The sequence below is a fragment of the Oncorhynchus mykiss genome, chromosome 4, assembly GCF_013265735.2.
Source record: "Oncorhynchus mykiss isolate Arlee chromosome 4, USDA_OmykA_1.1, whole genome shotgun sequence".
Lineage (NCBI taxonomy): Eukaryota > Metazoa > Chordata > Actinopteri > Salmoniformes > Salmonidae > Oncorhynchus > Oncorhynchus mykiss.
In genome coordinates, this window is record NC_048568.1 from 24,511,024 (window position 1) to 24,655,202 (window position 144,179).

Sequence of the window (144,179 nt, forward strand, 5' to 3'; positions counted from 1 at the left end):
GGAGACCACAGACTGACAGGAAAGCCTTTAAGAGCATGAATTAAGCTGTTTGAGAAGGCTTGAATACTAAGCAACCTGCCTACGTATAGTTTGAAGTACAATAGCAACATAGCTCCTGTAGTAGGTCAAAGCTGTGTGCTGGAAAACCTTGGTAGAGCATGGGTGGATTTGACATCATGGTGCTCATGTGAGTTTCTTTTCATTTTTGGCTTCAGACCAATGCCTACTTCTCACTTAAAACTGAGTTTTTTATTTTTATAATGTATGAGATGAAATAATATGCTCTGTACAGTTTTCATGACCTACTGTAACCCCTTAAAGTCTCGCTCCCCTGCCTTCCAGCCTCTGTCTCTGTCTCATGCCTCTCTCTCACCCTATGCATCTTTCTCTCCTTTTCTCACCTGTCTCTCTCTCCCCCTCTTTTTTTATCTTTCTCCTCTGTCTATCTCTCTTCCCGTCTCTCTCCATCTCTCCACTTCCGCTTTCTCTGTCTACCTGCCTCTCCTCAGCCTCTTTTAGTCTGCCTCTCCTAGCCTCTCTCTTCACTGTCTGTCTTCCTTAAACTCTTTGTCTGCCTCTCCCCTGCATCAGCCTCTCTTCCCTGCCTCTCTCTACTGTGCCTCTCTCTTCCCTGCCTTTCTCCCTCTCTTCTAGCTCACGAGGTCACCTACCAGCTGCTTTGCTTTGCAAAGTTGCATGTGGCAGCCTCCCCTGAGAATGCAAACACAAAAACAAAACCCAAGCCTTGTACAGTACAGTTGGTTCAGGTCAGTGAGGACAGTTGTGCTGAAATGTACTGGGTGTTTGATAAACAGGAACTCCTCAGTGGAAGGAGTAGTAGCAGTTGCATTACACCAGGCTGTGTTGTACTGAATGTAGACTGTCTGCTGGACCTGGAGGTACTGTGTATCGAAGGCATCCTGGTGATAGGGGGTATAGGAACTGAGCTGGCTAGAGGATGATGTAGTGGAGGCAGCCAAGATAATGTGAAAAAAATTAAGCTACATATGTAGAAACACATTTAAAAGCATGCATACACACTTAGTCATGTACAACAAATAATACATATTGCTGTACTTTTCCTACTTTGAGAAACGTCCGTGATCTTAGTAAGTTTGAAACATTTTGTTTTTGGATGTGAGCTTTACTATACAGCAAAACAGTGAGATCTGGTACCATCTGTTTTAATACTCCCAAGACTGTAGTCAGTCCTATTCTATTCTGCCAGTTGGGCCTTGGTAAAAGCATGGGGTCTGTCTATTAGACACACGGAGCACAGTCAGAGAAGAAAACAAACTCCAACAATCAAACAGGCATGAACTCATAGTTGAAAACCAAAATTCCCCACTCACCCACCTCCTCTTATCAGTTTAGTTGTCCTTTCATCTAACTCAACTTGTACTGTATTTGTGGAACAATCTGAAAAACTCTTAAATTGGATGTTTTGGTGCCTAGGACAATTCAGACTCCTGATTGAGGACCTTATTGATGATGCATGTGTTTGTTATTTATGAACTTGCTCAGTTTCTGTTTGCATTTCGTGTTTTGTATTTTATGTGTATAGTTTTGTTATTTTCTGTAGTTCAAGGCTCTTCAGTAAAAGAGACCTTGGTCTCAGAATGACTCTCTGGTAAAAAATAAAAATAATACATTCACATATCCCAAAAACCCAAATACCCTCACATAATCTCAAATACATGTATCATCATCATCATCATCCTCAGTCATACAGTGAGCTCCAAAGTATTGGTTTTGTCTCTGTACTCCAGTACTTTAGATTTGAAATGATACAATGACTGAGGTTAAAGTGCAGACTGTCAGTTTTAATTTGAGGGTATTTTCATCCATATCGGATGAACCGTATAGAAAGTACTGCCCTTTTTGTTCATAGTCCCTCCCATTTTAGGGGACCAAAAGTAAGTGTATGAAAGTGACAGAAGGTGAAGTATTTGGTCCCATATTCATAGCAAGCAATGACAACATCAAGTTTGTGACTACAAATTTGTTGGATCCATTTGCTTTTTGTTTTGGTTGTGTTTCAGATTATTTTGTGCCCAATTGAAATGAAATGTATATAATGTATGGTGTCATTTTGGAGTCACTTTTATTGTAAATAATAATATAGTAGGTTTCTGAACACTTCTACATTAACGTGGATGTTAACATGATTACAGATAATCATGAATGAATCGTGAATAATGATGAGTGAGAAAGTTACAAATATCATAATCCCCCCCCAAAATACTTACCTCTCACCATTACAATAACAGGGGAGGTTAGTATTTTTGGGGGGGGTATGATATTTGCGGGATAGGGATGAAAACACCCTCAAATTAAAGCTGTCAGTCTGCACTTTAACCTCATAGTCATTGTATCATTTCAAATCCAAGGTGTTGGAGTACATACCCAAACAACAACAAATGTGTCACTGTCCCAATACTTTTGGAGCTCACTCTCTGTATTTCAACTCTTCCGTCTCCCCTGCTGCACACTCTTTCAGAGGGGTTGGGTTAAAAGCCGAGATCAAATTTCAGTTGGAACTTGTAATTGACCAATAAAGTAATCTTAATGATCTTCTCTTAGGGGTTTTGAGAAATGGCTGTGTTCTGTGGTAACGCTGTGAAGCAGTAAAACACAGGGCTTGCGTTTCTCTCGATGAACAGCCGTGTGTGTGTGTGCGTGTGTTAGCTAACCGCTAACAGCCATGGATAGACAGTCTACAGGTTCTCCTGACGTTATCCCAGCCCATGCAAGATATCATTATGTTATTACAGGGGGAACAGAGGAGACGGAAAGACAGATGGACTGAGAGTGAGAGATATTGAAACTGATAGTACTCTGAGCATTACATTTCTGAATGATAGTTTATTTTACATCTTTAACTGTGGATTTTCTTCTTTGGGAAGAGAATAAGGGAATCGTTGAGGAAGGGAGGCTAGACAGAGAGGGAAATATGAGAGATACAGAGGAAAGTACAGTCGTGGGTCTTTATGCTTAAAGTCTACCAGAAAAGGAGTTATGATCTAGGATCTGTTTAGCCTTTTTGATCCTAATGAATACGATTATATGAAGAGGGGCAGTTCAACTCTGAGACACTATGAATACAGGCCCTGATGTGCCATGTTGGTGTGTACTCCTGTAGATGGTGTGTAACCGGCAGTGTTGATTGTGTGAGAAGTGAAGGCTGGCTGTAGAGGATGACAAACCTGTCCTATACTTTAGCCCCAAAATGAGAGGGCACTAACCTCGACCTTGGGATTACACAACACTTTGTAAGATGATTTCTCTCCCTCTCTAGACTCTGTCCAATGTATGTGACTGAACAGAGATAAGTACGCTATATACACAAGAGTGAGTGGATTTGGCTATTTCAGCCACACCCGTTGCTGACAGGTGTACAAAATTGAGCACACCGCCATGCAATCTCCATAGACAAACTTTGGCAGTAGAATGGCCTTACTGAAGAGCTCAGTGACTTTCAACATGGCACTTTCATTGGTTGCAACACACTACCGAGTTCCAAACTGCTTCTGGAAACAGCGTCAAGAACTGTTCATCGGGAGCTTCATGAAGTGGGTTTCAATGGCTGAGGAGCCGAACACAAACCTAAGATCACCTTGCGCAATTCCAAGCTTTGGCTGGAGTGATGTAAAGCTTGCCACCATTGGACTCTGGAGCAGTGGAAACGTGATCTCTGGAGTGATGAATTCACCATTTTCCAGTTCGACGGACGAATCTGGATTTGGCAGATGCCAGGAGAACACTACCTGCCCCAATGCATAGTGCCAACTGTAAAGTTTGGTGGAGGAGGAATAATGGTCTGGAGCTGTTTTCATGGTTAAGGCCCCTTAGTTCCAGTAAAAATACATTTTAACACTTAGGCATACAATGACATTCTAGACGATTCTGTGCTTCCAACTTTGTGGTAAGTTTGGGGAAGGCACTTTCCTGTTTCAGCATGATAATGCCTCCGTGTACAAAATGAGGTCCATACAGAAATAGATTGTCGAGATCAGTGTGAACTTGAATGGCCTGCACAGAGCCCTGACCTCAACCCTATCAAAAACCTTTGGGATGAATTGGAATGCGAGCCAGATCGAATCGCCCAACATCAGTGCCCCGACTTTAATGTTTTTGTGGCTGAATGGAATCAAGTCCCCGCAGCAATGTTCCAACATCTAGTGGAAAGCCTTACCAGAAGAGTGGAGACTTTTATAACAGCAAAGGGGGGGACCAACTCCATATTAATGCCCATGACTTTGGAATCAAATCAAATTTATTTATATAGCCCTTCGTACATCAGCTGATATCTCAAAGTGCTGTACAGAAACACAGCCTAAAACCCCAAACAATACAGGTGTAGAACCACGGTGGCTAGGAAAAACTCCCTAGAAAGGCCAAAACCTAGGAAGAAACCTAGAGAGGAACCAGGCTATGAGGGGTGGCCAGTTCAAATGTTCATAAATGACGAGCATGGTCAAATAATAATAATCACAGGCAGAACAGTTGAAACTGGAGCAGCAGCACGGCCAGGTGGACTGGGGACAGCAAGGAGTGATCATGCCAGGTAGTCCTGAGGCATGGTCCTAGGGCTCAGGTCCTCCGAGAGAGAGAAAGAGAGAATTAGAAAGAGCATACTTAAATTCACACAGGACACCGGATAGGACAGGAGAAGTACTCCAGATATAACAAACTGACCCTAGCCCCCCGACACAAACTACTGCAGCATAAATACTGGAGGCTGAGACAGGAGGGGTCAGGAGACACTGTGGCCCCGTCCGACGATACCCCCGGACAGGGCCAAACAGGAAGGATATAACCCCACCCACTTTGCCAAAGCACAGCCCCCACACCACTAGAGGGATATCTTCAACCACCAACTTACCATCCTGAGACAAGGCCGAGTATAGCCCACAAAGATCTCCAACAACCCAAGGGGGGCGGTGCCTTGTTCGATGAGCCGATGTCCACATACTTTTGGTCATGTAGTGTATGTCAATTTTCTGACCTGATGCTTTTCTTATTAACCATACATGAGCTGATCTTCACACACACACACACACACACACACACACACACACACACAGACACACACAGACACACACACACACACACGTACCACACAGAGATGAGCCAAAACTGACTGTCGAAGAAAGAAAGAAAGAAAATACATAAATTCAACAAGACAACATTCAGAATCATTTCAGTGAGAAAATAAGTCCACATCTGGCTAGCAGAAACTGTGTGGTTGCTCTCCAGAGAACACATCCTTGGAGAGAATACAGTATTTACACTGGACTGATGGTGAGGGTCTTGGTCCTGGGCCACAGGGTGGCTGTGTTGTTAAAGGACTGTCATTGGACGACCTTCACCATGCCCACAGGAGGAACTTCTGATGTCATCGAAAATATGGGGTAGGCTTGAGGGTGGGGCGAGGGTTGAGGAGGATGGGTGATGGTGGGGGAGGAGGGGGAATGTCATTCAAGTGTAAGTCTTTACCGAAGATGTCGAGGTCAAGGCTAATGAGACACCAACCAACCAACTGCTGGCTGTTGCTCTAAGAAGGGCATCTCACACAAGCGCACACACACAAACATGTACGCACACACTTACGTGCATACAGCCAAGACAACAGGCATCAATACCGGGCTCCTCTCCAAAGACATCTTGTCTATCGTAATACAAAATAACTTACTTGGCAATGAACAATAGGCATGTGTGTTCAGCCTCACCCTGCTGACTAGCACTCAGCACCCTGCTACCCTGTCACAGGAGGGGGGTGAAGGGGCCAGGACAGGGGAAGGTAGAGAGGGTGAGTGGGCATCAACAGGGGATGATAGAGGTGAATGGGATTGGACAGGGGGGAGAAAGGGGTGATATGGTTAGGACAAGGGAGAGCGAGGCACTGAGTGGACAGAAGCATGGGAGGAAAGAGGGGGTCAGTGAACTAAGACAGGGGGACGAGAGGTTGAAAGTGGTCTGGGAGAACAGTATGTTGGTAGACAGGGAAGATGGGGGTGAGTGTGTTTGGCCAGGGTAGGTGAAGGGGGTAGCTAGAATGTGTTGTGGGGAAGAATGTAGTGAGCTTCTAATGACAATTTAAAGTGAACTTTTTTTACACTGGTGGGTGTGAGAGTGGTGGTGACTCTAGCCTGTTTCTGACTGAGCCAGTTAGAGCTAGCTAAGGAACGTAGCCTGCCGTATGGGATGGGTACAGCAGGGATGCCACGTACACAACTTCATGGGGCAAACACACCCTAATTGGCCCAGGTGACCCTGTCATTAGGCTGTAAGGGCAGTGGAAAACCAGGACAAACCTATGTAAAGCAAACATGGGTCAAATAGGCTACATACAGTTTGTCAGATAGTTAAGCTTCTTGATCCACACACACCTGTAAGTAGTACTGATCCTTAAGGATACATTACAAAATATGTAGGACCTGTCCTTGGTACTAAAATTAAACTGAAACTAAACACGGAATACTCAGTCATAGCGCAGTATCTACCTGTATGTAACTCGGGAGAAGTTGTTTTGTTTGATCACATAAATGACAAGTTATCGCAATCAAAATTGGACTGACTCAGGATTAACACTATGCATAAACAAACCCAATTTGACAAGACTCAGACTAATCAGTGCAATTTAATCCTATGACAGAGATGGATTATGATTTAAAGCTCTTGAATTTGTCATCACCCCAAAACAAAGAGGTTAAGTCCAGCAGTACATGTACTTATACACACACACACACACACAATTACAGCCCCCTCGGTATGAATGAGTGCATTCTTTTCCCTCTGACAGTGGAACACACACACACTGTACTTAGAGAAACCCCAGAGAACAGAGGCAATAACAGACCTAGCAGGTGTGGAATGCCAGCTACGATAAAAGCACACATGTACACAGGAACCACGTAGCAACACAAACATCAGATCCTGACAGGCGGAGCTGACATTCTCGGGACCTGTGAGGGGGCCGGCTCTGAGGCCTGGATTTCAGGACCATCGAGGGCTAAACTCTAAATATGTGTGAGTAAATTTGTTGTTACGCATTCTGGTATTGTTGTGCTTGATTGTTTGCACATGTCTAGGTTCATGTGCATGTATTAGTGAGTATACTTGACTGTGCAAGTGATTGAGTGAGTGTATTCAGCTGTTCTGCATATGTACATTTTTAACCCAGAACCAAAAATAGCCATTGTGCTTGCTTTGGAGGCTCTCCTGACAGAGCCCTGCGGTAACAGGAAGAGGTCTGTGTCCAAACAGCAGATGGAATGGTCTCTGCTCATCTGATGGGTGTGAACAAGACAAAAAATAAAATAAGACAACAGAACTGTAGAGTAAATAAAATCGTTTATTTTAAAAAGGCACAGTTGTTATATGGTAGAAAACCATGGTTTTCCACAATCCATCTAATTAAACAGCATTAAGTAGAAGTAGAGCGTCAGCTAGTAACCAAACTGTGTAACAGCCATCCTGTGACATTTAGCAGGATGTAGTGGATTAAGAAATGTTAGACGAGGTTAGATAACCACATTTAAAACAACTTGTGCGTACAACATGAATTTAGTGCATAAATACACAAGCACTTGTACTGCATTACACTAAATAAAAGCCACATTAAGAAAAATGAAAACAATAAAACCAGCACCATGACATGAGATATTATAGTAGTTCATCTCAGTAAACAAATTTAAAAAGTAACAAAATCTTTTCCCTCATTTTTAAGGGGTTACAGTTAACAGAAATACAGCATGGTTAGGCCTTATTTGGTTTAATATCGTTGATGTGCAAAAGAGTGACCCCAGCCTTTGCAGTGGCGTTGTGGAACCCTGTAGGTAGGAAGTGCCATTAGAAGGGTTAAGCATCTTCCATGGAAGGTGTAGGGCTCTTCCTCCTCGCCATGCTCCCCACAGGGCAGGAGGGTCTTTCACAGAGCCTGAGGTGAGAAAATCAGAACGTTGGAGAAGAGAGTGACTGAGTGACTGACTGAGTGCATCTCTAAATCTAGGGCCATAGCCTTGGTGCTGAGTGAATAGGGAATAACACTGAGTGAAAATATCCAGAGGAGTACTGTGTATTGACGCTGAGGCAATATTTAACACACACACACACACACACACACACACACACACACACCGTCTAGACCAAGTGAGCCACTCAGAGGAAGGACAATGAGTTTATGAGTGCTACACATTAATTCCGTTAAATAAACATCAGGTTCCTACCCTACACGGCACCTTTCTTGTATGAGCCCTTTACAACAACACATTCATTCAGTTTCATAGACATCATCAGGTTCCTACCCTACACGGCAACTTTCTTGTATGAGCGCTCTACAACAACACATTCATTCAGTTTCATAGACATCATCAGGTTCCTACCCTACATGGTATGTGGCAGATAGACTACATAAGCATTTACAAACTGGTTCACTACTGACTGAATTTACAGGGAAAATGTAGCAGTGTTGTCTGACGGGATATAACGAGACTGCTGCTTACTGTGGCAGTGCAAACAACACAGATACACAGACTGATTCATATGTAGCTAAGAAAATCATTTCTCCATCTGGCTTACTAGAACTGTAAAGACATTGTTTGTGACAGCCACAGCCCTTAACCTTGGCAACAGCTACACCTCTGAGCCTCTCATTTCAGTAAAAGTGTTTTAGGCACCATTGGGTAAAATCTAAATGCCAACAATAACGTTACTTAAATTCATCAGAATAAGATGAATGGTGTGCTATACAGAAACATCTATATCTGGGACTTGTCCAAAACGTGTGATCGATTCAAAAATGAATATGACCAGCATTTTCAGCTACATATAATATGGAAATAAAAACGGGGTCATAATGGTTTGAATGGAATACTATTTTACCTGGGTGATTGTTCTGAAGCATGCTCAGAAGAGCCCAGTGATCTCCTCTGTAACTGGGTCGAGGTCGATGTCATAGAAACAGGGTCGCGTGGGCAGGCCTGGCATAGTACTCATCTGAGGGGGAGAGGGAGGGGGAGAGTGAGGAGGAAGAGAAAGAGCAAGTTAGTCATCTGTGCATTGCATTGAGCAATCACTTGTGAAAGCAGGTACAATCACTTGTGAAAGCAGGTACAATCACTTGTGAAAGCAGGTACAATTACTTGTGAAAGCAGGTACAATCACTTGTGAAAGCAGGTACAATCACTTGTGAAAGCAGGTACAATCACTTGTGAAAGCAGGTACAATCACTTGTGAAAGCAGGTACAATCACTTGCTTTCCTTTTGAGGTGATTCAATTTGAATTCAGTTCCCAATTGAGTCTTCGATTCATGAGTTTACATACATTTTATACATTAAATTATTGAAAATAACAGGAAATATTCAAAAGTTTAACAGCGATTTACAAGCACTAAAAGGAGTCTATAAGACAGCCCTGAGTAGAGCAGCCTCTGGTCTTTACTGTAGTGTATTCTTCTAGCTCAGAGAGCTGCATTTCTAATACCTTAACCAGCAGTGACGCATGAGAGCCAATAACATTTTAATGTCATTTTGACAGGAGATTAAGAAAAATAACTAAACTAAATCAAATTTAATGGGAGACTAAGGTCAGACGGGGCGGGGCTCAGTGAGAGAAAAAAGGAGTTGATTGGACAACGACCATAGCCGATTTGCAAAGTGGCCAACGGGGACAGCCAGCTGACTTGACCAATTCAAGCGACCAAAGCACTATTGATTGGGAGTAGGCTTGCAAAATTCTGGGAACATTCAATACATTCCCCAATATTCCCGAAATCCCAGTTGGATGATTCCCGTAATCAGGAGGGAAACAGTAGGAAATCCGGAATCCACCAACCAGGATTTCTGGAAAACCAGGGAATTTATTGAAAGTTCCCAGGAATTTTGCAACCCTATTTGGAAGTCATGCATGTGTCATTAGAACTCTGTTGAGATGCTATGGATCAGGTCATGTGTGTTGGGATGACAGTTATTGATGAGCAGAATGGAGAGGAAGACAAGGGAGAGGTTGTTGGAAAAGAGGAAAAACTAGAATGATTAGTCCAGACTTGATCTTTACAGTCCAGATGAACTATGTGAACAGCCATTTTCCCGGAATAGAGATGTCTCTTGTAGATTCTCTAACAAATAACAGGACTACTGTTTTACTGCCTGTGATCCACTACAGTCAAAGTACAGATAGTCCTATCTCAGGACGATCTGATTAACCTATTCCAGTAGCTATCGCAGCTCTCTCTTCATAGAAGACTCATAAATTCATCTGTAGCGATGGACAAAACTCAGAAAATCTTTCATCTGCAGTTTCACACTGAAGTTACGTGGTGAAACAAACTAGACTTCTGAGCCATTAAACAAATTCACTTAAACAGGTCAAATCAAATTAACAAGAGCCTTAAACTACACTAAATATACAACTTAGCCCCAAATTACATTCCTACGTAACTATTACTGACTATCTAAGTTGGCCCTACAGTTGAGCCTAGAGTTAGGCTAGAACGTGACAACACCGGAAGTATTTTTCATTCAGCCAATCATCTTTCAGCTCCAAGAGCTGACCCCAGTAAGACTAGCTGTCACCATTGGCGTCGGTTAACGAAGACATGGATGTTGATTAAGGCAGCCCTCCGCACCTCTCTGATTCAGAGGGGTTGGGTTAAATGCGGAAGACACATTTCAGCTAAATGCATTCAGTTGTACAACTGACTAGGTATCCCCCTTTCCCTAATGAGATCCTAATAAATCCAATCAAGAGGAAAAGTTACAGGCCAATATGGTCATTGGTATTTAGCACACATAGAATTTTAAATAAAACCTCTCCCAGACCAACCATAAAAACTCTAGCTGCTGTAAATGACAAGATTGTGTGTTAACTGCATAATGCTTCTGCATATTCATAACATCACAACACAGTTTCTCAATGGTAACTCATGAAGAGTGGGATATAAGGTTTGGAAAATATTTTCTATAATGAAATAACTGATCTGATGTTGAATTACTATAATCCAAACTCATTTAATTCAGTCTGCTGGAGATCATATCACGATGAAGGTAGGGGCTTCCCTATTACTTCTACACTCCCATCTATGTGACTCAGAGAGTGATTGCCAAATGGGTTGACCACCCATAATAAGGACTGTGGTGTCTTTCCAGCGGTCAATGGTTCTGTTCTTTGTCCCGATGTGAGCATCGAAAAAAATCACATTATTTAAATTCCAAGTAAACCAACCAAACTAGACCAGCCTGAAAAATAGAGGGTAGGAGATCATGGTCCCGGCACAAAACGTCTACAGTTACAAAGCTGACAAGGTGCTATGCATTTCCACCAAATCTGGTCAAAATCCTCTGGCAGCGAAACACCCTTTCCCTAGGAAACTGTAGAACTGCACTGCAAAAAGTTAATTCTAAGCAAGCCTAAATATCTTAAATTGAGTGATAATTCCTAGTTTTTTTCCGTACCCCTTCTTATTTTTAACCTAAAAAAGGCTTAATACAAGTAATTTAATCGTCGTAATAAGGTAAATTATCTTGAAAGAATGTCTTGAAATAAGATAAATTACTTGTACTAAGGCTTTTTTAGGTAAAAAATAAGAAAAATATCTGCCAATGACGTTAGATAATTCAGCTTGCTACAAAATATAATTCATTATCAACTGGGTGGTTCAAGCCCTGAATGCTGACTGGCTGACAGCCGTGGTATATCAGACCATATACCAAAAATATATTTTTACTGCTCTAATTACATTGGTAACCAGTTTATAATAGCAAATGAGGCACCTCAGGTGTTTGTGGTATATGGCCAATATACTAAGGCTAAGGGCTGTATCCAGGCACTCCACGTTGCATCATGCATAAGAATATCCCTTAGCCGTGGTATATTGGCCATATACCACACCCCCTCGTGCCTTTTGCTTAAATAATGCACGGTATAATTCAACGGCAATGAAGTACGTTTTTACATTTTCTATATCTGAGCTGCTTTTTAAAGCAAAAGTCGAATTGAAAACATTATTGGCATAGTTGAATTCGATTTTCATAATAGCAAGCTACTGTAGGACTGATGGTTTGGTTAGCTAAGCTAGCAAGTCTGTTTGGTTACCAAGGCAACTATTGTAGCTACCTAGTAAACTTGCTAGCTACCTTCAGTGGATGTTGAACACATTTCTGACGTCAAATGAACACATTTCTTAGCCACAAATATAGCATTGGTATAAGCGGGATAATCAACTCTGGAACTTTATGCCGTGGAAGGTTAATGCCACACCTTCCACATTGTACATTATTTTCCATAGGACGCATTGCCCCTTGATTATTCCTTAACATTACAGTATCTAGGTTGTTGTCTACATAGTGGAAGGATACACAATCAGACACCTACCCTGGCCCTCAAGGAAAGAGTCAAAATGAGGGTATGACTGGGAGTATGGGGCAGGCGAGGAGAAGACAACTAACTGCCCAGTAGAACAGAGCGTTCCTCTCACTAACGGAAGAGAATAAACTCCTTCTGCAATAACATTCCAAACAAAAACCTGTCTTCTCTCTACACTTTTTGACACGGAATTACAGAAACAAAGGGACTGAGCATCTAGTTCAATCAGACCTCAGAAGGTGAGTCATTAGGGCAAACGGGCACTGCAGCAGTTTTGGATTGGAGCAGCTACAGTGTCACAGAGGACTAAGAACTTTAAACAGCTCAATTTGACTGGGGGTGGGGCATAACAGAGAGAAGATTGAGAGCCGAGGAGGATATCCTGAGGTAGAGTAAATTAAAATCAACTGACTGCTTAAATGTTATTCTGGCGTGAGGCAGGGGAATTACGCATAATGAAATCATGGACATGAAGAGGAGGACATGTGAAAAGACAGTCACGAGTATGCCTATGGTCAATAGGACTTGCTCTGAAAACACCCTGGAAAGAATGATCACCTCTCCAATATGGAGAATGGTTTATTTATCCAAAACAACCAATTTGTTACAATTTTGGACTTGGGAGACACTTGTCCTCTTTTATTTTGCATCTACATGTGTAATGCACCTGTGACTACCACTGTAATTTAGTAGTCCCTAGTGACTACTCTGTATTATAAACCTCTTAAGGATCCGTAGGATCGGTGTCCCTATACCGGGATGGTTGTTGCTAACATACGCTAATGTGACTAGAATGACATTGTAAGTAACAGCACACTTTCTAAGACATAGACATGTCTTATATAATTAGAAAGCTTAAATTATTGTTAATCTAACTGCACTCCCCAATTTACTGTAGCGGTTACAGTGAAGAAATACCATGCTATTGTTAGAGGAGAGTGCACAACAACAAACATTTTTTATCACAGAAACTGGTTTGATACATTCATCTCTGAAGGTAAATAATGTACTTACATTCAGTAATCTTGCCTTGATTTGTCTCTGGGTCCCAGAGATAAAATGTAGCATAGTTTTGTTTGATAAAATCCATTTTTATATTCAAATGTAGGAACTGGGTTCTACAGTTTGAACCTCTGTTTGTATTATATTTTATCAGATTTAATGTGTTATATCATCCCCAATTAACAATTGGTTCCTTCTTCCCCCCTCCTCTCCCCTGTAACTATTTCCCAGGTTGTTGCTGTAAATGAGAATGTGTTCAGTCAACTTACCTGGTAAAATAAGGGTAAAATAAAAATTAATTATCCTACATTAATTTCACATTTCCACAAACTTCAAAGTGTTTGCTTTCAAATGGTATCAAGAATATTCATATCCTTGCTTCAGGGACTAAGCTACAGGCAGTTAGATTTGGGAATGTCATTTTAGGAGAAAATTGAAAAGGATCAGATCCTTAATTAACACTTCATAGTAAAAAAAAAACTATGGTAACACTTACAGCAACAACCTGGGAAATAGTTGCATCATAGTGGCTACATAACACTGCCACTACAAATGACAGGTCATAAACAGTCCTGTCAGCAGAGTTAAAGCAGGACTAAAATAATGAACCGTCAGAGAGGAGGGAAGGTAGAAGAGGTTGATGGAGAAGATACGGTTCAGGTAGTGACAATAGGTGTGCTGTTCTCCTTTGGTCCCATACTCCTGAGGCAGCCGGGGAACTTGTCGGAACACGCAAAACACGGACGCTCTGTGGCTAAAGATGGAATCCTGGCTCTGCCAAGAAATTCTCTCCATTATTCCCAAACAATGCGCCATTGTCCGGGAAAACCCTGGGGCCGACAATGTAGCACTTATTCTATCACTGCGTAACACCCCTCCACTGCACTGGAGAGGAGTTGGGGGCTCTTAACTCGGAATACTACGAAATACCACAAAAACACACAATTCATTTTACTCTTCCTACCACAGTGACTAATCTTGACGCGGCTTCTCTCTCATCTCTAAATGAACCAAGTCCATGACTCTGGCTGGCCTCAGCCAGTCATATCTACTTTTCCTCACAGAGACTGGTGATAATTCATCATGGTGGAGACAGTGCTCACCCATAATGGCTAATGTGATTTGGAGGTGAAACAAATGGTACTCTGTGTGAGTGTGGATCGACATCTGAATGACTCAGAGATGCTTTCTAAACAGATAGGCCAGCGTGTGTTAATGCTCTTCTGACTGACGGGCCTAACTTCAAGTGAAGAATGGGAGTCCGCCTGATGAACCAAACTACTCAGTAATCTCCTCCACATTGCCTAACTCTCACACACTCACATCAAATTATTTATAATTAGCAGGTTTTTGTTATTTTTTTATTTTTGTACTTATGTATTGTATATAGTTATTTTGTGGTGTGGTTCTCATATCAGCCATTGAGCTTCCAACCTGCAACACTGTTATTTTGTGGTGTGGTTTTCATATCAGCCCTTGAGCTTCCAACCTGCAACACTGTTATTTTGTGGTGTGGTTCTCATATCAGCCATTGAGCTTCCAACCTGCAACACTGTTATTCCTTAAGTGAGAAGTTCACAGTGGTAAATATGACCCGTCGCACCACATCCTGCTGCAAGTAGGGGTCTCTTTAAGGAGCTACGGGGCGAATAGCACAACTTAACTGCAACATTTATTTAACTAGGCAAGTTAGTTAAGAACACATTTTATTTACAATGACGGCCTTCACTGGCCAAACCCGGACGACACTGGGCCAATTGCGCGCCGCCCTATGGGACTCCCAATCACGGCTGGGTTGTGGTACAGCCTGAAATCGAACCAGGGTGTCTGTAGTGACGCCTCAAGCACTGAGATGCAGTGCCTTAGACCGCAGCGCCACTCGGGAGACCAAAAAAGTCCATTCTATCCTATTCTGACCTCAGCCAGGGAAGTGCTACAGGAGTTTTGACAACCCACAGACGCACTGCCTTTCTCATGGGGGGAATTGAAACAAGAAGCTTAAATTATAAGATTTTAGGCTGGTGTGCGTATTAGTTTATGGTGTACTTAAAATTTTCAACAGTTTCACATTTGATTGGGACGTCATAGCGAGTGCATTGGGAGGTCACAGACAGAACCTGTAGATTAAAAACCTATATATTTCATGGATTACACTCCTTTGACATCTCTACAATATTGGAATTGTCAGGACTACACAAATCAAAACAGAGCTTGGAATTCCTGGTCAAAAGTTGTGTGTTGCGTATAGCTACTTTCAACTCTCTCTAAATATAACCTCTAGGTGACAGAGGCACAGCTGGACAAGTGAACAGGATCTATAAACTCCAGCTATTTTGTGCTCGATAAAGAGGAGACCTTCATGTCTTAAAGTAATGATGGACTGTAATTTATCTTTGCTTATTTGAGCTGTTTTTGCCATACATAACATGGAAGTGGTCTTTCACCAAATAGGGCTATCATCTGTATACCACCCCTACCTTGTCATAACACAACTGATTGGCTCAAACGCATTAAGGAAAGGCATTCCACAAATGTACTTTTAACAAGGCACACCTGTTAATTGAAATGCATTCCAGGTGACTACCTCATGAAGCTGGTTGAGAGAATGCCAAGAGTGTGCAAAGCTGTCATCAAGGCAAAGGGGGGCTACTTTGAAGAATCAAATAGATTTTGATTTGTTTAACACTTTTTTTGCTTATTTCATAGTTTTGATGTCTTCACTATTATTCCACACTGTAGAAAACAGTAAGAAATTAAGAAAAACCTTTGAATTCGTAGGTGTGTCCAAACTTTTGACTGGTACTGTATGTATTAAAAATCCCTGGTTGGACACCTCTGCTCTAATGGGATATGGATTCCACAGAGACCTATTGTTTTCCCTGTGACCCCTCCCTCACATATCTGGGAAATGACATCAGCCCCTTCCTGGTTCCTCACCCAACTAAGGCCTTCACCTGCCCCTCCCCTGCTTCCCCTCCCCCTCTTAACTCCCGCGGGGCCTTCAGTTGGTCAAATCTCTCCACCTGCGAGAGAGAGCGAGATGACCCTGAGGTCAGGGTGACACAAAACTGACATGACAACCACAACAGTGCTAATTAAACTGTGTGCCATCCCTGCTTCACTCCTCACATTGGGTCTCGTGCTCACAAAGGCAGGTGCAGCGAAAGCAACCCGTCTCCCAGACAAAACATTCTCTCAAGTAACTAGCTAATACACAAGCATATTGTACAAACAAACATCAAAAACACTCACGTGTCAGATCAACACTCTGGCACGTGTTAAGAAAACCTACAGGATACACACCCAAATGTATAGATAGATGGCTGCCGTAACACTCACTTGCCTTACACAGTAGTCTAAAGCTACTTATTGGGATCAAAGCACTTCAATGAATTCAGACATCAATTTAATAAAATGAATAAAAGGTCAAGTTCACCAAACTAAAAGACAGTACATTACAGGAACTAATCTGCTAGCCCTTTAGACATGGATCTAATCAGACGCCAGGAGGAGACTATGGGCCAGACGAAAAAGTTCAAGGAGCTGCTAGTAAATTCCCTCCGAGGTCAGGAGTCAAGGTTCAAGGGTCGTGATGGCTACACAGGCCCTAGCAGATCAAAGCGGTGGAGGCGGGTGGCTGGGTAGACGTCCTACCGACCGGCGGCCGCCCCTACCCAGCATGCCGGGGAAACAGTGGGGGACCAACTTCCTGTACGACCAACTGCCAACATCCAGCCAAGCCCAACCCAGCACTGGGGTTATCTGTAAGGTCTGGGGTTAAGTCCAGTTCAGAAGAGGAACATCCAAAGGAGAGTAGAGGATAATAGATCGACACACACGGAAACCCAGTGTGTCTGCGTATGTGGGCAGCTAAGGAAGTCTAGCAACTTCCTTAATGACAGAGAGTGTTCAGGGTCGAAAGGAATTAGGTTTAAAGCAGAGCTTCAGACGAAAGATTTAACTGACTAATGTATATTTTTTTCTTTTGACCCCTTTTTCGTGATATCCAATTGGTAGTTACATCGCTGAAACTCCCGTACAGACAGGGAGGTGTGAAGGTCGAGAGCCATTCGTCCTCTAAAAAAAAGACCCTGCCAAGTCACACTGCTTCTCGACACATTGCTCGCTTGACACACTGCTCGCTTAACCCGGAAGCCAGCCGCACCAATGTGTCGGAGGAAACACCGTACAACTGAAGACCGAAGTCAGTGTGCATGCGACCGGCCCGCCACAAGGAGTCGCTAGAGCGCGATGGGACAAGGACATCCCGGCCAGCCAAACCCTCCCCTAAATCGGATGTCGCTGGGCTAATTGTGCGCTGCCCCATTAGTTTCCTGGTTGCGACACAGCCTGGGATCGAACCCAGGTCTGTAGTGACGCCGCATCGCAGTGCTTTAGACTGCTGCGCCACTCGGGGGGCTCCTAACTGACCAATGTTTGAACTGAGAACCGTACGAGAGGGAATTACATATTTATTTATTTTTACGCGTATGTTCTTGAATTCCTCAGAGCAGCAACGTAAGAGTAAGTCACACACGCATTGTTAAGAGAAATTCCTGGCATTTCTGGCGCCAGAACTCTGGTTAGAGGGACTACACCTCTGGAGGCACACCTGGGCAGGGTCAAAAACACACAAGGGACACTAAAGAAAACCACACACACACACACAAAAGAATAGTCACAGACATATTCACTTCATACACACTGCGACTCTCTCCCGTCTCTACCACATGAGACACATTGAGAACCAAAAGTGGGTCACTGAGACCGTGTTCATGTAAAAATGGCTTAACCCGGCCTTAAATCCCTATGGAGACTAAGTCTCTGTGCTTCCAGAATCCAGACCACTCACCGTTCCCACCAATGGGTAGATGAATCCTGCCCCGATGCTGGCGCGGATGTCTCTGATTGGCAGGGTGAAGCCAGTGGGTGTGCCCTTCTTCTCAGGCAAGTGTGACAGGGACAGGTGGGTCTTGGCCATGCAGATTGGAAGCTTCCCGTAACCCTGCGGGCAGGAGCACATGAACATAATTAGACAACTGAATTAATTCAGTGTGTGTACGTGTGCGTGTTGGTGCATGAGAAAGTGACTATGTAAAAGCTTCAATAGATCATGTGTAGTATGATATGGTGACCTCACCTGCTGGTTGTAATAGTCTATCTTGGCCTGGGCCTCTGGAGACAGCTCAATGTCATCAGCCCCATACACCTTCTGGGCTATCATCCTAATCTTCTCCACTATGGGGGTCTGGGAGGACAGAAGACATAGGACAGTATTCAGCCGGGACCTATGGGAAACAGACGTTTAGTCTCAAAAGGAACTAAAACCTTAAGGACTTTGCTCTCACACAGTGTCTACGCATGTGCACAGGTTCGCTTAACGCTGTTACAGCGTGGTAGCCAGGGCACCAAACCAGCAGAGAAGATGTTGAGCCTCACTCTTCAAAGCTCTTAGTTGTTGCGGAAATTGACCCACTATGCTGTTTACTTTCTGCATATACGTCATATCGCTGAATCAAACTTTAAAAAGGTCTTTCTCTGTCACATTTAAAATCAGTAGATAAATGCTAGGAGAGTAACATCTAAAAACAACCTAGGGAATACAGTATGTATTGTTCTTCCTGAGAAGGCCTTAGCTAGCCTAGGGTCGTAAACCCTTCTACTGGCCAGTCATCTAAGGAAACAGAACTCCACTACATGATGCTAGCGCTAATCAGAGAGACGAGAAATGGCTCCATGGACCTACACACACACACCCGCAAATGCACGTGAGCCCACAAACACAGGCACAAAGACACACGCGCAAACACAGGCACACACAACCCTGCATGGTCTCTATAACAGGATCAGTTAAACAAAGTCACATTCCAAACTCACTAACTCAAACCAGCTGATGTTTTTTCCTCCGATTTTGGATGGGCTCCCAAAGACAGGAACTCAAACATGGGACATTTAGGCATGGGGGAGTTTCACGCACGTAGCACAGATACACATACAGTGGGGCAAAAAAGTATTTGGTCAGACACCAATTGTGCAAGTTCTCCCACTTAAAAAGATGAAGAGGCCTGTAATTTTCATCATAGGTACACCTCAACTATGACAGACAAAATGAGAAAACAAAATCCAGAAAATCACATTGTAGGATTTTTTATGAATTTATTTGCAAATTATGGTGGGAAAAAAGTATTTTGTCACCTACAAACAAGCAAGATTTCTGGCTCTCACAGACCTGTAACTTCTTCTTTAAGAGGCTCCTCTGTCCTGTACTCGTTACCTGTATTAATGGCACCTGTTTGAACTTGTTATCAGTATAAAAGACACCTGTCCACAACCTCAAACAGTCACACTCCAGACTCCACTATGGCCAAGACCAAAGAGCTGTCAAAGGACACCAGAAACAAAATTGTAGACCTGCTGGGAAGACTGAATCTGCAATAGGTAAGCAGCTTGGTTTGAAGAAATCAACGGTGGGAGCAATTATTAGGAAATGGAAGACATACAAGACCACTGATAATCTCCCTCGATCTGGGGCAAGATCTCACCCCGAGGGGTCAAAATGATCACAAGAACGGTGAGCAAAAATCCCAGAACCACACGGGGGGACCTAGTGAATGACCTGCAGAGAGCTGGGACCAAAGTAACAAAGCCTACCATCAGTAACACACTACGCCGCCAGGGACTCAAATCCTGCAGTGCCAGACGTGTCCCCCTGCTTAAGCCAATACATGTCCAGGCCCGTCTGAAGTTTGCTAGAGAGCATTTGGATGATCCAGAAGAAGATTGGGAGAATGTCATATGGTCAGATGAAACCAAAATATAACTTTTTGGTAAAAACTCAACTCGTCGTGTTTGGAGGACAAAGAATGTTGAGTTGCATCCAAAGAACACCATACCTACTGTGAAGCATGGGGGTGGAAACATCATGCTTTGGTGCTGTTTTTCTGCAAAGGGACCAGGACGACTGATCCGTGTAAAGGAAAGAATGAATGGGGTCATGTATCGTGAGATTTTGAGTGAAAACCTCCTTCCATCAGCAAGGGCATTGAAGTTGAAACGTGGCTGGGTCTTTCAGCATGACAATGATCCCAAACACACCGCCCTGGCAACGAAGGAGTGGCTTCGTAAGAATAATTTCAATGTCCTGGAGTGGCCTAGCCAGTCTCCAGATCTCAACCCCATAGAAAATCTTTGGAGGGAGTTGAAAGTCCATGTTGCCCAGCAACAGCCCCAAAACATCACTGCTCTAGAGGAGATCTGCATGGAGGAATGGGCCAAAATACCAGCAACAGTGTGTGAAAACCTTGTGAAGTCTTACAGAAAACGTTTGCCCGCTGTCATTGCCAACAAAGGGTTTATAACAAAGTATTGAGATAAACTTTTGTTATTGACCAAATACTTATTTTCCACCATAATTTGCAAATAAATTAATTTAAAATCCTACAATGTGATTTTCTGGATTTTTTCCCTCATTTTGTCTGTCATAGTTGAAGTGTACCTATGATGAAAATTACAGGCCTCTCATCTTTTTAAGTGGGAGAACTTGCACAATTGGTGGCTGACTAAATACTTTTTTGCCCCACTGTATGAAGCATACATACACATTGATCTTGCTCACTCCTACACATCCCTTCTTGAGGGTTATTTTGGAATTGTGAGACATTTTGGGCATTACAGTCTAACATAAGGAGTGAGAACATCTAGATATACACACACTACTGTTCAAAAGTTTGGGGTCACTTAGAAATGTCCTTGTTTTTTAAAGAAAAGCACATTTTTAGTCCATTAAAATAACATCAAATTGATCAGAAATACAGTGTAGACATTGTTAATGTTGTAAATGCCTATTGTAGCTGGAAACCATTTTTAAATATGGAATATCTACATAGGCCCATTATCAGCAACCATCACTCCTGTGTTCCAATGGTACGTTGTGTTAGCTAATCCAAGTTTATTATTTTAAAAAGGTTAATTGATCATTAGAAAACCCTTTTGCAATTATGTTAGCAGAGCTGAAAACTGTTGACCTGATTAAAGAAGCAATAAAACTGGCCTTTAGACTAGTTGAGTATCTGGAGCATTAGGATTTGTGGGTTCGATTACAGTGTCACGCCCTGGTCTTAGTATTTTGCGTTTTCTTTATTATTTTGGTCAGGCCAGGGTGTGACATGGGTTATTTATGTGGTGTGTTTTGTCTAGGGTTTTTTTGTAGGTTATGGGATTGTGGTGTAGTATAGTTGTCTAGAAAAGTCTATGGTTGCCTGGAGTGGTTCTCAATCAGAGGCAGGTGTTTATCGTTGTCTCTGATTGGGAACCATATTTAGGCAGCCATATTCTGAGTGTTTTGTGGGTGATTGTTCCTGTCTCTGTGTTTGTTTGCACCAGATAGGGCTGTTTTGGTTTTTTGACGTTACGTTTATTGTTTTTGTATTGTTCGTCATTATCTTTATTAAAGATGTATGAAGATAACCACGCTGCATTTCTTCGTGGTTCAGACTAGGCCCCTTAGTTCCAGTTAAGGGAAATCTGAACGCTACAGCCGACAATGAAATTCTAGACGATTCTGTGCTTCCAACTTTGTGGCAACAGTTTGGGGAAGGCCCTTTCCTGTTTCAGCATGATAATGCCTCTTTGCACAAATCAAGGTCCATACAGAAATGGTTTGTTGAAATCGATGTGAAAGAACTTGACTGGCCTACACAGAGCTCTGATCGCAACCCCAGCGAACACCTTTGGGAAGAATTGGAATGCAGACTGCAAGCCAGACCTAACCGCCCAACATCAGTGCCCTACCTGACTAATGCTTTTATGGCTGAATGGAAGCAAGTCCCAGCAGCAATGTTCCAACATCTAGTGGAAAGTCTTCCCAGAAGGGTGGAGGCTGTTATAGCAACAAAAGGGGGGACCAACTCCATATTAGTGCCCAAGATTTTGGAATGAGATGTTTGACGAGCAAGTGTCCACATACTTTTGGTCATGCTGTGTACAAAATAGGGGGGGGTGGTCGACTGTACGCACCACATATCTGCTGTCAGATCCAACCCTGATCTATATTTAGTTTTAATGCAGACAAGCACTGGATCCAGCTTCACACAGATATGAGCTGGCGAAGGGTAGTCTACCATGACCTTTATGGTGCTTTCAAGACAACTGGGAACTTTGAAAAATAGGTGGTCAAGTTATGACGTCAGTGGTCAAGTTATGACGTCAGTGATCTTTAAATTGGAAAGTCGGAAAGAGGCCAGAGTTCCCGATTTGGAATTCGGAGTTGGATAACAGTTCAACATTTATTTCAGAGTTCCCAGTTGTCTTGAACGCACTGCAGTCGGAAGTCAGAGATTTCCAAGTTCCCAGTTGTTTTGAAAGCGGCATTAATGCTCAGAGGGAGACAGCAGAGTATTCCCTTCGAGTCAGGAACCAAAACTCCTCAGTGACCCGTGAATACGTTGCCCGCAGCATTCGGGCACATGACAGCTCGATCAGCTGTTCGATTTCCCTTACCAGCATGTCAACTGAGCCGGGACCACAGTCCAACGGATTGGGAAGTAAGTCCCAAAGTGCCCTTCCAAGCATTGGAGGTGAGCGGTCATCACTCATGTGGGACACTTACTGATGCTGTTTTCTGTTATTTTCCTGACACAGAAAGTCAACCAAGTCAGTTGTTTTTTTTAACCCATTGTGAATGACACAGCTCCGCTCTTAATGTGAAAAATCTTTCCAACACTCCCCCTCGATAACCACCAAGCCTGTGTGAAATAGAACATTTTCATGCTCTGATCCCATATCTCCACATAGTTTTGTGAACAGGCGTGGTGCAGTGGTTTGATGTAGTTATCTGCTGGGGTATATCTCAGTTCTGTGCTCAGCTCTTTTGCCTCCAGTTGCTCTCAGTGTATCATTTAAATGTGTCCATATGGCAGAGGGAGACATTCATAACTAGAGTCCCGCCATAGATGGAGTCCCATCTGGTCAAAAGCATCTCGACCCTCACAGCTAACAGCCATTTGGAGAGCATAAGCTGGGGAGTTTGAGTCGTTCAGTCAAGAGTTACTTTCCTCTTGATTGCTAGCAATAGCATAAATTCTTCGTTTAACAGTGTTATCCGACAACTGTATTAATGTGAGTTTCTGTGCCTCGGCCTCCCCACACATTGTTTTCACCATATCAGTTGGGGTCGGCAATTTCAAAGTCTCTGCAATAGTGTGTGGTTTCATAGCGTAGCAGGCCTTGCCATTAACTGTGGGAATGATTCAACTGTATACCTTTGCATGATCTAAGGGTGCTCCCTGGTTGAATTCTATCTTTTAGATTTGAATCGTTTTGATTTAGATTTTTAAGGTTAACCACATTACAATGATTTTGAGAAACAAAGACGATATTATAATATACACTGAGTGTACAAAACATTAGGAACACCTGCTCTTTCCATGACAAAACTGACTAGGTGAATCCAGGTGAAAGCTATGATCCCTTATTGATATCCCCTGTTAAATCCACTTCAATCAGTGTAGATGAAGGGGAGGAGACAGGTTAAAGAAGGATTTCTAAGCCTGGAGACAATTGAGACATGGATTGTGTATCTGTGCCATTCAGAGGGTGAATGGGCAAGAAAAAATATTAAAGTGCTTTTGAATGGGGTATGGTAATAGGTGACAGGCGCACTGGTTTTAGTGTGTCAAGAACTGACAGTCCAATACAACACTGGTGCCCAAAGACCCATAAAAGAACGCACAACTTGTCGTACCTTAGCACGAATGGGGTATGGCAGCCGAAAACCTTACAGAATTCCACTTCTTTCAGCAAAAAACTGTGGTTGCAGTGGGCTAAGGAAGAAAAACACTGGGAAATTGGAAAAACATTGCCTGGTCTGATGAATCCCGGTTCCGTTTGTTTTACACTGATGGGAGTACTAGGGTATGGAGAAAACCACGAGTACATGCATCCATCATGCCGTGCGTCAACATTGCAGTCTGGAGGTGGTGTGATGGTGTGGGGTGTGTTTTCATGGCACACATTGGGCCCCTTGATAAAAGTGGAGCAACATTTGAATGCCACAGGATATCTGAATATCACTGCCAATCAGGTGCATCCCTTCATGGCAGCAGTATATCCATATGCAAATTTATTTTTCCAGCAGGATAATGCCCCATGCACAAAGCTAGGATTGTCCAGGAATGATTCTGCGAACATGACCGTGAATTCAGCTGACTGCAGTGGTCTGTCCAGTCACCAGATCTCAATCCAATTGAGCATCTATGGGAAGAGATTCCTCACAATCAAACTTTATTTGACTCTATGTAAACTGGAAACCACATATCCTGAGGCTGCATTCATTGTAGCTGGGGATTTTAACAAGGCTAATCTGAAAACAAGACTCCCTAAATTCTATCAGCATATCTATTGTGCTACCAGGGCTGGTAAACCCTGGATCATTGTTATTCTAACTTCCGCGACGCATATAAGGCCCTCCCCCGTCCTCCTTCGGAAAAGCTGACCATGACTCCATTTTGTTGCTTCCAGCCTACAGACAGAAACTAAAACAAGAAGCTCCCGCGCTCAGGTCTGTTCAACACTGGTCCGACCAATCTGATTCCACGCTTCAAGACTGCTTCGATCACGAGGATTGGGATATGTTCCGCATTGCGTCCAACAACAACATTGACGAATACGCTGATTCGGTGAGCGAGTTCATTAGAAAGTGCATCGGCGATGTTATACCCACAGCAACGATTAAAACATTCCCAACCCAGAAACCGTGGATTGATGGCAGCATTCGTGCGAAACTGAAAGCGTGAACCAATGCTTTTAACCAGGGCAAGGTGACCGGAAACATGACCGAATACAAACAGTGTAGCTATTCCCTGCGCAAGGCAATCAAACAAGCTAAGTGTCAGTATAGAGACAAAGTAGAGTCGCAATTCAACAGCTCAGACACAAGAGGTATGTGGCAGGGTCTACAGTCAATCACAGATTACAAAAAGAAAACCAGCCCCGTCTCGGACCAGGAAGTCTTGCTCCCAGTCAGACTAAATCACTTTTTTGCTCGCTTTGAGGACAATACAGTGCCACTGACACGGCCCGCTACCAAAACCTGCGGGCTCTCCTTCACTGCAGCCGACATGAGTAAAACATTTAAACGTGTTAACCCTCGCAAGGATGCAGGCCCAGACGGCATCCCCAGCAGCGTTCTCAGAGCATGCGCAGACCAGCTGGCTGGTGTGTTTACGGACATATCTGCTATCTGAGCAGCTAACCGATCGCTGCAGCTGTACATAGTCTATCGGTAAATAGCCCACCCAATTTACCTAACTCATCCCCATACTGTTTATATTTATTTACTTTTCTGCTCTTTTGCACACCAGTATCTCTTCCTGTACATGACCATCTGATCATTTATCACTCCAGTGTTAATCTGCTAAATTGTAATTATTCGTCTACCTCCTCATGCCTTTTGCACACAATGTATATAGACTCTCTTTTTCTTTTTTTTCCCTACTGTGTTATTGACTTGTTAATTGTTTACTCCATGTGTAACTCTGTGTTGTCTGTTCACACTGCTTTGCTTTATCTTGGCCAGGTCGCAGTTGTAAAGGAGAACTTGTTCTCAACTAGCCTACCTGCTTAAATAAAGGTGAAAAAAAATAAATAAAAAAATAATATTCAATCAACCCTTATCCCAGTCTGCTGTTCCCACATGCTTTAAGAGGGCCACCATTGTTCCTGTTCCCAAGAAAGCCAAGGTAACTGAGCTAAACGGCTACCGCCCCATAGCACTCACTTCTGTCATTATGAAGTGCTTTGAGAGACTAGTCAAGGACCATATCACCTCCACCCTACCTGACACCCTAGACCCACTCCAATTTGCTTACCGCCCCAATAGGTCCACAGGCGACGCAACCGCAACCACACTGCACACTGCCCTAACCCATCTGGACAAGAGGAATACCTATGTGAGAATGCTGTTCATCGACAACAGCTCAGCATTTAACACCATAGTACCCTCCAAACTCGTCATCAAGCTTGAGGCCCTGTGTCTCGACCCCACCCTGTGCAACTGGGTACTGGACTTTCTGACGTGCCGCCACGCCAGAAAGTCCAGTACCCAGTTGGTTGAGGGTAGGTAACAATATCTCCACCCCGCTAATCCTCAACACTGGGGCGCCACAAGGGTGCGTTCTGAGCCCTCTCCTGTACTCCCTGTTCACCCACGACTGCGTGGCCATGCACGCCTCCAACTCAATCATCAAGTTTGCGGACGACACTACAGTGGTAGGCTTGATTACCAACAACGACGAGACGGCCTACAGGGAGAAGGTGAGGGCCCTCAGAGTGTGGTGTCAGGAAAATAACCTCACACTTAACGTCAACAAAACAAAGGAGATGATTGTGGACTTCAGGAAACAGCAGAGGGAACACCCCTCTATCCACATCGACGGGATAGCAGTGGAGAGGGTAGTAAGTTTTAAGTTCCTCGGCGTACACATCACAGACAAACTGAGTCATGATTAGGTGACTGACTAGGGGAGCTCAAGTCTTCAGGTCTCAAGCAAGGTTACTCATCACGCAGGGGCACACTGGGACCAGAAGCCAGCCCTGGTATTTCTAAAACACCGGCCAATTTTTTCCCCTTGAGGCCCCCATTAGCAGCCAGAATGATAATTTTGCGCATAAAACCCAAGTCAGACAGGCCCACTGGGCTATAAATGGACCAGCCCATCTGGCATTAGCCTGAAATGGCAGATGGCCAGTCCGCCTCTTTCATCATGTGAGTAACCACCTGGTATGGTTTGGCCAAAGCAGACCCGTTCTTGGCAAGTCTTGTCTTCACACCTCCTCTGTGAGGCATAGCAGGGATATTGCCCTGGGTCGGAGGAAAGGCCACTTGGACCTACTTCGCCACATGCAACAGGCTTTATGTATAGGGGTTGTTCATAGGGTCACAGGGAGGAACTGGATGGGATACAGTAGCACAGTACAGTAACACACACCCCTATGCCCCTGGCCCTGACCACAGCATTCTCACAGGGCTCAGAGGAATGACAGTGTGTCAGGACCCTTTAACAAGCCCCAAACAATTAATATCACAGGTCAGTGCTACACCACGCTAATACTAACCACCACCCAGTGCTTACACATATACAAGCTAGCAGTGTGTCTCATTGCCATAGCTTCACAGTGAACTAGAGATGGGGTTTATTCCACTAATTCAATTCCAACTCTGTAAATTCCATTTAGTTCAATTCAAATTCCAGGTCAGTCCATCTCTGAATTCTGAGATAATTAAATTCCTCTCAAGTCCAATGTTCCAATAATTCCATTCCCAATTCAATATTATGCCCAACAATTCCACAAATTCTAAATCCTCAGGGGGCCAGGCTGATCATGTCACTCAGTTCAGACAGCATAGCTATACTGGAAATATACAAATACATTTTTGTGCTGCATGATTTGAACTCCATGTGCATGAATTGCAATCCAAACAGTCTAATTCCATATCTTGAAGATTGTTGAAATTAGAATTGAATTCAACGTAAATTCTTCACTTCATGAGTTAATTCAAGATTGAATTGGAATTTCAATCTAAATCGAGCCCAACCCTGCATAGCTCCCCATGTACTGTAAAGCTAACATTACTGGTGAAATAAATGTGACCCGACCTTGCAGGCTCAACAAAAGCACAGTGTCAGTTAAGTGTTGTAGATCAATAAATTATGTCGGGACATTTTAGAATGATTGGACATGGCAACCAAATTCCTGCACCCATTTATATCACAAGCCAGAAGGGTCTGCAGAAACATGACACGTTTGTCTATTTAGCTTACTTACTTTCCAGTACTTCCAGATTAGCGTTTAGAAGTGTAAACTAGAGGCTAGATGTCGTAGTGCAATGGGGCGTCTGTCTCTCACCTCTTGGCTGTAGAGGAACTGGAAGTGGCTGGGCTGACTGCCGGCCTGCTTCACTGCCTGGGCCAGCTCCACCGAGCCACGGCCACCCCGCGCCCAGTGATGACACGGCACGGCATCTGACGCCCCAGACTCCTTGGCCATCTGGCACACCAGGTCGATCTCAGCCTGGGTGTCAGTCCTGTGGAGTAGCCAAGGAGACGGTAACCATAGAGGAAACCAGGGAAACAACTGTAGGGATTGGAGCAATGAATGGTGTGACTGGGACACATAACAAGGTGTTGAAATGAGATGGCAACTTCGAAGTGTTTAAGTTTGGCTTAACAAGACCTTTGTCCTTATATTTTTGCAGTGTGTGTGGTGTGGCCATGTGACAGCCCATTTAGTCTAAATGAGGCCTGAAGGCTAAAGCCACATTCTAATAGCTTCCGACACGCCACAGTTGCTGTGTAAACACCTCAGTCACACTGACAGACTAACACTATGTAAAACACACCAAGTCATCTAACCACAGACCTCAACAACACCAGTCATGACATGGGCCACTTTCTGTGTCTTCACAGTCCTCACAAGGATAGTCCTCACAAGGATAGTAAAACAAGGAACATTCACATTTCCCCACAAATAAATACATATATTTTAGGTTTAGGGGTTAGGGTTAGAATTAGGGGTTAAAGGGATAGCATGCTAGCAGATACCCGAGCTAATGCTAGTTAGCATTAGCTCGCAAAACTACTTTCCTTCATACTGGACACATAGACATAATCCCTAAGCATCTCTTTAATGCTACGGTTAGGGACAATAGGATTTAGAATGGGAAGCAATTGTTTTGTCCCCATAAAGATGGTAAAACAAACGTGTGTGTCACTGGCAGGTTGACATTTATTGTCATGAGTCTTGTCCTGGAAGCAGAACGGAGGGATTTCCCCTAAGATGGGCCAGCTGCAAAATCTAAATAGTTTATATTTTAAAAAATGCATAAAAAAAGTGTGGTTAAGGTTTAAAATCAGACGTTATGACTTTATGGCCGTGCCAGCTAGTGACCACTCTGCAGAGCTGAGTGTCACTGACCCTCATATGTGTTTGCATATTTTTTGTAACAAACTGATAAGGATTCTAAAGCTAAACATGTTTTGTCTGCATACATCTGTGCATGTGTTAATATCTGCATTCACATGCCTGTCCACGATATGGGGTCTGACAGAGAGAGAAGAGAGGCCCAGGCCAGCTAAGGACACAGCTGATCAGCTGCTCAGACTGTTACAGACTGGAAGTCTTACTTGAAGACATTGAGAGCCACGACCACGGGGACTCCAAACAGGTGGGCTATCTGGATCTGTTTCCTCAGGTTACTGCTGCAGCCCTTCACCACCAGACTCAGGTTCTAGAATACAGAGGGACAGAGAGAGTGAGATGGGAGGGAGAGATTAATTCCAATCTAATGGAAACATAGTCAAAACTCATCCAGGTCAGAAGTGCAGTGGCATTAGATGTGAGGCAGAGAGAGTGGCAGGCATTCATCTCTTTCATTTCCACAAGTGTGAATATTAAATGCTAACTACCGAAACAGGATATCACCGTTTACGAGAAGCTTGGTCAATGACTCAGGAGTTCTCGCTCATATGACACAGTCTGTGTGTGTGTGTATGTGAGAAAGACAGAATGCACGAAAGAGCGAAAGAGCAAGAGAGAGCGAGAGAAGAGATAAGAGAGTGGGAGTAAAAGCAAGAGTGGGCGTAAATAGAGGATGTTATAATTGCATTGTAAGAGCCAGGAGAATTGGAAGGTTGAACCTATTGGCATCCCTCTACCCCACTCTGCTACAGTCCCCTCTGGTAGTTCAGTCACCTAGAGCAACACTGGCTCGCCTTCAACAGTTTAAACTTTGGGGGGGGAGATGAGGCAATACTCACTAAGGAGCTCAAATCCTGTTTTACAGCAACATTGATACTCTCTGGGGAAGGAACAATCCCAACTATATGACATCCCATATGAAGAACACAGGTTGATTTGTCAGAGTGGGTGTGCGTGCACGTGCGTGACAGGCAATACTCCCAGAGATAATTAAACCCTGTCTGTTTAGCACCAAAGTTGTCATATTCCAGGATCCACCGACTGGCCTATCCAGAACCCAGTCCTTAGTCGTCTCCAGGCCCTAAAGTTACTCTGCTGTGCCTGGCTCTTCTCTCTCAAGCCCTTCTGCTTCTCGTTACAGCCCTCACAATTAACTTAGCTAACACCCCTTCATTATTTGCTCAGCTGAGGAGCCTTTGAGAGAGGAGTGATTTAAACCAGGCATGGGGTTTGAACATACAGACCCCCCACCTCCATCTCTATTAAGACCCCTCCCTGACCGGAGACCCAAGCCAAGGGTCTATTTGCCCTGCTAATCAAATAATTACCTCAAATCATGTTCAAGAGAGAGAGCGATGCATGTCTGTATGTGAGGAATAGAACAAGGAATGAGGACCAAAGGGGATGGCTGGAGGCTAGGGCAGAACTTGGAAATGTCAGATACTCTTTTTAGTCCTTCCTTCGTTCTCCTCTTCCCTCCTACCCATGTGTATAGTGTGACATTGCATCATCCCCTAAAACCATAAACCTCATCTGACCTTATGAAATCTGCCTGGTTATAGGTGTGTTCCGTATTACCAGAGACATTCATATCCAGGTGCTAAGTCCCACTGTTCTGCTGGCTGATTGATTGATTAAATGATTTTCCACTTGTCACTTGCATCCCAGATCTAAATCAGTCCCTTATTAGAGGGGAAGTACTGTATGCGAACTGGCAGTTAGAGTGTTGGACTTGTAACCGAAAGGTTGCAAGATCAAATCCTCGAGCTGACAAGGTAAAAATTTGTCGTTCTGCCCCTAAACAAGGCAGTTAATCCACTGTTCCTAGACAGTCATTGAAAATAAGAATTTGTTCTTAACTGACCTGCTTAGTTATAAAAAAATAAAAAAATAAAAAAAAGAAGTATGCAGAACATCAAGGCCTGGATTTAAAAAACCCTTGTACACGCCCTTCCTCAAGTCCACGCCTGTAATGTTAACAGGGCGCAACGTTGCCACCTATGGACAGGGATATGTATGGCCTTCCATTTTATCAAGCCCACAAACAAACAAAGGCTTGATTTGTTGAATGTGGTGGCAAATGTGAAAGGAAATGTTGTGTTGCACAACATGGTAATAGGTCTTACATGAGCAAATTACTTCCTAACTGTATCTAATAGTACCAAGGCTATCCTGACCTTAGACAAAATCAGGTTATGTTAATGATCATAACCCAGTGATTAGATCGAACCACAACCCCCTTACCCCTCCACCTCTCAATAAAGCCACTGACATGTTTATTTCATTTCCCTAATCAATTTCTATCCCTGCATCATCATCAAGTCAGGGAACCAATGGGAGACATGCAAATCAAATGTTGGTCAGGAGGACATCATGTTCATGTCAGGTACAGTAGCCTACGGTACAGTAGCCTACGGTACAGTAGCCTATGGTACAGTAGCCTATGGTACAGTAGCCTATGCTCAACTCCCAGCTCTTTCATGCCACAAAGTGTCTGTCTGCTGACTTTGGTTAATACTTTTTCACTGGTATTTTTTAAACTTGGGGAACAAGGGAGTCAACTCTTAATAAGCTCACATTGCCACGGACAACAAAAATAGTTGTACTACCCTGTTTCAAACCATGTAAAGTGCGCTCTCTCCAATATCTTACCTCATCTATGTACTCTCTTGGTAGAGGTGAGCCAGCTGAGACCTGCAGGAACAGTCATTTTAGCACATATTCAAACAAAAAATATATCACCATCAAATACTGTATTTCACAGTTAGTTTTGTGTATTATGGTCAACTCGGGTACAGTAAATTCCAGGAAACTGAAATGAACGGTCCAGGTGCTAGTGCAGATAAGCAACTCTCGGACTCGGGTTATCTAATACAGGCTAGAAACAAGCATTTATTCCAGGGAGGTATGCAGCACACAAATCACTGAGTTTATGGATATGGCATGAACACATAGGCCAGAGCACTATAATCACAGAATGTCTCGTCCTTAGACATGTACAACAGTGGGCCATTTACTGATGTACATGGTAACCGCTCTATCCTAGAATTGCAGAGATCTTATAACGTTAGCCCTATACAGTAGAGAACAATAAAGTTCTCTTGCTATATTAGTATTATAGAATGCAGTGGTGGAAAAAGTACTCAATTGTCATACTTGAGTAAAAGTCACCATAATAGAAAATGACTCAAGTAAAACTCACCTAGTAAAATACTGTATAAATCATTTCAAATTCCTTATATATTTAGCAAACCAGACAGCAACTCTGAAGTGTTAGTGTTTAGTGAGCCCACCGGATCAGTCTGTAGGGATGTACTCTTAAGAAAAAAAGACGCACAATTGACGCTAGGCCAATTGTGCGTCGCCCCACAGACCTCCCGGTCACGGCCGGTTACGACAGAGCCTGGGCGCGAACCCAGAGTCTCTGGTGGCGTAGCTGGCGCTGCAGTACAGCGCCCTTAGACACTGCGCCACCCAGGAGGCCACCAGGGATGTACTCTGAGAGGGGATGTGAATTGGACAATTTTCCTGCCCTGCTAAGCATTAAAATGTAACGAGTACTTTTGGGTGTCAGGGAGAATGTATGCAGTAAAAAACTACATTATTTTCTTTAGGAATGTAAAATATATATGGTGAAGTACTGACACCACAAAAAACTACTTAAGTAGTACTTTAAAGTATTTTTACTTAAGTACTTTACACCACTGATAGAATGGATGGACGACTCACATTGGGACCGCCTCCATGCATTTTCAATGCTCTGACCGTGGCGACCAGGACGACAACGTTGGGCCTCAGCCCCGAGGCCCTGCACTTGATGTTGAAGAACTTCTCCATCCCGATGTCTGCCCCAAAACCAGCCTCAGTCACTGTAGAGAGGAGAGAAGGGGGTAGGAGTCAACACCAGAGTTAGACAGAAAGTGAGATAAGTCCAAAGCATAGGCAGATCAGCCCTGTGTTTGTTTTCACCTGTAACTTAGTTCTACAGTACATGGACATTACACGTGACCAAGTCCTCAGTTTAGTCGGACACATCTTCAAAGAGCACTGCAGCGAAGACAAGCCATGATCACTTTCTACCTCCCCCTCTACCCATCCCTCTATCCCTCCCATCTCTGTGGGAGTAAATCTGGAGTGAATGGCTGGTTCAGTTGGAGGTCTGTAAAGGGTCCAGGGCCTCTGATACTACAGCCCTGGGCCTCTTGAACACACTCCAACACAAGCAAATAGTCTACCTGCAATGACAGCTCTGTTAAGATACAGCTTCCTGGAGGGCCACCATTGTATGAGTCACAAGGAGAAAGCGGCAACCACAGATATTCATCACCAGATAGCACAGCTATGCTGAAGGTGGCTCAAGATGGTGTCGACAGAAATGGCAGCTCTGCTTCAAGCTCCTAAGCAACATTTCAGTATTTTGTTTTGTGTGCTATTTCTTACATTATTAGCCCAGAACGATTTTTGTATTACTACATACTCCTGGAAATAACTTTCGGATATCAGAGCAGCGGTAACTCAGCAGCATTACGACTTGAATTGGATCCTTGTTCGTACCCCCCAGGGCAATGAAATGGATCCTTTGTTTGTACCCCCCAGGGCAATGAAATGGATCCTTTGTTTGTACCCCCCAGGGCAAAGAAATGGATCCTTTGTTTGTACCCCCCAGGGCAATGAAATGGATCCTTTGTTTGTACCCCCCAGGGCAATGAAATGGATCCTTTGTTTGTACCCCCCAGGGCAATGGAATGGATCCTTTGTTTGTACACCCCAGGGCAATGGAATGGATCCTTTGTTTGTACCCCCCAGGGCAATGAAATGGATCCTTTGTTGTACCCCCCAGGGCAATGAAATGGATCCTTTGTTTGTACCCCCCAGGGCAATGAAATAGATCCTTTGTTTGTACCCCCCAGGGCAAAGAAATGGATCCTTTGTTTGTACCCCCCAGGGCAATGAAATGGATCCTTTGTTTGTACCCCCAGGGCAATTGAACTTATCCCAGAGGCTGCTCTAAGATTCGGAGTGGATTTCTACTCTGACTCAGGAGACGTGCACTCCATCCACCGCTTCCGAGTATATAACTCGCTACTGTTCAGTCTCTGGACAATAAAGTAGACGAACTCAGGGCAAGGATCTCCTTCCAGAGAGACATCAGGGACTGTAACATACTCTGCTTCACAAAATCATGGCTCTCTCCGGATATACTGTCCCCGTCCATACAGCCAGCTGGGTTCTCAGGACATTGTGCAGACAGGAATGAAGTACTCTCAGGAAGAAGAAAGGTGGTGGTGTATGTGTGATGCTTAACTACTCATGGTGTGATTGTGATAACGTACAGAAACTCAAGTCCTTCTGCTCACTAGACCTAAAATACCTCAATCAAGAGCTGACCGTTTTACCTCCCAAGAGAATTCTCTTCGGTTATAGTCACAGCCGTGTATATTCCCCCTCAAGCCGATACTATGACGGCCCTCAAAGAACTACACTGGACTTTATGCAAGCTGGAAACCACACATCCTGAGGCCGCATTTATTGTAGCTGGGGATTTTAACAAAGCAAATTTAAGGAAAATGCTACCGAAGTTCTATCAACACATTGACTGTAGTACCTTCGCTGGAAAAACACTCGACCACTGCTATTCCCTCTTCCGGGATGTCTACAAGGCCTATTCAACGCTGGTCTGACCAATCGGAATCCATGCTTCAAGATTGTTTTGATCATGTGGACTGAGATATGTTATGGGTAGCCACTAAGAAAAACATATACAGACACGGTGACTGAGTTCATCAAGAAGTGTATAGGGGATGTTGTTCCCATGGTGACTATTAAAACCTACCCAAACCAGAAACCGTGGATAGATGGCAGCATTTGCACAAAACTGAAAGCGCAAACCACCGTATTTAACCATGGCAAGGTGACTGGGAATATGGTAGAATACAAACATTGTAGTTATTCCCTCTAAGGCAATAACACAGGCAAAATGTCAGCACAGAGACAAAGTGGAGTCGCAATTCAACAGCTCAGACACTAGACGTATGTGTCAGGGTCTACAGACAATCACAGATTACAATGGGAAAACCAGCCACATCGCGGACACCGAAGTCTTGCTCCCAGACAAGCTAAACACCTTCTTCGCCCGCTTTGACAACAATAAAGTGCATGGCTCGCTCCCAAGAACTGTGGGCTCTTGTTCTCCGTGGCCGATGTGAGTAAGACATTTTAGTGTGTTAACCCTCGCAAGGCTGCCGGCCCAGGCTGCATCCCTAGCCGCATCCTCAGAGCATGTGCAGACCAGTTGGCTGGAGTGTTTATGAACATATTCAAGCTCTTCCTATCCCAGTCTGCTGGCCCCATTTGTCCACCATTGTTCCTGTACCCATGAAAGCAAAGATTACTGAACTAAATGACTATCCGTAGCACTCACTGCTGTCATCATGAAGTGCTTTGAGAGGCTAGTTAAGGATCATCACTACCTTAACGGATACCCTAGACCCATTTAAATTTGCTTACCGCCCCAATAGATCCACAGACGATGCAATTGCCATCGCACTGCACACTGTCCTATCCCATCTGGACAAGTGCCTGTCTGTGTAAGAATGCTGTTCATTGACCATAGCTCAGCCTACAACACCATAGGAAACGCCACCTCCACTTCCCTGATCCTCAACATAGGGGCCCCACAAGGGTGCGTGCTCAGCCCCCTTCTGTACTCCCTGCTCACCCATGACTGCGTGGCCACGCACCCCTCCAAATCAAGCAGATGTCACAACAGTAGGCCTGATTACCAACAATGACGAGACAGCCTACAGGGAGAAGGTGAGGGTCCTGATGGAGTGGTGCCATGAAAATAACCTCTCCCTTAACGTCAACAAAGCTGATCGTGGACTTCAGGAAACAGCAGAGGGAGCACACCCTTATCCACATCGACGGGACCGCAGTGGAGAAGCTGAAAAGCTTGAAGTTTCTCAGCGTACACATCACTGACGATCTGAAATGGTCCACCCACATAGACAGTGTGGTGAGGAAGGTGCAACAGCACCTCTTCAACCTCAGGAGGCTGAAGAAATTCAGCTTGGCCCCTAAGACCCTCACAAACTTTAACAGATGCACAATTGAGAGCATCCTGTCGGGCTGAATCACCGCCTGGTACGGCAACTGCAACACCTGCAATCACAGGGCTCTCTAGAGGGTGATGCGGTCTGCCCAACGCGTCACCGGGGGCACACTGTCTGCCCTCCAGGACACCTACAGCACCCAATGTCACAGGAAGGCCAAAAAATATAATCAAGGACATCAACCACCCGAGCCACAGCCTGTTCACCCCCTATCATCCAGAAGGCGAGGGCAATACAGGTGCATCAAAGCTGGGACCGAGAGACTGAAAAACAGCTTCCATCTCAAGGCCATCAGACTGTTAAATAGCCATCACTAGCCGGCCTCCACCCATTACCCTGCCCTGAACGTAGTCACTGTTAGTAGCCAGTTACCACACGGTTACTCAACCCTGTACCTTAGAGGCTGCTGCCCTGTGTACATAGACATGGAACACTGGTCCCTTTAATAATGTTTACATACTGCTTTACTCATTTCATATGTATATACTGTACTTGATTTTAGTCAATGCGACTCCGAGATTGCTCGTCCTAAAATGTATATATTTCTTAATTCAATTATTTTACTTTTAGATTTGTGTGTATTGTTTTGAATTGTTAGATATTACTGCACTGTTGGAGCTAGGAACACAAGCATTTTGCTACATCCACAATAACATCTGTAAATATGTGTATGTGACCAATAACATTTGATTTGATGACAGCTAACACCACTAACACTGTTAGGGCTACAGGTTTACATTTCATCACATTGAAACTGTCAGCAAAGAGCTAGCACAGGGCTAATGACAACATAGACAACCAGCCTTGTGACCGCTTCCTGTTGTTTACACAGGAATCTCAGTCCTGGATGTTTCCAGTAGGGACCCCTGGTCCACTGGCCCTGCCCCAGTAGGCTGTGCCCCCCCACCAGGGCTCCCTCAGGCTCCAGGCCATGACAGCCAGCTCCTCCCAGACTACACCCCCTCTCAGTGGGCTTCCTGTGCCACTTCCCTGGGAGGTCGGGGGAAGTTACTGTTTCCACTGGTGAAAGGTGGCATTCCTAACAGAGGTGTATGTGTGTGTGTGTGTGTGTGTGTGTGTGTGTGTGTGTTGAACTCTAGAAAACCCTAGGCCAGTTAAATCCTGGATTATCCCAAATAAAAGGATGTCGATTAAAAGGATTTAATAAATATTTGGACCTACAGTAATTAAGGGAATCACCTGCAATTGTGTGTGTTTTAGAAGTCAAGCGTGTAGATTCTCCATTTAACATCTGACATGATGTCTAACTGACCACGGACACACGCCACCATACTGTTCCTTCTAGCTATTCAGAGCACTCCAAAAAGTCAGGCCCAGAATTTCACAGTCCACAATATAAACGGAGTTTAACAAGTGATGAAAATGTGTTTATCCATAAAACTCTACTCATCTGGAAATGCATATGGGAAAATGAACAGAAACAGAGATTGAAACAGTGTATTTAAGCTATTTGACCACAGAGGAGATTAGTGTATTGAGAGTGTGGTTAGGAAGAGACGTCCTCGGACCCAAAATGTTACAGACTGACAAACGATAAAATACAATCCCTCGGTTGTGGTGACTATTTTCTGGAAAGGGGGTGAGTTTCCATGAGAAAATGAAAGGTGTGTATTATATCATGGCTAAACTGTTATACGGGCTAATCAACAGAGAGAGACAGAGAGAGGGATAGAGAGAAGGGGGGGGGGAGAGTCTGCTCTGCTTAACCTCAATGTCATTAAGCCATCTGTCAGAGATGCGGTAGTTTTTGGGGCCTAAAAAACACATTCTGCATTTCAACTGGTGGCCTTTCCATTTGTTAAAATCAACAACGCATGTCCAAATCTTAACCAAAGGATTTAGCAAGATGTTTGGTGAACTACGGAGAGCAGACTGTTTTCTTGCATTTCTACAGGGGTAGGAATTTGTTTTTGTGTTTATCCTGGCTGTGACAACATGGTATTACTGTCAAGTCCTGGCAATGAATTGATCACCAGAGAAAAAGCTTATTTTGGTCTCATTTTGAAACCTGGGTAGTGGATTAATGATGATCCTTTCACAAATTTTGATTGTCCAATGACACAACCACACACACAGTCGCCGCCGCGTACGAGAGAGAGAAAGACAGAAACAACAACACGGTAACCCAGAGGATGTCTAAAGGAAGTCCCTGTGAGTTTCCTGGTCTGTGTGGTGACCTCAAACTAGTGAGGATTGTTGTGAAAAGCTGTGGGGCTACAGAGGACAGAGCAGGGGAGTAGTGAGGCTTGTTCAGGGTTACTACCAGTCACAGATCTGGAGCAGCAGCAGCCCAGCCTCAGCGCGCGCACACACACACACACGCACACACACACACACACACACACACACACACACACACAGGCCTGAAAAGTAAGCCAGGTCGGCGCTAGGTTCTCCAAACCCCCCCCCCCCCCCAAAAAAAAACTCACATTTTTCCCCCAATATGAATATAAATGCAGATTTGAGATATAGTTTTATTCCATTCTTTACATTATTCTCTCAGGTTCCAATCCTGACTTTAGAAACTAAATGTGTGTTATTCATCTGAATTAGCCTATGCATTAATGTCATTGGGAGGCCTGCACAAAAGTTGTCAAATTTGTGTTCAGTTCAACATTTCAACAAGTTTGGATGTGTCTAGTTATTCAAATGGATCCACATTCCTTCATCTGTGTGTTTTGTACAAAGGGGAAAACCCAGTGTCCCTGTTGTTAGAGGTTATTTGAGTGCCCTCTCCTCCACACCAGACCAGACCACTAAGGATGCAGGAATAGCAGGAATCTGACATGTGGAATGCATTTCAAAATGGGAGTCTGTCTGGGACTAGCCTCCACCCAGGGTGCATTCGATCTCTCTCTTATCTAAACTACAGTCAGTGCTAGACTGAAGGCTGAAACTGACTTGAAAACTACCACAACTAAAACATGTGAGAAGGATAGCATTACATTGTCACCTTCAACTTACTGTAATAAGTAATAACCACACATTCTGGTGTTTTGTTCTTGGCAGGGGGGGGGGGGGGGGGAAGCAGAGTAGAGGAAGAGGGGAGGAAAGGGGGAGAGGGCATCACAGCTGTCTGAGGAGCCTCAGAGGGGAGGGTAAGTTCCTAACATACCTGAGAGTCTGGTAACAAACAGAGACAGCAGAGAGGGAGAGTGAAGGGAGCAGGAGAGGGACTACGAACACAGGGAGCAGGAGTGGGACTACGAACACAGGGAGCAGGAGAGGGACTACGAACACAGGGAGCAGGAGAGGGACTACGGACACAGGGAGCAAGAGAGGGACTACGGACACAGGGAGCAAGAGAGGGACTACGAACACAGGGAGCAGGAGAGGGACTACAAACACAGGGAGCAAGAGAGGGACTACGAACACAGGGAGCAGGAGAGGGACTACGGACACAGGGAGCAGGAGAGGGACTACGAACACAGGGAGCAGGAGAGGGACTACGAACACAGGAGAGATAGAGGTAAAGAGAGAGCGAGGAAGGAAAAAGAGGAAGGGATAAGATGGCCCCTTCCACACTTCTCTCCTCCTGACTGTGTTGTGAAACTCTACACTGGGAGCGTATTGCCTACGCATTCCTTCAGGTCAGTAGCGTGACAGTAACTACCTGGGCATGAAGGTGGCCACACACAAACACTGTAACTAGGTGGTAAGTAGTAGTACTGTGGGTTTAGCTATGACTAAACACACCGGGCATGCCCTTAAAGACAGTTCACTACCACTCTGTGTCCACAGGCAAAAACACACACATTCCCATTATTCTTTCACAGAGAGACTGAGAATGGAGATTTAAAAAAGAGTGAGAGGAGATGAGAGGAGAGTAAAACAGGGAGGGGAGGATGGATAGAGAAATATGGAAAGAGTCAGGTATGCTTTGACATTGATGGATTAGGCTGATTTACTCCAATGCATTCCACAGGCTCTTACGATTACAAATCTGCTTCCTCCTCTAACGGAACTTTTCCACAGTTCCTAGAAAGCTTCGGAACCCTAGTCTGGAGCGTGGACTCCAAGCAGCAACTCTAAGGTACCAGGGCCAGAGGCTAGAGGCAGGACCAAGGCCAGAGGCTTGAGCAAGGCCCAGGGCAGGACTCCTCCAAGCACCAATCCTGAGGTACCAGGGCCAGAGGCTTGAGCCAGGACCAGGGTAGGACTCCTCCAAACAGCAACCCTGAAGTACCAGGGCCAGAGGCTTGAGCCAGGACCAGGGTAGGACTCCTCCAAGCAGCAACCCTGAAGTACCAGGGCCAGAGGCTTGAGCAAGGCCCAGGGCAGGACTCCTCCAAGCACCAATCCTGAGGTACCAGGGCCAGAGGTTAGAGCCAGGACCAGGGTAGGACTCCTCCAAGCAGCAACCCTGAAGTACCAGGGCCAGAGGCTTGAGCAAGGCCCAGGGCAGGACTCCTCCAAGCACCAATCCTGAGGTACCAGGGCCAGAGGTTAGAGCCAGGCCCAGGGCAGGACTCCTCCAAGCAGCAACCCTGAAGTACCAGTGCCAGGACCAGGACTCAGGAGTAAGTGGGCTAAAGGTACTGGAAGCCAAGAACTAAGCTAAAGTTCAACCCTGGAGTTGTAACTTATATTTTGAGCCCACACTTCCCAGGTAACCCGGGGTTTGAATTCCTCGCCAAAGTGTGCATGCGCGCTTCAGCCCAGAATGTACAGTTGAAAAAGAGCTGGCCGTCATTTTTTTAGTTACTGTGTCTGTGTGTGTTACTCGCACATCACACTCTTAGAATTAAGGGGGACCCTGGAGTTCCTCAGGGAACCATTGGTAGCCAATGTCAGCTGTACATAGTCCATCGGTAAATAGCCCACCCAATTTAAAGGTGAAATAAAAATGGTTCATATTTGCACCTTTTGTTAGTTGAGCGGTACTGGGAAGAATCTTTCATCCTTCAATGCAGCAAAGGCTTCCTGGAGAAAAGTGTATATATTGTAGCTATATCTTCTAGCGGTGGCAGCTGATCAGAAGATTTGTGGCTTATTTGGGGCTTGGCTTTCAAAAAGTTATTTTTGGCCACTCATGAGAGTAATTGTCATTGCTGTTCATGTGTTCAGTTGCAGAGTCAATAATAGAGCCTGACTGATAAATCGGTTGACCAATATAAAAAAAATGTAATCAAATATTTGTATCCGTCTTCATTCCAAAGATAAAGCACAGATATTATAGACATCGAAGAAACAAATACATCTGTTCATTAGCAGTCTTTTTTATGCCCGAAGAGGGCGCTCTACGAGCTGATCATTGAACTTCATTCAGCCTTAGGTCACAACGTGAGAGATGGTAGGTATGGTGGTTTGACAGTGAGTAGCTTGCCACAGCCAGCGTATTTGAATAAGTAAATCATCAAAAGTACAATTCACCAAGCAAGCAGCCCTGTCATCACATTCTCACTTAGTTAAAGTTAGCTGGTTTGCTAGCCAGCAGGGTAGTTAGTACATAAGTAACAGAGATTGAGCTAACACTGGAATGGCGCCAAAGTGAACACTCATCCTTGATACAAAAATGACACCATTACGGTCTTGGCCTATTATGTTAGCGAGTGGGCTTATTTAGTCAATTTTCCAAAATAAACAAACAATCTGCAAAATGCAAGTCAGTTGGTTACATATCTACAGTGGGTTTGCGAAAATTATTCACCCCCTTGGCATTTTTCCTATGTTGTTGCCTTGATTTTTGGGGGGCTTGTATCATTTGATTTACACAACATGTCATCCACATTGAAAATACAAACAAGAAATAAGACAAAAAACAGAAAACTTTAGCGCTTGCCGCTTGCTCGGTGGTGTCCCTTGCTTAGTGGTGTTGCAGACTCTGGGACCTTTCCCAGAGTGTATATAACAGGTGTATATAAACCCTAAGATCATGTGACACTTAAATAAAGTCCACCTGTGTGCAATCTAACTAATTATGTGACTTCTGAAGGTAATTGGTTGCACCATATCTTATTTAGGGCCTTCATAGCAAAGGGGCTGAATACATATGCACGCACCATTTTTTTTAAAACAAGTTATTTTTTGCATATCACTTTACATATTTGGACTATTTTATGCATGTCCATTACATGAAATCCAAATCTATTTAAATTACAGGTTGTAATGCAACAAAATAAGAAAAACGCCAAGGGGGATGAATACTTTAGCAAGGCACTGTATCACTCAGGCTATTTGATTGCATTCATGAGATAAGTAGCTAACGTTAGCTAGCTAGCTAAATTAGAACATGTGACTAAAAACAGTGAGGCAAGCATATCTGCATAAACGTTTTCAGTCATCAGTGCATGCCATTTGCAGATGGAATTTATAGCGAATACAATTTTGGATTGAATAGCAGAGTAATGTACATACAGTACTTTCAGAAAGTAATCATACCCCTTAAATTTTTCACATTTTGTTATGTTGTAGAGTGGGATTAAAATGGAATTAATTGTATTTTTTCAACGATCTACACAAAATATTGTAATGTCAAAGTGGAAGACAAATTTGAATATTTGCGAAACATTTATGAAGAATAAAGTATCTTGATTAGATAAGTATTCAACACCCGAGTCAATAGATGTTAGAATCACCTTTGGCAGTGTTTACAGCAGTGAGTCTTTCTGGGTAAATCTCTAAGAGCTTTCCACACCTGGATTGTGCAACATTTGGCCATTATTCTTTTAATAAATTCTTCAAGCTCTGTCGAATTGGTTATTGATCATTGCGTTTTAGGTTATTGTCCTGCTGAAAGGTGAATTCATCTCCCAGTGTCTGGTGAACCAGGTTTTCCTCTAGAATTTAGCTTGTGCTTAGCTACATTCAGTAACATTTTTGATCCTGAAAAACACCTCAGTCCTTAATGCGAACAAGCATACCCATAACATGATGCAGCCACCACTATGCTTGAAAATGTGTACCGTGGTACTCTGTAATATGTTGTATTGGATTTGCCCCAAACATAACACTTTGTATTCAGGACAAAAAGTTAATTGCTTTGCGACAATCTTTGCACTATTACTTTAGTTACTTGTTGCAAACAGGATAAATGTTTTGGAATATTTTTATTATGTACAGGCTTCCTTATTTTCACTCTGTCAAATAGGTTTAGTATTGTGGATTAACTGCAATGTTGTTGATCCATCCTCAGTTTTATCCTATCAGAGGCATTACACTCTGTAACTGTTTTAAAGTCACCATTGGCATCATGGTAAAATCCCCGAGCGGTTTCCTTCTTCTCCGGAAACTGAGTTAGTATCTTTGTAGGGTCTGATTGTATTGATACACCATCCGAAGTGTAATTAATAACTTCTCCATGCTCAAAGGGATATTCAAATGTCTGCTTTTTTATTTTTACCCATGCAACTTGTGACTTGTTAAAGACTCCAATAAACTCCTAGACTTAAGTACACTTGCCATAGTAAAGGGGTTGAAAACTTATTGACCCTAGACTTTTCAGCTTTTCATTTAATTTGTAAAAACTGACATTATGGGGTATTGTGTGTAGGGAAAAAGTCAAGGGGTGTGTATACTTTCTGAAGATATGTATGTATGGTTACTATAAGAAAACATTGTTGTAATGAACAGCTAACTTGTGCATGTCATAGGTTGCCATAAAGTGTTTGTGTAAATCTACTCAGGACAAATGCTAACGCTGACACAGTGGTGGCATGACAAACGACATGTTACTGCATTTAAATGCTTATTTGTGAACAGTGCCGTTTCCGATTTACTTGAGACAAAGTTTAATTCATTCAGCCAGCCACCCCCTGTGTTGGTTTAGGACAAATACTTGTACATACTTCTTATCCACTTCCATTGATAGACTCTTTAAGTCATACCTAAGGTAAACTAAACAAGTTTTGTATTTACTGTCTTATTTAGAAGATATACACTGAGTGTACAAAACATTAGGGACACCTTCCTGATGTTGTGCTGCACTTCCTTTTGTCCTCAGAACAGCCTCAATTCGTTGGGCATGGCCTTTACAAGGTGTCGAAAGCATTCCACAGGGATGCTGGCCCCTGTTGACTCCAATGCTTCCCCCAGTTGTGTCAAATTGGCTGGATGTCCTTAATGGAACACTATTGAGCGTGAAAAAGCCAGCAGCGTTTGCAGTTCTTGACACAACCCGGTGCCAACTACCAATCCCTGTTCAAAGGCACTTCAATCTTTTGTCCTGCCCATTCACCCTCTGAATGGCGCAAGAGCACACACACAATCCATGTCTCAATTGTCGCAAGGCTTGAAATCCTTCTTTATCCTGTCTCCTCCCCTTCATCTACACTGATTGAAGTGTATTTAAAAAGTGACATCAATAAGGGATCATTGACCAAGTGAAGGCTATCTATGTCATGGAAAGAGCAAGTGTTCATAATGTTTTGTTCTCTCTTTTGTGGTTGCTTTTTGGTAGATATCCTGTAAACCACAAATAAATGTTCTTAAATAATGCACATTTTATAATTTGTTAAGAAATCATAATTTACAAGTACCTGTTAATAATTTACAGCACAATGTGTACAAAAAAGGTCTGTTTTTCATTCCACCTCAAAAACACAACATTGGCAGATATATCGGTAATCTGTGACTTTTGCCTCCCTAATATCAATATCATATTGGACCCAAAAATAACATAGCGGTCAGGTTCTAGTCAATATTGGTTACGCCTGTACACTGCTAGTTCTGCTGCCTTTTTTAAAGGCGGACATAAGTGCATGTGATACTAAAGAGCCAAGTACAGTTGAAGTCGTAAGTTTACATACACTTAGGTTGGTGTCAATAAAACTTGTTTCTCAACCACTCCACAAATTTCTTATTAACAAACCATAGTTTTAGCAAGTCGGTTAGGGCACCTACTTTGTGCATGACACAATACATTTTTCCAACAATTGCTTACAGACAGATTATTTCCCTTATCATTCACTGTATCACAATTCCAGTGGGTCAGAAGTTTACATACACCAAGATGACTGTGCCTTTAAACAGCTTGGAAAATTCCAGAAAATTATGTAATGGCTTTAAAAGCTTCTGATAGGCTAATTGACATAATTTGAGTCAATTGGTGGTGTACCTGTGGATGTATTTCAAGGCCTACCTTCAAACTCAGTGCATCTTTGCTTGACATCATGGAAAAATCAAAAGAAAAATCAGCTAAGTCCTCAGATATTTTTTTTGTAGACCTCCACAAGTCTGGTTCATCCTGGGGAGCAATTTCCAAACGCCTGAAGGCACCATGTTCATCTGTACAAACAACAGTATGCAAGAATAAACACCTGGGGACCACACAGCCGTCATACCGCTCAGGAAGGAGACGCGTTCTGTCTCTTAGAGATGAACGTACTGTGGTGCAAAAAGTGAAAATCAATCCCAGAACAACAGCAAAGGACCGTGTGAAGATTCTGGAGGAAACAGGTACAAAAGTATCTATATCCACAGTAAAACGAGTCCTATATCAACATAACCTGAAAGGCTGCTCAGCAAGGAAGCCACTGCTCCAAAACCGTCATAAAAAAGCCAGACTACGGTTTGCAACGACACATGAGTACTTTTTGGAGAAATGTCCTCTGGTCTGGTGAAACCAAAATAGAACTGTTTGGCCATAATGACCATCGTTATGTTTGGAGGACAAAGGGGGAGGCTTGCAAGCTGGAGAACACCATCCCAACTGTGAAGCACGGGGGTGGCAGCATCATGTTGTGGGGATGCTTTGCTGCAGGAGGGACTGGTGCACTTCACAAAATAGATGGCATCATGAGGGAAGGAAAATTACGTGGATTTACTGAAGCAACATCTCAAGACATCAGTCAGGAAGTTAAAGCGTGGTCACAAATGAGTCTTCCAAATGGACAAGCATACTTCCAAAGTTGTGACAAAATGGCTTAAGGACAACAAAGTCAAGGTATTGGAGTGGTCATCACAAAGCCCTGACCTCAGAAAATGTGTGGGCAGAACTGAAAAAGTGTGTGCGAGCAAGGAGGCCTACAAACCTGACTCCGTTACATCAGCTCTGTCAGGAGGAATGGGTTAAATGTCAAGAATTATGAAAAACAGAGTTTAAATGTATTTGGCTAAGGTGTATGTAAACTTCCGACTTCAACTGTAGCATTCCATTGTTACAATCGTCACCGTTTTGTTACAATATTGAAACACTAATATAATACATTCACTATAATCATTTTTTATTCATTTTTATTTAACCAGGTAGGCTAGTTGAGAACAAGTTCTCATTTACAACTGCGACCAGGCCAAGATAAAGCGTAGCAATTCGACACATACAACAACACAGAGTTACACATGGTGTAAAAAAAACATAGTCAATAATACAGTAGAAAGAAAACAAAAAGTCTATATACAGTGAGTGCAAATGAGGTAATTTAAGGAAATAAATAGGCCATGGTGGCAAAGTAATTACAATATAGCAATTAAACACTGGAATGGTAGATTGGCAGAAGATGAATGTGCAGGTAGAGATACTGGGGTGCAAAGGAGCAAAATAAATCAATAAATACCAGTATGGGGATGAGGTAGGTAGATAGATGGGCTGTTTACAGATAGGCTATTTACAGGTGCAGTGATCTGTAAAATGCTCTGACAGCTGGTTCTAAAAGCTAGTGAGGGAGATGTGAGTCTCCAGCTTCAGAGATTTTTGCAATTTGTTCCAGTCATGGGCAGCAGAGAACTGGAAGGAAAGACGACCAAAGGAGGAATTGGCTTTGGGGGTGATCAGTGAGAGCTGGAGCAGTGCTGGAGCGCGTGCTACGAGTGGGTGCTGCTATGGTGACCAGTGAGCTGAGATAAGGCGGGGCTTTACCTACTATAATAATAATAAATCATGTCACTTACATTTATATTATTAAAAAAGGTTCAACATTTAACCCCTGCTCTCACAAAAAGGTATCCGTGTGAACCTTTACAAATGAACTGAACGGGTTCCCCCACAGTGGCAATCATTTTGAGACACAAAAGGTTCCTCGAGGCTCCTTTAATTCTAAGAGTGTGCACTGAGGACACTTACCTACAAATCCGTCCTCTCCTACCAGCTTCAATGCAAGCTTGTCTGCCAGCACCGAGGAGTTGCCATGGGCGATGTTGGCAAATGGCCCCGCGTGGACAAACACTGGAGAACCCTAGAACAACGGAAGGGCACACCATTTTTATTACCCAAAGTGACTTACTAGCAAACCCAGTACAAACAAACAAACAAACATCTAAGAAGTACCTCTACATTAATTTGCATTCTACAACTACATCATTGAGTTTCAGGACTGCATATGTGTCTAAACATTATTTGTCTACACAGCAGCTGCAGGTTAAGAGCTGGGAGGCACTAGTAGTGCAAAGTGCCAGTGTTAATACACAGAACAACCCCATTCAGCCATTGGACTATGTCTATAACAATATACAAGGTCAACTACAACTTTTGAGGAAGAAAATTGCTAACACCCCAGTCAAAATACTGGGAGAGGGGAAAAGCTTGGAGGGAGGAAGCTGGGATAGGGGAAAAGCTTGGAGGGAGGAAGCTAGGATAGGGGAAAAGCTTGGAGGGAGGAAGCTGGGATAGGGGAAAAGCTTGGAGGGAGGAAGCTAGGATAGGGGAAAAGCTTGGAGGGAGGAAGCTGGGATAGGGGAAAAGCTTGGAGGGAGGAAGCTGGGATAGGGGAAAAGCTTGGAGGGAGGAAGCTGGGATAGGGGAAAAGCTTGGAGGGAGGAAGCTAGGATAGGGGAAAAGCTTGGAGGGAGGAAGCTGGGATAGGGGAAAAGCTTGGAGGGAGGAAGCTGGGATAGGGGAAAAGCTTGGAGGGAGGAAGCTGGGATAGGGGAAAAGCTTGGAGGGAGGAAGCTGGGATAGGGGAAAAGCTTGGAGGGAGGAAGCTGGGATAGGGGAAAAGCTTGGAGGGAGGAAGCTAGGATAGGGGAAAAGCTTGGAGGGAGGAAGCTGGGATAGGGGGAAAGCTTGGAGGGAGGAAGCTAGGATAGGGGAAAAGCTTGGAGGGAGGAAGCTGGGATAGGGGGAAACTGGAAGGTGAGTGAAAACACTTTAGCCATTGTTTTGTCATGTGACAGGGCAGAGACAAATACCTCCAGTCCCACAGAGCTCTAAATCACTTGTTTAATGAGCCTCTTACACATGCTTTATAAAGCATCTACTTAAAATCGGAGAGAGAAAACAAAAAAGAGCACAGTGGGAGAGAATGAATGTGAGTGTGTGATTGTATTGAGAAAAAGAGCAACTAGAGATAAATCAGATGAAGCAGATGAAAAAAAGCCCATTTGAATAGGTGTCCTGTTGCTGTTACCACCCTTTCCATTGTGTGCTCTTTCTCTGACCCTGTAGGAAAGCTAGCATACGTCACATAAAAGGTGAATCTCTGTGTGTGATGACAACCCCTGAACTCTGATTGGATGTTGTGTCATTCCCACCAGGAAAAACATTCAGGAAATATAACCACCAGCTCTCACAAATGAAATGGGAAATAAATACAATAAAAAAGGCAATTGTGTCAGTTCTCCAGTCGGTGGAAAATAAAAGAGGAAGAGAGGATTAAAACACACCCAGGGGAAAGGGATGGAGATAAAAACAGGAAGGAGGAGATCGTTTCATCCTTTCTTCACCTCTCTCTCCAATACACCATCAGCATCACACACAAAAGGGCAAAAGGTTAGACTGGGGTCAATCAGGTGTCAAAACTAAGACTGATTGGTCCATTTAATCATGATCCACTCATGTAGACTGTAAACCCAGATGCCTGTACCAATCCTACATACAGTATTACCTATTACTCCACTGTCACTGTTTTGTACTCTGTGAGGAACAAGTGGAGGATGAGAGGAGACAGCTTTGAGAGAAAACCATAGCAGAGGAATAAAAGGTCTGACTTGGGGGGGGGGGGGGGGTATGTGTGTTGTGGATGGAGCATTACGCTTTCATCATTTGCGGTCACATCTGTGTAAACAACTGTCCTTAACAGGCCATAATTAGCCGTGCCAAGCTGACGACATCACTCCTAGAATGTGTCTGTATCTACAGTGCCTTCAGAAAGTATTCACATCTCTTTACTTTCTCCACATTTTGTTGTGTTACAGTCTAAATTTAAAATAGATTCAATTGAGATTTCTTGTCACTGGGGAGTTTTATACAAATTGATTAAAAAAATTAAAAGCTTAAATGCTATGAGTCAATAACCCCGTTGTTATGGCAAGTCTAAATAAGTTCAGGACTAAAAATGGCTTAACAAGTCACCTAAGTTGCATGGACTCACTGTGTACAATAAAAGTGTTTAATATGATTTTTAAATAACAACCTCATCTCTGTACCCCACACATACAATTATCTGTAAGGTCTCTCAGTTGAGCAGGGAATTTCAAACACAGATTTAACCAAAGACCAAGGAAGTTTTCCAATACCTCGCAAAGAAGGGCACCTATTGGTAGATGGGTAAAACATTTTTAAAAAGCACTCTGAGCATGGTGAAGTTATTAATTACACGTTGGATGGTGTATCAATACAATCAGTCACTACAAAGATACAGGCGTCCTTCCTAACTCAGTTTCCGGAGAAGGAAACCACTCAGGGATTTTACCATGAAGCCAATGGTGACTTTAAAACAGTTACAGAGTGTAATGCCTCTGACTGGAGAAAACTGAGGATGGATCAACAACATTGCAGTTACTCCACAATACCAACACAATTGACAGCGTGAAACGGAGGAAGTCTATACATAATAAAAATATTCTAAAACATGCATCCTGTTTGCAACAGGGCACTAAAGTAATGCTGCAAAAAATGCGGCAAAGCAATTCACTTTTTGTCCTGAATACAAAGTGTAGATAGTAATGCTTAGGGCAAATCCAGAGTATCATTCTCCATATTTTCAAGCATAGTGGTGGCTGCATCATGTTATGTTATGCTTGTTCTCGTTAAGGACTGGGGACTTTTTCAGGATCAAAAAACAGCTGAATTGTAGCTAAATACAGGCAAAATCCTAGGGGAAAACCTGGTTCAGTCTGCTTTCCACCAGACACTGGGAGATGAATTCACCTTTCAGCAGGACAATAACCTAAAACACAAGGCCAAATCTACACTGGAGTTGCTAACCAAAAAGACAGTGAATGTTCCTGAGTGGCTGAGTTACAGTTTTGACTTAAATCTGTTTCAAAATATATATCAAGACCTCAAAATGGTTGTCTAGACATGATCAACAACCAATTTGACAAGAGCTTGCAACAGATGTTGCACAATCCAGTTGTGGATAGCTCTTATTGCCAAATTGTCACATGTATTGACTCAGGGGGTTGAATACTTAACTAATCAAGTTTCTTTTCCTCTCGTTTTTTTTTCCTCCCCAAAAAGTTACAATTTTTCTTCCACTTTGACATTAGAGTATTCTGAATAGATTGTTGAATACATTTTTTTAACAGTTACATCCATTTTAATCCCACTTTGTAACAACAAAATGAGGAAAAAGTTTTTAAAAAGTGTCACGTCCTGACCATAGAGAGCCTTTATTTTCTATGGTGGAGTAGGTCAGGGCGTGACTGGGGGGTTAGTCTAGTTTATATTTTCTACGTGGGGGTTCTAGGTTGTTTTTTCTATGTTGGGGTTTTGATATGATCCCCAATTAGAGGCAGCTGGCTATCGTTGTCTCTAACTGGGGATCATACTAAAGTAGCATTTTTTCCACCTGTGGGTTATGGGATATTGTTTATGTTTTGAGTTAGTGTTGTAGTCAAGGTTTGTTAGTTTGTTTAGTCTTTGCTAAAGTTTCACTTCTTTAATAAATTATGTGGAACTCAACGTACTGCGCCTTAGTCCAACATTCATTCTAACGAACGCGACAAAATTATTGGGACAGTGATACATTTTCTGTTGTTTTGGCTCAGAACTCCAGCCCTTTGGATTTTAAATTATACAATGACTCTACAAACTTGTTGGATGCATTTGCTGTTTGTTTTGCTTGTGTTTCAGATTATTGTGTGCCCAACAGAAATGAGTGTGTCATTTTGGAGTGACTAATAATAATAATAATAAACTCAGCAAAAAAAAGAAATGTCACTGTCAACTGCATTTATTTTCAGCAAACATGTGTAGATGTGTGTATGAACATAACAAGATTCAACAACAGACATAAACTGAACAAGTTCCAGAGACATGTGACTGACAGAAATGGAATAATGTGTCCCTGAACAAAGGAGGGGTCAAAATCAAAAGTAACAGCCAGTATCTGGTGTGGCCACCAGCTGCATTAAGTACGGCAGTGCACCAAATTTGCCAGTTCTTGCTGTGAGATGTTACCCCACTCTTCCACCAAGACACCTGCAAGTTCCCGGACATTTCTGGGCCCTAGCACTCACCCTCCGTTCCAACAGGTCCCAGACGTGCTCTTTGGGATTGAGATCCGGGCTCTTCGCTGGCCATGGCAGAACACTGACCTTCCTGTCTTGCAGGAAATCACACACAGAACGAGCAGTATGTTTGGTGACATTGTCATGCTGGAGAGTCATGTCAGGATGAGCCTGCAGGAAGGGTACCACATGAGGGAGGAGGATGTCTTCCCTGTAACGCACAGCGTTGAGATTGCCTGCAATGACAACAAGCTCAGTCTGATGATGCTGTGACACACCGCCCCAGACCATGACGGACCCTCCACCTCCAAATCAATCCCGCTCCAGAGTACAGGCCTCGGTGTAACGCTCATTCCTTCAACGATAAACACGAATCCGACCATCACCCTTGGTGAGAAAAAACCGCGTCCATCGACGGTGGGTTTGTGCCCATAGGCAACGTTGTTGCCGGTGATGTCTGGTGAGGACCTGCCTTACAAAAGGCCTACAAGCTCTCAGTCCAGCCTCTCAGCCTATTGCAGACAGTCTGAGCACTGATGGAGGGAATGTGCATTCCTGGTGTAACTCGGGCAGTTGTTATTGTCATCCTGTACCTGTCCCGCAGGTGTGATGTTCGAATGTACCGATCCTGTGCAGGTATTGTTACACGCGGTCTGCCACGGCGAGAATGATCAGCTGTCCGTCCTGTCTCCCTGTAGTGCAGTCTTATGCACCTCACAGTACGGACGTTGCAATTTATTGCCGTGGCCACATCTGCAGTCCTCATGCCTCCTTGCAGCATGCCTAAGGCACGTTCACGCAGATGAGCAGGGACCCTGGGCATCTTTCTTTTGGTGTTTTTCACAGTCAGTAGAAAGGCCTCTTTAGTGTCCTAACTTTTCATAACTGTGACCTTAATTGCCTACCGTCTGTAAGCTGTTAGTGTCTTAACGATTGTTCCACAGGTGCATGTTCATTAATTGTTTATGGTTCATTGAACAAGCATGAGAAACAGTGGTCAAACCCTTTACAATGAAGACCTGTGAAGTTATTTGGATTTTTACGAATTATCTTTGAAAGACGTTTATTTTTTTGCTGAGTTTATGTTTCTAAACAATTATCATGATTACGGATAGATCTGAATGAATTGTGAATTAGATGAATTGCTGTCCAAAGGACTGTGTGTGTGTGTGTGTGTGTGTGTGTGTGTGTGTGTGTGTGTGTGTGTGTGTGTGTGTGTTTTATTTGCGAGGCAGAGAGCATAATTTACAAAGCCCCAGAGAGTAGGAACCCAGCACAGCAGGACCTGCACTGGGTCAGAGCAGACCACCTTTGGTTGACATTGAACAGGCATGTTTGTGTGCATGGTGTTTGTACTGTATGTATACAGTAGATTAGAGGCAGTATGGGTGTGTGTGTGTGTTTCAGTCAGTCCCACTTACAGTAAGTTGGCCGTTTTAGAACACACGTACAGTAATCCTGGCCCTCTCGACTACAGACACAGTGAGGCAGCTATTACTTTCCTCCTATCTCTTTACAGACCCTGCTCCATCTGTGAAAACATACATATGCACGTACGCACACACACAAGGGCACAGAGGGCCTAACTAAACTGAAAATTCCCACGGACCCTTTAGGCCTGGTCCATCCCGATATGCATCCCCCTTTCAGAAACACAGGAAACACAGACAGGAAAGGTTCCACAAAACAGGACTCCAGCGTTTCCTCCCAAAACATAAAACCACTCTCTGCAACACCACTTTCCCCCCCTGCTCCCCAAAACAAAAACCTAATCCCATCTCAACCCCACACCCTAAAAACATAAAACCACCTCCCAAAACAAAAAAGTAGCCAGCCAACTACTAACATTTCCTAGTTTCTAACCCCTTCAACGTTTGCATACATATGCTGTCAATTATTGAACATTTTAATTGATGACATTACAAGGGGCTGTTAAATCTTCATTGAACTAACATTTAAGCAATAATTTCTGAGGATCCAGGAATTTTTGTGTGACACACAAAATTTCCTGGGTGTGAGGGCATTGTTGCTGATATTGCCAACATATTTATAAAAATACTGATTACATTTTTTAAAGTAAATAATATTTTAACGAGTAAAGTTGCTGCCCATGTGGTCTGGTTGTTAGTTATTTTTCGTGTTTTGTCCCAGTCGTCACTTAATCATTTTATTCATTTGACTTTGCTATGCTATGCTAAAAAAAAATCATAGGAATTTAGCTAGCTAGCAGAGATTCAATGATGATGATGATGAGAGACAAGAACTTCAATAAATAATGATTTAATAAATATCCAATAGGCCTACATAGGTCGCACTGCATACATTCATTCTTGGACTAGCTAGGCTATTGGTGCTGAAGAGATCGCATTTGTAAAATGACACATTATTGCACAGGTCATAAGGCACATATGTAGGTTTATACAACCCCCAACTTTTGTAAACCACTGAAAAATAATGTGTTGATGATTTTGTCCCCCGAGAGTTAATGAATTTCCTGCCTGGGCTGCAGGACAGTGAAATTACCACATTAACACGTCATGGTACTTTGGTTGATATGCGGGAGTTTTGGGACTCCTTCAATCAGCATCCAGGATCCAAATAACCAGTTTTATAATTCAGTGAGGTGGACTGATTTTATCCAGTATTTGAGTTTCCATTGTGTGGTCATTGAAACATTATTATTTACAATCATTAAATTACAATTAATTATACAGTTCTCCTTGTAATGTAATCAATTAGAATCATTCAATTAGACTGTTCAACAATGGAAGGCATAATGACATTGCTCTGGAGACGGTTCCAGAGGCTCTCCCTGAGGGCAGGTCCACTACAGACACACCAGCCCCAGCAGTCAGAGGGGGCCAGATCAAGATGTATTCCAGCTCTTTATCAGTTTAATCATTCAGTCCATCAGCCCTAATCTCCGTCTCCCTCCATCTCTATTCCTCCATCGCCTCAGAGAGAATAGGGTATGGGCGTTTCCACTAGCATGGGCCAGTCAGAGGTCACACGTGTGCGTGTGTGTGTGTTTGTGTGTGTGTCTGAGTGTCTGAACGTACACGGTCATGTCTCAGAGAACAATGAGATGCAGATGTACGGAGAGGCAGGGTAAACGTCTGGACCATCACACCCAACCTCAACTGATTGCTCTTCAGTTCAATACTAAACAACTGCTCTTAGCTCACAGCTACACTCATTTCCCAGTCTCTAGGAACTTGGAATGTATAAATCTAAGAGGATTGGATAGGTGTTAATAAAATGGCAAAAGTTTAGAAAAAATTGCTCTGATAGCCTACGTGGAATTTTCTGGATATTCCTGAACAACAGTGCAGTCATCACCCTGTCTTTGACAACATCGTTGCCCTCCCTCTATAACGGTCTTCATCTCATGCTTGGATAGCAACGAGGATGTGTGGTTAGAGACTCACTTCTAGGGTCTGCATAAGGGTAGGCTTGATGGCATCCTTCATGAGCACCGCGAGTGCTCCACTCACACCCTGAGAGAGAGAAAGAGAAGTTGTTAGTGTTGAAATTCTTGAAGGGATTTTACAGTATCCTACCAATAAAATAACCAGTAAGCATGCAAACCACACAATAAAACGGCTGTTAAAGCAATTCAAAACCAAAACCCATATTTCCATACACATATCTATGACACACACGGCCCGTCCCTACTTATCATCATTTCCAAAATCCATTCTGGCCTGGTTGTGTGTTTTCCAGTCACTGCGGCATTCCTGATTATCCATAACAGAATATGGGATCCTCCTCAGTGAGCCAGGCCTATATGGCGCAACAACACCACCACCACATCCAGTTGGGGGGGGGGGGTGTCAGAGCCACCTGGGCCAACATGGCTCCACAGTGGAGCTAATAGTTATGAGTTTCAAGGGCAGCTGGAGGCTATTTTGGGTCAAACGAGATCCATGTTGCGTGCTCAAGCTCCTCTGTCTCCTGAGAGGCCCAGCAACCACCCTGCCTAGTCTCCATAATGGCAGGGACATGATAGTGGAGGGTCACTAGGGGTTAAATCCCTACAAAACCTGGTGGGGAAGCTACTTTTGACCTATAACACCATAAACCTGACCTCTACGAGCAAAGGTTCATCCATTTTGAATGTTATATTGTTTTTGTGCATCTCTGAGTGATGTTCTATCGAATCCCTGAGTCATTTCCTGTCTTCATTTGTATCCGAGTTAGTGGCGTTCAAGCAGGCAGAAATCCGGCCAGTATGACGTAACACTGTGATAAAGTCTCTCTCACTACACTGGAAGTTAATAGGAATATAACTTCCAGATCACAAAAACGTCTATCATACATGTCAGATTTCAATACTAGCCGATGTCATAACTCAGGGGGATCCCTTCTCTCGAATGAGCCATTGATCATATTTTTGTGATATTCCTACTTAGGGCTGTGGCAGTCATGAAATTTTGTCAGTCGGTTATTGGTCATACAAAAGACTGCTGGTCTCAAGGTAATTGACCGTTTAGCATTTCCAGGCTTCCACACATACAGTGGGGGAAAAAAATATTTAGTCAGCCACCAATTGTGCAAGTTCTCCCACTTAAAGATGAGAGAGGCTAGTCATTTTCATCATAGGTACACTTCAACTATGACAGACAAAATGAGAAAAAAAAATCCAGAAAATCACATTGTAGGATTTTTAATGAATTTATTTGCAAATTATGGTGGAAAATAAGTATTTGGTCAATAACAAAATTTTCTCAATACTTTGTTATATACCCTTTGTTGGCAATGACAGAGGTCAAACGTTTTCTGTAAGTCTTCACAAGGTTTTCACACACTGTTGCTGGTATTTTGGCCCATTCCTCCATGCAGATCTCCTCTAGAGCAGTGATGTTTTGGGGCTGTTGCTGGGCAACACAGACTTTCAACTCCCTCCAAAGATTTTCTATGGGGTTGAGATCTGGAGACTGGCTAGGCCACTCCAGGACCTTGAAATGCTTCTTACGAAGCCACTCCTTCGTTGCCCGGGCGGTGTGTTTGGGATCATTGTCATGCTGAAAGACCCAGCCACGTTTCATCTTCAATGCCCTTGCTGATGGAAGGTTTTCACTCAAAATCTCACAATACATGGCCCCATTCATTCTTTCCTTTACACGGATCAGTCGTCCTGGTCCCTTTGCAGAAAAACACCCCCAAAGCATGATGTTTCCACCCCCATGCGTCACAGTAGGTATGGTGTTCTTTGGATGCAACTCATCAGTCTTTGTCCTCCAAACACGATAAGTTGAGTTTTTACCAAAAATGTCTATTTTGGTTTCATCTGATCATATGACATTCTCCCAATCTTTTTCTGGATCATCCAAATGCTCTCTAGCAAACTTCAGACAGGCCTGGACATGTATTGGCTTAAGCAGGGGGACACGTCTGGCACTGCAGGATTTGAGTCCCTGGCGGCGTAGTGTGTTGCTGATGGTAGGCTTTGTTACTTTGGTCCCAGCTCTCTGCAGGTCATTCACTAGGTCACTAGATTTTTGCTCACCGTTCTTGTGATCATTTTGACCCCACAGGGTGAGATCTTGCGTGGAGCCCCAGATCGAAGGAGATTATCAGTGGTCTTGTATGTCTTCCATTTCCTAATAATTGCTCCCACAGTTGATTTCTTCAAACCAAGCTGCTTACCTATTGCAGATTCAGTCTTCCCAGCCTGGTGTAGGTCTACAATTTTGTTTCTGGTGTCCTTTGACAGCTCTTTGGTCTTGGCCATAGTGGAGTCTGGAGTGTGACTGTTTGAGGTTGTGGACAGGTGTCTTTTATACTGATAACAAGTTCAAACAGGTGCCATTAATACAGGTAACGAGTGGAGGACAGAGGAGCCTCTTAAAGAAGAAGTTACAGGTCTGTGAGAGCCAGAGATCTTGCTTGTTTGTAGGTGACCAAATACTTATTTTCCACCATAATTTGCAAATAAATAAATTAAAAATCCTACAATGTGATTTTCTGGATTTTTTTTCTCTCATTTTGTCTGTCATAGTTGAAGTGCACCTATGATGAAAATTACAGGCCTCTCATCTTTTTAAGTGGGAGAACTTGCACAATTGGTGGCTGACTAAATACTTTTTTGCCCTGCCCCACTGTACATATATACACACACACACACACACACACACACACACACACACACACACACACATAATCAAATCTATTTAAATATACACCATCACAATATATTTTAGTCAAGTCTAAAGAAACATGATATGAAGAAAATGTATTTCAGAAGAACAGAATATGAGTTGGCTTACTGTATGTCTGGCTATGCTCCATGCCATAGGCTTGTTCATTTAAGTGAAAATATATGGTTATAAGTACCATTATTTTATATGATTTTATATTAAGAAGAATATAATTTATTCTGGGAAAAAAACATTTATTATGGACCAAGAGTGCATATGAAGTGGATATTAAGAGTAAAAGTGATCACTTGAAAAAGGTCCTAAATGCCAGATTTAGAGTTATTTGGTTAGTTGTGAATGAAACAAACCTTAGAATGTCTTAGAAATCAAAACATATATGGGCTGCATGGAGCGACTATCTGCTATTGATTTGAGAAAGAACCTTGCCTCAGGCTGCACAGCTGTCAAATCAATTTACATTTAGAATGGTCCATGATTAAATGGTTAGGAACAGGGGGAGGGGAAAAAGACATCTGTCTGCACTCCAATAGGGATTGGAGGACTCTGGCTTTCCCGCCGGTCTGTTTGGTAGGCTACTTCAGTTTTATAGCGGAGCATAATATGACCAGCTGAGAAATAAATACAACACCACTTATTTCACTGCACGCATCAACCACTGTTTGAGGAGTATGCTCTCGCTGCCAGAAAGGTGATGTTCCGCCCAAACTCTATGCCATGGGCTCTCCAACCTTGTTCCTGCAGCTACCCAGTAGTTAATTTGGGAAAAGTGAAAATCTGTTTGGGAACATCGATATTAAAATGTTTTTGCTACGAAACACATTTAACTTAACTGTTGACAGCTAGTCTGCGCACTCGAGAAAGGAATAGAGGAGGGAGAGATGGAAACGCATGGAGGTGAGATTCTGTATAGCTAAAGGTAATGTCACCCAAACAAGAAAATACATTTTTAAATTAAAACAACAATCCCTATTACTAGGCTGTTCAAAATCAAATACTAGTTCACTAATGTAGACTAACTGTAAGCCGCCCTGCACAATCAATGAATCAACAGCATGGTCTAAGGCTATACGTTCTGTCCAGACTCATGGATATACATGTTGGAGCGTAGCGTAAGGTAACCAAGTCCATCTAGTGTGCACAATAATACAGTCCACACTCAATTATGTATCAAAGAAATCTTAATATGCAGTAGACTATGTATTGTATAATGGTACAATCATAATTTTATTTTTTATTTTTGGGCCTGGGCTCATATGCATAAACTCTAATATACATATGGAGGTTTTTAATTCATCATCACCTTAGAAAGCGCTGTTCATATGGTTTACACTGTTACAATCTGCTGACAAACTTTATTCACATTAATCACAGTGAGGTGAGCTATAAAAATATGATAAGCTGTTTTGATGATAAATGTTGGATTTGATTGCATTTGCACTGTTCTCAAAAGTGAAGATAAAGAATTACATGCATAATCGCATTTATTATAAAATGTGCATTTTTATGGTTAAAATTATCTTCCCCAAACTTGAAACTCACTAGCAGCCTATGTTTGCCAGTTAGGGTCTACACCTGTTGGAAAGCAGGTTAACGTGCTTAATTTGAAGAAGTTGTGTAACTTCAGCTGTTATTTCAAACATTAGCAAAACATATAGGCCATACTACATAAGGTGTGCCACTATGATTTGCCTTACTGCACAAGCTGGGCATCATTAACAAGTGATAATGCATAATTCACAAGTGATAGGCTAATATTGTCACCCATCAGACTAACCTTAATTTGATGTAGTCTTTACATATACTAAATAATATATACAGTACCAGTCGAAAGTTTGGACACACCTACTCATTCCAGGGTTTCTGTATTTTTTTACTATTCTCTACATTGTAGAATAATAGTGAAGACATCAAAACTATGAAATAACAGCTTTGCACAATCTTGGCATTCTCTCAACCAGCTTCATGAGGTAGTCAGCTGGACGCACTTCAATTAACATGTGTGCCTTGTTAAAAGTACATTTGTGGAATTTCTTTCCTTCTTAATGCATTTGAGCCAATCAGTTGTGTTGTGACAAGGTAGGGTTGGTATACAGAAGATGGCCCTATTTGGTAAAAGACCAAGTCCATATTATGGCAAGAAAGGTTCAAATAAGCAGAGAGAAACGACAGTCCATCATTACTTTAAGACATGAAGGTCAGTCAATTCAAAAAAATTCAAAGAACTTTGAAAGTTTCTTCAAGTCACAAAAACCATCAAGCGCTATGATGAAACTGGCTCATGAGGACCGCCACAGGGAAGGAAGACCCAGAATTACCTCTGCTGCAGAGGATAAGTTCATTAGAGTTACTGTTGCCAGAGATATTATAGAAAGAAAATAGAAATCCAATGAATGAGTGAACACATCCATCCAGCAGACTGTCGACCAATCGCGTTCACGTTGTCAAGCTGTGTCATGCGGTTGCTAAACTAATCATCAAGCAATCCCTTCTCAAAGAGAAACGTTCCTATTTTCCTCGAAAGTACATAATGTCACAATTCCAAAGCTATACGATACTACAGATAGCAAGTTAATCATCTCACATCTCGGAAAATATTTGTAATGTTGTACTTCTTGTTGATGAGATTCGTGCTAATGTTGAGTTTTTGAGCTAGTGCCCAATAGACCCATTCACTCCTTGAAAGAGAGCGCGCTTTGTCCAACAATCGTCCAGAATGCACCGCGCAGCCCATTGATGTAGCATGGGCAAAGTTTCCCCATCTCCTCAAAAGTATACCTGCTGTTGTGAATGTTAAGACTCCACTCTGAGGGACATCGATCTACATGTTGAACAATGTGAGATTGTAGACTCCTAAATTTATAGTGCAGTTTCTTTTGGCGATTTTACAGGTAACTAGCTATGTTACATGCTGATATTGCCTTTGGTATTAGTGTGTAGCTACGTTTGCTAGCTACACTAGATGACCAAAAGTATGTGGACACCTGCTCCAGAGTACAATGGCGGCGAGCTTTACACCACACCAGCCGAGACTTGGCATTGCGCATGGTGATCTTAGGCTTGTGTGCAGCTGCTCAGCCATGGAAACCCCTTTCATGAAGCTCCCAACGAACAGTTCTTGTGCTGACGTTGCTTCCAGAGGCAGTTTGGAACTCGGTAGTGAGTGTTGCAACAAAGGACAGATGATTTTTATGCGTTACAGCACTCGGCGGTCCCATTCTGTGAGCTTGTGTGGCGTATCACTTCACGACTGAGCCGTTGTTGCAACTAGACGTTTCCACTTCACAATAACAGCACTTATAGTTGACCAGGGCAGTTCTAGCAGTACAGAAGTAGACGAACAGACTTGTTGGAAAGGTGGCATCCTATGATGGTGCCAACGTTGAAAGTCACTGAGCTCTTCAGTAAGGCCATTCTACTGCCAATGTTTGTCTATGTAGATTGCATGGCTGTGTGCTCGATTTTATACACCTGTCGGCAACGGGTGTAGCTGAAATAGCCGAATCCACTAATTTGAACGGTTGTCCACATGCACTATCTATCTATATCTATATCTATATCTATATCTATATATATATATATATATCTATATATATATATATATATAGTGCATATATGAGATATATGAGTGTCTACCTAGCTAGTTGCTTGCCACCCCATAGAAAGCATTGCATTGTGGATTTTGTAGTCGATTGGAGCTGCAACAGATTTCCAATGATTTTCCATGTTGCTACCAACCTTAATATAACACCAAAATGAAACATTTGTCTCATGACATCTGTGATAATGTTAATGTGTTGACTGAGTTTAAATAACACATATCGAGCCAAATCTCCACTTGACAAGATAATCAGGAAGGACAAGAGAGACAAAGCGAGCTTAGTGAAGAGGTCTTGACATATGACAGCCTTCGTAATGTTTTATAGGCTGATGTTAAAGTACGCTATGGCCATTAAAGTAATTTCTGACTGATGTCTTTAAGTGGAACAATACTGCAACTAACTGAAACCGTTTAGCTCACACACACACACACACACACACACACACACACACACACACACACCAGGATTGTGGGTTCGATTCCTGGGGCCAACTTTATGTAAAATGTATGCACGCATGATTTTGGATAATGGTATTTATTATATGATTATATTACCAGGTCCTCTGCTGTGACGGGCTGTCCACTGCGGCTGCTGCCCACCACCATACGTCCCAGTCTGGTCTTCATGTCCCCCAGTCCATCAGCCAGGGCCAGGATAGCCATGATCTCACTGGCCACCGCTATGTCAAACTGGGTCTACACAGGGGGAGAGAAACATTGTGTGTATTTACAGACGATATCAAAATCTCAATGGCCACTGCTATGTCAAACTGGGTCTACACAGGAGAGAAATATGTACACACACACACACACACACACTAAACACAAACACAGCATCAATGGCCACTGCTATGTCAAACTGGGACTGCACAAGAGAGAGACGAGGGTCATTCCACCTAAAAAAAGCACAAGAAAGAGGGTTGACACCCACCCTTTCAGATTATTTTTCTGAGAAATTAAGCTAATTGATTGGACCCAAATAGGTCATTTTAATTTATACGATTCTGATAATATTCAATAAATATAGTATCCAACATCCAATTCGGACCAAACTTCTTCCTACCAATGAGTAAGACATGAGGAATAAATGTTTAAATAAAAAATAAATCCATGGATCCCCCATGCCAATCCCATCCCAACAACCAGTATACAGCATCAGTTATCTATTTTTGACCAGTAGTATGAAGTTGTGGCTTGGAGTATTGCTTCTCCATACTATGTAATGTATTCCCTATTAATCTGGTGAAATGTTTTTCCCCTGTTCAGAGAAATTAGTAATTGAAGTCACTTGCATTATTACCATAAAGTAGCGTGAAAGTACCAGGTTTTTTGTTCTGGCTATATTGCCACACTCTTATCCATTCTGCTGGTCTCTTGTGTTTATTAAATAGATAACAACATTTCCTTTGCAACTTTGGATAGAAAACCAATAGATTTGGCTCATTCCGAAAATAAATAGTGTGGTCATCCTCACACATCCTCAAGCCAGACCTCCATGAAAGCAATTCCTTTCTTAGCAACCTACTGATTATTCAACCCAACTCTCCTTTAATAGTCCAACAACTGGCCACTTTCTGAGAGCGCTATCCCAACGCAATTCTCATATGAAGACTTTTCCTACACGTCCAAAGCTTTGGAGAAATGGGCTAGGGACTAAAATATTGTGACATCCCTAATAAGATAGAAGACTGCCATGCAATTAATTATTTTTTTTCAATAAAATGATCAGGAAACATCTCTGTATTTATTGTGACTAGTGACCATTAACTTCTTTGGGACTGGGGGGCAGTATTGAGTAGCATGGATAATAAGGTGCCCAGAGTAAACTGGCTGCTACTCAGGCCCAAAAGCTAGAATATGCATATAATTGGTAGATTTGGATAGAAAACACTGAAGTTTCTAAAACTGTTTGAATGATGTCTGTGAGTATAACAGAACTCATATGGCAGGCAAAAACCAGAGAAAAAACCCAACCAGGAAGTGGGAAATATGAGGTTTGTAGTTTTTCAAGTCATTGCCTATTGGATATACAGTGTCTATGGGGTCATATTGCACTTCCACTAGATGCCAACAGTCTTTAGAACCTTGCTTGAGGCTTCTACTGTGAAGGGGGAGAGAATGAGAGCTGTTTCAACCAGATGTCTGGCAGAGTGCCATGAGCTCAGTCTTATGTGTGCTCGTGACAGCGACCTGTGTTCCAATGCATTAAAGACAAATAAATTCTCCAGTTGAAACATTATTGAAGATTTATGATAAAAACATCCTAAAGATTGATTCTATACCTCGTTTGACATGTTTCTACGAACTGTAATTTGACTCTGAAATTTCGCCTGAACTTGCCTCCTGAGTTTGGATTTGTAAACTAAACGTGCAAACAAAAAGGAGGTATTTGGACATAAATGATGGACTTTATTGAACAAAACAAACACTTATTGAGGAACTGGGATTCCTGGGAGTGCATTCTGATGAAGATGATCAAAGGTAAGTGAATATTTATAATGCCATTTCTAAATTTTGTGACACCTCTCCTTTGGAAAATGGCTGTATGTTTTTCTGTGACTTGGCGCTGACCAAACATAATCGCAAGGTGTGCTTTTTGCCATAAAGCGTTTTTGTAATCTGACACAGCGGTTGCATTACGGAGAAGTTTATCTATATTTCCATGCATTACACTTGTATCTTTTATCAATGTTGGTTATGAGTATTTCTGTCATTTGATGTGGCTCTCTGCACTTTCACCGGATGTTCGGTTTGAGACAATGCATTTCTGACCATAACACACCAATTTCAAATGAGGTTTTTGGACATAAAGATTAACTTTATCGAACAAAACACACATTAATTGTGTAACATGAAGTCCTGTGAGTGCCATTTGATGAAGATCAAAGGTTAGTGATAAATTTAAATCGCTATTTCTGATTTTTTTGAGGGCTCTCCTTGGCTAGAAAATGGCTTTATGGTTTTCTGTGACTAGGTGCTGACCTAACAATCGTTTGGTGTGCTTTCGCCGTAAAGCCTATTTGAAATCGGACACTGTGGCTGGATTTACAAGAAGTGTATCTTTAAAATGGTGTAAAATACTTGTATGTTTGAGGAATTTTAATTATGAAATTTCTGTTGTTTTGAATTTGGCGCCCTGCAATTTCACTGGTTGTTGTCGAGGTGGGACGCTATCCTAGATTAACCAAATTGGATGTTGGGTACTATATTTATTGAATATTATCTGAATCCTATACATTAAAATGGCCAATTTGAGTGCAATCAATTAGCTTAATTTCTCAGAGATAAAATTCAAATTTCAACAAAATAATGGTTTCAGGAATGGCAATCTTTCTAACTACAGAAAATGCCAGTACAATCTGAGAAGGTGGGTGTCATGGCTTGCTGAAAAGACTCAAGCAACACAAAAATCTTGAGGTGAAATAAGTCAAACTGAATCAGAGAGGGGAATGACGCAGATGGAGTACACACACACACAACAGAGAACACTTGAGAGAGAACAGCGGGGGAGCTGAGGGAGGGATAACACACACACACACACACACACACACACACACTGACATGTTAACTACTAACATATGAGTCTGATTCCATCCCAGTGGATAAGATTCCAAGCCAGACTGCTTTTCTACAGGGCATTAGGCAATATACATTTTTGTAAACACACATGCAGAGTGAGCAATGTTTCATGGACGTGGCCTAGTTTTCCAAAAGCCTTATCGCGTCAGAGTGATGGGGAAACAATGGAAGGAAGGGCTGTTGTTTATCTTTGTGTGTGTGTGTGTGTGTGTGTGTGTGTGTGTCAAGGATATTGTAGTAAACATATAACTTTTTTTTTTGCAAACTGAAATAAAATGATTAACCCGTTTGAAAAACTGAATGAATCCTCTTCCTTTTTTTATGGTATTTATTCTTTGGTAAAAAAATCTAATGTGGTTTTCAAGCATTTTTTCAAATGGGTTTTTCCAGCCTCTGAATCTGGGGGGGCACATTGAGATTGACTTCATGATTTAAAGACTCAGTGAGACGATGTTGCGACGAGCAGCACCCAAAATTTCTACTACTGTTTACTTCGTGCATCTACGACATCTCGCCGAGTCTACCTCAGCCTGTCGGCATCTCGCCGAGTCTACCTCAGCCTGTCGGCATCTCGCCGAGTCTACCTCAGCCTGTCGGCATCTCGCCGAGTCTACCTCAGCCTGTCGTATTCAAACTTTCAGCGGGGATCCCATTTATTTAGCCAGAATTTCTGGCGACCCTACCCCAACTCCACAATTTTGTTGACTCTGCTGCAATTCCCCACTATGGGTCACAACCCCGACGTTGAATAGCACTGCCTAATGCATTACTGCCCCACAGTGGCAAGATGTTATCCCCAAAAACACAAATTATACAACACATTAATGGCTCCGAGCCTCCCATGCATAGGCTACTTTCTGTCCCTTACATTAAAACTGAAAATAAATATAAAAACGAAATAGTAAATCAGATCTGAACTGAAACTAACCTGATTTTCAAATAGAAACCTTAACACTAATAAAACCACAAAACTATAATAACCTTGGTATTGCGTGTGTGTGCGCCTGCGCGAGAAAGATACATTGTAAAAGATAAATTACATTAACCACACCGACACAACCGCATCGTTAACCACACCGACACAACCGCATCGTTAACCACACCGACACAACCGCATCGTTAACCACACCGACAGAACCGCATCGTTAACCACACCGACACAACCGCATCGTTAACCACACCGACACAACCGCATCGTTAACCACACCGACACAACCGCATCGTTAACCATACCGACACAACCGCATCGTTAACCATACCGACAACCCATCGCCAGAGTAAAGGCATTAGGCATTTGGACATTTTCTAATACCCCTCCCGATGCTAAGGCCCTGGGGGGCTATAGAGTGCACCACTGGATGTGATGAGAGGATGAAAGAGGGAGGGAACGGTGGAGGGACATAAACATAAGCATATGCTTGCTAACGATCCAGGAGAGGACAGTATTTTCTGCTTTCAACATTTGCTTTCACTTAAGGTGCTTGCTTCCCATTGAGGGAAGTGTGTTTATTAGCAGGATTTCATTTAGCCCTCATTAATACTGACAGTTACTGACACACCAACACAATTAATTGTGGAAGGCGAGGGGGGGGGGGTCTGTCTCTGTGTGTGTATATATAGTGTGTACACGCCAGTCTTTGACGCCATGTCTCAACGATGTGTGTGCACATACTGTATGCACACCTGTTGATAATATGTGGAGTAACCAAAAATGTAATTTACCCCCAATTACAGCGTAAATGCTTGAGCACCGACCATTGAGCCAAACTGGAAGTAATCAGTAAATGAAGGTGTCTAAATGAGTGGTTGGTGGTACATTAGCCAAGACAATGGCCATTAAGATGCCTACATTTTTTATTTATGTATTTACTTTAAGCGACAGATTCTACTTGTAATGAAAAGCACCATATAAAATTAAATACATTATTAATCAGTGAGTTATCACTCAGGTCATACACATAATCACGTGGTTATAATGTACATAACATTTTAAAGATATACTGTACATAGATATAACATACCTCTCGCACATGTCCTTTCTCAGTGCTGGCCTGTCCTACAGTTATCTTCCTCAGGAAACGATCGTTGGTATCAACCACTACAAGACGAAAAAAAACAACCCCAAAAACATAAATATAGAATACTTATTCATACATTACATCACACTTAAGATTGCAAAAATCCAGGAACATTCCCCAAAAGACTCCTGGAATCAGGATGGAATAAGCACAAAATCCATGAATCTTCCAACCGGGATTCCTGGAAAACCTGGGATTTTTGCAACCCTAATCGCATAAATAAAAAGATTACATCTAAATTAGTGAGCCCCTTCAAAACGTCATAATGTTTCAGTGACATGTGGAAAACATCTGATAGAGGCCAGTTTAACGGTCATTCATAAACATGGACCAGGGAGAGCTTTTAAAACCTGTGTGACCCGCTGGTACACAGTATTGAGTCACGTCCTTTACAACCCAACCCTGGCCTGGTCTGTAAAACCCATTTGGACAGTAAACAGTATTAAAACACATGTAGGATGGGCCTGTAACTGACACACACAACCTAAAGAGACCTCTGGATGACCAGCGCCAGCCAAGAAAAAACACGCATTTCTCAGACTGGAAATAAACACGTTCTCACAGACATAATTAAGACACATGCTCCCAAGTGGCGCAGCGGTCTAAGGCACTGCATCTCAGTGCTAGAGGTGTCACTACAGACCCTGGTTTGATGCCAGGCTGTATCACAACCAGCCATGATTGGGAGTCCCATAGGGCGGCGCACAATTGGCACAGCATCGTCCGGGTTAGGGTTTGGCTGGGGTAGGCAGGCTAAATAAAAATGTAAAGGCTAAATAAAAATGTAATTGAAAAAGTATAAATTGATAAAGGTAGGCCTATTCAATTCACTAAACGTTTTTATTTAACCTTTATTTAACCAGATAGGCCAGTTGAGAACAAGTTGCAAATTTCAACTGCGACCTGGCCAAGATAAAGCAAAGCAGTGCGACAAAAAACAACAGAGTTACACAAACAAACATACAGTCAATAACACAAAAGAAAAATCGAAATATCGAGATATAAAACTCCAGCTTCTGAGATTTTTGCAATTCGTTCCAGTCATTGGCAGCAGAGAACTGGAAGGAAAGGCGGCCAAATAAGTGTTGCTTTGGGGATGACCAGTGCAATATACCTGCTGGAGAGCGTGCTACAGGTGGGTGTTGCTATGGTGACCAGTGAGCTGAGTTAAGGCTTGGCTTTACCTAGCAAAGACTTATAGATGACCTGGAGCCAGTGGGTTTGGATATGTAGTGAGAGCCAGCCAACAAGAGCATACAGGTCGCAGTGGTGGGTAGTATATGGGGCTTTGGTGATAAAACAGATGGCACAGTGATCGCAAATTGGATGTAGTCTGAGAAGAGTGTTGGGGCTATTTTGTAAATGACATTGCCGAAGTCAAGGATGGGTAGGATAGTCAGTTTTACGAGGGTATGTTTGGCGGCATGAGTGAAGGAGGCTTTGTTGCGAAAGAGGAAGCAGATTCTAGATTCAATTTTGGATTGGAGATGCTCAATGTGAGTCTGGAAGGAGAGTTTAGTCTAACCAGACACCTAGGTATTGGTAGTTGTCCACATATTCTAGGTCAGAACCATCGAGAGCAGTGACGCTAATCTGGCGGGAGGGTGCGGGCAGCAATCGGTTGAAGAGCATGCACTTAGTTTTACTAGCATTTAAAAGCAGTTGGAGGCCAAGGAAGGAGTGTTGTATGGTGTTGAAGCTCGCTTGGAGGTGTGTTAGCACAGTGTCTAAAGAAGGCCAGATGTATACAGAATGGTGTCGTCTGTGTAGAAGTGGATCAGAGAATCACCCGCAGCAAGAGCGACATCATTGATATATACAGAGAAAAGAATCAGCCCGAGAATTGAGCCCTGTGGCACCCCCATAGAGACTGCCAGAGGTCCGGACAACAGGCCCTCCGATTTGACACACTGAACTCGATCTGAGAAGTAGTTGGTGAACCAGGTGAGGCAGTCATTTGGGAAGCCAAGGCTATTGACTCTGCTGATAAGAGTGCGGTGATTAACAGAGTCGAAAGCCTTGGCCAGGTTGATTAAGACAGTACTGTGCAGCCGTCTCTTATCGATGGCGGTTATGATATTGTGTAGGACCTTGAGCGTGGCTGAGGTGCACCCATGACCATTTCGGAAACCAGATTGCATAGTGGAAAAGGTACAGTGGGATTCGAAATGGTCGGTGATCTGTTTATTAACTTGGCTTTCGAAGATTTTAAAAAGGCAGGATGGATATAGGTCTATAACAGTTTGGGTTTAGAGTGTCTCCCCCTTTGAAGAGGGGGATGACCACGGCAGCTTTCAAATCGTTGGGGATCTCAGACAATACGAAAGACAGGTTGAATAGCCTAGTAATAGGGGATGCAACAATTTTGGCAGATAATTTTAGAAAGAGGGTACAGATTGTCTAGCCCAGATGATTTGTAGGGATCCAGATTTTGCAGTTCTTTCAGAACATCAGCTGTTTGGATTTGGGTGAAGGAGAAGCGGGTGGGTATAGGCAAGTTGCTGTAGGGGGTGCTGAGATGTTGGCCAGGGTAGGGGTAGCCAGGTGGAAAGCATGGCCAGCCGTGGAAGAATACTTATTGAAATGATTGATTATCGTAGATTTATTGGTGGTGACAGTGTTTCCTATCCTCAGTGCAGTGGGCAGCTAGGAAGAGGGGCTCTTATTCTCCATGAACTTTAGTGTCCCAAAACTGTTTGGAATTAGTGCTACAGGAATCGAATTTCTGTTTGAAAAAGCTAACCTTAGCTTTCCTAACTGAATAAATATATTGTTTCCGGACTTCCCTGAAAAGTTGCATATCATATTCGATGCTAATACAGAACGCCACAGAATGTTCATGTGCTGGTCAAGGGCAGTCAAGTCTGGGGTGAACCAAGGGCTATATCTGTTCTTAGTTTTACATTTTTTGAATGGGCCATGCTTATTTAAGATGGAGAGGAAAGCACTTTTAAAGAGCAACCAGGCATCCTCTACTCACGGGACGAGGTCAATATCCTTCCAGGATACCCGGGCCAGGTCGATTAGAAAGGCCTGCTCACTGAAGTGTTTTAGGGAGCGATTGACAGTAATGAGGGGTGGTCGTTTGACCGCGGACACAGTATGCATGCAGGCAATGAGGCAGTGATCGCTGAGATCCTGGTGGAAGAGAGCAGAGGTGTATTTAGAGGGCAGGTGGGTCAGGATGATATCTAAGAGGGTGCCCATGGTTACGGATTTAGGGCTGTACCTGGTAGAATCCTTGATGATTTGTGTGAGATTGAGGGCATCTAGCTTAGATTGTAGGACGGCCGGGGTGTTAAGCATGTCCCAGTTTAGGTCACCTAACAGTACGAACTCTGAAGATAGATGGGGGTGGCGAGCAATTCACATATGGTGTCCAGGGCACAACTGGGGGCCGAGGGGGGGTCTATAACAAGCGGCAACGGTGAGAGACTTGTTTCTGGAAAGGTGGATTTTTAAAAGTAGAAGCGCTCGAATTGTTTGGGCACAGACCTGGATAGTATGACAGAATTCTGCAGGCTAACTCCGCCCCCTTTGGCAGTTCTATCTTGTCGGAAAATGTTATAGTTAGGGATGGAAATTTCAGGATTTTGTGGCCTTCTTAAGCCAGGATTCAGACGCGGCTAGGACATCTGGGTTGGCGGAGGCTTCTAATGAGGCTTTTGCGGTTACAGAAGTCAACAAATGAGAGGGCCTGGGGAATGGGAGTGATGCTGGGGGCTGCAGGGATTAAACTCCATCACCAGAGGAACAAAGGAGGTAGGATAAGAGTACGGCTAAAGGCTAAAAGAACTGGTCGTCTAGTGCGTTCAGAACAGAGTACAAGGAGCAGGTTTCTGGGCGCGGAAGAATAGATTCAAGGCATAATGTATGGTAGGATGTGAGTACAGTGGAGGTAAGCCTAGGCATTGAGTGACGATGTGAGAGGTTTTGTTTCTAGAGGCACCATTTAAGCCAGGTGCGGTCACCGCATGTGTGGGGGGTGACTTATTTGAAGTTATGAACTTGGAAACATGCATGACTGATTACATTTTAATGAAATAATGGAACATTAGAACGTGGAAGAGACTAAGTGCCAATAGAGAAGATTAAGGTGAGTTCTTTAGGTCTCACTCAACAGTGTGGTCATCGATATGCATTAGGTGCGTAACTCATCCACCCAAACAGCTAGCACCATCAAAACAAGGGATATTGGCCAAATTAACATGTCCTTAAAAACAGCCTATAACTAATTACAAAAACACTATTCCTTGTGTTTTGATCTGTACATATATATTTTTGAACCTTTATTTAACTAGGCAAGTCAGTTAAGAACAAATTCTTATTTTTAATGACGGCCTCGGAACAGTGGGTTAACTGCCTTGCTCAGGGGCAGAACGACAGATTTTTACCTTGTCAGCTCAGGGTTTCGATCTTGCAACCTTTCGGTTACTAGTCCAACGCTCTAACCACTAAGCTACCTGCCGCCAAACTGTATAGCCTATTGTTTGCAAAAAAACAAACAAAAAAAAAAGCCATCTCTCAGACTGGCCAATAAAAATGAAAATATATAAGATGGACAAAAGAACACAGACACTGAACAGAGGAACTATGCCTAGAAGGCCAGCATCCCCAAGTCGCCTCTATAATTGATGTTGAGACTGGTGTTTTGTGGGTACTTTGCGTGCACCCCGCTAACTAGCTAGCCATTTCACATCGCTTACACCAGACTAATCTCAGGAGTTGATAGGCTTGAAGTCATAAACAGCCGCTGGCAAACGCACAAAAGTGCTGTTTGAATGAATGCTTACGAGTCTGCTGGTGCCTACCATCGCTCAGTCAGACTGCTCTATCAAATCATAGAGTTAGTTATAACATGATAACACACAGAAATACGAGCCTTAGGTCCTTAACCTGTTAGAGCTCTAGGGGCGCTATTTCATTTTTGGATAAAAAACGTTCCCGTTTTAAGCGCGATATTTTGTCACGAAAAGATGCTTGACTATGCATATTGACAGTTTTGGAAAGAAAACACTCTGAAGTTTCAGAATCTGCAAAGATTTTGTCTGTAAGTGCCCCAGAACTCATTCTACAGGCGAAACCAAGATGATGCATCAACCAGGAATTAGCAGAATTTCTGAAGCTCTGTTTTCCATTGTCTCCTTATATGGCTGTGATTGCGCAAGGAATGAGCCTACACTTTCTGTCGTTCGCCCAAGGTCTTAGCAGCATTGTGACGTATTTGTAGGCATATCATTGTAAGATTGACCATAAGAGACTACATTTTCCAAGTGTCCGCCTGGTGTCCTGCGTCGAATTCGGTGCGCAATTGCCAGCTGCTTCTACTTTACCATTTGATTCAGGGGAGAAAGCATGTGTCCAAGAACGATGTATCAATAAAGAGATATGTGAAAAACACCTTGATGATTGATTCTAAACAACGTTTGCCATGTTTTCAGTCGATATTATGGAGTTAATTTGGAAAAAAGTTCGCGTTTTGAGGACTGAATTTTCGGATTTTTTTTGGTAGCTAAATGTGATGTATAAAACGGAGCTATTTCTAATACACAAGGAATCTTTTTGGAAAAACTGAGCATCTGCTATCTAACAGAGTATCCTCATTGAAAACATCAGAAGTTCTTCAAAGGTAAATGATTTTATTTGAAGGCTTTTATGTTTTTGTTAATGTTGCGTGCTGGATGCTAACGCTAATGCTAACGCTAAATGCTAACGCTAAATGCTAACGCTAAATGCTAACGCTAGCTAGCTACTTTTACACAAATGATTGTTTTCCTATGGTTGAGAAGCATATTTTGAAAATCTGAGATGACAGTGTTGTTTACAAAAGGCTAAGCTTGAGAGATGGCATATTTTTTCATTTCATTTGCGATTTTCATAAATAGTTAACGTTGTGTTATGCTAATGAGCTTGCTGATAGATTTACACAATCCTGGATACAGGGGTTTTTTCATAGCTAAACGTGACGCAGAAAACGGAGCGATTTGTCCTAAACAAATAATCTTTCAGGAAAAACTGAACATTTGCTATCTGAGAGTCTCCTCATTGAAAACATCTGAAGATCTTCAAAGGTAAATGATTTTATTTGAATGCTTTTCTGTTTTTTTGTGTAAATGTTGCCAGCTGAATGCTAATGCTAAATGCTACGTTAGCCATCAATACTGTTACACAAATGCTTGTTTTGCAATGGTTGAGAAGCATATTTTGAAAATCTGAGATGACAGTGTTGTTAACAAAAGGCTAAGCTTGAGAGCTAGCATATTTATTTCATTTCATTTGCGATTTTCATGAATAGTTAACGTTGCGTTATGGTAATGAGCTTGAGTCTGTATTCACGATCCCGGATCCGGGATGGGGAGATCAGAAAGGTTAATATGGCCAAATCCAGAAACTACCATCTCGAAAACAAGACGTTTATTCTTTCAGTGAAATACGGAACCGTTCCATATTTTATCTAACGGGTGGACTCCATAAGTCTAAATACAGTGGGGCAAAAAAGTATTTAGTCAGCCACCAATTGTGCAAGTTCTCCCACTTAAAAAGATGAGGCCTGTAATTTATCATAGGTACACTTCAACTATGACAGACAAAATGAGGAAAAAAAATCCAGAAAAACACATTGTAGGATTTTAAATTAATTTATTTGCAAATGATGGTGTAAAATAAGAAACAAAAGTTTCTCAATACTTTGTTATATACCCTTTGTTGGCAATGACAGAGGTCAAACGTTTTCTGTAAGTCTTCACAAGGTTTTCACACACTGTTGCTGGTATTTTGGCCCATTCCTCCATGCAGATCTCCTCTAGAGCAGTGATGTTTTGGGGCTGTAGCTGGGCAACACAGACTTTCAACTCCCTCCAAAGATCTTCTATGAGGTTGAGATCTGTAGACTGGCTAGGCTACTCCAGGACCTTGAAATGCTTCTTACGAAGCCACTCCTTCGTTGCCAGGGCGGTGTGTTTGGGATCATTGTCATGCTGAAAGACCCAGCCACGTTTCATCTTCAATGCCCTTGCTGATGGAAGGTGGTTTTCACTCAAAATCTCACGATACATGGCCCCATTCATTCTTTCCTTTACACGGATCAGTCGTCCTGGTCCCTTTGCAGAAAAACAGCACCAAAGCATGATGTTTCCACCACCATGCTTCACAGTAGGTATGGTGTTCTTTGGATGAAACTCATCATTCTTTGTCCTCCAAACACAATGAGTTGAGTTTTTACCAAAAAGTTATATTTTGGTTTCATCTGACCATATGACATTCTCCCAATCTTCTTCTGGATCATCCAAATGCTCTCTAGCAAACTTCAGATGGGCCTGGACATGTACTGGCTTAAGCAGTGGGACACATCTGGCACTGCAGGATTTGAGTCCCTGGCGGGGTAGTGTGTTACTGATGGTAGGCTTTGTTACTTTGGTCCCAGCTCTCTGCAGGTCATTCACTAGGTCCCCCCGTGTGGTTCTGGGATTTTTGCTCACCGTTCTTGTGATCATTTTGACCCGACGGGGTGAGATCTTGCGTGGAGCCCCAGATCGAGGGAGATTATCAGTGGTCTTTTATGTCTTCCATTTCCTAATAATTGCTCTCACAGTTGATTTCTTTAAACCAAGCTGCTTACCTATTGCAGATTCAGTCTTCCCAGCAGGTCTACAATTTTGTTTCTGGTGTCCTTTGACAGCTCTTTGGTATTGGCCATAGTGGAGTTTGGAGTGTGACTGTTTGAGGTTGTGGACAGGTGCCATTAATACAGGTAACGTGGAGTGGAGGACAGAGGAGCCTCTTAAAGAAGTTGTTACAGGTCTGTGAGAGCCAGAAATCTTGCTTGTTTGTAGGTGACCAAATACTTATTTTCCACCATCATTTGCAAATAAATTCATAAAAAATCCTACAATGTGATTTTCTGGATTTTTTTTCTCTCATTTTGTCTGTCATAGTTGAAGTGTACCTATGGAGAAAATGACAGGCCTCTCATCTTTTTAAGTGGGAGAACTTGCACAATTGGTGGCTGACTAAATACTTTTCTGCCCCACTGTATTCCTGTTACATTGCACAACCATCAATGTTATGTCATAATTACGTAAAATTCTGGCAAATTAGGCGGCCCAAACTGTTGCATATACCCTGACTCTGCGTGCAATGAACGCAAGAGAAGTGACACAATTTCACCTGGTTAATATTGCCTGCTAACCTGGATTTCTTTTAGCTAAATATGCAGGTTTAAAAATATATACTTCTGTGTATTGATTTTAAGGAAGCCATTGATGTTTATGGTTAGGTACACATTGGAGCAACGATACGCACCGCATCGATTATATGCAACGCAGGACACGCTAGATAAACTAGTAATATCATCAACCATGTGTAGTTAACTAGTGGTTATGATTGATTGATTGTTTTTTATAAGATAAGTTTAATGCTAGCTAGCAACTTACCTTGGCTTACTGCATTCGCGTAACATGCAGTCTCCTCGTGGAGTGCAATGTAACCAGGTGGTTAGAGCGTTGGACCAGTTAAAACTTTTTATGGCTGGTGGGCAGTATTGAGTAGCTTGGATGAAAAGGTGCCCATTGTAAGCGGCAAGCTCCTCAGGCTCAGTTGCTAATATATGCATATTATTAGTAGTATTGGATAGAAAACACTCTAAAGTTTCCAAAACTGTCTAAATATTGTCTGTGAGTATAACAGAACTGATATTGCAGGCGAAACCCTGAGGAAAATCAAAGCAGGAAGTGGCTTCTATTTTGAAAACTCCATGTTCCATAGCCTCCCTTTGCTCCATTTAAAGGGATATGAACCAGATTCCTTTTCATATCGCTTCCTCAAGGTGTCAAAAGTCTTCAGACATAGTTTCAGGCTTTTATTTTGAAAAATTAGCCAGAACGATAACATCGCGTCAAGTGGTCACATGAGTTTTCCTCACACAATAGAGTTTGGATAGGTATTGCTTTTCCCTCTCCTACGGTGAAAGACATTTGCAGCTGATATACTATCGATTATATATTTTAAAAACAACCTGAGGATTGATTATAAAAAACGTTTGACATGTTTCTGTGAACATAATGGAAACTATTTGGAATTTGTCTGCGTTGTTGTGACCACTCTTTCCTGTGGATTTCTGAACATAACGCGACAAACAAACGGAGGTATTTTGGATCTAAAAATAATCTTTATGGAACAAAAGTAACATTTGTTGTGTAACTGGGAGTCTTGTGAGTGAAAACATCCGAAGATCAAAGGTAAACGATTAATTTGATTGCTTTTCTGATTTTCGTGACCAAGTTACCTGATGCTAAGTGTACTTAATGTTTTATCGTGCGATCGATAAACTTACAAACGCTTGGATTGCTTTCGCTGTAAAGCATAATTTCAAAATCTGAGACGACAGGTGGATTAACAAAAGGCTAAGCTGTGTTTTCCTATATTGCACTTGTGATTTCATGAATATAAATATTTATAGTAATATTTATTGTATGTAGCGCTATGCTATTGTTGACACTCAACTTGTTATGGCTGCAATCCCGATATCAGGATAACTGTAAGGTTGCAAGATTGAATCCCCCGAGCTGACAAGGGAAAAATCTGTCATTCTGCCACTGAACGAGACAGATAACCCACCGTTCCGAGGCCGTCATTGAAAATAAGAATGTGTTCTTAACTGACTTGCCTAGTTAAATAAAAGGTGTTAAAAAAAAATATAGATATAGTTTTATTTTTTTATTAAATCGGCCAAATCGGTGTCCAAAAATACCGATTTCCGATTGTTATGAAAACCTGAAATCGGCCCTAATTAAATCGGCCATTCCGATTAATCGGTCGACCTCTAGTCCACTCATTAAATGCACTCTTTCTGCATTGTGAAGAGGGAAAACCCAGATATTCACAAAGTTTGTGATTAATGACAGGTTGTTTCCTCATGCAAAATAGATTTGAGGCTTAAAATTCAATTAATAAGCTGCTTAATTTTAGGGGTTTAGTGAAGGCGGGTCATTTTTGACCCTTAGGAGTATTAAGAATGTTAAGACTACACAAGGGTTAAAGAACTGTTTTGGATTAATACAGTACATTGGCCTACAATAACAACAATGAAATACAATAATAATGATAAAACAAATGATTATAAATACTCCAGAATTGTATCCTAACTGAATAGCGAGTTGTACAGTAGCCCCCATTTAGCCGCGTCAACATTCTTGTCATCTTTGTCGACAACCACTTTTCCATATTTAGGACATTCCCCTGGTAGCAGGAGCTCCAGACTATCATTTTCCCCTGATGGAACTGTTTTTCAGACCGTGGCACCAGCCCATAATTTGGTCAAACTATTTTGTTTATTTTTTCGTGACGCAACAGGATAGTTATACAATCAGAAAACATTTTTTTTTTTCTCCCAGGAAAGGAGTGTCTCGCTTGACACAGCAGCAGGCCCCAGCTAAAAAAGGTACAGGCAGGCAGACACCTTCATTACAGGAAACATGAGGATAATGTACTTACCTTTTGTCCAAATCATGGTTTCAGCCTCCAACCTTTATGTTTTAGTGAGGTTAATGAATGTGCAGCCAGCAACGACGCGACCAATCATTTTTTTTTTACTCGCACAGCCAAGTCCGGCATGTAGCCTAGTGGTTAGAGCGTTGGACTAGTAACTGAAAGGTTGCAAGATCGAATCCACAAGCTGACAAGGTAACAATCTGTCTTTCTGCCCCTGAACAAGGCAGGTAACCCACTGTTCCTAGGCCGTCATTGAAAATAAGAATTTGTTCTAAACTGACTTGCCTAGTTAAAAAAAGGTTCAAATATATTTTTTAAAGTAAAGGGTTGGTGACTAAAAGGTCACAGTCTGGAGTCCTGCCTTGTAAGCTTTTCACTATAAGCATACTCTCCAACTTTCATTTTAGGCCAAGGCTCCTTTCTTGCTTTCTCTCTCCCAGCAGCACAATTGGCCGGCTACAATTACAATTACCGGCTAACGGAAACCCTGCTCCACCACTCAAATCAACACATTAACCAATCATGTGGGGGGCCTGTAATATGGGAGGGGGGAATAACTGATTGGACAGGGTCCTACCTCTCTGCCAGGTGACCTTGGCGGGGTCGAGGTCGAGACGGACAAAGGAGCTGACCTCCTGGGGCATGAGAGCACTGGGGTCAATCTCACTGATGCCCAAACGCTAGAGCAGGAGAGAGAGAGAGAAAGAGAAATGATAATGTCAACAACAGTTTATGAATCTTACAGTGGTAAAGCCCGCAGCATAGCACCTGCATCCCACTGCTGGCAGACCTCTGAAGCTAAGAAGGGTTAGTCCCTGGATGGGAGGCCAGATGCTACTGGAAGTAGAGTTTGAGGGCCAGTAGGAGGCACTCTTTCCTCTGGTCCAAAAAAAAGTATATCCCAGGTTAGTGATTGGGGTCATTGCCCTGTGTAGGGCACCGTGTTTTAAACGGGTGTCCTGACTCTCTGTTGTCACTAAAGATCGGGTGTCCTGGCCATAATTCCCAATCTGATCTGGCCCCTCATACCATCATTGCCACCTAATCATCCCCGGCTACCAATTGGCTCATTCACCCCTCCTCTCCCCTGTAACTATTCCCCAAGTCGTTGCTGAGAATATGATCTGTCAACTTACCTGGTAAAAAAGACCGTTCAATGAGGTCCAAAAGGCTTAATTTTCCGATCTGACATCTATCTCTTATCCTAGAATTTCCCTGTGATGTCTATCATATCACCTTTCCCAATTAAAGGTAACTACCAAAATAAAGGAAACACTTGAGTAAATGAGGGATACAAAGTGTATTGAAAGCAGGTGATTCAACACAGGTGTGGTTCCTGAGTTAACATTTCTGGCAGAAGACAGGCGGATCTTTCATTTATGTCTAGTCCTAGATTACCTTCATTAGACAATTCTTAAGAGACTCCTCCAGTACTTCTCCCTCAAAGCTCTTCCACTCTCTCGGTTTCCCTCCCTCTTCCACATATCTTCAAACGGATGAATATTTCACACCCTCCTGAACTTCACCACTCAAGTCTTCCTCAAGTTGTGTGTTTGTGTCTCTGAGGCTGTGTGCTGGTTCGGAGGACCTCACGCCTCCATCTCCTATCTGTTTGTTATTGTTTAACAGTAAGCCAGACTGCTATCAACACTCCTATAAAAGATCTATGGTAAACCATAGAGTCCTATATTACTCTAACTGTAATCCAAACAGATGAGTGGTGATGTTGAGGGGATAGTGCTGCAGAGTGGGAGGTACTATGAAGGGACTTTGGACGACCAGTATATCAGCTCACTGAGGCTACCTAGTGGAGGTCTTAGGGACATAACTGTGCGAGGTAACTGAACAATAGCCAGTACACATAGGACTTTAGGCAGTGAATTTGGGTGGACTTACACGTAGCCTGGCAATCTGTATGGGAGAGAAGCGCCTGACTCCATTCACTGAGGGGACCAGTCTGCTGTACAGAGCCTGGAGAGATGGAACAGTAGAAGAGAATATATCAAGTGGTGATTTCATAATTCATACACAATATGGAAGATAAATGGGTCCTGAGACAACATTGTGATCTCACTAGTGTCACATTTAGGCATCTAACAATGCTTTGAAGGGATTTGCATGGAAGAACTTCTTTATACACTGACATATGCCTCCTATACGATGTTCACCTAATAAGGAATTCCCCTCCACCACAAATTGGGGAAAACAAACATGCTTTCCCATTAAACCCCAGTGTGAAAGAGACAACTTAGTTATATAGAAATAACAAAACACGCCGAAAAGCTGGAGTGTTGTTCAATGTACATGTAACCAGGGCAAAAGTCTCGACGTACGAGTCGCAATGCTCCGACAGAGTAATAGAGCCTGCGAGAAGAGCCCTGTGGTTTCAGGCTACTCGGCATGGGAGATTGTGGGGAACCGGTGTCCAGGTAGGCTACAGGTAGTTGTGCGTGGAAAATCGTTATACCATAGGAAAGACATTTAACTCGTTTAGTATAGTCCGTTTAACTCCTCACTACTTGCATCTGTAGAGTACGTTTGTTTGTGTTGTTGGTCATGGCTAGCATAATGTTCCGGTCGGTAGCTAGCTAGCTAGCACTCACATGGCTGCTAGCACCGTCAAGAAAAAGGGCATGAGTCCCTACAATATTATGCTTTTTCAAGTAGTGAAAACGCTCGGGAACAGACGATGTTGAAAAGCAATCTTCAGACATGTGCTTTTCTTAAATGTAGTTTTATAATTGTCTTAAACAAGCAGACAAGAAAATGGAGTTCGAACGTTGCGGCTATCTAATACTACTGGGAATACACTGAAACTATTTACATTGTGATGTTAATATCATTTTTAGGACAACTCTGCATTCTGATGGCATAACTCTCCATTGTGATGTCAGAATCACTCTGAATTATGACATCACTGTCACCTTGTCTTTTTGGGTGGCCTCGTGCAGCATCCGGGCATCAATGGCAGCAGCCACCAGGTTATTGGCTGCAGTGATTGCATGGATATCACCTGTCAAATGGAGGTTGAACTGAGAGAGAGAAGAGAGAGAGAGAAAAGAGAGAGAAAGAGAGAGAGAGAGAACGATGGTGGGACAGAGAGACACAGAGAGAGATAAAGGTGGGACAGAGACAAATATATAAAGAAGATGGGACAGAGAGACAGAGAGAGATAAAGGTGGGACAGAGACAAAGATATAAAGAAGATGGGACAGAGACAGAGAGAAGAGTGAGCAAAAAGAGAGCAAGTCATCATATTCAAAAGTGAAATAACTACAGAAGTGAAAACTCAATTTACTGAATTTCATTGAACAGAGTAGAGTTCCATAGAAAACCAAGAGGGAGGATTATATGCAATTTCAATCAGGCTATATGCCATGTCTCATACTGTGACTATGAACTCATGTTGCCCTATACTTGACTGGACCCCCACCTCTGTGACTACACCACGACACACAAAGATCACAGGCCAACAGACTCCATCATGTAGTTTAAATATCCATTTAACAGCCACTGGAGTATTGAGGAGAGAAAGAGAGAGAAGAGGGGGAGTTCAACGGTGCTGGTGTTTGTGTTGAAGGCAGGGAGGCTAGGAGGCTGAAGAGCCTTCTCTGAAGTGTCCGTCTCTCTGACTTTGAAGTCTGACGCCTCCCTCCCCATATCCCTCCCTCCAGCTCTCACCCTCCACCTTGTCTCTTCACGCACACTTTAGTCACAGAGAATGTTATGCACGCCTTGGGGTGTGTGTGTGTGTGTATATAGTTTAAACATTGGTGTGTTTGTGTAGCCCCTTTGAAGCCGTGGGTCCAGCTGAGAGCTGCCTGTGTGTGTCTCTTACCTCCTCCATAGGGATGACCTGGGCATATCCCCCTCCCGCGGCACCCCCTAGGGGAACACACAGACAAAACACACAGTGAGAGCGAGACAACAGGCATGAGGGAGACAGGAGTACTGCTGAGCTGTGGACTAAGTAAACTACTCCACCTCCATCCCCTTACAATCTGAAAAAAATATGTTAACAATTAGCGTCATGCAGACAACATTCCCATACCATTCTCCTCATAAGAAGCAGATGGATATGTGAACAGATTCATTTATTAGCATAGATATGCTTTCTCTAACATAGATATACGAGTAGAGATCTGCCCTCTCTGACCTTTGACTCCAAAGGTGGGCCCCTGAGAGGGCTGTCTGAGGCAGGCGAAGGAGTTGAGCTTGAGGTGGGCAGAGAGCGCCTGGACCAGGCCAATGACCACCGTGCTTTTACCCTCCCCCAGGGGGGTCGGAGTGATACTGGTGTTGGAGAGAAAAGAGATAACATTAAGAGAAACGTACACACACTAATAGAGTATAGTTCTAGAATGAGGGACTCAAAGCAGGGGGAGTGCATTGGTCTCACACCATCTAATGTGTAGGCTACTGGTCCACTCGTGCTATAATCTAATCAGCAGCACCTCACAGCCCTAACCACATTTAGCCTGTATCCAAGGCAACCAGATTCATTAGTCCAATTGGACTAATTCATGTGACCAATTGGTATCTCGCTGGACATTATAGAGATGAATAAATCAAATATAAAAGTGAGAAACCTGTGAGACCTATTAAAAATGGACTTAAAATGTAATTCTTCTTTTAACCCAATGTTGCTCAGTTTGTGGTAAAAGGTGGGAAAAGAGGGAAGAAAAAGGTAGAGGCACTTTCTCTCTCCCTATCCGGTGAAAACAATTGAGTGAGGCCCCTCAGGGAACAAAGACGGCTCCTTAAGAAGAGCGAGAGTGTGTGTGTGAGACCGAGGGAAGTAAGAGCCGGATAGTGAATCAGTGTGTACAGTGCCTTCAGAAAGTATTCATACCCCTTCACTTATTCCACATTTGTTGTGTTACAGCCTGAATTCAAAATGGATTAAAATGACTTTTTTCCTCACCCATGTACACACACACACCTTCATTTTGACAGAGTGAAAACGTGTTTTCAGAAATGTTTGCAAATTCATTGAAAGCGAAATACAGAAAAATCTTACATAAGCATTCACACCCTACTCAATACATGTTAGAATAAACTTTGGCAGCGATTACAGCTGTGAGTCTTTCTGGGTAAGTCTAAGAGTTTTGCACACCTGGATTGTACAATATTTGGACATTTATTTGTTTATTATTCAAGTTCTGTAAAATTGATAATTTACTAGATAGATTTGCAGTAGATTTAAACCGATTTAAGTCAAAACTCAAACTAGGCCACTCAGGAAAATTCAAATGTCATCTTTGTAAGCAACTCATGTATATTTGGCCTTGTGTTTAAGGTTATTGTCCTGCTGAAAGGTGAATTTCTCTCCCAGTGTCTGGTGCAGACTGAACCAGGTTTTCCTCTAGTATTTAGCCTGTATTTAGCTCTATTCTGTTTATTTTTATCCATTTAAAAAAAAAAGATATATGTATGTAGTTCTTGCCGATGACAAGCATATCCATAACATAATGCAGCCACCACCCTGCTCGAAAACATGAGTGGTACTCAGTGATGTGTTGTATTTGCCCCGGAAAAAAATAAGGTCATAAAGGTCATTTTTTGCAGTTTTACTTTAGTACCTTATTGCAAACGGGATGCACGTTTCGGAATATTTGTATTCTGTACAGGCTTCCTTTCCACTCTGTCATTTAGCTTAGTATTGTGGAGTAACTACAATGTTCTATCACAGCAATTAAACTATGTAACTGTTTAAAAGTCACCATTGGCCTCATGGTAAAATCCCTGAGCAACTGAGTTAGGAACGACGCCCGTATCTTACTAGTGACTGGGTGTATCATCCAAAGTGTAATTAATGCATTAGCATCGAACAGCCCCCGTGATATGCAGCTGTTCAGGGAAGCTAGAAACCATTATACACAGGCAGTTAGAAAAGCCAAGGCTAGCTTTTTCAAGCAGAAATTTGCTTCTTGCAACACTAACTCAAAAAAGTTCTGGGACACTGTAAAGTCCATGGAGAATAAGAACACCTCCTCCCAGCTGCCCACTGCACTGAAGATAGGAAACACTGTCACCACTGATAAATCCACCATAATTGAAAATTTCAATAAGCATTTTTCTACTGCTGGCCATGCTTTCCACCTGGCTACTCCTACCCCTGTCAACAGCACTGCACCCCCAACAGCAACTCGCCCAAGCCTTCCCCATTTCTCCTTCTCCCAAATCCATTCAGCTGATGTTCTGAAAGAGCTGCAAAATCTGGACCCCTACAAATCAGCCGGGCTAGACAATCTGGACCCTTTCTTTCTAAAATTATCTGCCGTAATTGTTGCCACCCCTATTACTAGCCTGTTCAACCTCTCTTTCGTGTCGTCTGAGATTCCCAAAGATTGGAAAGCAGCTGCGGTCATCCCCCTCTTCAAAGGGGGGGACACTCTTGACCCAAACTGCTACAGACCTATATCTATCCTACCATGCCTTTCTAAGGTCTTCGAAAGCCAAGTCAACAAACAGATTACCGACCATTTTGAATCTCACCATACCTTCTCTGCTATGCAATCTGGTTTCAGAGCTGGTCATGGGTGCACCTCAGCCACGCTCAAGGTCCTAAACGATATCTTAACCGCCATCGATAAGAAACATTACTGTGCAGCCGTATTCATTGATCTGGCCAAGGCTTTCGACTCTGTCAATCACCACATCCTCATCGGCAGACTCAACAGCCTTGGTTTCTCAAATGATTGCCTCGCCTGGTTCACCAACTACTTCTCTGATAGAGTTCAGTGTGTCAAATCGGAGGGTCTGTTGTCCGGACCTCTGGCAGTCTCTATGGGGGTGCCACAGGGTTCAATTCTTGGACCGACTCTCTTCTCTGTATACATCAATGAGGTCGCTCTTGCTGCTGGTGAGTCTCTGATCCACCTCTACGCAGACGACACCATTCTGTATACTTCCGGCCCTTCTTTGGACACTGTGTTAACAACCCTCCAGGCAAGCTTCAATGCCATACAACTCTCCTTCCGTGGCCTCCAATTGCTCTTAAATACAAGTAAAACTAAATGCATGCTCTTCAACCGATCGCTACCTGCACCTACCCGCCTGTCCAACATCACTACTCTGGACGGCTCTGACTTAGAATACGTGGACAACTACAAATACTTAGGTGTCTGGTTAGACTGTAAACTCTCCTTCCAGACCCATATCAAACATCTCCAATCCAAAGTTAAATCTAGAATTGGCTTCCTATTTCGCAACAAAGCATCCTTCACTCATGCTGCCAAACATACCCTTGTAAAACTGACCATCCTACCAATCCTCGACTTTGGCGATGTCATTTACAAAATAGCCTCCAATACCCTACTCAACAAATTGGATGCAGTCTATCACAGTGCAATCCGTTTTGTCACCAAAGCCCCATATACTACCCACCATTGCGACCTGTACGCTCTCGTTGGCTGGCCCTCGCTTCATACTCGTCGCCAAACCCACTGGCTCCATGTCATCTACAAGACCCTGCTAGGTAAAGTCCCCCCTTATCTCAGCTCGCTGGTCACCATAGCATCTCCCACCTGTAGCACACGCTCCAGCAGGTATATCTCTCTAGTCACCCCCAAAACCAATTCTTTCTTTGGCCGCCTCTCTTTCCAGTTCTCTGCTGCCAATGACTGGAACGAACTACAAAAATCTCTGAAACTGGAAACACTTATCTCCCTCACTAGCTTTAAGCACCAACTGTCAGAGCAGCTCACAGATTACTGCACCTGTACATAGCCCACCTATAATTTAGCCCTATCAACTACCTCTTTCCCAACTGTATTTAATTTATTTATTTATTTTGCTCCTTTGCACCCCATTATTTTTATTTCTACTTTGCACATTCTTCCATTGCAAAACTACCATTCCAGTGTTTTACTTGCTATATTGTATTTACCTTGCCACCAAGGCCTTTTTTGCCTTTACCTCCCTTCTCACCTCATTTGCTCACATTGTATATAGACTTGTTTATACTTTATTATTGACTGTATGTTTGTTTTACTCCATGTGTAACTCTGTGTTGTTGTATCTGTCGAACTGCTTTGCTTTATCTTGGCCAGGTCGCAATTGTAAATGAGAACTTGTTCTCAACTTGCCTACCTGGTTAAATAAAGGTAAAATAAATAAATAAAAATAAATAAATAAAAATAACTTCACCATGCTCAAAGGGATATTGAATGTCTGCTTGAAAAAAATTACCCATCAACCAATAGGTGCCCTTCTTTGCGAGGCATTGGATAACCTCCCTGGAATTTGGTTGAATCCACATTTGAAATTCACTGCTCACCTTATAGATAATTGTATGTGTGTGGTACAGAGATGCGGTAGTCATGAGGTAGGTAAAGCTCTGCCTTATATCAGCTCACTGGTCACGATAACACCCACCCGTAGCACGCGCTCCAGCAGGTATATCTCACTGCACATCCCCAAAGCCAACACCTGCTTTGGCCGCCTTTCCTTCCAGTTCTCTGCTGCCAGGGACTGGAACGAATTGCAAAAATCGCTGAGGCTGGAGACTTATATTTCCCTCACGAACTTTAAACATCAGCTATCCGAGCAGCTAGCTGATCGCTGCAGCTGTACATAACCCATCTGTAAATAGCCCACCCAATCTACCTACCTCATCCCCATATTGTTTTATTGTACTTTTATGCTCTTCTGCACACCAGTATTTCTGCTTGCACATCATCATCTGCTCATCTATCACTCCAGTGTTAATTTGCTAAACTGTAATTACTCTGTTACTATGGCCTGTTTATTGCCTTACCTCCTCACGCCATTTGCACAGTGTTTCTAGACTTTCTTTTTTCCCTATTGTGTTATTGACTGTATGCTTGTTTATCCGATGTGTAATTCTGTGTTGTTGTTTGTGTCACACTGCTTTGCGTTTATCTTGGCCAGGTCGCAGTTGTAAATGAGAACTCGTTCTCAACTGGCCCACCTGGTTAAATAAAGGTGAAATAAAAAATAAAATAAATAAAAAGTCATTCAAAAATCATGTTAAACACCATTATTGCACACAGTCCATGCAACTTACTATGTGACTTGTTAAGCACACTTGTACACCTAAACTTATTTAGGCTTGCCATATCAAACGAGTTTAACATTTATTGACTCAAGACATTTCAGCTTTTCATTTTTTATACATTTGTAAATATATGTCTCCAAACGTATCTCCACTGACATTAAAAGGGGTATTGTGTGTAGGCCAGTGACACAAAATTGCAGCTGTAACAAAAAAAAGGTGGAAAAAGTCAAGGGGTGTGAATATTTCTGAATACACTATGTGTTTATGTGACAGTGTGTGGGAGTGTGTGTGTGTGTGTAGGCTTGTGGCATTGGGTTGGAGAAAAAAAGAGTGTTTAGCGCATTTGAACCTGTGTGTGTGTGTGTGTGTATGTGTGTGTGTGTTGCTGCCGGTCTGCCAGGGGTTGGGGCGAGTGGCAGCAGTGCATTCCTCAGCCAGACACATGAAAGGAGGCAGTGGGGCCTGATCTGTCAGAGCAGCAACGTTCACACACCCTTCAAAGAGGGGCCGGCCCTGACCGCCAGGGGCCCTGACAGGTATGAGGCAAGGCTCCATGTCTGTGAGCAGTGTAGTGAGAATAGAGATGGAATCGGGTGGGGGGGGGGGGGGGGGGGGGAGTAGAAATACAATGTGCAAAGGGGTGAAGTTCAAACTAGAATAAATTCCTTGCCCAGACGGACGGTAAGACTCACCCAGCCACCAACACATATTTCCCATCAGGCTGTTCTCTGAGGCGATCCAAGAGTGAGAGGCGGACCTTAGCTTTGGTTCTGCCATAGGCCTCAGTCTCTTCCTGCAGCAGGCCTATCTCTTGAGCCAGCTGGTCCACAGGCTTAGGGGTCTGGGCACGGGAGATCTCTATGTCACTGTGGAGGAATGGGTGGACAAGTTACCTCAGACCTTATAATACAATATTATCTAAACATCGCTTACAATACTGAGAGAAGTCCTTTTGTGAGATCTCCTACACTTGAGCTGAGGTTTGTCAAGGCAAGAAGAGATGTTGCCTCTCTTAGCATCATTCAAAGGTTGTGCAAATGGGAGCTTTGTGTTTTGTATAGAGGGATGTGGTTAGTTCCTGGGTTGCCCAGTGACACGGGTACGTCCTGGTTCTTACCTGGGTACAGGTGACAGTGGCTGCAGCTTGAGGCTGCGGAGTGTCCAGGGTCTGTACTGTTGTCCCTGGGCCCAACGACTGCTGCTTTGCACCACGTTCTGCATCCGGAGGGCTGCTGTTAGGGGTCCCACTCCAGACATCTCCATTCCATGATCTTCTGAGACATACAATGTTATAACAAGTTAATAATAAGGTTAAAACAGCATACTGAATTTCTATCTACAGTACATTCGGAAAGTATTCAGACCCCTTCCCTTTTTGGTACGTTACAGCCGTATTCTAAAATTGATGAAATGTATTTTTCCTCAATCTACACACAAGAAGACCCCATAATGACAAAGCGAAACAGGTTTTTAGAAATGTCTGAAGTTGTTATACAAATAAAAATGAGGCCTTCATGGTAGAGTGGCCAGCCGGAAGCCACTCCTCAGTATAAGGCACGACAGCCGGCTTTGAGTAAGCCAAAAGGCACCTTAAAGGACTCAGACCATGAGAAACAAGATTCTCTGGTCTGATTAAAAGAAAAATGAACTATTTTGTCTGAATGCCAAGCATCATGTCTGGAGGAAACCTGGCACCATCCCTATGGTGAAGCATGGTGGTGGCATAATCATGCAGTGGGGATGTTTTTTAGCGGCAGGGACTGGGAGAAGTCAGGATCGAGGAAAAGACGAACGGAGCAAAGTACAGAGATCCTTGATGAAAACCTGCTTCAGAGATCTCAGGACCTCCGACTGGGGCGAAGGTTCACCTTCCAACAGGACAACGACCCTAAGCACACAGCCAAGACAAAGCAGGAGGGGCTTCAGGACAAGTCTCTGAATGTCCTTGAGTGGCCCAACCAGAGCCCCAACTTGAATCTGATATAACATTTCTGAAGAGACCTGAAAATAGCTGTGCAGCGACACTCCCCCATCCAACCTGACAGAACTTGAGAGGATCTACAGATGAGAAGGGGAGAAACTCCTCAAATACAGGTGTGCCAAGCTTGTAGGGTCATACCCAAGAAGACTCGAGGCTGTAATCACTGCCAAAGGTGCTTCAACAAAATACTGAGTAAAAGGTCTGAATAAATACATAAATGTGATATCAGTTTTTTATATACATTTGGGGGGGGGGGTCTAACAACCTGTTTTTGTTATGTCATTATGAGGTATTGTATGCAGATTGATAAGATACTTAAAATCTCTTTTTGAATTAGGCTGAAACGTAACAAATGTGGAAAAAGTAAAGGGGTCTGAATACTTTCCGAATACACTGTATTTTACAGAATCTATCCAGCAGTGAATTAACTCATTAAAAGCATATTGTGACCAAGCAGTTCTGTAATGTCCCTATGATGACGATGTTCCCCCCCCTGATTGACACAGGTCAGTCCTACCTGTCATAAGAGCGGAGCCACAGTGGATGACTGCAGTCCCAGGTCTCAGCCATGTGGGAGGGACATCCATATGCCCCGCAGCCAACAGGACTACAGCGTTCGCCTGCATCACCCGGGCAAGAGAAAAGAAGATGGAGCGCATAAGAAAGAGGGGACAGAGTGAGACAAAAATTAAGGAAGTGAGCAAACTAATTCAAATGACATCCTTCAGTAGTTAAAGTACAGGGTAATAGATGCGGATAGGTTTGACTTTAATCTCTGCAGGTCTTCAAAGCTGTCAGTCTAATCATGGCATGACAGCAATCAAACACACCTCACATGTTTCAGGGTATTGCCTCAATTAGAGCTACACTGCCACCAAGTGGTCAAAACACAACATGCCTATTGAAACACATTTTGTACGTGTACCATGTGAAGGTGAATGTGTGTGTGTGCGCGCATGCATCTGTGTGTACATACCTGTTTCTGTAGAACCTCAGAGCTCCTCCGGCTGTGGAGGACCACCATACCTCTTCTCTGCATCAGGCATTGCAGGGCCACCCCAAGGGGTCCTTCACCCCCCACCACCAACACGGTCCTCCCCTCCATAGGGGTGTCTACGGAAACAGGAAAATATGGAATAAGAAAAATACAGTATATTTTTACTCAACAGTACAATATACATTTATCTCATATTCCTAGAATAGTCCCTCCCGGGGTTCCATAAAAGTGAGAGTCTTCAGTAGTCCAGTGTTTTTCTTACGGTGTAATAGTTTGGTGTCATCGTTTTCATTGGACTGTATCCATATGTGGATCATCTTCCATAAACTAATAGCAAAGCTGTTTCAACTGGATAGTAATCCAATCCATACACTACAATTTGAACACAAAAATGATTTGACATATGCATTACATATAGTATGTACTCGCTAGGCTTATCAGTGATGAAGAACTCTAGCTGCTTAACTTAAGTTACACATAGTGGTCTCCATTGCTGGTATGCTCTGAATTACTCCAGTCTAGTTCAAGTAGCAGCGTGACACTTTCTCTGCTCACCATGTCTGGCCAGCAGCTCCATGACAGCGTTGGCCAGGGGGGGTATGAAGCCCTGGTTCATATCTCCTCGCACCAGCCTCCCCACATTCAGGTCTGACACACTACAGTATAGACAGGACACACACGCATAAAGTAGGGCACAAGTAGTAGACATAAGACATTGCTAGTGTAGCGTTGGCAGTAGACTGGCCAGGTGGTTTTAGAATAGTCCTCATATTGTGCATTATGAATGAGCAATAACTGGGTAGGGCTACAGTATAGATCAAATGTGATTTATGTACAATTACAATCCATGGCACAGCATGGGTGATGGTGGTAGTAGTAACTGTATAATCCAGCAGGCTATGACCCTAACAATGCTCTATGGCCCAACAGTGGTTTAACCTTAAAAATTCTGTCTGTCGTTGTAAGGCAACTCTTGTCATCCTATAATAGGGAATGTTTCTCTGTCATTGGGTCATGTTTTAGTTGCTCTACAATAACCCACAGTACTGTCTCTCTGACGGGCTGTTAATGTCCTGCAGCACATTCTGATTTGGACCAAATTCAAGGCAGCATGGCAGAAAATGCATTGAAACTCCACAGGGCAAGAGGCACACAAAGCCAGGACAGAAAGGGACAGGCGTCAACAGATGAATTAATGGTGAAGCTCTGATACCTGTGTGGTTATATTGTAATTACACTAATTAAAACATTGTACAAACATGTTGTTATAGAAAGTACGCTGAGCTGTGTTTGTAATGAATGAGTTACCCATCCACGTCCTTCTCTGGTCTGAGTGTGTTGAGGACCCGGCTGGTGAGGGAGGCAGGGGGGAGGTGGAGGTACACACCATGCACCCTGGGATCCTCATTCAGCTTCAACACCTCCTCTATAATCTACACAAATAAAGAAAGAGGGTGTTGGGGAGAGGGATAAGGATGGGGTGGAATTTGGAGGGAGAAATTACTTCAGTTAAATCATAAAGGTAAACTAGCAAGAATGTGGCCCTTGATGTCTAGAAGTGTGCACTCTGAAGGTGAGAGGTCAACCACTCAGGCAACTGATAGTGACCTCAGCTGCCCCTGGAAAGAGAGTGGGTTAGTGGAAGTAAAGAAACATGGAGGGAGAGAGGAGAAGAAAGAGAAAACACATGCACCGAGGACATAGTGAAAGTAGAGCAGCAGACACCTCAGACACGCTCAAGGAAATCCAGACATCCACTAGACCCATTCCAAAGATATCCATATTCACCTAATACACACAGGACCATGATCATCACCCTACTATGGAAAAGGTCATTCCCAGGTCCACAGCTGAGAAGGAAGGAACCTCATAAACGTACGGTGTTGAAAGAGATTCAACAATTTCCTACAACAATTATCTAGTACTCGGGGGAGATCCATGACATTGTGTCCAATACTTATTGATCATTGAGAGAGACTGTGGCTTGACTTATTAGACAGGCAATGGAAGAACAAGATATGCAGATGCATTCACCTGACACACACAGACACACACACAGTAAAGTGAATGTCAGGCAGAATTTGACTTGCAGGGAAGGGTGGGAAGAAGGCAACAGCCAATGATGTGATGTCCAATCACAGTGAGTGCTGTTGGATTGTGGTGGGAATTTGTGTAGTAGGTATTGGCTGGTTTGACTCACCTCATCTTCAGTGCATTCTCTGGGCAAGCAGATCTGAGTAACGTTCAGGCCAATCTATGAAATGAGGGATTCGGGGAAATGAACAGTGGGAAAACACCAACAGGTAACTTGACTTAATAGTAAAAATTACTTTTTTAAAGCTAAAGAGAAACAGAATCACTTAATGTACCTTTCCAGCCATCTTCTTGTTGAGCTCCAGTAAACGGTCATCCTCATCTGCCTTTGAGACGAGAATACAAAGCCTTGAGCAACATAGACACACACCAAAAGGTTCAATAAAACAATCACGGGGGAGCCTAGAATAACCCATCAATACCCAGCCCAACTGACAACGGCCAAGCACAGCAGCAATCTAAGGCCACCATGACCTACAGACGACATGTTTACCTGTATGATAGCCAGCGTAGGTTTGAGTGCAGGGTGGCCCCTCTGCAAAGCCACCATCTCCTCTTTGGTCCTTTGAACATTCTCCCTGCAAGAGAAACTGGATTCAGAAAAACCCAGTCATCCACACTAAAGACCACATATATTCATTCACATGTAGTCCTAGGGGCAAGCTATGGAGGAAGCAGCCGAAAACAAAAGAGAATCCTTGGCATGACAATGTCGATCACACACTTTTCAAGCAACTGGTAGTCAAGCTTTATCATTATGATTGGATTGTAGTCAGATATCATGTTTGGAAGTGTAAATCTAGATTGTATTGGTGGCAGTGACCGTTTGATCATTCAAATAAAAGGGATTGAACCACAAAAGAAAAACAACAAATGAAAATATTTTGTGAAATGATACTTGTGACCATGTTATTAGTAATAGTTACATAAACTTTCCCTTACAGAGTGTGTGGGGACTTGGTGATCTGTGCCACGTTGCTGTGCCAAGTAGCCTACTACTGGAGGTTGAGTCAAAGCCAGCCATGGGGAATGTACACTGAACTACATTCGGCGACCATCATGTAAAAAATGTATTGTGGAACATTTGTTTGTAGTCTTTACCGGAAACGTTTTCATGTATCAGTTACAATGTGTTGCAATTACACGTGTGTGAAACATACATGCCAGTATGGGAGTAAGCACAGTGGAAAATTGCATCAGCTGGGTGGTAGTAGTTGGTCAGCAGCTCCTTAAAAGATGCCGATCACACGCGGGAAGCTCAAGTTATGAAGACGAACTACTGCAGCAACTTTAATGAAACTGGCTACATCCCACATGAAATACAACATTGCAAGTAGCGTGGATGTTCGCTGTATTCATCGAATAAGATGCTAACGTTAGCTGGCTCAACTACCAAGTTGGCTACATTCAGGAAATAAGTGAGATGGCCATTCGTTCATGTTACGAATGGTAAAAATATGAAATATATTGAAAAGCTTTGTTTACCTGATAGTGTTTTCGTAGCCCGGTCCATCCGTTTGCTTTCCTAACTTGGGCGCTTTTTCCGCGGAGGTAGTGCCGCTTACGGAACTAGCAGCCCGGAGAAGCAACTGGCTGTTGCTGGATGGACCTAGCGGTAGGGAACTCTTCGCCAAGCCGAACACCCGGACTCCCGTACGAGGTTGGTGTACGGATGGGGTCGGTAAATTGCGGCAGGCATGGCGAAGTGTAGAAAGCCTCATGATGATTCTGATGAAATAGCGGGTTGTTGATGTTAACTACCGACTGGTGAGACTCGGAACCGGTGATATCAGAGAAACCGGTAGTGGTTGAGACACTATGCAAGCAGCGTGTTGGTAAAGCGAGGAACAGCCCACGGGCCACCCCCCTTTATTTTTTTTATTGCGGTTTGTATGTGGGTGTTATATTAAACATAGAGGGAGTCAAATGTAGGCAAGCAATAAACATTTCAGAACAACTACTAGTCGAATAAGACATGGGAGAGATGACGAATTTTTGCAAAGAGATTTATTTATGGACTAATTCACTTGAAACAAATAGCCAAACCGAAGACATTACTCTAGTGCCTCCCCTGCGATCAAACCGCCATAAAAAAAATGAAACGCAGTTTAAGGTGATCATCGAGAGCTGCCTTTTCACCCAAAATGTAGGCTAGACTTTGCTGCGCTACAAGTCCTATGACTTACTGTGAAAATTGGGATGGGATGTAGTAAGATTGGCTCAGGAAGTAGAAGGCTTAAAAGCAATGGAACAGATCAGCAGCGGTAGAGTCAACTGTGTTTATTTTACAAAAGGATGTATTTTTCCATACAGTGCCAAACGATACATAAACTCGATGGGGGAAAAACATTAAGCTAAAATTCTAATAATTGTTAGGCTAAACCCATGGCTTGGGCCCTTAAATGTGACATGCATGCTACAAGCATCAGTATCCCATGGTCTGCGGTTATGAGGTAGTCTATCCTGACATTATGTAGCTGTAAAAAAAAATCGAATTAAATTGTTTTTGTCACATGCGCCGAATACAACTGATGTATACTTTACCGTGAAATGCTTGCTTATGAGCCCTTCCCAACTATGCACAAAAAAAATAGTAGACCTAACACAAAATTAATGAAACACACAAGAATGGAGCTATATTCAGGGAAATACCAGTACCAGATATACAGTCTATGTACGTACATATGTCCAGGGTAAAGTAACAACCCAGCTCGCACATTTGAATCCTTGGAAGTTGTGGGAATGTATGTTTTTGGTTTCACATTGGTTGTGGAAATGAAGCCATACGTTTCCTGACTGGTAAAACTGAACGTTTTTTTTTAAATGTTCCTAGAACAGAATTGAAAATCTCACCTGTTCTGGAAAATTCGTTTTTAGGTTGCATGGAGGTTCTGAGAACATTTTACTCTGGTTCCTTGAAAGCTTTCCTGGGAGTCTTTATTAACGCTCTGAGAATGAAAATTATAGGGTATTTGCAGGATTTTTTTTATAACTTAAAAAAAACTGTAATTGAATTTATTATTTACATTTTATTTCACCTTTATTTAACCAGGTAGGCCAGTTGAGAACAAGTTCTCATTTACAACTGGGACCTGGCCAAGATAAAGCAAATCAGTGCGACAAAAACAACAACACAGAGTTACACATCGGATAAACAAACATACAGTCAATAACACAATAGAAAAATCTGTATACAGTGTATACAGATACACACACTGTATACAGACTGTATACAGTGTGTGCAAATGAAGTAAGGAGGTATGGCTATAAATAGGCCAATAGTGGCAAAGTAATTATAATTGAGCAATTTACACTGTAGTGATATATGTGCAGATGAGGATGTGCAAGTAGAAATACTGGTGGGCAGAAGAGCAGAAAAACTCAAACAAATATGGGGATGAGGTAGTTGGTTGGTTGGATGGGCTGTTTGCAAATGGGCTGTGTACAGCTGCAGCGATCGGTAAGCTTCTCTGACAGCTGAAGCTGAAAGTTAGTGAGGGAGATATAAGTCTCCAACTTCAGTGATTTTTGCAATTCATCCCAGTCATTGGCAGCAGAGAACTGTAAGGAAAGGCGGCCAAAGCAGGTGTTGGCTTTGGGGATGAAAAGTGAAATATAGCTGCAGGAGCGCATGCTACGGGTGAGTGTTGCTATGGTGACCAGTGAGCTGAGATAAGGCAGAGCCTTGTACCTAGTAAAGACTTATAGATGACCTGGAGCCAGCGGGTTTGGTGACGAATATGTAGCGAGGACCAGCCAACGAGAGCATACAGGTTGCAGGGGTGGGTAGTATACGGGGCTTTGGTGACAAAACGGATGGTACTGTGATAGACTGCATCCAATTTGCTGAGTAGAGTGTTGGAGGCAAATTTGTAAATGACATCGCTGAAGTCAAGGATCGGTAGGATAGTCAGTTTTACCAGGGTAATTTGGCAGCATGACTAAAAGAGGCTTTGTTGCAAAATAGGAAGACGATTCTTGATTTAACTTTGGATTGGATATGCTCAATGTGAGTCTGGAAGAAAAGTTTACAGTCTAGCCACACCTAGGTATTTATAGTTGTCCACATATTCTATGTCAAGACCGTCCAGAGTAATGATGCTAGTCGGGTGGGCGGGTGTGGGCAGCGATCGGTTGAAGAGCATACATTTCGTTTTACTAGCATTTTAAGAGCAGTTGGAGGCCACAGAGGGAGTGTTGTATGGCGTTGAAACTCGTTTGGAGGTTTGTTAACAGAGTGTCCAAAGAAGGGCCGGATGTATACAGAATGGTGTCATCTGCGTAGAAGTGGATTAAAGAATCAACCGCAGCAAGAGCGACATCATTGATATATACAGAGAAAAGAATCAGCCCGAGAATTGAGCCCTGTGGCACCCCCATAGAGACTGCCAGAGGTCCGGACAACAGGCCCTCCGATTTGACCCACTGAACTCTATCTGAGAAGTAGTTAGTGAACCAGGTGAGGCAGTCATTAGAGAAACCTCAAGGCTATTGAGTCTGCCGATGAGAATACGGTGATTGACAGAGTTGAAAGCCTTGGCCAGGTCGATGAAGACGGCTGCACAGTCTTTTATCGATGGCGGTTATGATATTGTTTAGGACCTTGAGCGTGGCTGAGGTGCACCCGTGACCAGCTCGGAAACCAGATTGCATTGCGGAGAAGGTACGGTGGGATTCGAAATGGTCGGTGATCTGTTTGTTCACTTGGCTTTCGAAGACTTTAGAATGTTTCAATAAGACTTTTAATATCACTGCTAGCTTATTTTGGGTAAACTATTTTGAACTTCAAGCACAGGTAAGACACATGGAAATTTGTTTCCTTAGGAATTAACACATTTTTTTTGTCAGTGAGATTCAAACCTATGCTCTTCTGTACTCCTTGGAAATAGTCCACTATATCCACCAGGATAGAGCTAGCATGCCATGTTTTTGTATGCATACAAAGCTGTTCCTTTTAGTCTATTCAAACAGACCCCATTTCAAAGGAAACAAGCACTCATTAAGATCCGGTGTGGCCAATTAATGGGCACGGCCAACACACCTGCACACACTTAACGAGATAGGGTATATATAATTTTTTATAAAATGCTTAGAATGTGTATTTTTATGGGAAGTTTTCTTCATGTTCTGAGAACGGTATTAAAAGCTTATTAATATTCATGTGTACAATTCAACAACAAAAAAGTACTTTCCCAGAATATTGCCAAGAACTGACATTAAAAAGAACCATCTGAACGTTCTGAGAGCATCGCATAAGTCACACCATTTTTTAGAACGTTCACAGAATGTAGTACAAATATGACATTACAGCAAATACAACCACATGGGAACTTGTGTGGAATGTTCTGTGGAAGTACAGAAATTCCAACAGAGAATGTTGTTTCTTAACCCTATCAGTCCCGAGAACCAAGCAAAAATGATATTTTCATCTATCTGACTTTCATTTATCTGCATGTCAAACCCCTTTATTCTTTCTCACAATTAAGTGTTTTACCATTTTCTTTTTAGGGCAACCAGGGCTACAAGTAGAACACAAAACTATTTGACATTAACAGTTGCATTCATGAGTTATATTGACAGATGCAATAAAAATACAAGGTCCGCCAAAGCAAAAACCTGATAAAATGCATTTATATGAATGCTGTAAGTTCAGACAACTGTGTGGAGTTTGAGACAGTAACTCTGTGAGCTTATTACAGTATTATAGACACTATTTCCTTGGATTTCCTATGATATTCTATGTAGAAGAACCCCTTACTTTCCAATGACTCTTGTGTAGTTTGTGAGCATCATAGATCACGCGTGTTCATGAGTCTCAGCTTTTCATAGATAGGCCTCCCGAGTGGCGCAGAGGTCTAAGGCTGTGCCACTAGAGATTCTGGGTTCGAGTCCAGGCTCTGTCACGACCGGGAGACCCATGGGGCGGGGCATAATTTGCGCCGCGTCGTCCGGGTTAGGGAGGGTTTGGCCGGCAAGGATGTCCTTGTCCCATTGCTCACTAGTGACTCCTGTGGTGGGCCAGGCACAGTGCATGCTAACACGGTCACCAGGTGCACAGTGTTTCGTCCGACACATTGGTGCGGCTGGATTAAGTGTGCATTGTGTCAAGAAACAGTGCGGCTTGGATGGGTTGTGTTTCGAAGGACATGAGTCTGTACGGGAGTTGCAGCGATGAGACAAGACTGTAACTACCAATTGGATACCACGAAATTGGGGAGAAAAAGGGGTAAAAGTTTTTTTTTTATTAACAAAAAATAGGAGCTTTTCATAGATAACTTTTAATAGGTTGTAGTTAATCACATCACACAAACTAAGAATACATATATTAATCCATTGGTGCAACCTAGACGCATTGAGTTTGTTGGAACCTCTACAGTGCACTGATAATAAACAATGATTAATTTAAGATTGACTTTGAGTGTCCCTGTGTAAGAATATCCACGACATTCCCAGAGAACGTTGTTTCTTAACAATTTCTGAACTATTTGAGAACATTCCCAATGTCAACCCAGTTGGAGAATATTCCAAGAACATGACCAAAATTAAAATGAAATGTGACCATGTTTGAACTTTTAGGAAATGTTCTGTTAAACTAATGTTCCTTAAATGTGGTGAGAATGTTCCAAATGTTCCAAAGCCAAGCAACTATCCTGCACCATTCCCAGAAAGTTGTGGGAAGGTTGTATGCAAACTAATCATATGACAACCACACCCTCACCAAGCTCCAAGAAGCATATTGTTCTCAGAAAGGTATGTGCTAGCTGGGTATAGGCATCAGGATAGATAATAACAAGACGAGTATAAAGAACAGAGTAGCAGCAGCATATGCTGTATGTGATGTGTCGGTATGCATGTGTGTGCGTGCGTATGTAGTATATGGGATTTTTTGATGTTGTATTTCTTTATACAGAGTCATATTGAGACCAAGATCTCTTTTACAGATGAGCCCTGAATTACAGAAAACACACATGAAAATATAAGTACAAAATGCAAGCAGAAAGAAAAACACGGTCATAAAAAACATATATATTCATCAGTAATAAGGTCCTCAGTCAGCTTTCTGAACAGCCTTGGACTCACCAAAATATCAAATGTAAGAACATTTAGAAGATTGTTCCAATCAATGAGGAGTTAACAGGGGTTTTCACATTTAGTCATGTGGGTTTTGAGATTAATTGATTCAGATTCAAATCAATGCATATACTCTTAAATTGATCTGAGGCCACAGATAGCCAATCTAGATTTAAATGGCCCATGTTGACTCCAATGCTTCCCGCAGATGGACCATTCTTGATACACACGGGAAAATGTTGAGCGTGAAAATCCCCGCAGCAGTGTTGCAGCTCTTGACACAAACAGGTGCGCCTGGCACTTATTACCATACCCTGTTCAAAGACACTTCTTTCCCATTTACCTTTTGAATGGCCCACATACACAATCCATGTCTCAATTGTCTCAAGGCTTAAAAATCCTTCTTTAACCTGTCTCAATCAATCATTCAATCAAATGTATTTATAAAGCCCTTTTTTACATCATCTGATGTCACAAAGTGTTATACAGAAACGCAACCTAAAACCCCAAACAGCAAGCAATGCAGATGTAGAAGCACGGTGGCTAGGAAAAACTCCCTAGAAAGAAAGATAGAAACCTAGTGATGAACCAGGTTCTGAGGGGTGGCCCGTCCTCTTCTGGCTGTGCCGGGTGGAGATTATAACAGAACATGGCCAAGATATTCAAACGTTCATAGATGACCAGCAGGGTCAGATAATAATAATCACAGTGGTTGAAGAGGGTGCAACAGGTCAGCACCTCAGGAGTAAATGTCAGTTGGCTTTTCATAGCCGATCATTCTGAGTTAGACACAGCAGGTGCTCGAGAGACAAGGACAAGGGAGCACGTCCAGTGAACTGGTCAGGGTTCCATAGCCGCAGGCAGAACAGTTGGAACTGGAGCAGCAGTATGAACAGGTGGACTGGGGACAGCAAGGAGTCATCAGGCCAGGTAGTCCTGAGGCATGGTCCTAGGGCTCAGGTTCTCCGAGAGAAGAGAGAGAAAGAGAAAAAGAAATAGAGAAAGAGAGAGAGAAAGAGGAAAAAGAGGGGCCTCCCAGGTGGCGCAGTGGTTAAGGGCGCTGTACTGCAGCGCCAGCTGTGTCACCAGAGACCCTGGGTTCGCACCCAGGCTCTGTCGTAACCGGCCGCGACCGGGAGGTCCGTCGTCCGGGTTAGGGAGGGTTTGGCCGGTAGGGGTGTCCTTGTCTCATCGTGCACCTGTGGCGGGCTGGGCGCATTGCACGCTAACCAAGGTTGCCAGGTGCACAGTGTTTCCTCCGACACATTGGTGCGGCTGGCTTCCGTGTTGGATGGCGTTGTGTTAAGAAGCAGTGCGGCTTGGTTGAGTTGTGTATCGGAGGATGCAACCTTCATCTCTCCCGAGCCCGAACGGGAGTTGTAAGGATGAGACAAGCTACTAAGAATTGGAGAGAAAAAGGGGATAAAATAAAAAACAAGAAAGAGAGAGAATTAGAGGGAAAATTCACACAGGACACCGGATAAGAAAGGAGAACTACTCCAGATATAATAGACTGACTTCCTCTTTATCTGATTGAAGTGGATTTAACAAGTGACACCAATAAGGGATCACATCAATCCTCACCTGGATTCACCTAGTCAGTCTGTGAACCATAATATCAGGACACGGGTCCTATGCACAAATGTACATTTCTGAAATCATACATTTAGGTGCATTAGCCCAAGCCCCCAAGGAGATTTGAAGTCAGAGCAGATATTCAGCTCATTCCCATAAGAACTAACAGGCATAGTTATCTGTCATCTGCAGCTATTTTTTGAGTGAGCTGAGATTTTGCCTGGCCAACCACGTAAGAGCAGAGCAGACTGAACATTCGAGAGGCCTCCCTCGAGTTGCTGGGTCTAGGGCGGGAACTGGGTGTATTGGCAGAGCTCAGTCCACCCAGATGAAGCACCCGCCAAAGGAGTGGAGCTGCTGCATGGGCCTGGAGTGGCTGCCGATATTCCATTCTGGGTGTGCACAGGAGTGTCCCAGGCCTGATGGGAGTTGGGAGGGTAACCGTAACTAGCCTGGGAGGGAGGTTGTGAGGGAACTGAGAAGGGTGGTGCAGAGGACAGTGTGGCTGGCAAAGCTCCAAACTCTCAGCATATGATGTGAAAGATACGTGGTATGGACTGCATCATGTGGTACACTACCCCCAACAGTGCCAGACCCTAGAGTAGTAGTCAGTGCTGTGTAGTGCTGGGATGAGTTGAAATGGGCCTGGTCTTGTAGAGATGTGCTGTGATGGGCCAGGTCTGGTTGCGCTGTGCTGAGGTGGGCCTGTTCTGGTAGAGCTGTGCTGTGGTGGGCCAAATTGTGTCTAAACTATTAGTGCCCGTTGCGATATCAATGGTGTGATGACCTAATGATTAGAATTTTGGAGATCATTACAGCCTAAATGACATTATTTTCATTATCGCTATGCAAACAAGGCTGGTTTACATGACAATTTCGCTGTTTAAAGTTTTGTTTAGCTAATAAAATGAAAACATGAATTAGAACTACATTTGGGTACCTTGCTAACATTACGACATTAAATCCATGTCTTAATCATTTCTACATTTCAGAAATAGCAAAGAAAACACAATAAAGTTACCTTACTTTATGGGATTGGTGCAAGATTGTTGCTTGGCACATTTAAGGAACTTGACAAAAAAAAAACATTATTTTCTTGTCTTTTATTACTTTAACAGAACATTTCCTAAAAGTTCAAACATGGTTACATTTCAATTTTGGTAATGTTCTAGGAACATTATCCAACTGGGTTGACATTGGGAATGTTCTCAAAATAGTTCAGAGAATGTTAAGAAACAATGTTCTTCTGTTGGAAATTCAGTTCTTCAGCATAACGTTTCCTTCAGGTTTCCTCATGGTTCTATTTAAAGGCATGTTCTCCAATTGTTCATTAGGTTAAGAAAACTTTCCATAAAATCCACAACAAAACTTAAGTAATATATGGGGAAGGTTCTAAGAAATGTTATTTAAGAATATATACATTCGGTTCTCAGCATCAACAAAACTCTCACTATCCTTTATCTTGTTAAGTGTGTTCGGGTGTTGGCTGATCCCACTAATTGGCCACACCTGATTTTAACGAGTTCTTGTTTCCTATGAAACGGGTCTGTTTGAATAGACTCAAATGAACAGCTTTGTATGAGTAAAAAAACCTGGCATGCTAGCTCCATCCTAGTGGCACAGTGGACTAATTAGTAGACTAATTAGACAACAGAAAATTCTAGGTTTGAATCTCACTGATACTGTGTTACAATAAAATATGAATTTGTTTGAATGATTAATGCCTACATAAATTCATTTCCATGTGTCCTATCTGTGCTTGGAGTTCAAAAAAGTTAACCTAAAATAAGATGGCAGTGTTATTAAAAGTATTATTGAAACATTTAGTGAAAGTTCTAAGGAAGTTATTCAAAAACCTCCAAATAACCAATAATTTATGTTAATAAAATCTCCCAGGAAAATTTTCAAGAAACCAGAGTAAAACAATCTCAGAACCTCCCTGTAAGCTAAAAATAACTGTTCCCAGAACAGAAGTGAAAATTTCACCTGTTCTGGGAACATTTATTTTTTTAAAGTTCACCGGTCAGGAAACAACCAATGTGAAACCAAAAATATTCCTGCAATTTCCAAGGAACTAAATGTGCTAGCTAGGTAGTGGAGTGAAGGTACAGTTGAAGTCGTAAGTTTACATACATTTAGGTTGGAGTCATTAAAACTCGTTTTTCAACCACTCCACACATTTCTGGTTAAGAAACTATAGTTTTGGCAAGTCGGTTAGGACATCTACTTTGCGCATGACTCAAGTAATTTTTCACTTATAATTAAATGTATCACAATTCCAGTGGATCAGAAGTTTACATACACTAAGTTGACTCTGCCTTTAAATAGCTTGGAAAATTCCAGAAAATTACGTCATGGCTTTAGAAGCTTCTGATAGGCTAATTGACATCATTTCAGTCAATCGGAGGTGTACCTGTGGATTTATTTCAAGGCCTACCTTCAAACTCAGTGCCTCTTTGCTTGACATCATGGGAAAATCAAAAGAAATCACCCAAGACCTCAGAAGAAAATGTGTAGATCTCCACAAGTCTGGTTCATCCTTGGGAGCAATTTCCAAATGCCTGAAGGTACCACACTCATCTGTACAAACAATAGTACGCAAGTATAAACACCATGGGACCACGCAGCCGTCATACCGCTCAGGAAGGAGACGAGTTCTGTCTCCTAGAGATGAACGTAATTTGGTGTGCAAAAAGTGAAAATCAATCCCAGAACAACAGCAAAGGACCTTGTGAAGATGCTGGAGGAAACAGGTACAAAAGTATCTATATCCACAGTAAAACAAGTCTTATATCAACATAACCTGAAAGGCCGCTCAGCAAGGAAGAAGCCACTGCTCCAAAACCGCCATTAAAAAAGCCAGACTACGGGTTGCAACTGCACATGGGGACGAAGATCGTACTTCTTGGAGAAATGTCCTCTGGTCTGGTGAAACAAAAATACAACTGTTTGGCCATAATGACCATCATTATGTTTGGAGGAAAAAGGGGGAGGCTTGCAAGCCGAAGAACACCATCCCATCCGTGAAGCACTTGGGTGGCAGCATCATGTTGTGGGGGTGCTTTGCTGCAAGAGGGACTGGTGCACTTCACAAAATAGATGGCATCATGAGGATGGAAAATTATGTGGATATATTGAAGCAACAAATTTAAGCTTGGTCGCAAATGGGTCTTTCAAATGGACAATGACACAAAGCATATTTCCAAAGTTGTGGTGGCAAAATGGCTTAGGACAACAAAGTCAAGGTATTGGAGTGGCCATCACAAAGCCCTGACCTCAATCCTACAGAAAATGTGTGGGCACAACTGAAAAAGGATGTGTGAGCAAGGAGGCTTAAAAACCAGTTACACCAGCTCTGTCAGGAGGAATGGGCCAAAATTCACCCAAATTATTGTGGAAGGCCACCCAAAACGTTTGACCCAAGTTAAACAATTTGAAGGCAATGCTACCAAATACTAATTGGGTGTATGTAAACTTCTGACCCACTGGGAATGTGATGAAATATATAAAAGCTCAAATAAATGGTTTTCTCTACTATTATTTTGACATTTCGCATTCTTCAAATAAAGTGGTGATTCTAACTGACCTAAGACAGGGCATTTTTACTAGGATTAAATGTCAGGAATTGTGAAAAACTGAGTTGAAATGTATTTGGCGGTGTATGTAAACTTCCGACTTCAACTGTATATGCAGTATCAATTATTTTGTACAATAGAGAAATTATGCACAAAGTAGCCAACACAAGCACAAAGTATGTGAAATATATTCAGCCTAGTTTCAGCAGAATATAATCTGTTGGCAAGAGCTCATAGCTCTCCAATGGCTTTTGCATTGAGCAGCTCCCAGAAGAACAACATCGGTAGAAGGTAGGGTAGAAAGGAAAGATGTTTCAATTTATGATATCTATCAGTAAATACTAAAGATAGAAAGTGACCCATAGGATGTGAGAGAGTTCTAACAGAGAGGAAGAGGAAGAGAGAGGCCCAACTCGCACGAAAATCTGTCTCCCTCCAGCCAGGTGGATTTTTTTTTGTTATTTAGCCAAGCAAGGAGTTTTTGTATGGAGGTTAATGAGAGTGTTGAATTTGGTCAACCAAAAAAGGAATGGCTTATTCGTTATGTGAGTTTTATTTGATCAAATAGAAGTTTTGTAATCGTTAAATTGTTATGAGTGTACTGATATATGTAATACACATGACACCCAGACAACTTTAAAAAACAACACTTTATGCATATGCATAACAACACTCTATGCATATTCATGGCATGACAAGGCTAGTAGCATACCATCTCTCTCCATTGAATACAAGCGTTTGATGTCAACAACACTCATCGAATATTCAAAAATTATTATTTTTTAAAGATACGCGGGAGCTAAACAGCCCGCCTTGCCGCTTTGTGGACAACGACTCCATTGTTAGGTCGGAGAGACATGTATCTTGTCCATAATCTTTGGTTGTAATCTAAATCACTGGACTGCACTGTGGTCACATGTGAATCCGGTGGTCCTGTCTGTATCCCAGTGTTCCTCTGAGGGAAAAACACTCCCATTCCCTCACGTTTTACATTAGGACCGTCCACACTGGTCACCTAATTAGATTTAACTGAGTTAACCAACCTCTAAATAGATACAGTGCCTTGCGAAAGTATTCGGCCCCCTTGAACTTTGCGACCTTTAAGTTAATACTTTGTAGCGCCACCTTTTGCTGCGATTACAGCTGTAAGTCGCTTGGGGTATGTCTCTATCAGTTTTGCACATCGAGAGACTGAAATTTTTTCCCATTCCTCCTTCCAAAACAGCTCGAGCTCAGTGAGGTTGGATGGAGAGCATTTGTGAACAGCAGTTTTCAGTTCTTACCAGATTCTCGATTGGATTCAGGTCTGGACTTTGACTTGGCCATTCTAACACCTGGATATGTTCATTTTTGAACCATTCCATTGTAGATTTTGCTTTATGTTTTGGATCATTGTCTTGTTGGAAGACAAATCTCCGTCCCAGTCTCAGGTCTTTTGCAGACTCCATCAGGTTTTCTTCCAGAATGGTCCTGTATTTGGCTCCATCCATCTTCCCATCAATTTGAACCATCTTCCCTGTCCCTGCTGAAGAAAAGCAGGCCCAAACCATGATGCTGCCACCACCATGTTTGACAGTGGGGATGGTGTGTTCAGCTGTGTTGTTTTACGCCAAACATAACGTTTTGCATTGTTGCCAAAAAGTTCAATTTTGGTTTCATCTGACCAGAGCACCTTCTTCCACATGTTTGGTGTGTCTCCCAGGTGGCTTGTGGCAAACTTTAAACAACACTTTTTATGGATATCTTTAAGAAATGGCTTTCTTCTTGCCACTCTTCCATAAAGGCCAGATTTGTGCAATATATGACTGATTGTTGTCCTATGGACAGAGTCTCCCACCTCAGCTGTAGATCTCTGCAGTTCATCCAGAGTGATCATGGGCCTCTTGGCTGCATCTCTGATCAGTCTTCTCCTTGTATGAGCTGAAAGTTTAGAGGGACGGCCAGGTCTTGGTAGATTTGCAGTGGTCTGATACTCCTTCCATTTCAATATTATCGCTTGCACAGTGCTCCTTGGGATGTTTAAAGCTTGGGAAATCTTTTTGTATCCAAATCCGGCTTTAAACTTCTTCACAACAGTATCTCAGACCTGCCTGGTGTGTTCCTTGTTCTTCATGATGCTCTCTGCGCTTTTAACGGACCTCTGAGACTATCACAGTGCAGGATCATTTATACGGAGACTTGATTACACACAGGTGGATTGTATTTATCATCATTAGTCATTTAGGTCAGCATTGGATCATTCAGAGATCCTCACTGAACTTCTGGAGAGAGTTTGCTGCACTGAAAGTAAAGGGGCTGAATAATTTTGCACGCCCAATTTTTCAGTTTTTGATTTGTTAAAAAAGTTTGAAATATCCAATAAATGTCGTTCCACTTCATGATTGTGTCCCACTTGTTGTTGATTCTTCACAAAAAAATACAGTTTTATATCTTTATGTTTGAAGCCTGAAATGTGGCAAAAGGTCGCAAAGTTCAAGGGGGCCGAATACTTTCGCAAGGCACTGTATGTGAGGTTAGACCAGGACAAGAACACTCAATAGCTCAAGGATTTCCTTGAATTTCATTTTGTTTCAATCTGTAGCCTATAGGCTTAAGCCTATGTATGTAGTCTATTTTAACTTACCTGCCAGTCTGTATATTTATCTATAGTTTTTCTACCTAATATCAATTGTCTGCTTTCCAAGTCAATGTTTTTTCTCTCACTTTATTCAGGAAAAAACTCTGTGGTATTTCTCCTAGAGAAGTAAGTGATTCACTGATTGTCAACCATTTAGTCAGCCAGCAGATAATGCTGTGTGCTGTGGCCCTGCAATTACATGAGAGTGTAGAGGGAGATAAGAAAGAGAGGGAAAGGTGCGATGGGCAGGGCTTACGTAGCATTTCCATTCTCTATTGCTATTCAAATTTCAAATCAAATTTATTTATATAGCCCTTCGTACATCAGCTGATATCTCAAAGTGCTGTACAGAAACCCAGCCTAAAACCCCAAACAGCAAGCAATGCAGGTGTTGAAGCACGTTGGCTGGGAAAAACTCCCTAGAAAGGCCAAAACCTAGGAAGAAACCTAGAGAGGAACCAGGCTATGAGGGGTGGCCAGTCCTCTTCTGGCTGTGCCGGGTGGAGATTATAACAGAACATGGCCAAGATGTTCAAATGTTCATAAATGACCAGCATGGTCAAATAATAATAATCACAGTAGTTGTCGAGGGTGCAGCAAGTCAGCACCTCAGGAGTAAATGTCAGTTGGCTTTTCATAGCCGATCATTAAAAGTATCTCTACCACTCCTGCTGTCTCTAGATTCCATAGCCGCAGGCAGGACAGTTGAAACTGGAGCAGCAGCACGGCCAGGTGGACTGGGAACAGCAAGGAGTACTCATGCCAGGTAGTCCTGAGGCATGGTCCAAGGGCTCAGGTCCTCCGAAAGAGAGAAAGAAAGAGAGAATTAGAGAGAGCATACTTAAATTCACACAGGACACCGGATAAGACAGGAGAAGTACTCCAGATATAACAAACTGACCCTAGCCCCCCGACACATAAACTACTGCAGCATAAATACTGGAGGCTGAGACAGGAGGGGTCAGGAGACACTGTGGCCCCATCCGATGATACCCCCGGACAGGGCCAAACAGTCTCTTTTCACTTGAGAGAGAGAGAGATGCAAAGTTGAACCTTTGGTGTGGTGAAGTCTACAAAAGTGCCCAAACTAGGCCTACATTAAAGGGCAATCTGCAGTTCAAACAATAACAAAGCGATAACCCAGACACTGTTTTGATCAATAACTTGGGGATGGTGCTGGAGAAATGTAACCACTCTCAATGTTACCCAGTTGGTGGTTATTGTAACGTGGCTCATATAGCGAGGATGCAATAATATCATTACTTAAAGACATGTTCTGGAATTTTGGCGAATTCAAAGTATTTTTTAAACCTCCACTTTGGGCTGGATGTGTCAATTTGTAGTTCATACATGCATAATCTATAAGTAGAATTACTGTTTTACCTCAATTAGACACCAATCTCTAGTTTGAAAGTGTTTTTCTGGACAATGTGCTATGCCATTTTCCTCCATGTGGGCTAGCCCCCAAGCAATTCGAGATGTAGCCAATGCCCTTCACCCCCTCGCCATTTGAGCAAGAGGCACATAGCAGTGAACTACTGGTTAAAAAGTATATAAAAGTACCGTAGAACCTCTTTAAAAAGTCCCAAAATGTATGTTGCAACTGCAGATTTCCACTTTGATGATGATTCATGCACAATGAACACCAAAATAACATACAAACTTAAATCTGATATGCAGCTCATTATGAAACCATTAGGTCTACATGTTTTGAACAAAGACATATTTATGTTCTGAGAACAGAAGTGAACATTTAGGCTGTTCTGGGAATGTTTATTTTTAGGTTGCAGGGAGGTTATGAGAACGTTTTACTCTGGTTCCTTGAAAGTTTCCCTGGGAAGTTTTATTAACACTGAGAATGGAAATTATAGGTTATTTGGAGATTTTTGAATACATTCTTTAAAACCTTCAATAACACTTTTAATAACACTGCTAGGTTCTTTTGGGTTAACTTTTTTAAACTCCAAGCACAGATAGACATTTATTTTCTTAGACAGTAATCATGAGAACACATTTCCTTTTTATTGTGACATGACATCAGTGAGATTCAAATGCATGATCTTCTGTACTCCACCAGGATGGAGTAGCATGCCATGTTTTTAAGCATATCAAGCTGTTCATTTTAGTCAGAGATCTGTATATAATGACGATATGCTCATGTCTCCGGCCTAGCAATGGGAGTTGTATTCAACATTTCCTTGCCCGGGCAAACCGGCGATCCTGGGACAGGCATTCAGGTGAATGATAATGGCAAGGAGAAGTAATCAACATTTTCAAATGAATAGATTTGGTAGATAGTTTTTCATTTCTTTGGTCTCTTCACATTATAATTGAAATAGGAAGTGTAAACTCTAACATAGCCTATTAACTAGAACAGGGGTCTTCAGCCTTTACTTGCCCAGGGACCCGGCCTCGAATTTCCCAGCGGCATCAACGGCCCCCTTGTGTGGCCGTAATGCCCTGTAAAAGAATCCATGCCTTGAGGCCAAAGTGGCTGTTGTACCCTTGGGCTGAATATAATAAGTATGGCTGCCAATCACCACGATCCGAAGCACCTCTCACATGTCTCACTCAGATATCTCAATTCTTATTAGCCAATGCCTGTCAAGTGATCTTGTCCTTCTCACACAGACTGGTCTCATAGACTAGACGTAAAATAGTAAATGTAAATCCAAGGACACTCAAATTAGTTTGATATGATACGTTTGATATGGTTACATAAGAAAAATATGGCAAAAACGAACACCTAGCAACCCAAAGGTTGCGAGTTCAAATCACATCACGGACAACTTCAGCAATTTAGCAACTTTTCAACTACTTACTACTTTTTAGCTACTTTGCAACTACTGGATTTAGCATGTTAGCTAACCCTTCCCATAACCGTAACCCTTTTAGCTAACCCTTCCCCTAACCCTTATTTTAGCCCTTTTAGCTAACCCCCTAACCCATAACCCCTAGCCTAGGGGTGACAGGTGGCCTGGTGGGTAGGAGCATCGATCGAATCCCAGAGCTGACAAGGTAAAAATCTGTCATTCTTCCCCTGAGCATTTCAGTTGAATACATTCAGTTGTACAACTGACCTTTCCTTTCCTTAGCTAACGTTAGCCAGCTAGCTAACATTATCCACCTAGCTAGAATTCGTAACATATCATACATTTTTCAAATTCGTTCCATATTGTTTGTTTTGAAAGTTCGTAACATATAATACGAATTGTAATTCGTAAACTATAATATGGAACGGGTGATAGACATCCACAAATTAATACATACCATACGAAACATAACAAATGTAAATTGAGTTTTACAGATTTACGTACAGAATAATACGAAATGCTTGGTTGCAGCCTGGTCTCATAGACTAGACGTAACATAGTAAAATGTATATCCAGGACACTCAAATTAGTATCATATATGTTACGTTTGTTATGGTTACATAAGATAGAAGGTTACCTAAGGCATTTTATAGCCTTGCTACTGTATATAGCCTGTCTTTTTACTGTTGTTTCATTTCTTTACTTACCTATTGTTCACCTAACATCTTTTTTGCACTATTGGTTAGAGCCTGTAAGTAAGCTTTTCACTGTAAGGTCTACTACACCTGTTGTATTCGGCGCACGTGACAAATAAACTTTGATTTGATTTACTTAGTATGTTAGCTAACCCTTCCCCTAACCTTAACCCTTTAATCTAGCCCCTAACCTTAACCCCTATCTTAGCTCACGTTAGCCACATAGCTCAAGCTAATGTTAGCTACAACAAATTGGAATTCATAACACATCATACTTTTTGCAAATTTGTAACATATGCAAATTGTAATTCCTAACATATCATACAAAATGGATGATGGACATCCAGAAATGAATACATGCCAAACTCAACGTAACATATCATTCTAATTGGAGTGTCCCGGATCTACATTTACTATGTTACGTCTACCGCTCAACTTGTCTTGAAACTAATGCATGAAACTGACACGGAGCCTTGCACTGCCTCCCTCTGTTTAAAAAGTGTAGCAGAGAATGATGACGATGATGGTGTGTGTTTGTGTGCATATAGTCTATACCAGGGATCACCATCTAAATTCAGCAGTTTATTTCTTGAGTGGATGGTCAGAGGGGGGGGCTACTGTATACAATCACGTACAGTACCTTTACATTTGTATACGATCACATACAGAAAGTATTCATACTCCTTGACTTATTCCACATTTTGTTGTGTTACACCCTGAATTCAAAATGGATTACATTTACTTTGTCTTTTTCACTCATCTACCTACACACAATAACCCATAATAACGAAGTGAAAACATGTTTTTCCAAATTTTTTGTAAATTGATTAAAAATACAGAAGTATATAATTTATATAAGTATTCACACCCCTGAGTCAATACTTTGTAGAAGCACCTTTGGCAGAGATTACAGTTGTGAATCTTTCTGGGTACGTCTCTAAGAGCTCTTCACATCTGGATTGTGCAACATTTGTCCATTATTCTTTTCAAAATTCTTAAATGAAATTACATGAATTAAATTCAGTCAAATTGGTTGTTGATCATTGCTGGACAACCATTTTCAGGTCTTGCAATAGATTATCAAGCAGATTTAAGTCAAAGCTGTAACTAGGCCACTTAGGAATATTCACTGTCTTCTTGGCTAGCAACTCCAGTGTAGATTTGGCCTTATGTTTTAGGTTATTGTCCTGCTGAAGGGTGAATTCCTCCTCCAGTGTCTGGTGGAAAGCAGACTGAACCAGGTTTTCCTCAAGGATTTTGCCTGTGGCTATATCCATTCCGGCAGTTAGCCCACTCTCCACGTCAACCGTGAAGAGGCGACTCCGGGATGCTGGCCTTCTAGGCAGAGTTCCTCTGTCCAGTGTCTGTGTTCTTTTGCCCATCTTAATCTTTTCTTTTTATTGACCAGTCTGAGATATGGCTTTTTCTTTGCAACTCTGCCTAAAAGGCCAGCATCCTGGAGTCGCCTCTTCACTGTTGACGTTGAGACTTGTGTTTTGCAGGTACTATTTAATGAAGATGAAAGTTGAGGAGTCGCTAGAGTGCGATGAGACAAGTTTTAAGTATTACACTCTCAGGCCATCTTATTCTCACAAAATCTCTATAAAATCTGACAAACATCCTAGCCATATTTAGACAAACATCAGTGATTAAACACAAGAACACACACACAATAAAGGCCTATGTGTGTGATCCAGGCCTGTTTGACTGCAGTGAGATCAATGTTAGAATCCATAGTTTAAAACGACTGCCCAGCTGAAGTCTTCAGCATGCAGTGATGTGAAGTGTTTCTGTTGACAAGAGAAATAGTGTGTTTGTGTGTGTGTGTGCGCGTGTGTGTGGCCCTGGACACTGCTGTCCTCTCTCTTAACACCAGCTCAGTGAAGTGTGAGTCTATTCCCTGTTAATGATTATTTATCCTAACCAACACACTGCTGTTGGAGGGAAAATCACCTTAGACGTTTTACCTACTGGACCTTACTGCTACATATACACATGCATATATATATATTATGCTTGAAAATATGGAGAGTGATACTCAGTCATTATTTTGTATTTATTTAAATACGTAGGCAAGTCAGTTAAGAACAAATTCTTATTTACAATGACGGCCTACACCGCCAAACCTGGACGACGCTGGGGCCCTATGGGACTCCTTATCACGGCCGTTTGTGATACAGCCCGGGATTGAACCCGGGTCTGTAGTGGCGCAGCAGTCTATGTAATACATTTTTATTAAATATATCATTCCGTCATTATTCCTATTAGATATGACTTGTTCTAAAGGCAAATGTCCAGTAGGTCAATTGCACAGACAGACCATGATATTCAAAGCAGTTGCATCTTGGTTCTGTGCTATTGACACCCTCTTCTTAGGTGGGTTAAGCGCTCGTTATTTGAGTAATTCATGCATCCTTCTCGTGTATCTCAAACAGCATCTTGGACATAGGGGACATCATGGTGATTGTATTGAACTGTAAAGATAAGGCGCTCTGTTTAGCTGGTCAATTCAGATCTTTGTGGCAACGCGTAATGGTCATGCATTATTTGGGCAAATAGGATTTTAGAGAGAGTGACAGAGAGAAAGACAGAGAGAGAGAGAAACATACAGGGGTTTTCCAATACAGCTTTAGTGCTGTTTTTGGGAACTGTGTTTACATAGCTAGGGCTGACAATGAGGACTTGTGAAGAGCAGAATCAACAACCTCTGCATAGTTGCTTTGTATACTTTTGGGGAAAGGTCTGATGTGATAGAGTTTGCAGCACATTATGTGGGTTTAGTATTAAAGCTAATAGCTACTATTCTGATTGTTGTTGCTGTTGTTTTTGTGTATCACTTAGCAACATTGACCTGCCATTCATACCATTAACCCTACAGTATCTGTCCCGAGACCCCAGCAAAAATGGGCTTCTCATTTATTTTATTTTCATTATCCTTATATTTATCCTCACAATTTTCAGGACAACCAGGGCTGCAAGTATAGCACAAAACAATTTCACAAAAACAGTTGCATTCACAGGTTTTATTGACAAATGTCAATCAAAAAAATTAAGTCTGCCAAAGAAAAAACCTGATCATAATGAATTTATATGAATGCTGTAAGTGCAGAAATGGTTTGCTCAGAGGGAAATGTATATCCAGCTAGTCAGTGACAACTGTGTGGAGTTTGGAGTTTGTGAGCTTATTACAGTGTTATAGATACTATGTCCTGGGATTTCCTATGATCTTCTATGTAGAATAACCCCTTAGCTTCTAATGCCTCTTGTGTAGCTTGTGAGGTCATAGAGAAAATAAACATGTTTAAAATGGGTTAGAAGTCCAGAATGCACCAGCGCTACGGTGAGACTCATTGTGTTAAAGTATATTGCATTTGAGAGACAGAGAGAGACCATACTCTGTGTCAACTATATTGTGACTGGTAGTCAAAGTAAATGTGACATTGTGCTTGTGTACAAAATACTCTTGACAAAAAGTATTCTTAATTTTATTCTCGTTTAAAGTTGTGGATTTAATGTTCAGACAGAGAACAACAATAAAGTACACTTTAATTTAATCATTATTATCTCACAGTTTATATACTGTTAAGGGTAGAGGGAATTAACTATAGGAGGGTAGAAAACAAACATTTCTAAAGCAGAAAATAACCGTGTTTTTTCTTATTCTAGAAAGCCATTGATATATGTTGATTTAGATGTACTTCAGTGCCTGAAAAGCATATTTAAAAAAGGCAATAATATAATTATTTCACAGACTCTTCCAAAGTATATATTGCCATTGGTATCCAAGGGTGGGTGATAGGAGGGTTCTGATTTAGTAGGGTTGATAGGAGGGTTCAGCGAGATTTGACTGTTTTCTAACAGATGATAGATAACTAAGGCTACAAAAAATCTATGAATTAGCTGAATGGAAGCGGATAATTCTGAGTTTTTTACTCCGCTGGTGTCGGCTGGTCTCAGGAAGAAATTATGAGTCCTCAATGTCCGCGACCAATTCAAGACAGGACACCGAGACAAGACCATCTTGAGACCGGACTGAGTACTACAACACTGCCCAGTCTTCTTCCTCAGTCTCTGCCTCATTTGACGCAGGGGAAGCAGCAGCAGAACATCTTCTTGAAGGGGTTGTTCTTGTTGTGGCGCTTGGCCTTGCTGATTTTGACCAGTGCCTCCTGGATGGCCACATCTGTTTTTTGGACATTGGTCTGGATGGTGTTCATCATGGGGCCCTGCTCCTCCACCAGCAGAGCCACATCCAGGAAGATCTCATGGATGCTCTGGATCCTGCTCTCCAGGTCCAGCAGCTCTCGGTGGCGGCTCTCGATCTGGTTGAGCGCCGAGCGCGCTGTCTTACCCTCTGACAGGATGTTCTCATTGAAGACATTCCACTGGCCTGTCTCGATCATCTCCTCCACCTCCTCACCAGTCACCTCCCGCCCCACGATCTCCATCTGCCTCTGAATGTGGGCTTTGCAACTCTCCCTGTGGCTCATCTCTGTCTCATTGTAGTCGAACATGGCATCACGGAAGCTGTTGCTCAGGCAGGCGTACTGGGTCCTGGCGATGCGAGTCACGGCGGCGTTGGAGCCATGCGCTGCCTCCAGCTCCCGCACTGTGGAGTCCATGTCCTTGAGGCACGTCAGCACACCCTCAGCACGGGCCTTAATGTCAGCTGCGATGGCGTTGGAGTCTCTCTTAACGACTGACATCCTAGTGGTGCCCTGGAGCACGCGTGAGTTCTGCTCACGTAGGCGTTTGACCTCGAGGCGGATAAGCTGGACCTCACGGTGGACCTGCTGGGACTGGGAGAAGACCTCCTCCAGTTCAGGGGTATTGTCCCACACCACAGCCTGGTGAGGGAGCTCCTCCTCCAGGTCCACATTGATGGAGTCCCCGGAGACGGACTCCCCGGACTCTGCATAGTCCATCTGCTCCACATGGCCATTGGACTGGGACAGCTCCTGCATGTGGCTCAGACGGTCCCTCATGGCTGGGTCTGGGGCGAGAGAAGGAGAGGGGGAGGAGGTGATAGAGGTGTAGACATGATCACTCACACACAAAAAAACTATTGCTGGTGGTCCTGGCTGTTCACCATGACTGGGTGATAGCAAAGCTGTTAGAGATAAACCTATCAACATCATCACATTTACACTGAGTGTACAAAACATTAAGAACACCTGCCCTTTCCATGACATAGACTGACCAGGTGAATCCAGGTGAAAGCTATGATCCCTTATTGATGTCACTTATTAAATCCACTTCAATCAGTGGAGATGAAGTGGAGGAGGCAGGTTAAAGAAGGATTGTTAAGCCTTAAGACAATTGAGATGGATTGTGTATGTGTGCTATTCAGAGGGTGAATGGGAAAGTCAAAAGACTTTAAGAAACTGGATATGGGGTATGGTAGTAGGTACCAGACGCACTGGTTTCTGTCAAGAACTGCAACGCTGCTGGGTTTTTCACACTCAACAGTTTCCTGTGTGTATCAAGAATGGTCCACCACACAATGGACATCCAGCCAACTTGACACAACTGTGGGAAGCATTGGAGTCAACATGGGCAGCATCCCTGTGGAATGCTTTTCACACCCATTAGAGTCCATGCTCTGATGAATTGAGGCTGTTTTGAGAGCAAAAGGGAGGGTCCAACTCATTATTAGGAAAGTGTTCTTAATGTTTTCAAAACAGACAGACAGCAGCCTAAATACATACACTACATTGACACCCCTTGAAATGAGTGAATTCGGTTATTTCAGCCACACCCGTTTGAGCACACCGACATGCGATCTCCATAGACAAACATTGGCAGTAGAATAACCTTACAGAAGAGATCAGTGACTTTCAATGTGCCATTGTCATAGGATGCCATCTTTCCAACAAGTCAGTTCATCAAATGTCTTCCCTGCTAGAGCTGCCCCAGTCAACTGTAAATGCTGTTATTGTGAAGTGAAAACGTCTAGGAGCAACAATGGCTCAGTTGCGAAGTGGTAGGTCACACAAGCTCACAGAACAGGACCGCCGAGTGCTGAAGTGCGCAGCGCGAAAAATTGTGTGCTCAGTTGCAACACTCACTACCGAGTTTCAAACAGCCTCTGGAAGGGACATCAGCACAATAACTGTTTGTCGGGAGCTTCGTCGGGTTCCCATGGCCGAGCAGCCACACACAAGCCTAAGATCACCATGCACAATGCCATGTGTTGGCTGGAGTGGTGTAAAGCTTGCAGCCATTGGACTCTGGAGCAGTGGAAATGGTTCTCTGGAGTGATGAATCCTAAACCAATCCAAATTAAGCATGAATCGGTCAGAAAACAGATTCAAACATTACAGGTGTTTTTCCTCATATTGTTTATTTTGAAAAATACCTCTTATCTGTTACGACTGAATTGAAGCTCCTCTCCTTCAGTTCAAACTGTTATGCATGTAGCTGCATATTACTATCAGATAACAACTGGGCGCATACACAGTTTCTCGTGCCAACGAGAGGTAGGCATATCCCTGTTCTAATTGTTCTAATAGGCTATTCCTACATCAGCATTCAGATGCTTGTAAAATGGCTTTCACAATGTCAAATCATAGACTTTATTAGTTGAGCGACAACCAATGTAATTTGCTGTTATTGTCACCAAATGCGCTGTAGAAGGCGTTTTACCGGAGGGAGTTGTGTAGCCTCCTGGAGTGGACGCAATTCACATCCAACTTCTGTTGGGGTTTGCAATCATTCAGATTTTATTTAGATTGTTCAGGTTCACCATAAGAAATAGTTTTGTTAGTTTTGCTTTAAACGGTCAGTCTATTTGGTCATTTGGTCATTTGGTCATTACATCAACATTGTAATTTCATAAAGGACAGCAATTATTTTTGCCAGCTGCGCATGATCGCATTCATTCATTGGTCGGAGAGAGAGTAGCTCTCCATAAAATTCCAAACGGTCTAAATCATTGGTACAGCTACATCTGTCATCCTTTATGTCCAGGAGAGATTAAATAAATTAATATTAAAATAAAGATTTATCCTAAACTCTGATCAATTAAGAAACTTTTTAATAAAAAAATAAACACGCAGAGACCGTGAAGTTGTCATACCTGTTTTAGAAAAGAGTCCTTGTTACTGAAACTCCTTCTGGTCTGACATACCCAGCAGCATTCACACGTCTTAACCAGAGAATAGTTGTGGGTGGCGTTTCTCACCAAACAAGTTCTTTACAGAGTTGGTTATTATCCGATTTATGGGCTAATCTAAAAATGTGTTTTACCTCATCAGATTGACAAAAGAGGCAGTAGTGTCTTCTCAGGTCTCGAGCATTGAGAGATATTATTGTCATCAAGATATTGATAAAATAAAGATGTTGAATGTTTATTTGCTATTAGAAATCCCAAAAGGAATTCCCTCTTGATTCCAACAAATAAGATTGTGATATATTGTCTGATTCTGATATTTTTCTGAGGGTGTTATAGTTTTATCCTTCATTGTTACAGCATTTTCTCCATCACAGCAATGACGTCTGAATGTCATCTAAACCAGTTTGATCATTTTTCACCTGACAAACAAAAGCTTTGAAGGCAGAGCACCATACCTGTTCTGTTATGATGTAGGCTACCAATATAACACGTTTTCATTCCAACTCAGGCCCCCCGTAGTGCCGCAACATCCTATCCGACTTCAGTACGACTTCAGGATGATTTGTGTTGACTGACGGCGGCGTAGAACAATGCTCCCACCTAGGCGTAGCATGGCTAACTTTAGCACTAAACCACCATGTGACTCTGGAATGAAGATGAGTTAGTTTGAAATATCAGGTGAAAGGGGACAGTGAAGCCTATTTACCTGCAGCCATGCCCAATCCAGATCCCAGAATCCAGATCCCAGAATCCCTGGTGGTCTAGCAGGTTTCCAGCTCAGTTTGAATAATAAAAGATATCGGAACTGGGAGGAGTGGTTTAGTTTGGGTTCGATTGGCATCAGTGAGGCAGACTATGTACGCTTTGGGGGCGAGTGAAAGTAGAAGTGATTGTCGGAAACTGCACAGCTGTCCAGAGCATTGCGTCACAACCTGACGAAAAATATGATGTTCTTGCCACAACATCCGAAAACCGGGTTTTCAGGCTTCAGCAGGAGTGTTCGACCTGTACTGTAGGGGGTCCACAAAAAAAGTTGATTTCCCTCCCCCCAATGTTTTAATGAATATCGCTAGCAACAACATAATACATACATTTTGAATTACATAGGCTACCTACAGTATAAAAAAGGAGAATGTCTTCTATATAATGATGTCAACTTTATTTCTCAACACCTAATATTGCGCGAATTACACTCATTGAAGCCAATTACACTTGGCGGCAGGTAGCCTACAGGTAGCCTAGTGGTTAGAGCGTTGGGCCAATCACCGAAAGGTTGCAAGACCGGATCCCCGAGCTGAGATGGTGAAAAAGGTTGTCATTGTAAATAGGAATGTGTTCTTAACTGACTTGCCTGGTTAAATACAAAAAGCACCAGTGAATAAATAGAATACCAGTGCGGCTGGTAAGCTTTCTTGACTAGGACATACATTTTTGCCAACACATGGCTAACCTTTGTTTAACCAGCAAAACAGCTGCTCTTTTTCATTTTTTTGTTGTTGCTTAAATGTGTTTGGACTTTGGAATTACCTTTATAGATAATAGGCTATATTAGAGTTTACACTTGGTCTTCCAATTGTAATGTGGGGAGGTCAAAATAATGAAAAACGACCTACCAAATCTATTCATTTTAAATGTTGATTATTTCTCCTTGCCATTATCATTCACCTGATGATAAGTCAGGACATGTGGAAACATTAAAAAAAAATAATGTATGATTAGTGTCCCTGGGCCACTGCTGGAATTTCGTGATTTTAGGGGCAAGGTCATTTGGCACTCAAGAGTTGCCCAAACCGCCAGGGCACCAAGGCCATCTGCCAGGGCACCAAGGCCATCTGCCAGGGCACCAAGGCCATTAACCAAAGTAGCCAATTAAATTGATTTGAAAAGCAGTAGCTGTTCTGTTAAGTAGCTATTCTGTTGTCTGATTCTGATATTTTTCTGAGGGTGATGTAGTTTTGTCGTTAATTGTTACAGCATTTTCTTCATCACAGCAATTAAGTTTCTTAAAACTGCATTGTTGATTAAGGGCTTGTAAGTAAGCATATGGTCTCCTGAGTGGCGCAGCGGTCTAAGGCACTGCATCTCAGTTCTAGATGTGTCACTACAGACCCTGGTTCAATTCCAGGCTGTATCACAACCGGCTGGGATTGGGAGTCTCATAGGGCAGAGCACAATTGGCCCAGCATCGTCCGGGTTAGAGTTTGGCCAGAGTAGGCAGTCATTGTAAATAAGAGCACCATCTGTTATTTAAAAAGTAAGTGTATGTAAATGTACATAAATAATTAGCCTACATGTCAAAGAGTAGGTTATAGCCTATGCGTATTGGCTACAGCCTGTCATATCCAGACCAAGCTAACATGAGGGAGGTGCCTGAAAATGTAGACAAACATTAATGAGACTTTTAATTACATATATATAGGCTAAACGCCAGTCATGTTTGACAAATATAATGATTCTGTCAACATACTTGAGGCACTGTTCATTCAGATACTCTTAGAAAAGAAGGTGCTATCTAGAACCTAAAAAGGTTCTCTAACTGTCCCCAAAGGAGAACCCTTTGAAGATCCTTTTTGGTTCCATGAAGAACTCTTTCTCCAGAGGGTTCCACTCTACATAGAACCAACAAGGGTTCTACCTGGAACCAAAAAGGTTCTACCTGGAACCAAAAAGGGTTATCCTATGGGGACAGCCTAAGAACCTGTTTGTGTAGGAGAGAAAGGACAGTGTCTGTTGTACACTGCAACATCACACACCTTGCAATCTGAGCAGAGGGATTTAACATTTTGCAACTATTTAACCATAAACTGAATTTAAAACCTGGACATTTTATGAGGTGATAGTAATGTTAAGGCGATTGTTTTATTAACACTTCCTCATATGCCATTGAAACACAGCAACTTTCTTTTCGCACAAAAGTCATGTTGAGATCTGTCTGACCATTTCTGGAGGTGGTCAGGCCTGCATTGTGTGCTTATTTCCCCTCACACTTCGAACACGCTTCTTTGCAGTTTGGTACACCAGAATGACATTCCTTTCCAATTAAATGCTGCTTTTGCCTTGAGGCATTGTGCTGCAGAGGCAATTGCAGTGCGTTCGGTAGGGTACAAATGCTTCAAACTGTATGCCAAACTGTATGCGTAGATGGTTTGACAGAAATGGTAGCAGAAGGTGAATGTTGAACTTTTGTTGCATTCATATCCAGATGGTGCTGCTCGTACTCTTTTGCGCAAATACACTATCGGTGTGATCGAAGGAAGCGTTGGTCTAGACACAATCAGGCTACCGAAAGCGCATACAGTGGGTGACTTCACCAGCACTCCTCCCACAAGTCTCCAGAAAACTTGTGTTTTGGGACCGAGGGACACCTATTATAAGATGTTGCTGGCCTCATTAATGCTAGCCAGCTAGCTAATATTTAGCAAAATGCTTTTTTGTTTGGCTAGCTAGAGTTATGCTAACCTGTTTACAATCCATTTAGCATTGCTTGCTAGCTAGCTACAGATGTTAGCTACAGTAGTTAGCTACTGCCATCAGTTGTTGTTGTGTTATCATATTTTGTCTAATCCACAATTTGTAGAATGCATACTGACGTTTGAATATATCGTGGGAAAGGGGAATCCGGACACACTGAGGACAGGGTATTTAAAATTAAAATAAAAAATATATATATATAAAAAATCATAATACAAAAATCAACCTACATTGCTACATCAAACATGTCTAACAAACCAAACACAGGTATTAACAATGCTCAAACATACAAAAAATATCAATAAAATAATACAAAAAATAAACAATTTAAGTGCAATTATATTTACTCTGAAAATATCTTATTATAATGATTCATGAAGATGTTATTCTTGTTGTTATTCACTAGGGTTAATGTTTTAATCAGATAATTAAATTAAATCAGAAAAATATAATTTTGGAATTTTTGTTTGTGTATAAAGTATTTGGCAACAAGAATAAAAAAAGTTAACAATAATTTCAGTGGTTTTGTTATTGCAATAGTAACATATTATATCTTTCATGTCTAAAATATAGGCAGTGTTCATAATGGTAAATAAGTACTTTGCAAGGATTTCTCAAAATTCTGACACAAATTTACCTTCAAAGGACAAGAGAGATTCTCACCTTGTTTTTCACAGAAAACGCAGATATCATCAATAGCCACAAATGTGGAAATCATAGAATTACATGGATATACCTTATGTAAAATTTTGTGTGCACTTCCTTAACTTTGTTTGGTATACAATATTTGTAAGGCCTTAACCCTGCATTTTTCCAGACAATGTCAGGAATAAGCATGTTCCAGAAAAACTTTCCTCTCGGTGTAAGTTGGTTTTGTGAATGAAGGATTTGTCTTATATATTTATTACAACAAGATCTCTCAAGTAAGCCCACGCCTTCCAATCTGAGTTCTGTGATCATTCCCAAAATTAAGATGAGTTTTCATAAGTGTAGTTAGACCACTGGGAACGGCTTTGATCACAGAAATAAACTATCTGAAAGGTATTGGAAACTATTTTAATGTTATAAATTGTTCATATGTGAGAATATTACCCTTGTTGTCAAAAATATCAAGAACAAAGTCAATATTCCTCTCATGCCAGCTGGCGTAGAACAATTACTTATTCCTTACAGTTATGTCTGAATTATTCAACAAAAGAGCTTTATGTGGGGAAAAATTGTGCAGGAAACATATTTTCCAGGCCATTGTTGGTGAAACCTAGCCAATTTAGCAGGTAATCTTTCAGGAATATAATTACATTTCAGTAAAAATGGAAGACCTCCCAATTTATTAAACACATTGTTTGGAATGAAATACCATATTGAATCAGTATTGAACATTTTTTCAACCAGTTTATCTTGAAAGTGTTATTTATGTCAACAAGATCCAACCCTGGCCGGGAGGCTGCTGTACTGCAGCGCCAGCTGTGCCATCAGAGTCCCTGGGTTCGCGCCCAGACTCTGTCGTAACCGGCCGCGACCGGGAGGTCCGTGGGGCGACGCACAATTGGCCTAGCGTCGTCCGGGTTAGGGAGGGCTTGGTCGGTAGGGATGTCCTCGTCTCATCGTGCACCAGCGACTCCTGTGGCGGGCCGGGCGCAGTGCGCGCTAACCAAGGTTGCCAGGTGCACGGTGTAGCCTCCGACACATTGGTGCGGCTGGCTTCCGGGTTGTGTATCGGAGGACGCATGACTTTCAACCTTCGTCTCTCCCGAGCCCGTACGGGCTACTACAACAATTGGATACCACGAAATTGGGGAGAAAAAGGGGTAAAAAAAATAAATAAAAAATAAATCCAACCCAGCTCTTTTTTTTAGTTTTTTTAGTTTTTTTAGTTTTTTTTTTTTAGTTTGTGAGACTTATTTTTCTTATACACATAACTTGAGACAGTCCCTCTGCCTTGGACAGAAGTACTCTCACAATTATAGAAAGATCTCTTTGTAGCCAATTATTAAATATATTTTTAGTTCTCTTAATTTTAGGAGAGAAATTCAAATGTTGTCTGACTAAGTGTTTATTTGACAAATTTATTCCTAAATATTTAACACAGTCCTTTACAGGAATATTTTCTATTTCTTTATCATCAGAGTCAAATAAACATAAGATTTCACATTTAGAAACATTCAGCATTAATCCTGATGCAATAGAAAATGCAGTTATAGCATTAAGGGCATGGGCGACCTGGTCTTTGTCTCTTAAGAAAAGAGTAGTATCATCAGCCAATTGGGAGATTTTGATTTTTTTGTTAAAAATGGTTAAGCCATTTACATTATTCAGAATATCTAGAGATAGAAGTTCCACAACCAAAATGAATAAAAATAGCGAAATTGGGCATCCTTGTCGTACACTTCTGTTGTTCCTTAATTCTTTTGGTAGTTTTAAGGTTAGTAGCACAGAAATATTTATGTCTTTGTAAAACATGCGAAATACTTTAATAACATTTTCACCAAATCCAAAAAGTTTAAGAGACCTAAAAATAAATTAATGTTCAATTGTTTCAAAGGCTTTACAGAAGTCCAAAAATAGGACAACCGCATCTAAGTCAATTGTAAGGCCTTAACCCTGCATTTTTCCAGACAAGGTCAGGAATATCTGAATAATCTATAAGGTCCAAGACTAAACGAATGTTAGAGTTTATGTGACGGCCCTTCATAAATCCTGTTTGAGTCCCATTTATAGTGGTATCTATTCCTTTCTTTAATCTTTTGGCATAAACCAGAGCAATCAATTTGTAATAAACATTTAATAAAGTAATTGATCTCCAATTGTCAATGAGAGAAGGGTCTTTATCGGGCTTCATTGAAATAAGGCCCTGTTTCATAGTGGAGACCATTTCCCCATTTTTAATGCAATCTTGAAACATATTGAAAATCGGGTCTTCTAGTAACTCCCAAAACTGTGTATAGAATTCAACTGACAGGCCATCAGGGCCAGGTGATTTCCCTTTTTTCATTGAATTCAGAGCCTCTCTAATGTCTTCAATTGACACAGGTGAATCACAAACTGAGTGGAAATCATCCTCAATTACAGGGACATAATTCTGAATGTGGCAAATGTAGCTTTCACAACCATCTTCCTGAAATTGAGAGCTGTAAAGGTTTTCATAAAAGGAATTGACAACTGATGATATTGTAATGGGATCTTTGCATAAAACATTGTTAATTTTGAGTGCAGTTATAGATTTTCATTTGTAGTTTCTCTTTTCAAGTGCAAAAAAGTGTTTCTTTCCCCCTCTTCAATCCATTTTGCTCTTGACCTTACAAAGGCGCCCTTCGCCAGATCCGTGTAAATCAGTTCTAATTCTAGTTGTAAAGACCTGAAGAGACTATTCTTCTTCAGATAGATTATCTTTCTTTAGAAAACTGTCAAGCTTGCTCATCATCTCTTTTTCTCTAAGGTTCTTTAATTGCATCAGCTCTTTGGCGCGTTTAAAGACTACCACTCTGACTTTATATTTGAAAAATGCCCATCTACTTCCATGACCTAAGTATTTTCTAGCAAAAATGTATTTAGCTAATGACTTGATGTTTTCAATGAGAGCAGTATCTTTAAGAAGTGTGTTGTTTCATTTCCAATATCCTCGAGTACCTTTTGATGTTTTAGTAGCTTGTAAATTCAGGGAAATCAAGTGATGATCAGAAAAGGGAGCCAACTGATGATCTACATCTATAACAAATTGTAACAAAAAAGGGGAAATTAGGAATAAATCTATTCTAGATTTACGTGACATAGTTTTGTTGGTCCAGGTATAACCCTTAGCATCTGGATTGAAATAACGCCAGGCATCCTCAACACAGAGATCCTTGCAGAATGTAATGATAATGTTACTATTTTGAAGGTTTTGACTCGTTCTAGGAGGAAAACGATCAGCAGATGCATCAGGTGTTTCATTAAAATCCCCTGAAATAATTAGAAAAGCCTCAGAGTATTTGTTGTTTAAATCCTGTACTTTCCTGGTAAATTGGGTAAAAAGGGTCTTATTAGGAGCATGTGAGTTATGTCCGTATACATTACAGATGATGAAAATAGCATTGTCAAGTTTAACAGTTACTATGACCCATCTCCCATCTTGTGAAGATGTGGATTCTAGAACGTAACCTTTAAACTGTGAATAAGTGTCAAAACACCAGCAGAATGATTTGATCCATGACTGAAATAGGCCATATCTCCCCATTGTGCTTTCCAAAATTAATATAGTGACAAATAAAACTTTTCATATTCCAATAGCTATTTAACCATTACTCCTAAAACTTTCTAAACTGGTTCTAGCTAACCCGATGGCATAGACACACATTGCACACACCTTTTTTGTTGATTTACATCTTGCACTATTTTAAAAATGATTTATTTTAATTTCTGAATTTCAATAGCTCCTTGGTCATGTGATCTACTGACTCCAAACAAGGTTCAGAATGTGCACTCAGTAGCCCTACAGATTGCACGCCCTTTAGTTTGTCCATTTTCATCTCACACAATTTTACATGAGTTTTGTAAACATTCTAATTTCAATAGCTATTTGGTCATGTGACCTACTGACCTTAAAGTTTCAGAATGTCCACAGACTACCTTTCTATATTGCACACCCTTTAGTTAGTCAATTTTCATCTCAAACGATTTCACATGAATTTTGTAAACCTTCTCATTTCAATAGCTCCTTGGTCATGTGACCTAATGACCTCAAAGGTTCAGAATGTCTACAGACTACCCTTGTATATTGCACACCCTTTAGTTTGTCCATTTTCATCTCACACAATTTTATATACATTTTTAAAAACTTTACAATTTCAATAGCTCCTTGGTAATAATAATTTCAATAGCTCCTACTGACCTCAAACTACTTTCAGAATGTCCACGGACTGGCAGAGATGGGCGCCGCGAGGCATCCAGTGCGGTAACGCGACCAATCCCAGAGAAGCTGGCGGGAGCCCCGGGGAGAGTTCTCTTTTCTTTGTGAAGGGCAGGGTGCCCTGGAATGGGTTTGCCCCGAGAGGGGGGCCCAAGCCCTGGAAAGTGTTGGGGTTTTGGGGGCGTCCGGTGAGCTCTCTCTGGCCCTTGAAAATTGAGGGTGTAAATCTCACGCCAGGCTGTACCCATATCCGCAGCAGGTCTCCAAGGTGAACAGCCTCTGGCATGCTATAACAATGTAGGTAAGGGAAGTTGGCAAAAAAATATCTGTAACTTCGGGATAAGGATTGACTCTAAGGGCTGGGTCGGTCGGGATGGGGTGTGAAGCTGGGCTCGAGCCATTGGAAGTTTGTTGTGCGGCCCATCTCGCTGTCTCTCACAAGGGGCTGCGTGTGGTGATTCATCGGGGTGGTGTGCGGGGGGCTGGGTCCGGCAGTTGGCGGCAGTGCTCGCCGGCCCCACACATTGTAGGTTGGGAGGTCTCCTCTATGCTCACTAGACGAGGCAGAGACTAAACTCATTGGCCCCGCATTGCATGGATCTGGCTCATGCCGTACGAAGTGGGGAGAGGTATCTCCAGCTTGTCTGGGGAGGGAGGCCTACATCTGATGTGGGTAGTACCATCCACACCCATTGATTTGCTGTGGAACCAGAAAATGGACGGAAGAATCCTAGGTTCCCACTGGGCACGGATCACTGAATGTCAACTTGATGAAATTCAAAAGAGCGTACCCACCTGTCCCGGTCACACTCAAATCACCCGTGGGGTGACTGTGACCCCCTCATGTCAAAGTGAGGAATATCGATGAAGCGCTGGTAAAGGTGGTTCCTGTGGCTCTGTCCCAGATGGTTGACCTGGCAAGCAAATGATTGAAAGGGGATGATTATTTTCTGTTGCTTCTTCCGACACCCGGTTGATGGTGCTGCTAGATACTGCAATGGGTATTTGGTTCTCAACTCCGCAGAAGGTTAGTAGCGGCAAACAGATGTCCAGTTTGTAAGACAGAAAAGCCTCTGAGGATACCACCGGGCGTGACTCGAATGGATGCCAATTTGATGATATCGGTACACCTGTCAAAAGGTAACGCAGGTGTCCTAAGGCGAGCTTAGGGAGGACAGAAACTTCCTGTGGAGCAGAAGGTTAAAAGCTTGCTTGATCTTGATTTTCAGTATGAATACAGAATGTGAAAGCGGGGCCACACAATCCTTCTTAAATTTAGGCTTTTAAGCAGGTGGTGTCAGAAAAGTTACCACAGGGATAACTGGTTTGTGGCGACCAAGCATTCATAGCGACGTCGCTTTTTGATCCTTCGATGTCAGCTCTTCCTATCATTGTGAAGCAGAATTCACCAAGTGTTGGATTGTTCACTCACTAATAGCGAACGTGAGCTGGGTTTAGACCGTCTTGAGAAAGGTTAGTTTTACCCTACTGATGATGTGTTGTTGCAATAGTAATCCTGCTCAGTAGGAGAGGAACCGCAGGTTCAGACATTTGGTGTACTTGATTGGGAATATGACTGAACGCCTCTAAGTCAGAATCCCCCCTAAATGTAACGATACCGTAGCGCCGTGGATCTTTGGTTGGCCCGGGATAGCCTGCCTCATTTGGCAGGTGAGTAGAGCCGTTCGTGACGGGGTTGGGGTGCGGGCGGATGAGTTTCCGCCCCTCTCCTGATGTGCACCGCATGTTTGTTGGGAACCTGGTGCTAAATCACTCGTAGACGACCTGATTCTGGGTCAGGGTTTCGTACGTAGCAGAGCAGCTCACTCGCTGCGATCTATTGAAAGTCAAGGCGTCTTCCTCCACCATCGTCCTTCTTTACTTACGGGTTACCAGGTTCATGTAGAAGTGCCAGGGGCCAGAGGCCAGACACAGAGTGTGAGAGAGTCCAGGCAGGCGGGTACAAGGCATAAGACATTGGGCTCTGGATAGGTAGGGGGCTAGGTGGTGGTTGCCCATCCGCCCGGGCCCGTCCTCTGTTGGGACTGTGAGTCAGGTTGGGACTCGCTGTGGAAGTCAAAAGGTCACCAGGTGCACGAGGAGGCCTCCCCCAAGGCGGGGAGCACTCAGAGTCCGAGCAGGGGCGGCAGGGGCAGCACTCAGGCTGTGGAGGTTGGAGTGGGGACTTAGTCTGTGAGCAGAAAAAGCGGGCAGGTCATTAGGAGCACAGAGCCTGTTTCGGGTTACAAGGTGCACAAGGAGGCCTCTATCAAGGCAGGGGGGAACTCCCGAGTCCAAGCAGGGGTGGCCGGGCTCTGGGGCTGGGGGCAGCACTCAGGCTGTGGAGTGGGGACTGGAAGTTGGAGTGGAGTCTGTGAGCAGAAAAAAGCAGGAGCACAGAGTCGCCAGGTGCACAGTGCCTGTTTCGGGTCACTAGGTGCACGTGGTTCCTGACAGCGGGACTATAGACATTTTAGTAATTCCAGGGAGTAAGCTATACTCTAAGGCCAAGGGAGAGGGGAGTTGACAGGGTAGGGAGAGTAGGTGTGGAGGCCTGGAGGTCTGTAGTTCCAGGGAGTAAGTTATACACTCTCAGGCCCAGGGAGAGGGCAGGGAGTGTAGGCCAGGAGTCAGAGGTCACCAGGTCAAAGCGGGCCTGCCTGGAGGTCAGGAAGGCCCCAGGGAGAAGGCCCAAGTGAAAAGGTGTGTGAGTGACACAGTCCTTCATGCGGGCAGGGCAGACAAATTAATGTAAAATCGTGTGTGAGATTAAAATGGACAAACTAAAGGGTGTGCAATGTGTAAACCCACTGAGTGTATATTCTGAACCTTGTTTGAAGTCAGTAGGTCACATGACCAAGGAGCTATTGAAATGAGAAAGTTTGAAAAATGTATGTAAAAATGTGTGATGAAGATGGACAAACTAAAGGGTGTGCAATATAGAAGGGTAGTCACTGGACATTCTGAACCTTGTTTGAGGTCAGTAGGTCATATGACCATGGAGCTATTGAAATTTGAATGTAAAAACAGTTTGTACATTGTTTATGCTCCCTAACTCATTTAACTAGGAATACAAAAGACTTCTCACATTTCCACATTTATTAGCTTTGCAAAGTCAATTCATGTCCAAATTGTGAAAAATAAGACCTGTGCAATGCGGTGCGTAATTTTTCCAACACTTATTTGGAGTCTGTGGTTTGAAAGCTATTGAGGTTTGAATGCGTGAATATCCATCAATATCCAGCCTGAAACTGTTTTTACCTCGGTGCCTCAGAGTATGTTTGGAGTATTTATTTCTCGCACATAAGGACAAGCTCATTAAGGGAAAACGTTTGTACTATGGGGATAGTAGATTGACATAGGCAGGTGCTTTTGCTGTTTTTTACTCAACTTGTTGGCTGAGGAAAAGTAATGTGGACAGTTCTTCTGTATGGAAGGCCAAGAGTTTCAAATAGTCATACCCGGAACACACCGTAACACTTGTAATTATCATTTTTCGCTTGCTTTTTTTCAAGCGTCAAATGTCATTTTTTGTACTCGTGATTTTTTTCACATGTCCAATTTGTGTTTACAGGCGATTTGAACACGTTATGGGCATTTTTACACTCGTTCATTACACCTGTTCAGTGTGCATTTACAGGTGATTAGAACGCTTGTTATGGGTATTTTACATGCGTTCATTACACAAGTTCAGCCTATTGGGTAAGGAATGGCGTTTTTGTAGTTGTTTTTGGATAATTGCCAAAAAAACGTATTTAGTAGCTAACGTCACATTTTGTGATAAAAAAAAGCATTTATGTATTTTTAAAAAAGTACATAAAAGCTTCATAATTTTTAGCTATACAGAATTTTTCCTTGTCTGAAGTGTGTGTGTGTATATACGTATATATATATATATACGTATTATATATATATAAAGGAAAAATAAATTGGTGGATGGAAAGAGTCATAATTTATATTATTATATATATAAATTATGACTCTTTCCATCCACCAGATGGGATGGTTTTGCGAAAAGTACCTACTTTTCCAAAACCCAAATTGTTTGGAAAATTAAAGCAATAATAGTCACTATACTTTTCAAACCACAAAGGCTGAATTAAAATGTTTTCTAAAAAAATAATGTATAAACTGTTACGGAGACAGGAGGAAGGACCAGGGTGCACAACATTTGAGATAAATAAGCCTCTTGTGCCTATGGAAAATGTCTGGGATCTTTTATTTCAGCGCATGAGACCAACACTTTACATGTTGCATTTTGTATATACATCCATGTGAAAATGTGGTCACTGCTCTGGCTAGCTGTCTGTCCAGTAATAACATGCACAGATCTAATGTTATCTTTTAAGGCTACCTCTGCAGTTTATTTTGTCATTGATAGGATGTCCATTTATCCTACTTATTCCCTGACATTGTCCAAGTTCTCATTAAGGGAAATAAACATTTACAGTAGACATTTCCCCGATCATAGCCTAGCTCAAAACTAATGAGACTGTTTCAGCATGTAAAAAGTAACAGTACAAAACATACATTCTTTTAGCAAACACAAAATAAATTAGTTGACTGAATAGATATTAAATAAACGTTTCAAAACAATACATACTATAGACCTGCTAAATTACTCACATCCAGCATTAGGAACAGAATAAACTAAAATGATTCTGTATTTATTTCAGATGTAAGAATTGTTCATGAAGCAAACATTGTATGACTTGGTGAAGATGTGGTCGAAAGAAGCTGTCTGTTTTCCTTCCCATCCTTCATCCATGGTGCTCATTCAACATAGCATTCGGAGATTCCTGTGAACATCAACAGTCATAAACATGTCATTTTGAACAGCAACATCTTCCTAACAAGAATTTAGACCAGTTGACAATTCAACAGAATTCAGTCTTGTTCATGTTGATGATTGGTACATGAGACAGATAACAAGATAGCAAGCCATGGTATATCAGACCGTATACCACGAGTCAATATTACTTGTTTACTGTTGCAATTATGTTGTTTACCTTGGGGGTTGGTTGTGCCTAGATACAGCCCTCAGCCCTTGTATATTGTCCATATACCACAAACCCCTGAGGTGCCTTATCGCTTAAATATAATACAGATACATGTGCATGTGAGGTTTCAAATAATAATGTTACTACTACTAGCTTGCTCTCTCCCTGCTTCTCCTGAACATGTTGATCTGATATAGCTAGTTGTTATTGTTCTTCCTTGCTCATGTCACGCTCTGACCTTTAATATCTCTGTTTTCTTTAGATTTTGGTTAGGTCAGGGTGTGATGAGGGTGGGTATGCTAGTTTTTGCATTGTCTAGGGTTTTTGTATGTCTAGGGGTTTTGTAGGTTTAGGTATTTATATGTCTATGGTGGCCTGATATGGTTCCCAATCAGAGGCAGCTGTTTATCGTTGTCTCTGTTTGGGGATTATATTTAGGTGGCCATTTTCCCCTTTTGTGTTTGTGGGTTCTTATTCTATGTTTAGTTGCCTGTCTGCACTATTTCATATAGCTTCACGTTTTGTTGTTTGTTCAGTGTTCTTTCTTTATCAAAGAAGAATGTACGCATACCATGCTGCACCTTGGTCCGATTCATATGACGAACGTGACAGCTGATCCAAAGCAGGCTTTTCTCCTCCTCGCTAGACTTCAGATGTTTGACTACATGATCATCATGTTGTGGCTGTAACATGGACATTGCATTAGAACAACATTTAGATACACTCGTAGAAAAAGGGGTTCCAAAAGTGTTCTTCAGCTGTCCCCTTAGTATAATCCTTTTTGGTTCCAGGTAGAACCCAACTGGAATCAAGTGGTTCTACTTGGAAGCAACAACGGTTCTTCAAAAAGTTATCCTAAGGGGACAGCTGAATAACTTTTAAAGTTCTAGATTGTAGCTTTATCATAGACATTTTCAGGAAAAGCAGCTCATTTAGCAAGCCAATAAAATATCTATTGCATGGTTCAACCTTGAAATATAGCTACTCAAGATAGCGATCTTACCTTTTTATCTGTAGCAGTTCTCTCACCTTGTCTGGGCACTGCAACAGCCAGATCTTATTCCCCATTCTCTATTGTCTAGATTCTAGCTAGCATGTTCTCCTAAAACATTAGCTAATAGCTAAATTAGCTAACTTGAGCAAATAGATCTCAGATTGATACTTAGCAAAGCCAACCAATTACACAACAAATATACACAAAGTAAACAATTATTTTCTAAACTAATGTTAGTCTCAGCCAAATGACAAGTACAAAGAACTATTGCTCTGTCCCACAACGTAACAACCATTAGTTACAGGCTAGACAGAAGACTATTGCTAGTTAGCTAACTAGCCATGCTATTTCAATGAAAATAAGCTAGCTAGCCAGCGTCAGCTTTGTAGTTGTAATGCTATTTGGAAGAATGTGTTTTAATTTCTTCCTCCAATTCTCACCAATGCCTTGACTATTTTTAACAATTTGATCTATATTTAGAAACATCTCCTCCATCCCTGAGTAAGCGATTCGTCGCAACAGGCCAGAAGTCAAACAAAGTCAAACCCACTGAAATTGAGGTGGGACAGGCTACAATGTGGTAATTTCAGACGTATGAAATGTACCCGTTACTACACAGGCGCTCAGAAAGTGTGCAATGGCAGAATTTCATGAGTCTGGAAGTACAATATTCAAACATTCTAATCACCTGTAAATGCACACTGAACAGGTGTAATGAACACGTGTAAAAATGCCCATAGGACAATTTGAATCTCTTGGCCTTCCATAACTTTTAACATCTTCAATATGCGCCTAAGAATTCGATAAGGACGCGCTCGTGCATCCTAGATGATAGTCTTCACTTGTAGTCTACCTCGGAGCTGCATTGCAAATATTTTGCAAGCTAGAACTTTTGTGTTTCAGATAACCATGTGTCAGACACATTTGGTACTTTTGACACTTTCGTAAATGCCCGGGTGAGGACTATAGTAGTAGTTAAGTTGCTGAACATTATTTCACTTGTATGGCCTGCTTGTTTAGAACGTTTGCAAAAACAATATGAATACATATATCTAATCTAGTTTTAAGCGCGGTATGCACAAGATCGCTAGCGATAGCCAGAGATACGTATATAATGAGATGCTCATGTCTCCTCCCTAAAAATGGGAGTCATCCCAAAGCGGAAGGCAGGCTACAAACTTGGGTTAGTTATACACAATTTTGGTTTAGACAGATATGTTTCATACTAATCCGAGATAGACCACAGCCTGTCCTTTCCAATGGGAACAAATTAGTCATAGTGGGCACAACAAGCAAGGAGGTGGGCAGAGCCAAGCACGAGGTAGCGAGATCCTATTGGCCCGTTCTAGCATGCATCTATATATTTCCGTTGGAGAACGCCTACTATGTGAAGTGCGCGTGTGCAATGACTCAATTTGCCTTTGCACGCCTTCTAAACAACGCGATTTTTTTTTTATGGGCAAATAGTAAAGTATACAACATTTTGTCCACTCTGTTCATAACATATTATAGTTTTAGTAACAGAAAACTGTATTGATATCAAAAGTTTCATCCATGAGAAAATCTGCTGAATGTCGGGCAAAATCCATCTTCTTCCATCTTTTCCCACTGGGCTGCCTTTCACTACCATATTTGGTAGTGTGTGGTAAAGCCAAGCGGATGCTTCACATGTATACATCCGGTGAAATATCTCTCATTGTTCTATCTGTGGTTTAGGGGTGTGTTTGTAAATTAAATCTGGAGTGCCAGAGAGCAAATTCTGGGCGTTCGTAAATTCAGAGTATTGTCAGATTGTCCGTTCGTAAAATCAGAGCCACACTGGACGCTCTGGCCGAGGAGTAGGGTTGATCCAAGCGTTCTGGCCTCAACGGCAGTCAAGCACCCAAGCTAACGTTGGCTAGCTACTTCCCGACACAAATGAGAGAACACCTCACTCTGACCATTTTACTCGACCCAGCGGAGCTGGTTAGGCTATTTTCCTGTTATCTAGTGACTGTAAATGTGCTGCTGGTAATAACGTTTTTTTTGCCGACGTTTATTGACACTGGCCATATTCAACGGGTGTTGAGCAGTTCGTAAATTAACCAGTCATAGTTATTCTGCGCTCAAGCGAGTGCTCCTGAAACCGGAGTAGATAGCCAGAGTGAATTTACGAACGCACCTATAGATCTTCACATTTTTCCCATATATCTGGCCTTATTGTGTACAGATTTTGGTGAGAGTGAAACATCTCGCTTCGCCTCTTCCTCTCTTCGTTAGCTTGCTAGCTACAAGTACAATAATATGGCCAGCTATGAGCTAATAGTCAAATTAAGCTGCACAAATAATTATGTTTAGACTTATCTTGAAATGTGAATCCTGCGTTTGCTTAAGTTGAATAGTAGCCAGATACTAGCGTAACTAGATAACGATAGCATATCAGTTATCGAGGGTTCCTTGGTAGCTCATCGTCTTGTTTCATGCATGCAGCTGCCGTTGTGTTGAAATGGATTGCTCGGCAAGCTATACAAATATATTACGTATTAATGTCAATGGATCACATTCCAGCAGCTTTATTTATCAATACGCCGTTACATTAAGGTGTGTATACCAGGATGGCCGAGTGGTTAAGGCGTTGGACTTAAGATCCAATGGACATATGTCCGCGTGGGTTCGAACCCCACTCCTGGTAGAAAGTTTTGCTCAAGGAAAGCACTTCCATCGAAAATATGCGGCGTTGTTTTTCAATTGAAGGGGTTGTGGTACTGTAAACGGCTTGTACGGTAGTGTGTTTAGCTTGTCACATGCTGCAGTCAAGTCTTTAAAACGTTAGAGCGTAATCTGGCTACACTTTCATTGTGTTACATTCTAATAACGTAATCCGACAACACTTTCAGTGTGTTACATTAAAACATTATATCTGATAGTTGGGCTGCTGTTATTGTAACACCTTCATGTCACATAAGAAGCAGTTGAATATATTAACTGACTATAAATGTCTTGTTTATGTCAAATGATAAAGTGTAGCCAAGGCTACCCCCTACTGGCCAATAAAATATATTGCCTTGATTCTCGACGTAATAACCTTATGTTGTTGTAATAAAAACGGTGGGTTATGATGTTTGCTTTACAAAACAAGTATACAATGTGCTGATTGTTGAATATTTTTTCAGTAAGCCTAGGCCCTAGTATTTAATCAATTAATAAATGACACCATTTTTTTATATTTGTTTATATCACCTTTATTTAACCAGGCAGGCAAGTTGAGAACAAGTTCTCATTTACAACTGCGACCTGGCCAATATAAAGCAAAGCAGTTCGACACATATAACAAGACAGAGTTACACATGGAGATAAACAAACATACAGTCAATAATACAGTAGAAAAATAAATCTATAAACAATGTGAGCAAATGTGTCCTGCTGGACACAAGGGGGCGCTAGAACTCCTTTATGTGTAGGCCTACACTACATGCCCTTTTAATTTCATAATTTTCAGGCCAGGGGCACCACATAAAAAAAAACTTTATTTAACTAGGCAAGTCAGTTAAGACTAAACTCTTATTTACAATGACGGCCTACACCAGCCAAACCCGTTCGATGCTGGGCCAATTGTGCGCCACCCTATGGGACTCCCAATCACGGCCGGTTGTGATACAGCCTGGATCATCTCCATCACAGAATAATAATTAGAGCAGGATTATATATCTCAGAAAGCAACACTTTATCCTAGGTTTACATATATCTATGTAACTGTAACCGATGTGAAATGGCTAGCTAGTCGTGGTGCGCAGTGGTGCGCGAGCGATGGGTAACGATGCTTCGTGGTTGTCAGTTGGTGATGTGTGCAGAGGGTCCTTGGTTCAAGCCGAGGTTGGGGCGAGGAGAGGGACGGAAGCTTTACCGTTTCATATCTACACAGTAATATAACAGGTAGAGTTACATGACAACGGATTTGTAAGAGTGATGAAACTTATTGCAATATCTGAGACAGATACTGCTGCCGGTGTATTCAAAGTGTAATATTAAATGTTGACTTAGCATGTAACGGTGACCTGTTATCTGCCTTAATGTGGCCCATCATGAGGCCTATTGTTATTTTCCATTCAAATCAACTGCTCTCTCTCTCTCTCTCTCTCTCTCCAACTGGTTTATAGGTCAGGTTAGGTCTTACATTCCATCTTCATTTTGCAGTCTTCCTCCCAGGTCGGCTCATTTTACCTGTGCGGTTACCTGACACCTGTGCGAGGGCCCTGCTGAGCGCTCATTTGTGCAATCAATCCTCTTCTATGGTCTGCGCGAGGAAGCGCACACAAAGAGGCAGTGACAACTGAAACGAGGGAGGGAGAGGGGACAAGGCAACATCACTAAAGCCACAGGCAGAGGATGTTGTTTAGATTTCCATTATGCCTACTCAATCTTGACCAGCAATGGTTGCCTTTGAGATGTTGGCCTTTAATATCAATTATATATTTAGGCCAATCCTAGATAGGCTTACTCATTATTAATTATCTATGTGTGTGTGTCTGATTAACTCAAGATAAAGGAAAACCTAATTCAAAGGGATGAATGTGAAACTTGCACCACTGTCATTGTTTCTAGTTTATCCCAGAAGAGCTATCCACATCTGTAAACTACACTGCTATCAAATATTTGTCCACCTACCTTGATGATCTTCAAACTGTTGACATTGCAACCATGTTTCATACATGCACATCATCATTAATTTCAGATTGCATATCTCATAGTTATAACATATAGGATATAGGCCGAATGTATAGGGTATGTTGCATTGTCAATGTCAACAGTTGAATGACATTGAGGCTTTTGCTTGCTCTGAGATATCAAGCATCTTCAGTGGCATGGAATGTATCGCCTTGACTGCAGACAAGCACAAAGCATGGGTTTATACTATTATTTGAGACATTGGAAGGCAAACAACAATAAGCAGACCAAGTTCTATTAGCCCTAGTCCATGTGAAATGAGTGGCCTAATCAAACTAAATCAATAATAATTAACCAATAACCACAATATCCATATATTTGAGATAAAGTGACACAACAGAAAAACACATAAATTGTATTTTGGGAACGGTTACATCTTAATATTTTTGATTGAGTTGGTTGCCACACGCGATTCAAAAGTTTTCATTTCCATCGTCGGGGGAACCACCGTCATGGCTGGAAAGAGTACAGCTTTTATTTTTTTTGCATTTCAGCTAACCGCTGTCCTTACCTAACCTAATTCACCTAACCTGACACGTTATTATCCTAACCCGCTCCGGAAATTTTCTTAACCTGCTACGAAAATTCAACTCAGACAAAAACTGTTGGCCTGTCCATTCCAGTCAAAACCGGGAACCAAGTCAAGCGCGTGTGCGCGCTGTCACGTGACGCCGACCGCGCCATGTTTCCATCTGCGCGTCAGAAGTTTGCGGGCAGGCAGGGAAAGGTAGCAACAGGAACAAAGTTTGGGACGGACTCCCTCGTTAGCTGAGCGGGTTTCTCCCGTAAAATGAGCTAACATTTTTTCATCAACAAAAAAACTGAACACACCCGAATACCATCAGGAAGACAACGGACCCACAAACAGCAGTTTCTTAGATGCTTTGGAAAATTGCTATTGTGAAGTGTGTGGATGTGCTGGACTGTGCTTTTTTAGCATAGTTTGGAGTGCCCCCGCCTCTTAAAATGGCTTAAAGGTCCTCGTGTTGATATATTTTAACATTTAAGATAGGGTATTTTTGTTAGCTTGTAATTTTTCACAAATACAGCGAACTTTTAATTATATTTTTGTGGCAAAATACGCGGATTTTCCACGATCGCGCCCCCTGATTGACAGGAGCGAAGGTGAGTGTGAATTGTTTTGCAAACACTCGAGATGAAAATATGGCTACATAGTAGCCGAAATAGGCTATCATTATTTACACCAATACACTCAAGAAAACACAATGTAGCCTACTTGCCAAATCAATAAATCATCTATTGTCTGAGATTGTGCAAGGACCTTGTGATCCAACTAGCAATGCATTGTTTCTTTATTATTTGTTGAACCACTTGTTGAATCATATTTGCCTGTTTTTGCAATTGTAACAGTGCCATATCCCATAGTTCAAAAGAGTCTGCTAGCCACATTTTTAATGTTCGTGCTAATCTGATCGGATTAAAATGACAGATGAGTATTGGCCTGGAAAATTGCAGACATTGGTGCCATTCAGAGCAAACTATTCGTGTTAATAAATGATTTATAACTGGGTATAGCTACAACTGTATACTTTACTAAATTCTACATTTGCTTGCTATTTAATGCAATTTACTGAAACGGTTAAAGGCCCTTTAATTTGGCTAAACAAGTCGACTGGGTCCGTTGCTGATGTTTTTTACCTTCGGTTGTCAAAGCAACTTTAATTTTTGGAGGAGGAACTGAAATTGAGAAGACACTGGCCAGTTGGTTTTTCTGTTTTTCATCTTTACAGATACTATATTTGGATACTTACATCACTCCCCAAGCATTAATACTTAGGCTAGTTACAGATAAAACGTGTCCCTATTGAGTCTTCATTCCTCTCATGGTAGAGACATATTAGTGTTATTCAAATGAACTTTGTGGTCTTTCTTATGAAGGGTTTACATATATATTTTTAACCTTTTATTTAACTAGGCAAGTGAGTTAAGAAACATTTTATTAACTGAACTACTTCAACTCTTCATAAGGTATACAATGTAAAGTGTTGATGTATGCCAATGACATTACCTTTCATCTATTCTGGATGTACTGTGGTGACAGATTTTTTTAACTTTGACCTCAATTTCTATATAACCTCCAATTAATACTCTGTCAAACGTCACCCTTCTCTGATTTGCTCAGTAAGATCACATAACAGTCCAATTAAATGTGTACATGACAAATCACAGCACAACTCACCACACAGAGGTCAAATTATTTCAAGTAAATGATTTGTGAAAACAGTGTGGAGTGCATTTCTAGAGCTCTTTGTATAATAATGGATGGAGTTGTCCTGCGTTTAGTGTAGAGAGAGGTGAGATCACGCTCTGCTTGTAGGCCAGGTCAACAACCTCGCGTTGTGCACTCTCACAACACACACACAGCTGTCAGTTTATCCTGAGTCACGGAACAACCCGTCCCCTCAGCCTCTTTGGCATGGCCCTACACCTGTGTGTGTCAGTGGGGTATGGTGAGAAAGTCTTCCATTTGAATGAGAAGTCTCATCTTCTTACTTCTGCAGGGCAGCTGCATTTAACCATCACACCATTTTTCTAGCTGTCTTATAAAACGGGAGAGTTCTGTTGTGGTCATAGTTCTCCGACACATATGGATGAGTAGAACAGATCAATGTGTTTTCATGTGATGTTGTTAGACAAGACCAGATTCAATCAACCAACCAAGCTAGGCCTCAATAGCATCCAATGAAATAATATGTAGTTAAAAACTTTCAGTACATTTGTTTTTCATATTTAGGTGACGTTGGATTTGAAGAAGTGGGACTCCTTTAAAAAAGTTAACAGATTAACATTCTAACGGAGGTAAACAGACGAGGACCTGGTGGACAAAATGGCTACCATGGCGTCACCTGGCGACGCTATCGAGGGAGCAGCCAATGATGAGTTCAATGACATCATCAAATGGAGATCTGGTACGTCCAATCATTGACCTCTTAATTAGTAAAAAGCATTTATCTTTTGGCGCATTGTCCTTGTTGGCAGTGGCTGAGTCAACTGGTGTTACTTGTTTAATAGTGTCTGTGTATGTGTGTGTATATATATGTGTGTGTGTGTCATGCATTCCGCATGAGGTCAGATAAGATATGACCGCATGGCTATGTGCAGTGTGTGTGTTAACAGTCAATTGTGTGTATGTATGTATGTATGTATGTATGTGTGTGTGTGTATTGCTTGTACGTGCACAAAGGCATTGGTCCAAAGGAAATGCTAACAAGGCCAGAAATCCTGTTTAAGGTGGATAACTTTAGTTCCCATTGTTGGAGTGACAGAAAGAGCCTATGGGGAAAAAGAGAGGGCAAGATATGGTTTGAGGTAAGGACTCGAGTGAGGGAGGAAGGGAGATGGGGAGGAAGGAGAGATGCAAAGGGAAAAGGAGGAATGCAGGGATGGGTTACAAGCCACACCTTTCATTCCCTCTCCTTTTGAACTCATCATTCTCATAATATGAGTTAGTCTGCCCTCAGTCTTGTGTCTGTCTGTGTGTGTCTGTGTGTGGCATTGAGAGCCTTTTACGTGGCAGTTCTCCCATAGTGTTTGAGTGTCTTGATTGTAACAGTGATTAGGCCCATGGTCATTGTTCTATGCAATGCTGTGCTGTGTCATGTTGACTGTTGAAAGCACTTTGAAACTGTCATCACTGGGGAGGTTGACAGTCCATGTGTCTCAGTGTCAGTGAGTGTATGCAGTCACTTTGCCACAGTTGGGAGGATATGACTGTGTTAGCCCATAGGGCAACTACAGTGGTTATCCTTTTCCCTGGTCCTGTCTCCCAGTGGTTTTAAGTTCCAGCCCTCAGAGCGGGCACTAAGCCCAGCTTTTTGGAACGCCAGCAGATTCCAGGCCAGGAATTCAACCATTCCGTTGGACTTTGTAATTTACAACGCTTGTCTCCAGACCACAATGCTTTTCTTATAAGGATTTAGGTTGCCTAGCAACCCTAAAAGTAGTGTTTTCTTTTACCGCTCAGATGGTGAATTTAGCACATAGCTGAGGCGCTCTCTGAGAAATATAGCCGATACTAGGGATGTGACAAATGGACAATTTTGCTGAATGGTTTTCCATTAAAACTTCTATGTCAATTCTTATATACAGTACCAGTCAAACGTTTGGACACACCTACAGATTCCAGGGTTTTTCTTATTTGTTTAAACTATTTTCCACATTGTAGAATAATAGTGAAGACATCAAAACTATGAAATAACACATATGGAATCATGTAGTAACCCAAAAAGTGTTAAACAAATCAAAATATATTGAGATTCTTCAAAGTAACCACCCTTTGCCTTGATGACAGCTTTGCACACTCTTGGCATTCTCTCAACCAGCTTCATGAGGTGGTCACCTGGAATGCATTTCAATTAACATGTGTGTGTCACGCACTGTTCTTAGTATTATGTGTTTTCTTTATTAATTTGGTCAGGCCAGGGTGTGACATGGGTTTTTTATGTGGTGTGTTTTGTCTTGGGGTTTTTCGTACGTATTGGGATTGTGGCTTAGTGGGGTTTTCTAGGTAAGTCTATGGCTGTCTGGTGTGGTTCTCAATCAGAGGCAGGTGTTTATCGTTGTCCCTGATTGGGAAACATATTTAGGCAGCCATATTCTTTGAGTGTTTCGTGGGTGATTGTTCCTGTCTCTGTGTTTGTTGTCACCAGATAGGCTGTATAGGTTTTCACGTTACGTTTGTTGTTTTTGTATTGTTTGTGGTTTCTTCTTTATTAAATATGTATCAAGAATACCACGCTGCATTTTGGTCCGACTCTCCTTCACCTAAAGAAAACCGTAACTGTGTGCCTTGTAAAAAGTTAATTTGTGGAATTTATTTCCTTCTTAATGCGTTTGAGCCAATCAGTTGTGTTGTGACATGGTAGGGTTGGTATACAGAAGACGGCCCTATTTATTAAAAGACTACGTCCATATTGTGGCAAGAAAGGTTCAAATAAGCAAAAAGAAACAACAGTCCATTTACTTTAAGACATGAATGTCAGTCAATGTGGGAAAACTTCAAGAACTTTGAACGTTTCTTCAAGTGCAGTCGCAAAAACCATCAAGCGCTGTGAAGAAACTGGCTCTCATGAGGACTGCCACAGGAAAGGAAGACCCAGAGTTAGCTATGCTGCAGAGGATAAGTTCATTAGTTACCAGCCTCAGATTGCAGCCCAAATAAATGCTTCACGTAACAGACACATCTCAACATCAACTGTTCAGAGGAGACTGTGTGAATCAGGCCTCGTGGACGAATTGCTGTAAAGAAACCACTACTAAAGGACACCAATAATAAGAAGAGACGGGCCAAGAAACACAAGCAATGGACATTAGACCAGTGGAAATCTGTCCTTTGGTCTGATGAGCCCAAATTTGAGAGTTTTGTTTCCAACTGCCGTGTCTTTGTGAGACGCAGAGTAGGTGAATGGATGATCTCCGCATGTGTGGTTCCCACCGTGAAGCATGAAGGAGGAGGTGTGATGGTGTGGGGGTGCTTTTCTGGTTACACACTTAACCAGCATGGCTACCACAGGATTCTGCAGCGTTACGCCATCCCATCTGGTTTGTGCTTAGTGGGACTGTAATTTATTTTTCAACAGGACAATAACCCAACACACCTCCAGGCTGTGTAAGGACTTTTTGAGTGCTGCATCAGATGACCTGGCCTCCACAATCACCCGACCTCAACCCAATTGAGATGGTTTGGGATGAAGGGGACCGCAGAGTGAAGGAAAAGCAGCCAACAAGTGCTCAGCATATTAGGGAACTCCTTCAAGACTGTTGGAAAAGCATTCCAGGTGAAGCTGGTTGAGAGAATGCCAAGAGTGTGCAAAGCTGTCATCAAGGCAAAGGGTGGCTATTTTGAAGAAGAATCTAAAATATATTTTGATTTGTTTAACACATTTTTGGTTACTACAGGATATGTGTAACTTCATTATTTTGATGTCTTCACTATTCTACAATAAAGAAAAACGCTTGAATGAGTAGGTGTGTCCAGACTTTTGACTGGTACTGTATATCTCATCACACACAATACCCCATAATGACAAAGCGAAAACAGGATTTTAGAATTTTTTTCTAATAGATATAATTACTGTGTAGTTACATAGATACACAAATACCTTATTTACGAAAGTATTCAGACCCTTTGTTATGAGACTCAAAATTGAGCTCAGGTGCATCGTGTTTCCATTGATCATATTTGATATGTTTCTACAACTTGATTGGAGTCCAGCTGTGGTAAATTCAATTGATTGGACATGATTTGGAAAGGCACACATCTATCTATATAAGGTCCCACATTTGACAGTGCATGTCAGATCAAAAACCACACCATGAGGTTGAAGGAATTGGCCGTAGAGCTCCGAAACAGGATTGTGTCGAGTAGCAGATCTAGGGAAGGATACCAAAACACTTCTGCAGTGTTGAAGGTCCCCAAGAACACAGTGGCCTCCATCATTCTTAAATGTAAGAAGTTTGGAACCGCCAAGACTCTTCCTAGAGCTGGCTGCCCGGACAAACTGAGCAATCGGTGGAGAAGTGCCTTGGTCAGGGAGGTGACCAAGAACCCGATGGTCACTCTGAAGGAGCTCCAGAGTTTCTCTTTGGAGATGGGAGAACCTTCCAGAAGGGCAACCATCTCTGCAGCACGACACAAATCAGGCCTTTATGGTAGAGTGGCCAGACAGAAGACATTCCTCAGTAAAAGGTACAAGACAGCCCGCTTGGAGTTTGCCAAAAGGCACCTAAAGGACTCTCAGACAATGAGAAACAAGATTCTCTGGTCTGATAAAACCCAGATTGAACTCTGGCCAGAATCCAAGTGTCACATCTGGAGGAAACCTGGCACCATCCCTATGGTGAAGAACCAAAATCCATTAAAAATTGTAAAAATCAATAACTAATTCATTGTTTGTCACAGAAACATAAAAATAGATATGGTTTATTATATAAATGTAATATAAACTTTTACAACCTTTTGTTTTGAATATAAATTCCAGTTTTGATTTGATAGAAATACATAAAATCTATCAAATGCCATTTAAAGATGTATAAATCAATAACAAATTCACTGATTGTCACAGGAACATCAAGGACTTCAGACTGGGGTGAAGGTTCACCTTCAACAAGACAATGACCCTAAGCACACAGCCAAGACAATGCAGGAGTGGCTTTGGGACAAGTCTCTGAATGTCCTTGAGTGGCCCAGCCAGAGCCCGGACTTGAACCCGATCAAACATCTCTTGAGAGACCTGCAAATAGCTGTGTAGCAATGCTCCCAGTCCAACCTGACAGAGCTTGTGAGGCTCTGCAGAGAAGAATGGGAGAAACTCCCCTAGCTTGTAGCATCATACTCAAGAAGACTGGAGGCTGTAATCGCTGTCAAAGGTGCTTCAACAAAGTACAGAGTGAAGGGTCTGAATGCTTATGTAAATGTGTATTTCAGTTGTTTTTTAAAAATACATTTGCAAACATTTCTAAAAACCTGTTTTTGCTTTGCCATTATGGGGTATTGTCTGTATATTGATGAGGGGAAAAAACAATTTAATCAATTTTAGAATAAGTCTGTAACGTAACAAAATGTGGAAAAAGTCAAGGTCCCTGAATACTTTCTGAATGCACTGTGTGTGTGTATATATGTATATGTGTGTGTGTGTGTGTGTGTGTAGCAGTAAGGCCCAGCAGGTAAAAAAAGGGTGAGGTGATTTTTCCCTCCAACAGCAGTGTGTTGGTTAGGATAAATAATCATTAACAGGGAATAGACTCACACTTCACTGAGCTGGTGTTAAGAGAGAGGACAGCAGTGTTCAGGGCCACACACACACACACACACTATTTCTCTTATCAACAGAAACACTTCAC

General features: G+C 42.3%; 3 protein-coding genes, 1 long non-coding RNA gene and 1 other non-coding gene across 11 annotated transcripts in view; 2 read left to right on the forward strand and 3 right to left on the reverse strand.

The window, feature by feature from the left end:
• Positions 1-7,337: 7,337 nt before the first annotated feature.
• mthfd1l (methylenetetrahydrofolate dehydrogenase (NADP+ dependent) 1 like) lies at positions 7,338-93,679 on the reverse strand. 4 transcript variants are annotated; one of them, XM_021600759.2, is made up of 27 exons: positions 93,288-93,679; positions 92,296-92,392; positions 92,078-92,128; positions 91,909-91,962; positions 91,017-91,141; positions 90,264-90,364; positions 89,688-89,824; positions 89,229-89,331; positions 87,848-88,001; positions 87,423-87,596; positions 81,865-82,001; positions 81,547-81,593; positions 80,633-80,740; positions 79,605-79,679; positions 78,286-78,388; positions 67,164-67,240; positions 62,119-62,259; positions 55,233-55,301; positions 47,477-47,588; positions 33,074-33,213; positions 31,997-32,038; positions 29,551-29,654; positions 28,274-28,451; positions 18,510-18,617; positions 18,222-18,374; positions 8,887-9,000; positions 7,338-7,942 (listed from the first exon to the last, which is right to left on the reverse strand). In XM_021600759.2, the coding sequence occupies exons 1-26, from the start codon at positions 93,521-93,523 to the stop codon at positions 8,911-8,913; spliced, it is 2,916 nt and encodes a 971-aa protein (XP_021456434.2). In that variant the 5' UTR covers positions 93,524-93,679; the 3' UTR covers positions 7,338-7,942; positions 8,887-8,910. The 4 variants fall into 4 exon arrangements, with proteins under 4 accessions (XP_021456434.2, XP_021456433.2, XP_021456435.2 ...); XM_021600758.2 differs by having other exon boundaries at positions 87,848-88,004; XM_021600760.2 differs by having other exon boundaries at positions 87,848-88,004; positions 92,296-92,380; positions 93,288-93,678.
• A 19,912-nt stretch (positions 93,680-113,591) lies between these two features.
• Positions 113,592-118,243, reverse strand: LOC110522391 (syntaxin-11). Of its 3 annotated transcripts, XM_021600754.2 has the most exons (3): positions 117,969-118,237; positions 117,718-117,862; positions 113,592-115,141 (listed from the first exon to the last, which is right to left on the reverse strand). In XM_021600754.2, exons 2-3 carry the CDS (start codon positions 117,758-117,760, stop codon positions 114,225-114,227), a joined length of 960 nt encoding a protein of 319 aa, XP_021456429.1. In that variant the 5' UTR covers positions 117,761-117,862; positions 117,969-118,237; the 3' UTR covers positions 113,592-114,224. The 3 variants fall into 3 exon arrangements, with proteins under 3 accessions (XP_021456429.1, XP_021456430.1, XP_021456431.1); XM_021600755.2 differs by lacking the exon at positions 117,718-117,862 and having other exon boundaries at positions 117,969-118,243; XM_021600756.2 differs by lacking the exons at positions 117,718-117,862; positions 117,969-118,237 and adding an exon at positions 117,227-117,659.
• A 10,456-nt stretch (positions 118,244-128,699) lies between these two features.
• On the reverse strand, positions 128,700-133,341 carry LOC110522390. 2 transcript variants are annotated; one of them, XR_002473308.2, is made up of 3 exons: positions 131,622-133,341; positions 131,190-131,301; positions 128,700-130,417 (listed from the first exon to the last, which is right to left on the reverse strand). It is a non-coding gene; the product is annotated as an uncharacterized LOC110522390 (long non-coding RNA). The 2 variants fall into 2 exon arrangements; XR_002473307.2 differs by having other exon boundaries at positions 131,190-133,341.
• An 859-nt stretch (positions 133,342-134,200) lies between these two features.
• On the forward strand, positions 134,201-134,283 carry trnal-uaa. The gene has a single exon. It is a non-coding gene; the product is annotated as a tRNA-Leu (tRNA).
• Positions 134,284-137,001: 2,718 nt separating this feature from the next.
• Positions 137,002-144,179, forward strand: part of utrn (utrophin) — a 341,113-nt gene continuing 333,935 nt past the window's right edge. The window contains exons 1-2 of the mRNA XM_036975991.1: positions 137,002-137,441; positions 139,072-139,246. Of these exons, the coding sequence (XP_036831886.1) occupies positions 139,165-139,246 (82 nt within the window). The 5' untranslated portion in view covers positions 137,002-137,441; positions 139,072-139,164. The remainder of the gene's footprint in view (positions 137,442-139,071; positions 139,247-144,179) is intronic.

Bases quoted from the DNA above. Each gene is read 5' to 3' on its own strand.
- mthfd1l (XM_021600758.2), bottom strand. From the start codon at position 93,523: ATGAGGCTTTCTACACTTCGCCATGCCTGCCGCAATTTACCGACCCCA. The intron at 90,365-91,016 runs GTAACTCATTCA...TCTATACTGTAG, and splicing joins CCAGAGAAGGACGTGGATGG to TGTGTCAGACCTGAATGTGG. The intron at 28,452-29,550 runs GTAAGACTTCCA...GCTACTCCACAG, and splicing joins GTGGCTCTCAATGTCTTCAA to GACTGACACCCAGGCTGAGA.
- LOC110522391 (XM_021600754.2), bottom strand. From the start codon at position 117,760: ATGAAAACGTGTTATATTGGTAGCCTACATCATAACAGAACAG. The intron at 115,142-117,717 runs GTATGGTGCTCT...CTCTCGCCCCAG, and splicing joins CCTACATCATAACAGAACAG to ACCCAGCCATGAGGGACCGT.